This window comes from Myodes glareolus, chromosome 27 (assembly GCF_982192425.1).
Source record: "Myodes glareolus chromosome 27, mMyoGla1.1, whole genome shotgun sequence".
NCBI classification, from domain to species: Eukaryota; Metazoa; Chordata; class Mammalia; order Rodentia; family Cricetidae; genus Myodes; species Myodes glareolus.
In genome coordinates this window covers 31,957,448-32,079,497 of record NC_142052.1, presented here as the reverse complement: position 1 = coordinate 32,079,497, position 122,050 = coordinate 31,957,448, and the positions used below count along the sequence as shown (strand labels likewise).

The window sequence follows — 122,050 nt, the reverse complement described above, 5'->3', positions numbered from 1 at the left end:
ATTGTAAGGTCACAGGAGCTGGTACAGGTGCTTTTGGCATTGCCCTCAGAGTGCCTTGTAGGTTGGTCTCAAGGTTAAGCAGCAGGAATGACCAACAAAATATGCTTAAAACTGTCTAGGGTTAGTGTAACAGAAAACAACTAAAAAATTAAAAACCCTGGATTTTACCAGACATGATTCTGATGTAACAATAGAATCTTTCCAGGAAATTGTAAGAGAACTGGAACAGATTTTATATCTTGGTGCAATAGCAAAAGGCTAGTGCTTCAGGTTAGAAGGCTATGAAAGGAAATTGGGAATTATGAACCTCTGAAGATTGAAACCTGTTAATCCTGGACTCTGAGGCCTGTTAAAGAAGAGTACCTTGAGTTGTCAAATACCTTTAGACAGATCTGGGAGGAATTAAAGAGCAAAAATGAGACAGCTTTTTGCTAGCAAACAATCCCACATTTTCTCCATGTCCTTGGAGAACATCAGTCTTAGAAGCAGTGCTTGCTATTAACTGCTGTGTGTGAGAGACCTAAAGATTTTCCTGTGAGGGGGAAGATTTAGTGTAACTGTCTTGCCAAGATGAGGGGATTGATTCCCTGGGTGAAGCATCCAGAAGATGAGTGGTACAAGGCCACTTTTTGCTTCTGTGTGGGTGACTTTGCCAAACCCTGAGCAAGTCTGGAAACAGCAGGTCTTCTGTCTTCTTGAAAAAGCCGTAGGGTGCTGCAAAATCTAGCATGTCTATGTGTGAGAAGCCCTCGTTGTTCAAATGCCATGATCTCAGATCTCTAACGACACTCGAGAGCCAGGTACTATTACCTGGTATTTTAAACTGGGCATATAAGCTAAATTTTTAGAGCTGTTGTAATTTGGAAGCACACATGTACATGAAACTTATGTTTAGAGTCCTTGTTATTCATGCCACATCAGTGAATGACAAGGCTGAGTGTCTGGCCTATTCTGTGGCTTAGGAGACAGGGCACATCAGAGTCATGCCAGAGCTCATCTTCTGGACTTACCGGGTGGCATGAGAGAGCTGTCTGTGAACAAGCAGGAGGAGAAACAGGAAGTTGGAGCTCTTGAGAACCAGGTAACAACTGCCAGGAGACAGCCAAGTGTGAGGGGGCTAAATGGAAGTTAGGACAGAACAAGAGATCTGTCCTTGACTAAGCACACAGAAAGAGATGGAAGTGGAGGCAGGACGAGAGAACTGTTTACAGAGCCTAAACATCCGAACAAAGGACAATAGAGCTGTCTACTAATGAGCAGACAAGGAAAGGCAGAAATAGGGGTGTGGCCAACCTCTTGGTTGCATGGTTGCAAATAAACAGAGAGAGAAAAGTAGAAAGGGAGGGTGAGAATGACGGTGCACTTAGAAAAGCCTGTATTTTGGAGCGTAATTGCTTTAAGTTGGATAGTCTCAATTAAAAAAATTATAAATTCCTGCTTAAAGGCATTTTGAAATTGGCTAGGAACCACAAGAAACCCACTTTAAATGCAGGCCTGTGACTCAAGGCCTTTGCAGTGCATCCACCGGAATGCTGTTGAGTCAGGAAACTGGGGTACATGAGATATTGGCCAGGGAGATCTCCTTCCCAATTTGCATCTCAGCAAGTGGCCTGCCGTCTGTGTGTGCCAGGCTTTGGGCATGTCTGAGCCTCAGCAAAAGCCTGAAATATGAATGGGTCACCTCAAATCCCTACCCGCATGCAGTTTAAAAAGGGAATCTCACCAAGTAAAGCCAACATGCTTGGTGGAGTACGTGCACAGGAAGGACAATTTCCAGCAGTGTCCAGGAAAAACTGAACCTCCTTGGTTCATGTTAGGTTTCCATGTTAGGAAAAAATTCTATGACAAGCCACTTTGCTGGCACACAAACGTCCAAATAAAACAGATTAAATCTAATTTAAATGTCCATGGTTTATTAAGTGCAATGCTCTCAGGTGGCTGAAAGCATGGCAGAAGAGACAGAAAATGGGCGAGCACTTTTAAACCCAGAAACACTTGTTCCTTGCTCGAAGCCTATTCCACCCGAATCTGCACTTCCCTCCCGGTAAGGTCCTGTGCCTCGTACCTCCCACGTGCTGGGGCAAGGGCCTGGGGATTGAATAAGATACACAGACACACAAGAGACCTGGGTCATTCAATAAGAGGTCACCGAATGCTGATTTATTTAGCTTTATCCAGAGCTAATATACTTTGGCCCCAGTAAAGGAAATCCCTCCCAGCCAGGGGGGTGGAGGGAACTGGCACCGTGTGAGAACTCCATCTCAGGCAGGGAGTTGGGGGTGCAGCTGCAGCGACAGATAGTGGAGAGGGAAACTGGCACCGTGAACTCTCCTGGGCAGGTAGGAAATTACCATACCAAAGATAGAAATAAGCCCTACAACTAAGTCACCAGGCTGTAGCAGAGTGGGCACAGTAATTAGCAGGAAGCTAGTGGCTAACCAAAACAGTACTTGATTTGCACCTCAAGGAGCAAGGGAAGGCCCGGGCCCTACAGGTCCCCCTTTTATATAAATTATATGACTAGGTCTTTCTTGGGTGGCAATGGACGTCAGACGAATACCCTTACCTGTCATGGGAAAGTATACGGGTCATAACACATTTCCTGTCTTAGGTTGAGGCCACCCCCCAAAAAACCTTACCCGTCATTGGCTCACTAGTCACTCAACACCAAGTTTAGCCAGATTTATGCTGAAAGATACTCCAGGGCAAATGCTAAAAGGACTTGCCATGTGGCAACATTGACCTGAGTTAGCCTTTGGCTCTAGCATCATGAAACCATGAAGATGACGCTCCAGCACGTGCAAGCATTCCAAAAAGAGACTGTGCCTGCACAGTCCTTAAGAAGTCTGCACAAAATGGACCCCTTTAAGTACGGTCTCAGCACTGTTGGAAGGAACCCTGGTATAGTTAACTAGAATAATAATTAATAGCCAATTAGTAAATCTTGTACTCCAGGGTCCATAAAAAACAGCAAAAACTTATCCTGACCAAGCAAAGGTCAAGAAACCACAACCAAATGTAAAATTAACTGTAGTATTCAATTGTAAATTTAGCTCAATTTGAATGGCCACGGCATTCGCAACCTGCCCTAAGAGGGTATCTAAAGCCCTAGCAGAAGCAGCTTATTGATTAAGGGAAAATCCAGCAGCTTTAGCCTCTCTGGCAGCCACAGCAATGGCTGAGAAATCATGGGGAGGGTAGGTGGGCAGGAGGAGTCCAGGCACTGGACCACTTCTCAGGAATCCATCAGCTCTACAGTAGACAGGTCAGTGTCTGCTGGACCTCTTGGTTTTGTCCAATCTGCAGGCCTCTGGACAGTAGAATCCATAGCATGCACAGCACAGCACAGCATGCAGCAGTACCCAAATGGATTGTCAGCATTCTGCGGGAAGACACAGAAAAAGTCCCCTTCCCAGTTAATACATGACCTGGACCATATCATATTAGTACAGGACCTGGACCAAATCAGATGCCATCGGCTAGATGAGGCATCCTGTAGGAATAATCCCCTTTTTTGTTTTATGTAAATAGGCCTTAAACGAACGATGTATTTGTTTTAGTATAGTCTGTCTTTGGGGATTATAAGGTATACCTGGTTTACGAGAAATAGAAAACTCATAGCAAAATTTAGCAAAGCCAGCATTGGTGTAGGCTGGTCTTGAACTTACAGAGATCTGTAGGTCTCTGACTTTAAAGAGTAAATCCTACCGGCATGCACCACCACAGCCGGCCTTTTGTTTGGGCTGAAATACCCAACCCTTCAATGACAGGGCAGTTCCTTTTGAAGAGTGCTGACCTTTTACAATGAAAACAACTTCTAGATCTAGCTCTTCCTGGAACTTCCCTAGGGGCAGAAGCGGTTACCTGATCCACCATGGGAGGGCTATCTATGTCCCTGCATAGACAGATAAAGTCATCTAAGCCCCTGTTTCTATGTGGGCACAAAACCTCTTGGCAAAACCTGTTAGCGTTTTTGTAGGCTAATTGCTTTATGGCTGTCATAGCTGAGCTTACATCCCCCAAAATACAATTGCCCACCTGCAAAAGGCAGTCAATAAACTCAGAATAAGGTTCTGTAGGTCCTTGTATGGTTTTAGAAAGCTGCTCTCCTGCTTCTTTGTTAGGTAATGTCTTCCATGCTTTGATGGCTGCGGCAGCTATCTGAGCATAGATTGCAGGATCATATAAAATTTGTGCAGCTAAGCCAGCATATTGTCCTTCACCAGTTAACATGTCAAGGTTATGCTGGGGAAAACTGGCGATGGCATTTTTCCATGCAGTTCTTTTGCAATTTTTCTGCATATCACCTCTCCATAACAAATAATCTCCCCCTGAGAGACAAGCCCTGCAAAGCTGCGTCCAATCACTGGGTGTAAGGTTGAGCTTTGCAAAGGATTCTAATAAGGCCACAGTGAAAGGAGCATGCGCTCCATAGGCCACGACTGCCACTTTTAATTGCTTAACATCCTTAAAGGCCAGAGAGTTAAGCTGCCTGGTCCTTTGTACTTGTGGATCAATAGTTTCCTCAACAGGATAAATTTGCCTCTCCCTACTTAGATTATTTGGCCTGTCTTGCATCTCTCGAGTTTCAGCCCCTAGGTCTATAGGGGAGAAAGCAGTAGCACAAGGATTAGGGGTGACAAAAAATGCTTTTTTGTGGTGGAGGTCTCATCGGGGGTTCTCTGTTTGCTACCTCGCTTTCCTCTTTTTCTAGCTGCTTATTTAAAAGTGCAATCTCATTTTCTAGAATTTCTTCTTCCTCTTCTGTATCCCCAATACTCCTACCCTCCTGGTCCTCAAAACTCTTAATAGAACTCACAGATTCTGCTTTCTGAGTCTCTTCAGAGTCTCTAATTGGGGTTTTACCATTACATCGTTACTGAAGAGAGCATCCCTGACTAAATGCCATAGGGAAAAAATTGCTAAGGGAAAAGCTTTTGGTCCTCGTTCTTTCAGTGCATTTTGAAGGTCAGCCTTTACCTGCTCCCAATTCGTGATATTAAAACCCCCTGCATATAGGAACCAGGGACTAAACTCTAAAACCATCTTAACAATCTACTGTGCTGTCTCAGCCTTGATATCGGTGCCCTGTCTCTCCAAAAGACCTAACAATTGACCTGTTAACTGGGCTTTTAACATTGGAGCAGAAAAACCCGCAACCATAGCCAATATACCCTCAATCATTTAATGCTGGCCACCCTTCTGAGGGCGACCCACACGGAGATCCTTACTGTCCAAAAATTGCAGGTGGGTTCCGCAGACGAGTAGAATATAGCTGCTTTCTATCCCAGCGGCAGCCTCCAATTGTTCCACCCGAATCTACACTTCCCTCCCAGTATGGTTGCGTGCCTTATACCTCCCATGAGCTGGGGCAAGCATCTGGGGATTGAATAAGAGACACACACACAAGAGACCTGGGTCATTCAATAAGAGGTCACCGAATGCCGATTTACTTAACTTTATTCAGAGCTAATATACTTTGGCCCCAGTAAAGGAAATCCCTCCCAGCCAGGGGGGTGGAGGGAACTGGCACTGTGTGAGAACTCCATCCCAGGCAGGGAGTTGGGGGTGCAGCTGCAGCAATAGACAGTGGAGAGGGAAACTGGTGATGTGAACTCTCCTGGGCAGGTGGGAAATTACCATACCAAAGATAGAAATAAGCCCTACAACTAAGTCACCAGGCTGTAGCAGAGTGGGCACAGCAATTAGCAGGAAGCTAGTGGCTAACCAAAACAGTACTTGATTTGCACCTCAAGGAGGAAGGGAAGTCCCAGGCCCTACAGAAGCCCACTTAAATACCCTGCGAGAAGGGTCAGGACCTGGCATGCTGGGTTTGGGGTCCAGACCAAAGCAACTTCCAGGCCATGGGTCTGGGATGGATGTCAGGGGTAAGGATGACACTTCCAACTTAATATTGTGGAACTGTAGGATTCGTGATATAAAGGATTTACCAATGCTTAGGAAATAGTTAAATCTCATAATAAAGAAGAATGGAGCTCAGAAAAGACTACATGCAAATGCTCAAAAGATAAGAATATATTACTCAGGGCTGTTAGAGATAAGAATGCTTGGGTACACATGGTTTACCAGGATTGTCCAGTGGCTCCAAACCATTATAAAGAAGCCATCACTGATTTAAAACTAGTCACTTTGCCCATCCCCATATCAAAGAACAGACCTCTAACAAGCTGCTCAATGAGGCATTGCAGGGTCACAACCAATCTTAAGGCCGATTAGCCATAAAGTTACAATTTTCTTATTGAGAAAAACATATTGCCAGATGGACAATATGACAGCAGGTGACATGTGTTTGAAATGTAAAACACTGTTGTGTGAAGGACTGGCCTGATTAATCAAAAATTTTATTTTGGACTGCAGGCAGGGAAGAGGTATAATCTTGGGTGACCTAGTATAATTTGGGACCTAAGCCTTATGAATTTCACTGAGTACCTGATGCTATTGATAATAAAACAGAGCTCCTTCAGTAAAACTAGGAATATACTTTGGAGAGCTGGTAATAGCCTGGTGTCAAGGCCTCTGTGGAGGAGTTGCTGCAGATCTTGAGAAAACAGTTCTTTCCCCTACATGGAGCTATGATTGTCAGCTCAAGGCAACTATGCACTTAGTAAATATTTGAAAAAAAAACACTGTGTACCTATTGTGTAGAGTTGTTGGACTACCCTCCCCCTAAACGTGTCTCATTGTGCTATAGTTTCTACTGACTTCTTATAATTCATATATTTCTTCCATTTCCTTCTTGGAAGTATAAGGTATTATTTTGTTTCTTTCTTTCTTTCTTCCTTTCTTCTTTGCCTTCTTCTTCTTCTTCTTCTTCTTTTTCTTCTTCTTCTTCTTCCTCTTCTTCTTTTTCTTCTTCTTCTTCTTTGTTTTTTCAAGATAGATTCAATACAATCCTCATCAAAATCCCATCAAACGTCTTCACAGACCTTGAGAGAACAATAATCAACTTTATATGGAAAAACAAAAAACCCAGGATAGCCAAAACTATCTTATACAATAAAGGAACCTCTGGAGGCATTACCATCCCTGACTTCAAACACTATTACAGAGCTACAGTATTGAAAACACCTTGGTATTGGCATAAGAACAAAGAAGTTGACCTATGGAATCGAATAGAAGACCCAGATATTAACCTACAAACCTATGAACACCTGATTTTCGACAAGGGAGCTAAAGATATACAATGGAAGAAGGAAAGCATCTTTAACAAATGGTGCTGGCATAACTGGATGTCAACCTGTAGAAGAATGAAAGTAGATCCATATCGATCACCATGCACAAAACTCAAGTCCAAATGGATTAAAGACATTAACATTAATCCGACCACTTTGAACCTGATAGAAGAGAAAGTGGGAAGTAGTCTACAAGACATAGGCACAGGAGACCACTTCCTAGGTAGGACCCCAGTAGCACAGACAATAAGAGAAGCAATGAATAAATGGGATCTACTGAAACTGAGAAGCTTCTGTAAAGCAAAGGACACTGTCAGTAAGAATAAAAGGCTACCTTCTGACTGGGAGAAGATCTTCACCAACCCCTCATCAGACAAAGGTCTGATCTCCAAAATATACAAAGAACTCAAGAAACTAGACACTAAAACTCTAATTAACCCAATTAAAAAATGGGGTACTGAACTGAACAGAGAATACAGAATAGATGAACTTCGAAAGGCCAAAAGACACTTAAGGTCATGCTCAACCTCCTTAGCGATCAGGGAAATGCAAATCAAAACAACTTTGAGATACCATTTTACACCTGTCAGAATAGCTAAACTTAAAAATAACAATGTTAGCCTATGCTGGAGAGGATGTGGAGTGAGGGGAATACTCATCTCAACCTTAACGATCAGGAAAATGCAAATCAAAACAACTTTGAGATACCATTTTACACCTGTTAGAATAGCTAAACTCAAAAACACCAATGATAGCCTATGCTGGAGAGGATGTGGAGTGAGGGACACACTCATCCATTGTTGGTGGGAATGCAAACTTGTGCAGCCACTGTGGAAATCAGTGTGGCGGTTTCTCAGGAAACTGGAAGTCAACCTCCCTCAGGACCCAGCAATTCCACTCTTTGGAATATACCCAAGAGATGCCCTATCATACTACAAAAGTATTTGTTCAACTATGTTCATAGCTGCACTATTTGTAATAGCCAGAACCTGTAAACAACCTAGGTGCCCCTCAATAGAAGAATGGTTAAAGAAGGTGTGGAACATATACACATTAGAGTTTTACTCAGCGGTAAAAAACAATGACATCTTGAATTTTGCATGCAAATGGATGGAAATAGAAAACGCTTCACTGAGTGAGGTAACCCAGGCCCAAAAAGAGGAATATGGTATATATTCACTCATAAGTGGATTCTAGCCTTAATTAAAGGTCTTTGAGCTTATAAATTGTGTTCCTTGAGAAGCTAAATAAGAAGGTGAACCTGAGGAAAATCATGTAGTTATCCTCCTGAATATTGGAATTAGACAAGATTGCCAGGCAAACTTGGGTGTACGAGGCATGGGTAGTTGGAATTAAGGAGAGATGGTTGGATAGAAGGGAGAGGGGGAGGATTGGGGATGGCTTGGGGGAGTGAGATGGGGGAAGAGAGGAAGGATGGATGTGGGAACGGGGAGGTGTGCATCACAACTAAGGGACCCATTTTGGGGTTTGCAAGAGACTTGATTCTGGAGGGGTTCCCTGGCCCAAGGAGAGGTTCCCAGATTGTTCCCTGGGTAGCGGAGGAGAGGGTACATGAACTGGTTTTAGCCCATGACCATACTGATAAATGTTTTGCATATCACCATAGAACCTTCATCTGACAATGGATGGAGATAGAGACAGAGATACACATTGGAACACTGGACCTGACTCCCTGGGTCCGGATGGGAAGCGGATGGAGGGAGAGTGAGGGAAAGGAAGGCAGGATCGGAGGGAATCTTCATCAGATGATGGATGGAGATAGAGACGGAGACCCACATTGGAGCATTGAACTGAGCCCCCAAGGTCCAAATGAGGAGCAGAAGGAGGGAGAACAAGAAAGAGGAAGTCAGGACCGCGAGGGGTGTGTTCACCCACTGATATAAGGGGACTGGTCTGGTGGGAGCTCACCAGGGTCAGCTGGACTGGGACTGAATGAGCGTGTGATCGGACCGGATTCTCTGAATGTGACTGACATGGGGGCTGACTGGGAGGTCATTGACAATGGCGCTGAGTCTTGGACTGCATGTACTGGCTTTCTGGGATCCTGGTCTGATTGGATGCTCACCTTCCTGGACCTGGAGGGAGAGGGGAGGAACTTGGACTTCCCGCTGGGCAGGAGGCTCTGACTGCTCTTGGGACTGGAGAGGGAGGAGGGGAGGAAGTTGGGGGAGTGGGAGGGTATTGGGAGGAGGGGAGGAACTTGGACTTCCCATGGGGCACAAGCCCTGACTGCTCTTGGGACTGGAGAGGGAGGAGTAGAGGGAGTGGGGTGAATGGGAGGGTATTGGGAGGAGGGAAGGAAGTGCAAAGTTTTTAAAAATAAATGAATAAATAAATAATTTAACAAAAAGACTAGAGAGGGAGGGGGAGGTGAGGAGGGGGAGGGAAAATGGAAGCGGGAGGAGGTGGAAATTTTAATAAATAAATAAATAAACCAGCCTGTTAAGAATACTATTAAATTATTTTTATTAAATACACAATTATTTATTATTTAGAGAAATTATGTGAGTAAAATCTATCTCAGAAATAATTTCAGATTGTAAATTCAGCACATCCAATACAAAAAGTCAGTGGATTTTACTTCGCTGTGATTTCAGGATACTTTAAATTAAACAAGGTTGAAATTTTATTTTTTCACAATAACATAAAGAAAAATAAGGAATGAAATAAATCAAACAGTAGGGACCATGATATCTTGATAAAAAATATTTTTCATTTGTGTACTTTGTAATATTTTTCTATCCGATGTAAATTACACAAGTGTTACAAAACAATTAGGCAGTAGAGTATGAACTCCTTTTTAATTAAGTACATATGTACCGCCAAAACTAATCCTTGACATATAAGTTTTCATTCATGAATGCTTACATTTTATTGAAAGACACAATATAAGTTATCCTCCCAGATACTGCACTTAGTAGCAAAAGCATACTGGATACTCTACCTTATTCTAATTAAGTAATTACAGAGACAAGCCCAAATTCCTCAAAGGTTGAATTCACCATACACACTCTGGGAGCCAGCACCATCTCATCTACTGATCATTAATACTCAATAAATCATTTCTGCAGTACATACTGTCCTTGCCACAAACTATTAAATTTCTACTCAGAAGATATCCACAGTTTGCAGAACACATTCATCTTCACAGAAAAGAATAGAATGCCATTACAATTATTTTTAAGTTCTATTATTGTTTATCAATCATAGCATTCATTTATGATTGGCACTTTCTGAGACTCTGATTTACAACTGACTGTATAACTATGTATCTTAACATTGTCAGAGTGCAGTCACTCCAAATTTCACTGAAACCACAGATCTTTCTTATACTACATTATGGATTAATTTATGTTACATAATATAATTTTTATATGTGTTACATGCATTTATGATGTGGAATACTTGTTTAATGATGAAGACATGTGTTCTTTTCCTTCATATGTTTAAGTCTATAATGCTCTGTTAATTTGCCTGCCTGAAACACCTGATTAATCTAATATAGAGCTTATCAGTCAATAGCTATGCAAGAGAGAGAAATATGTGGGGAAGGTGGGCAGAAAGAATAAAGAGGAAGAGATATCTAAAAGTTCATATCAGGGAGAAATGAAGAAATGAAGAAGATTCCTCGAGACAGCACCCCAATCATCCAGTCAGCATCAGATTCAGAAGGAAAGATATATATATATATATATATAAAAGAATATAAAACTCTCAGTGAAAAAAGGAGTTAGAGAGAAACGGGATAATTTAAGTTATTAAATCTGCCTAGTAACAAGTAAAGCCAAGACTGGGAATTCGTAATTAAATGTAAATCTCTATGTATTTATTGGGGAGCTGGGTGGTGGGTCCCCAAAGAGTAAATAAAAAGCAACTACAAATTTATGCACACACAAAAAATCCTGGGAACAGCAAATATTTCAAACATTAAAGAAAAGCAAATGTCAGTGACTATCCATTAAATAACAAGCTTTGTGTATGAGAGAGATCACAGTACTGATTGTGTGTTGAAGATGTCTAAGTTACTTTATATTTTCAAAGTGAAAATACACGACATGAGATTTTCTTTGTGATCTAAGAAATACAGCTTACCTGAAGATGAGAATGTGGAAAATAATTAACTATAGAGGCCAGGTATGGGACAAAAGAAAAACAAAACTTTAGGGACTATTTTATTGTGACTGACTTCCTAATCTTCTTCTTACTTTGATTCCTAAACGTGGTTCTTAAGGTTTGAATATTATCTCAAAATTGTTGAGATTAGTATATACATATATATATTTTAAATTTTTATCATGATATTAATAGTCATCTTGAGTGCTAACTAACTCTAGAAAAAGGCCTCATCTACCTCCCTGTACATGATTTTGAGTTTGAGTCTCTATCTTTTCTCTCTAGTGAACCATGTCTATTTCTAATAGCAACCTTTGAAATCTTCAAAACAATGATGACTCCCCACAAGGAAGGTTCCACAAGGACTATGATAACAGCACAAAGCTGGAAAACACCACCTAAAGATCTTATTTGAAATACAAACTTCTTAGGAAGATTTTGAGGTACCTAGCTGAGATGACCCAGCCTCACAGACTACTTTAGCCAGGTCTTGAGACAAGCCCTGCACTGTCCCATTACACAGAGACTGAACATAAAGTGATATAGCTACCTCTCCCAAAATGTGAAGATTAACCCACATTTTTCTTTTAAGGATCCCATGAAAATGCCATCACCCCAGGCAGCAGGAAATAAATTTATGAAGAAAACAATCACATTCCCAAGTAGATGAGTGATGTGGAATTTCCTTTTGTATATGTGTTGCTTTAATTAGTTGATGAATAATGCTCTTTTGGCCAGTGGTTTTGCAGAGTAAAACCAGGCAGGGAATCTGAACAGAAATATATAAAGAGAGAGTATGTGGAGTCAAGCAGACACCAGTCAGGTGCCAAGGAAAGAAGACATGTAGAAAATGAGGTAATGCCATGGTCAGGTGACAATACATAGTCTAATACAAATGGGTTGATTTAAGATGTGAGAGTTAACAGAAATCTGCCTGAGTTATTGACCACACAGTGTTGAAATTAATATAGTCAGTGTGATTATTCAGTTGTAGGTGGCCTGAAATTGAAAGCTCAGTGCTGTTCACAGTGGGGCAGGTGGTTTTTGGTTTCCAATGGATTATGGATTATTAAAGTGGGAGGGAAATGGAACCCAAAGCACTCAGTCTGTGGATTCATGGAGACAGGTTTTTCCCATTTGTGTCTAAAAATTCTATAGACATAAAAGAACTTTATAGTGATTGGCTCCTTTATTTCTCTGATGGTTCTCAATATCTATAGCTTTTTATATTTTAGAAATATTGGAATTTGTGCAACAGTGATATGTAAAATAAATTTCATTAATCCATTAATTTCCAAAAAGCAAACAAAACTTTCTTGTTCGCATTGTTTTTTAGAGTCTAATATAATTATTAACCCATTCTTTAAAAGCTTTTTATTTTAACCTGCCAAGATAGTTTCTTTATTAAAGGGGAAATTGAGACAACTGTTATTGCTAAATTATTTGGATATCTGATTGAATCACAGCCTAAAATCTGATTGGAAGATCTTTGGTAACTCCTATGGTTGACTCTGGATCTAATTTTATATCTTCAGCTTCAGCAACTAAAGCATACACACATATCGCTAAAAATCACTTTAGTTGAGGTAATACTAGAATAAGATACTTCCATTTAGCAAGTGATGTTGAATTTCATTCAGAATGTTTATTCAGTTAAGTTGATACACTTTTACTTTATGTGTATTTGTGTAACATGTGCATGTATGTCTGTGAGATGGTGTCCTGTCCCCTAGAACTGGAGCTAAACACAGTTGTGAGGTTCCATGTGGGGGCTGGCAATTGAACTTGGGTCCTCTAGAAGAACAGTCAGTATTCTTACCCACAGTGTCATCTCTCCATCCCATCAATCAACTACAATTCTAAATGTGGCTTTAGAAGTGGGGACAGAAGTTACTTTCTCATTTCTTGGTGGTTGGAGCTTTAATGGTGGTATTTTCCTTTTAAGCATCAATTTGCTTAATTTTAAATTTTACTAGACGTGACCAAATGACTGCAAGATTAAATTAATAGATAAATATCTCTCCACTAACAAGTACCAGTTACCTTGATCAAAACTAAATCTTTTTTTTAAAATTTTTTTTATTATTAAATTATAAAAGTTTCCATTTCAGCCCCTCCTCCCACCACCCTCCCACTCCCCCCACTCACTCTCCCCCTCCCTCTCCATCCCCCAGAGCAGTCAGGGTTTCCTGCCCTGTGGGAAGCCCGAGTTCCTCCCCCCTCCCTCCAGGTCCAGGGAAGGTGAGAGTCCAAACAGACTGGAGCGCCAAAATCCAGTACATGCAGAGGAAGCAAGTCCCAGTGTCATTGTCAACGGCTTTTCAAAAAGGCTCCGGGCCAGCCACATTCAGAGAATCTGGCTGGATCATGTCCTCGTTCAGTCCCAGTCCAACAGGCCTTGGTGAACTCCCATTATATCAGTCCCCTTGTATCAGTGGGTGCTCGCATCCCTCGCAGTCCTGATTACTTTTTTTATTTTCTTCATCATTCTGTTCCTCATTTGGACTGTGGAGTGCTCAGTTCGGTGTTCCAATATGGGTCTCCATCTGTATCGCCATCCAACGTCGGATGAAGGTTTCCTGTGCCCTTGCCTTCATTGCTCACGATCTCTTTCCTTCTGCCTCTCATTTGGACCTAGGGAGCTAGGTCCAGTGTTCCAATGTGGTTCTCCGCCTCCATCTCCATCCATCGCCAGATGAGGGTTCTATGGTGACATGCAAAATATTCATCAGTATGGTTGTGGGCCAAGGCCGGTTCAGGCACCCTCTCCTCTGTCCAGAGAACAATCTGGGGATCTCTCCTTGGACCTGGGATCCCATATATAATCAAGTTTCCTATAAACCCTAAAATGACTCCCTTAGTTGAAATATATTCTTCCCTGATCCCTTATTCATCCTTCCTCCCTTCCCCCCATCCCGGTCAACCGAGCTTTCTCCATTCCTCCCCTACTCCCTTCTCTCTAACCCTCTCCCCTTCCAACAACCCTCCCACCCCCCCCATGCACCCAAGGTTACCTGGGACTCTTGACTATTTCCTACCTCCTGGCGGATAGCTAAATAATCTTCATCAGGATCGTCTTCTTATTTAGCTTCTCTAGGATCACGAAAAATAGGCTCAAATACCTTTAAATTATGGTTAGAATCCACTTATGAGTGAATACATACCGTGTTCCTCTTTTTGGGTCTGGCTTACCTCACTCAGTAAAGCGTTTTCTATTTCCATCCATTTGCATGCAAAATTCAAGATGTCATTATTTTTTACCGCTGAGTAAAACTCTAACGTGTATATGTTCCACACCTTTTTTAACCATTCTTCTATTGAGGGGCACCTCGGCTGTTTCCAGGTTCTGGCTATTACAAATAGTGCTGCTATGAACATAGTTGAACAAATGCTTTTGTTGTATGCTAGGGAATCTCTAGGGTAAATTCCCAAGAGTGGAATTGCTGGGTCCTGAGGGAGGTTGACTCCCAGTTTCCTGAGAAACCGCCACACTGATTTCCACAGTGGCTGCACAAGTTTGCATTCCCACCAACAATGGATGAGTGTTCCCCTCAAAAACTAAATCTTGTCATGGATCTAATGGTTGTTACTGTTTAATAAATTTTTCATCAGAAATAACTCAACCCTTTGCTTCATGGATTCCTGTATTCTTTAACTTATTGCAATACAAAAGGTTATTTTCTGTAAATGTAGATAATCTGGTATTGAACTATTTGCTGAAAGTGTTCAGATGTGTAGTTAGAGTATAAATTGAAAAATTAGTGACTAGCTGTATAGAAATTTAACTGACTGAAAGTCCCAGTGTATTAGTCATGGTTCTCTAGAGTAACAGAAATTATGACCTAAATTTCACTCTCTCTCTGTCTCTCTCTCTGTTTCTCTCTCTCTCTTTCTCTCTCTCTCTCTGCTTCTCTCTCTCTCCCTATCTCTCAGCTATGTATGTGTGTATAGATGGAGATTAATTTGAATATCTTACAGATTTCAGTTCTACAATGACTGGCACTAAATGGTAAGTTTAAGAATCTAGTAGTTTCTCGGTCCCACAAGACTGGGTTTCCCAGCTGTTTTGTGTATATGCTGGAATCTCAGAGAAGTGGACTTCAATGACAATGAAGAACCACATATGTTGAGAAGGTGAAGGAAGGTAGAGAGAGAAATGACAGCCCACCTTTATTTTTCCATCACCTTACAGCTGAAGTTATGACCCAGATTAAAGTGTGTCTTCTAGCCTCAAGGTCTAGTTTAAAGATATGTGTAATCCATGCTCATTATTTGCATCAAAGTCATGTTGTCTTCTTGCCTTGTGATTCAGATGAGAACTCTGCCCTCTATTTCTGAATTATAGTTCATTCCGGATGTAGTAAAGTTGACAAGCAAGAATAACTATCACAATGCATCCCTTGTCAACTTGTCATATAATTATATCAACTTATTAATTTCCAAATGGAAAGCAATAACCAGGTTGTAACTATGTCTAAACATAATGTAATTATACCAAATTAAATTCCAAATGGATTATATGTTTAGAATAGTGACTATGTCCCTTGGAGGACATCTTTCTAATGTTTCAAACTTTCTTCTGATAACCACTGATATTCTCTTAATTGATGTTGCATCATGTGATAATGATTTGAAATAATATAGAAATAACATTACAAATGCATTATCAACAAAATAGAATGGAAGCATTCATTCAGTTAAAGTTCACATTTCTGCAATGGTCGCAATGCCTTGGATGGTATTTAGAATAGTCATTTTCTACTACACATTCTGCATTTCTTTCACCCTCTGCAAGCATATCACATGGTTTTAGGTCTTTTCCTAGAGAAGTGACTTAAACCTTCATTTCTGATAGATATGTGACTTTGTCATTCTTCCTGGATAAGACTGCTGTAGTTTCTCATTAACTTTGATCACAAGGCACAGTACCACAAAGAGTAGTCCTAAAGGATCTCCTGCACTCCAGACATAATCTGTCTTACCTCCATTGTGCAGAGATAACCTAATTTCCCCATGGTAATTTGGATATATCACCCTGCTTATGTTGTTATTCCCTTCTTTGTCTGTGGACATAAGGGCATTCAAAGCACTTATTACCAGAGGGAAGTCTGCTTTTAAAGTTTAATAGAATATTTGTCTCTTGACAGGAGCCCTTCCCCTTTGGTCCCACAACCACCAGGCCATCAGAACTTATGGGGCCAGAAATAGGAAACACAAACTTTCCTCAATGGACACTAGTCATAATATTGAGTAGAAATATTCCCCTTTCAGCCCTAGAGTCCTGGACCAATGGATCCTGGCTACAGGAGACACCATATCATATATTTTGTGCTGATTCAGAGCAAATAGGACTTTCTGGAGAAAACTGTCACAGCTCTAAATACGCTGAAACCTAATTGGTGCTGTAATTGTTTATTCAAATGAACAAAGTCCATTTCTATCAGTCCACCTTCTTCAGGATGCTGAAGAACATAGTAATAGCAGAGGATTCTGTGAGGCGGGCCCACTCTCAGGCTTCTCTGGCTGAGAAGTGAGTTCCCTGATCAGAAGCAATACTGTGTGGAATACAATGTTCATGAATAAGACATTGTGTAAACACATTGATCAGGGTTTTATAGAGGCATTACATGTCAGAAAGGTAAACCCATAACCAGAATAAGTGTTTACTCCAATAAGGACAAAAACTTGTTGCTGAGGGGCAATTGTCTTCTACCCTGTAAAGTTTTGTTGCTTGTATTGCTTTAATAGAATGTTTATTGGTCAGTAACCAGGCAGGAAGTATAGGTGGGGCAACCAGAACAGGAGTGTTCTGGGAAGAGGAAAGGCTCAATCTGCAGTCTCACCCAGACTATGAGAAAGCAAGATGAGATAGTTTCACTGATGAAAGGTACCAAGCCATGTGGTTAACACAGCAATATTTTTCAGTTAATGTATGATGTAAGAGTTAATAAGAAGACTGAGCTAACCCCTGCCTTTCCCACTGTGAACAATATATTGTCCCAATTTTTCAGTGATTTGTTTCTTGTATGTTATTCAGTTTCTCTCTCTCTCTCTCTCTCTCTCTCTCTCTCTCTCTGTGTGTGTGTGTGTGTGTGTATGTGTGTGTGTTTATGTGTAGACTATGTAGTACAGGCTTTAAAACCCACAGTGATCTTCCTGTCTTTCTTGTGTTTCATGAAAGCAGCCATGTTCTCCCTAAACAGCTTGATCAGAGTGAAAGCAATGTTGTTCTGAGGTTAAGCCAGATCATCATAACTCTTCACCTTTGAGCACAGTATACAGTGCTGTTAGGTGACTTTATCTTGAAGTGTTCTGGTTTTATTCTCTCTCTCTTTTGTGTCTGTGAGAATTATTGTGTTGGTACAGTTAAATTTTAGATCAAACATCAAGGTTGACAATTGATTTTTCACATTGTCATTTACTGAATTTTGAAGTAAGACCTTATTGTAAAATATGAACATGCCAGAGGCATTTGTTTCCACCATTTTTAAAATTTATATATGTTCCAGCATGACTGAGGTAAGAATGTCCGTAAATGTCCCTGCTTTTACATTGTGATCATGTTCAGAACTGGATTTGTTAACTGAGCATGCTTAAAAAAAGGGAGGATATTATGTATGTTCAGATTCCCTACAAAAAATCTCCATGCTTCCTTTGTTAGGAAAATAACTTCTTTGGAAAAAACTTCCATGGTTTCTACACCTTCTGCAGGGATGAAAATTTCCTAATTTCTCTGCCTTGTCTCTTGAGATGACTATTTTTGGTAGTCAAACTGACTAATTCTGGGATTATTGACTACACAAAGAATTGGTTATATCTGAGAGAGATTTTACTTCATTAAAGGTTTTGAAAAAGCAAACCCTTCATTCATGTGGATCATCTGAGGTGATAAGCTCCACATTTGCTTTTTTGTTTTTTGTTTTGCTTTGTTGAGACAGGGTTTCACTGTAGATTTGGAGCCTGTTTTGGAACTAGCTCTTGTAGAGTCGGTTGGCCTTGAACTCAAAGCGATCTTCCTGCTTCTTTACCCAACTGCTGGGATTAAAGGCATGCACCATCACCTCCCAGCAAGCTCCACTTTTAGCTGCTTGGTAGCAGTGCACACCTTTAACACTATCACTCAGGAGGCTGAGGCAGTGGGATTTTCTGAGTTTGAGACCAGTCTGGCCTACAGAATGAGTTTAAGGGCTACACAGACAAATTTGTCTTAAAAAGACCAAGGAAAACAAAACAAAAACAAAAAAGCAAACAAACAAACCAAAACAAAACAAAGACTACAATCCACTTTTAACCTACATCTCACCTTCTGGTAGCAGCTGACATATAGAAAGGGTATTAAAGAAAGAAGCTCTCTTTTTGCTCTTGTTTACAGCTCTGGCGATCAAGTTCATTCCATTACTAGCATTAGAGCCGACTTCTTTGGAATTTTGGTGTGTGCTGTAAACCAGTTGAGACATTGAGCCTCATGGACTAAAAACTACTGGGTTCCTCACTTGATCTTAGACCAAAGGTTGTGAAGCAATCTACTGGATTCTTCCAGTTTCCATTGGTATGCAGCTATTTTTAAGACTACCTGAACCACAGCCTGTGAGACTTTCTAATAAGCCTACCCTCTACTAAAATGGTGAGATCCATTCTACCAGCCATGTTAATGTAGAGAATCTTGAATAATGCAATTGCATGTTTTTATGCACCAGTCCATGGAGGAAGATGTGCTGGCTAACAGCAGTGCACATAAAGACATTCTTCCTGACTCCATTATTCTAGACATAGTCAATTTTCCACGAACAGTACTCTCTTTATTATTTTTCATTTGTCTAGAATTTGCCCTGAATTTCAGAAATAAAACTCAAACAGCCATGGAGGCATCATCCAGCCTTCTAGTGGTGGAAAGATTTTTTGAGATCTGCTTCCTGCTTTATTCTCACGGTTGTCTACAATCCCTGTGACAACCTGGCAAAATGTACCTTCTGTTCATCTGTCCTCAGCATGAAATCACACAACAAACATTTCCTTTTGTGTTCTAATACTTCTCTTTAGTTGTTAATATTCTGAGCTGCCTTCTCCATGTAGGACAGTAAATCACTGCACCACCTAGCATAGTGTACTGTACAAGCTAGCTAGCCACGTTGTGTCCTTGAGGAAAAAGGCAAAATTCCTATGGAGTGCAGGATTGTGGCAGTGTCTGCTACTGGAGATAGGCAAAAGTGCTATTGAGAAGCCTATCTTGACAGATCTAGAAAAGACCTTTGATGTGGGGCAGAAAGGAATGGCCAGAAACCCTTGTGCTGTCTCTTTAAGCACACTATAGCCCTCTGGGAGGTGTTCTTGCCACCCAGGCCTCAGTAACCACTCAGACCCTCCAGGTGATCTGCCAGTCAGAAGTAGTGCAGGGCTCTTACTGTGACCCACATTCATGATTGGTTTTTCATAGGACCTGTCACCAGTGGTTTCCTGTGCTGTGGTGCATTTGCTTCTACACAGAGATGAGGAAGTGAGAGCTTTGGCGAGCTGGGAAACAACAATATGGTGAGCGAGGGAATTCAGGCTCCAGATGGGGAGGAGCAGAGGGTGAGGTGTGGGAAATAGTGTGGTGCATTCTCCCTGGATCTGGGTGGGAACCTACCATGAGATTCCCTGTGTTGTGAAGTCCCATGCGGTCCTTGATAATTTGTGGGCCTGTGGGCAGGCCTCTGAATAACTGCTCTGTGGGCTTTATTTGTGTATAGAGAGTTGGGAGCAGGGAGCTGTGTGTACAAACATCTTAATAGTCAATTTCTGCAGGGTTGATACTTTCATGGAAACAAGTTGACAAACTCGGAGAGGCCTAGTTTCTCCAGTATCTTCCTGACACTCAGTACTTTTCATTTAACCTTCACATATGGTCATCATTAATTTTAAATTTGTGGAGGTTATCAAAGGATTCTCGTGTTTTGGGTAGCACTCCACTGCTATGCTGTAATGGGGAAGATCAGAATTGGTGACATATAGAGTATTTACCAATGCTTAGGAAACAGGTAAGTCTCACAAAGTAGAATTTAGCTGAGGGACAGCTGTGTCTAAAACACCCAAAATTTAAGAATATGCTATTCAGTACTGGTAGAGATTAGGATGCTTGGGTATGCATTGTTCACCAGTATTTTGCAGGTATTTGTCTCAAAACTATTACAAAGAAGCCATCACTGACTTAAAACATGTCACTAGGCCCTTTCTACATATCAAAAGAGGCCTCTAACAAGTTGCTCAAGGAAGCATTACAGGGTCAAAAACAACCTTAAGGCCTGGTGTGCCTTAAAGTTCCTGTTTTCTTTTTGAGAAAAGCATAGTTTTGCCAGATGGGCAATATGACATCAGGTGACAAATATTTGAACAGTAAAATAGGGTTGTGGTAAGAACTGACCTGATCAATCGAGGCTTTCATTTAGGATCTCAGGCAGGGAGAAAGAACATTCTTGGGAGCATCCCCTAAGGGGCCAATGTATCAATAATAAAACACAGCCCCTTCTCTAAAACCAGGGATATGTTTGAAAGAGCTGTAATGGTTGGGGGGCTAAATCTTCCCACCATATTGAGCTATGGCTGTCACCCCAAGGCCACTCTGCACTTAGTAAAGGTCTCGAGATACCCTGTGTTCCCATTGTGTAGAATTGTTTGACTAGCTTCCTCCTAAATTTGTGTGATTGTTTCTCCTGACTTCTGATAATTCTCCCATTTCCTTCCATCCCCCCCCCCGAAGTATAGAAGATACAGGATGCTTTTCTTCTCTCTATTTTTTTTATTTTTTGTTTTTTTGAACAGAGTTTCTCTGTAGGACTGACCTGACTATCCTAGACTGTCCTGACTATTTGAGAACTCACTCTGTAGACCAGGATTGCTTCAAACTCACAGAGATTACTTGACTCTGCCTTCTGAGTCTTGGGATTGAAGGTGTGTCCCAGCACTGCCTGGCAAGAGGCTATTTTTCTTAAGAAGCTTACAAAGCATAGGACATTCCTTCTCCAAGACCTCTTCACCATAGCTTTTATTTTTTTTTTTACAGTTTACTTGTCCTGTCTTTCTCATCCCCTGTGACCTTCACCTCAGAACCCTGTCAGTGAAGAATGCCCTGCTGTTTCAGGTCACCCCTGTACTTAAGAAATTATTCTGAGAATAACTTTGACTCCTGTGTGCCCAGTTGTATAGTTTGGCAAGTTGTCTGTTTTTATTTCAATTGTTCAAGGTGTATCCTGGAGCCGGATCCTAAAGGACACTCAAGGATAATAGCATATGTGGAACTCAAAATCTATCTTAGCTCTCTCCTCTTTGAGCATTAGCCAAAGATGGATGCACGCCATTATTAAACAGATTTTTCTTTATTAATTTCCTACGTGAGTGAAATGGTTTCTCAATGGAAAGCCATATTGAAAGACCCCAAAAGTCAGAGGGGTCACACTTGGAGCCCTCTGCCCAAGGACAAGTCCACTGGATGCAAGAGCAAGAGGCAGTCTATTGAGTACACAGGCGCCTGCAGATGCCTCAACAGCTTAGCTGAATGAGCATGCCGGGCTAGAGATACAACATGCATTTATGGGGGTTCAGGGGTTACATAAGAGGCTGCATAGCAACAAGCATTTCATTGGTTCTCGCATGGTGGGCTGGGGTCAAGCTTAGGATAGGGCAGTTTATCCATCTGCAGGTTATCAGAAAAACCATAAGATCTAGATAAAGCTAAGTTTGGCACTCTGGTTGTTTTGATAGAATGTCATAGTGACTTGCTGTTGCTGCTGTCTTCCTGTTGGCCTAGTTTCTACATAGCTAGCTGACCACAGATATTCTCTTCAGTAGGGCCCACCTGGTGCCTCTTTTTGTGCAAGAGGCTGATATCAATTGGGTGGGGTTCTTTCAGTATCAGTTCTAAAACAGCTGCATTTCCATCTTGTTAGAAAAATTGTTTCTGGGACAACTTCTGTTATATTGACTTGGGGGGGGGCTTTGGTCTGTTGCTGTCCAGGGCAATGACCTTGCTGTCCTCCATATTATACTTTCAAAATTCTTAAATAAAAACACTGTACTACCTCATAGCTTTAAAATTATGCATTTGTGTTATGTAGTTGAGTATCCAATGGAGTCACAGGAAAAGAATTTGCATATGGAACATTCCTTCTGTCTTCAGATCAGAATAGGAGGAATAATTTAATGTGTACACTTCAGGGGACACAACCTGGGCAATCAGCTCTTGGTGCCGCCAGTATGAAAAAAGGGCCCAACTGTGGTAGGGGGAGTGATTTTGTAATTTCCCAGTATGTTTTATTTTAATTAATGCCCTGTTAATGAATACAGAGCAGATGGTGAGGGGTGAACAGTTTGGAAAGGTTATTGTGAGCCAATGAATGATGAATTTGCAATTAGGGAACAATCCCATGAAGATATGAATGATCTTGCTTGACATCGTTGTGTCTGGTCAGAGATTTGGAAAACAGGCCATTGACTACAGTGGTGTCCCAACCCTGAGACAGACAGCAAGCCAGGTCTAGTTAAAATGGGATTTTTCTTGTCTTGCATGGAAGCAGCTGTAGTCTTCTGCCTTGCCACCCTGCTCAGAGCAAAACCAGCTTTGCGCTGAGAGTAATAGAGATCATCATAACTGTTCACCCAGGAGCACTGTATAGAGGGCTGTTAGGTGACTTTTCCTTGAAGTTTTCTGGTTTTGTGTTCTCTATCTTTTGTGTCTGTGAGATATATGGTGTTGGTACAGTTATCTTTTAGATCAAACATCAAGATTGATAATCAACTTTTCACAGTGTCCTCTACTTGATTTTCAACTAAGACCTTATGGTACAATGTGGACATGCCAGTGGCATTTCTTTCATCATTTGTCTAATTAACATATGTTCTTACATGACTTTGAGGTAAATTTGTCCCTAAATATCTTTGTTTTCATATGTGATCATGTTCAGAAGTGGATTTGTTAACTGAGCATGCTTAAGAAAAGGGAAAACATTAAATGTGCATGTTCAGACACCCTAAGTAAAATCCCCTTGCTTCCTTTGTTGACAGAAAACACTGTTTTGAAAATTACTCCTGTGCACTTTGTGCTTGCTGCAAGCAATAATTTTTTTCTCATTTTATTTGCCTTGGCTGTTGAAATGGTTATTTTTGGTAGTCAAACTGACTACCTCTGGAATTAACTAATACACAAAGAATTGATTATATCTGAAAGAGATTTTACTTAAAGGTTTTGAAATGGGAAAATCCTCCGTTAATCTGGATAGTTTGAGATAATAGGACCCACCTTTAGCTGCCTGGTGGCCATGCACACTTTTATCACCATGACTCAAGAGCCAGAGATGTGGTACCCTCACCCCTTATTCTCAAAGGGGCAAGAAGAAATTTCCTAGCAGAATGCTTTCCCAGGGAGATAGTGGCCTTTCCCTCTCCCACCTGGGCCAGCCAGCCACCTGGTACAGGCTGATAAAGATGACATAACTCAAGAACAGTGGCCTTGTTCTAAGAACAAGGAGAAAACTGATTTAACAGAATGGAAGGGAGCAAAGTCCTTGTATCTGTGCCAAAGTAGCTTCAAAAATTCTCTTTGTAGTTATGTCTTTAAAAGCTTACCCCACAGAGGAGATACAACTCCTCTCTACCTTGTTGTAACGGGGATGGAGATGAGTTCCGAACATGTTTGTATTATGCTGATTAAACTTTGCTTATTACAGTCTGGGCCTCTCTGGTGGTCTCTCTCTGGGGGTCATAATCTGGGCACAACATTTGGTGCATTGGCCAGGAACACCAGAGATTCCACCAGGTTGATAAAAGTCCAGAGGTTTATTAGCATCAACCAGTGAGAGAGCGCTCTTTGTCTTTTGTCTCTTATCTCTTTGTCTCTGTCATTTTTTCTTGTCTGTCTAACTATGGCTGCTTTGGTTTTGTACGAGTTGACTGATTTGGGATTTTTGTAATGACAGGTGTTCTCTGAAGTGGACGAGTTTGTATAGAGACCCTGGAGAAGCAAGGAATGCCTTGTCTTCCATTTCCAGACAGGGGCCTTTCTGGCCCCGGGTCATTTCCAGACAGGGATGGGAATTCTCCCAGTCCCAGGTCATTTCCAGACGAAGGCCTTTCAGGCCCCTGGTCAGTTTTAGACAGGGGCCAGCTTTCTCCTGTCCCTGGGTCATTTGCAGCTACCTCAAAGACAGCTGTTTGGGTTTCTCCCACCATGGGAGAAAATGTCACTATGTGTCTTGTCCCAGGAATTTGTCAAAGACTCTTTGTGTTATGATATTGTAATTGTTACTTTGCTTTCTTTCTCTCTTAACTTCAATCCTTGGGGGTCCTTCAGCTTTTCTGGAGCCCAAGCCCCCTCCCCTGCAGCCCTTAGGGATGGAGAGGAGAGAGGCAAAATCTGGGAGAGCATGCAAAAGGAACTGGCTGAGGAGAGGGTAGGGAGTGCTTGCCTATGACTTGGAATGTCTTTGGGGCCACTACATTGGGTGGATGGTGATCCCCTGGAGTTCCGGAAAACTGTTGTCTCTTTGCTTATTATGTTTAAGACTGGACTGATGAGGACAAAAAAAAAAAGACAAAACTTAAATGTAAAAATGCAGATGACTTGACAGCAGCCCATCTAGGGTCTGTATCCCTAGCCCTGAGCCAGGTCTGATGGCAGAGAATACACTGCCTGGATGCTGAGAGCTAAGCCTTGAGACTGGAAAATGCAACATGGCAGAGGATCTTTGGGGCCTGCAGGGCTCCAAGACCAGGGAGCAGAGGCACCTGGAACAGAGCAGGAGGCAAAGTCATCATGCACCAGGCTCAGGGCAGGGGAATGCCTCTTCAGAAGACAGGTTGTAGAGCTAGTGACTGAGAGAGGCCGGCTGCAGCAGAACAGGGCAGCCCCCTCTCCCTTGTTCTCTCTCTCTGAATCTTTAGGGTCTTTGCCTTAGACAGGTGCCACACCAACTCCAGTGTCGTCTGTGTGACATGATATATGTCATTATGCCGGACAGGAGCTACGTGTCCCATGAGACTAGGCTTCCTGGAGGTCAATGGCAGACAGCCCGGTATTGGCTGTCCTTGGGGCATAGGCGGGTCTCTTGATTAGCTGGCTATGCAGGATATGGGCTTTGCACAATCTCTTCTATAATAATGATAGTCTTTATATATATATATGTATGACAAGGATTGTCTCTTCAGGAACAGCTCCGGGATAGGGAAGCACAGTATGGGAATGTATAAGACTACAGCAGAACCTTTGTCATACATGGGGTGTATGATGAGCAAGGGAATAGATAGTTTAATATTGATATACAAAGAGTGTTATATTATACTTTGAACTTTATGGATAGGCTTGCTAGATCCCAAATGGGCCTCTTTTTTTTTTCTAAGCCAAGTTCTTCAGTATGATAACACTCAAGGTCTCTTCTGCTGGCCAGCAGCTTCCCATTTTAACACTTTCCTGTCTGGATACTACTTATAAGAAGTTTTAAATTATATTAACCTGTAACTTTAAAAAAAATGTTGATTTTAAAATAAATATCAAGGATACATTATGTCTAAAAATGCTTTTGTTTCCCCAGGAAAAAATGTGGGTTATAAAAAATTATATAAAAAGTCACAAATGATATAGAAAAAATTATAAAAGGTCAAAAGATGTTTGCTGTAATTTCTTGTACCTAAATGTTTAATGATTAATTCAGTTTTTTTAAAAACTCATTTGTTTTGTTAAAAAGTCATGTTTATCTCTTAAGAAAATTTGTATGATTGTTTTGTTAAAGAATTAGCCTTTGCATGTTCTGGCTTTTTGGGACCCTAGTCTATATGGATACATGGCTCCCTAGGCCTGGATGTAGAAGAGAGGGCTTCGGACTTCCTAAAGTGCAGGGTTCTCTACCCTCTCAAAGCAGGGTGGGAGAGGGAGGAGGGAGTGGGGGGGAGTGGGAGGGAATTGGGAAGAGGAAAGGAAATGAAAATAATTGAATGAAAAAATAAAAATTAAAAAAGAATTAGCGTTTGATAATTATAAGTTTAGTACTTGTAATTTTACTCTGAGCTCTGGTCATTAGATTCGAGTTTGCAAAAATTTAAATGTCTTTTTGATATAGATAATGTTAAAGACTGTTTTATGCTGTTCTTTATTGATATACAAGAATGTCAGTTACCCCTGGGAATAGCTGGGAATAGGAAAAAAAGTTACCAGAAAAAAACACCAATGCCAAGTGATAGTCACCAAAAGCATCAGCTACAATAAATTAGGTTATAAAACATGTAAAATGTTTCATATTGTTAATATTTAGATTTTAGTCTCATTTTCTCTGCTAACATCATTAATTTAAAGGTTCAACCTGACAAAAATATTGTATATATTTCTGGTCTGTTAAAAATACAAGTTAATAATCAGTCATCTTCAAAGTACTAATATAAATGAAGGGATAAGCCTTATTTAGTGCCCTATATATATTTTAAAGCTTAAAACGAGTAATTTAAAATAAAGTCTGTCTAATCAGAGATACCTAAACAGCCCTAAACACTTCAGAGATCTATAAAAAATGGCATTTGAAATAAAATTTAAAAAGCTTGTATCGTACAGAGACTCTGAGATCCTAACAGTGAGCCAAGGTCTCCAAAGAAGACTATGGGACACCACAATGTCTTCACCTGGATAACAATGATGCTGACCACTGGGAAAGATGACCCCCAGTGCAACACCAGCTGCCAGGACCCAGCCCAGACTATGGACAAACAGTCGGACCTAGGATAATTGATTGCACCACTTTTGCCTAGACAAAATAAGGTCAGTCTTGTCCATATCCCTCTTCCACAGAAACCAATCACCATATGGGTCTGGTAAAGCCTGCTGTTCTGATACTGCTGCTTCCAATGCTATGGAGACCTGGGTATGACTGTCTATGGGCTGGTCTCTGTCATTTTTCTATTTTGTCTGTATTTAAGTATAATTTATTTATCCTTCTAAGATCTCTGATTGTATTAATGGCTAGGCCAGCTATAATATCAATTTAAGAGCAAAAAGGATATCCAGATCCTTACACAAAGCTACAGTCAGCTTGTTAGCTCATTATATATAAAGGTCTGAGGATATAAAAGTTCATAAACAATAAAACAATGACTATATACTATTTGGGTTACAATGTCAACATCTAGTGCTTTGGGGGTCCCTGGGTAAGGGTGTAGAACAAACCAGAACACAGGGGATACTGGGTCGAAAACAGCATTTGCAACTGCATGCTGTGTGTTTATTAAGTAATCCTTTTATACGCTTTGGAAACAATTGCTTCATTCAACAGTTTTATCTAAAAGAGGAACTATAGATCATGTCAACCAAGGACTTATTTAGATTATGCACACAAAGCAGCTTAATGTAACAAGGGTGGTCTGGGGTCTTGCAAGACATCCTAGCCTATTTTAAACAGGGGTCTCCAAAGACATTATCTCACAGTCCCAATCTATTCTAAGACTTCCCTCAGTGAGCAGAACAGCTGCTTCAAACTGAGACTGCGGCCTCAGGGCAGCCACTTCCCCAAACCAGAGGGTATGTGACACTTGCTCTTAGAAGTAAAGGCCAGAGGACTTGTCACTCTGAAATGTCCCCTAGCATTCCATGTAACTTCTCTTAGATTCCAAGGCAGTACTCAACATCTCCCCTGGCTCAAGTGTCACGATCCCTGCATTTTCTATCACAGTCTCCAAATCTCCACATTACAAGCTCAGGATTTTCTGTGTTTTTTGCTGAGACTCAAAGGTATAAGTCTATTTTGACTGTTTTATAGATATCTGTTATTTGCTATTTTTATAATATGAATTTTAATATGGGCCTAAAAGTTTCAAATGTATTAAGTCCTGTTCCTTGTTTAAATTTGTCTTAGCAGGTTTTGCTTTGGCTGGCAGACACAAACAAGCATCAATTGCTGACTAAAACCTGCTCCAAATGACTGTGGACCATGGAATTATTAAAAACTGATGTGGACCAGTCTAGTAGATATAAATGCTTCCTGGCTCTTCAACAAAGTTCACAAACCAAATGTTCCTAAAATTTTCTGTTTTTGACTGCATTTCACCTTTGTTAACCCTTGACAATGACACCCTAAAGTCAGCTAGAAGCAGTTAAAGGAATACAAGGTCCGATAATCCCTGTTAAAATGCTAAGTCAAAAAACCTATAAAAATGACTCTGTTATTGTAAAAGACAATTTGGCCAAAGGTAGCAAAGCCAGCTTATGATTAATCTTAGGACCAAGAGAAGTGGGGAATGTGGAACCCTCACCTCTTATTCTCAAAGGGGTAAGAAGAAATTTCCTAGCAGAATGTTTTCCCAAGAAGATAGTGGCCTTCCCCTCTCCCACCCAGGATATTCCAAGTACAAAGTCACTTAGCTCAGTTCAGCCAGCCACCTGGTACTGGCTGATGAAGATGGCATAACTCAAGAACAGTGACTTTACCCTAAGAACAAGGAGAAAGCTGACCTAACAGAATGGGAGAGAGCAAAAGTCCTTGTACCCATGCCAAAGCAGCTTCAAAGATTCTCTTTGTAGTTATGTCTTTAAAAGCTTACCCCACAGAGGATATACAACTCTTCTCTACCTTGCTGTAAGGGGGATGGAGATGAGTTCCAAACATGTTTGTATTATGCTGATTAAACCTTGCTTATTATAGTCTGTAACTCTCTGGTGGTCTCTCTCTAGGGGCCATAATCTGGGCCCAACAAGAGGCACTGAAATTTTCTGAGTTTGAGACCAGTCTGTTCTATAGAATGAGTTCCACAGCTACACAGAAAAATCCTGTCTTGAAATCGCCAAAACAAGAAAATCTAAATCAAACAAGACTATGATCTATCTTTAACCTTCTCACCTTCTGGTAGCGGCAATTACACATAAAGTATATTGAAGTAGAAAAGTCTCATTTTGTCACCTTGCTCTGGCTACCAAGCTCATTCCTTTACTAGTACTAGAGACTACTTCTTTGAAATTTTGGTGAATACTTAAAACCAGCTGAGACATCAAGCCTCATGGGCTGAACAACTACTGGATTCTTCACTTGATCTTTAGGAAAAGGCTGAGAAGCAATCTACTGGGTTCTTCAATTGTCATTTAAAAGAAGATGTTTTTAGACAACCTGAAACAGCTTGTGAGACATTCTAATAAGCCCACTTTTTATGTACCTGTTGAGCTTCATTCTACATGTCCTGTTCATGTATAGAATCTTGAATACTGCAGTTGTATGTTTTATTCACCTGACCATGGAGGAAGATGTGCTGGCTAACAATAGTGCTCATGAAGACATTCCTTCCGGCTCCATTATTCTCTATGTATTCACATTTCCATGAACACTGCTCTTTTTATTATTATTCATTTTCCTGAAGTTTGCCTCGAGTTTCAGTAATAAAACTCCTAAAGCAAAGGAGCCATCATCCAGCCTTGTGATGGGGGAAAGACCTATAATCTTGTTTGAGATTTGGCTCCTGCTTTTCTCTTTTCTGTTGTGTGAAATATCTGTGAAAACCTTGTAAAAAGCATCTTCAGGTCATCCGACCTCAGCAAGAAGCATGAACAATCATCTCCTTTTGTGACTTTAAAATTCTCTTTAGCTGTTAATATTCTGGGCATTCTTCCCCCTGTGGGACAGGGAATCCCTGCACCCACCTGGCACAGCACAGTGCACAGTACAAGCCAGCTAGCCACGTTGTGTCCTGGAGGAAAAAGGGAAAGTTCCTAAGGAGTGCAAGATTTTGCTGGCGTCTGCTTTTATAGCCAGGGAGAAGTGCTATTGAAATGCCTATCTTGGCCAATCAAGAAAAGATCTTTGACTCAGGTGGATGGAATGATCAGAAACCTCTGTGCTGTCTCTTGACCTACACTTCAGCCCTGTGGGAGGTGTTCTTGTCACTCAGGCCGCACTAGCCAATCAGGAACTCCAAGTGACCTGCCAGTCAGAAGTCGTGCCGGCCTCTTCCGGGCATCCGCATTCCGTCTTGATTTTGCTGATTTTGCCGAGGAACTGGCACCGCTAGTTTCCTGTGTTGCGGTGAAGTTGCCGCTGCTGGGAGATGATGAACTGAGAGTTTTGGCGAGCTGAGAAACGACAGCATGGTGAGCGGGGGAATGCTGTCTCCAGATGGGGAGGAGCGGAGGGTGAGGTGCAGCAGACAGGATTTTGTGTTCTTTCGGGATCCGTGAGGGAATCTGCCACCGGATTCCCCGCATTGTGAAGTCCCATGCGGTCCTGTGAATTCCTAGACCGAGGGACAGGCCTCTGAACAACTTTCCGCTTTGGGCTTAATCGGCTTAGAGAATTGGGAGCAGGGTGCTGTGTGTACAAACATCTTTCTTGTCAACTTCATAATACCAAAGTCCGAGAATCTTAGTTTCTCCAGTATCTTCTCGATATTGAGCACTTTGCATTTAACCTTATGTACAATCTCCATTTATATTTAACTATGTGGACGTTATTAAGGCATCTCACTTGTTGGGTAGCACTGCACTTCTAAGCTGCAATGTAGAAGAGTTGAATTGCTGATATGAAGGATTTGCCAAAACCTTGGAAATAGTTCAGTCTCACAAAGTAGAATTTAGCTGAGGGAAGACTGCCTCTAATTCACCCAAAAGATAAATGTGTTTTAATCAGGACTGTTAGAGTTTAGGATGCTAAGGCACACATTGTTCAACTGAATTGTCCAGATACTTGGCTCCAAACCGTTACGAAGAAGCCACCACTTATTTAAAACCAGACACCAGGCACATCCCCATATCAAAGAACAACCTCTATCAAGCCTTTCAAGGAGGCATTACAGGTTGGCACTCTATGTGTGTAAAATCATTTCTCAATGGAAAGGCACATCATTTCTAGAACAGCTGCATTTCCATTCTGTCAGAAAAATTGTTTCTGAGACAAGTTCTCTTATGTTGACTCAGGTGGCCTTGGTCTGCTGCTGTCCAGGGTAATGACCTTGCTGTCCTGTACATTAGACTTTCAAAATTCCTTTAAAAATGATTGTACCACCTCACAGTTTTAAAATTATGCATTTGAGTCATGTGGTTGACTATGCAATGCAGTTGCAGGGAAGGGATTTGCATATGGAACATTCCTTCTGTCTTCAGAACACAATAAGTGGAAGAGTTTATTGAAGCTGGTGGAGACACCGTGCAGAAAAGGAGAGGCTGGACTGAGGGTGAAAACTTTCCCCCTTCATAAGTAGTTGAGATTAGCTATGTGGAATCAGGTAGTTAGTTGTAGATGCTCTATCAGTGTCCTGATTGACCATTGTTTGCAGTCCACAGACCAGCGCAAAAAGGAATCTGGGAAAGGGCTTGACCTTATCTTTAAACCTAATTGTTGTATTTACAATAGTTCATCTAAAATTGAAGATCTGGGTAAAATGTTGTGGCCCTACTTAACAGAATTTTTCTGCATTAAGACATTGATCTTTCGAGAAAATACATGAGAAATTTTGAATGTGCTCTAATGCAAATCTCTAGTCTCTGGAGTACATGACCATAAAGTCTGTCTCAAGTTTTCAAAATAATTTTAGTGATGACAACTACATCATATTTGCATTCTCCTTGCTGCCTCCAAGCCCTGATATGCCTGGATTGTTTTATAATTCCTGGTCTGTCTTTCTTTAACAACAGTTACAAGTAACCATAGTTACACAGTAACAGTGGTTACTTTATGAATGTGACCTGTTTGTCTGAAGGATTTCCCATCTCTGAGCCAATGGATAGCTGCACTGGAAAGTGAGTGTGAAATGGAATGTGCACACAAAGGACCCTGTGCTTTGGATGAGGAACAGGATCTGCTCTAGGGGAGTGGAATCATGTGTACTAATTACAAAGTGAACTAGGGAACTGTCTGCTAGTCTGGGAGGGCAGAACTGAAAAGCCTGTGCTGTCTGAGTCTTTTAATCTCTAATCATCTTGTAGGGGAGCTGCTAATATCCTGAGGCCCAGCTAGGTGACCCTAGCCAATTAGGGATTCTGGGAAGGGTTAGCAATCAGGAGTACTAGTGGCAGGTTAGTGGTTTCTTTCCATGTTTCTCTTTTGCCTCTGTTGTAGGAAGACACAAAGCTATACCATGTTGCGTGGAAGGTGTTCAGAGCAGGCCTGTTGAACTGTCATTTCTGCTGTGACTTGGATGAACCAGACTGTAGTCATGTTGGTCCATGTGTTTCATGTTGGCAGGGGTCCTTCTTCTCTGAGCCTCCTTTTGTAGAGATTTACAGGGTAAAGGGAGACTCTGAAGCCCTGGAAATGGAGACTATGATGCAGGTTGTATCACTGTCCAGAGTATCCACATGGGCACTGCTTTTGTTGTTCATTGGGAAGTGAGATTAGAAAACTGAATTTCTAGATTCCAGAAGTTTTGTATATCTAATTCTAATTTCAGGTTTGTGTAATAAATGTTTTAAATATTTTGGTAACTGGTAGGAAAATGATGATATCAAATTTCTTATACCTATACATGTTTAGAAGGCTTTTATTGTGCTGTTGCTGCTAGCCACAATGATGTCATACAGTGAAGCTTAGTTCCAAAGGACAAAAGGAGTGTAGTGTAGATGTGTAGAGCCTTCTCAGGTGTTCATTGTGTTAGACAGGTAGATAGGGCCCAGTCCACATTTCCTGCTATATTCCATGTAGCAGGAAGCAAATTTTAAATAATTTCATGCTTGTTTTGGGATTGCTCATCATTGGGGCTGCATTTTCCAGAAACCGGAAGAATGCATGATGGGCAGTAGAGTCATTGAATGCAATCTCCTCCATTTGAAAGACAGCATCTGTATCATGAGGCTTCTTTTTTTTGGGAAGACATCAGTAAGTTGGGGAGTCACACATATCAGTTTAAGGATCACTTTGAAAAAACTTTGAGAAAGGTATGAGGTTTGTGATTATTTAATTTCTGTTCACTTATTATCAAAGGTAGCTGGGTAACATTAGTCCAGTTCACATTTTTCTTTTTTTTTTAAGTAAATTTTATTAAATTATAAAAGTTTCCATTTCCGCCCCTCCTCCCAACACCCTCCCACTCCCCCCCACTCCCTCTCCTCCTCCCTCTTCGTCCCTTAGGGTAGTCAGGGTTTCCTGCCCTGTGTGAAGTTCCAGTTCATTCCCCCTCCCTCCAGGTCCAGGAAGGTGAGTGTCCAAACAGACTGGATCCCCAAAATCCAGTATATGCAGAGGAAACAGGTCCCAGTATCATAGTCAATGGCTTTTCAGAAAGACTTCGGGCCAGCCACATTCAGAGAATCCGGCCAAATTCCGAGAATCTGGTTAGATCACGTGCTCGTTCAGTCCCAGTCCAACTGGCCTTGGTAAACTCTCATTAGATCCGTTCCCTTGTATCAGTGGGTGATAGCATCCCTCGCAATACTGATTTCTTTTTTCATGTTCTTCCTCCTTCTGCTCCTCATTTGGACCTCGGGGGGCTCAGTCCGGTGCTCCAATGTGGGTCTCTGACTGTATCGCCGTTCTTTGCCAGATGAAGGATCTATGGTGATAAGCAAAATATACATCAGTATGGTTATGGGCCACGGCCGATTCAGGCACCCTCTCCTCTGTCCAGAGAACAATCTGGGGGATCTCTCCTTGGACCTGGGATCCCATATATAATCAAGTCACCTGTAAACCCTAAAATGACTCCCTTAGTTGAAATATATTCTTCCCTGATCCCATATTCATCCTTCCTCCCTCCCCCCCGATCCCAGGCCACCGAGCTTTCCCCGATCCTCCCCTACTCCCTTCTCTCTAACACTCTCCCCTTCCATCAACCCTCCCACCCCCCCATGCACCCGAGGTTACCTGGGACTCTTGTCTATTTCCTACCTCCTGGGGGATAGCTAAATAATCTTCATCAGGTTCATCTTCTTATTTAGCTTCTCTAGGATCACGAATAATAGGCTCAAAGACCTTTAATTATGGTTAGAATCCACTTATGAATGAATACATACCTTGTTCCTCTTTTTGGGTCTGGCTTACCTCACTCAGTAAAGCGTTTTCTATGTCCATCCATTTGCATGCAAAATTCAAGATGTCATTGTTTTTTACCGCTGAGTAAAACTCTAATGTGTATATGTTCCACACCTTTTTTAACCATTCTTCTATTGAGGGGCACCTAGGCTGTTTCCAGGTTCTGGCTATTACAAATAGTGCTGCTATGAACATAGTAGAACAAATGCTTTTGTAGTATGTTAGGGAATCTTTAGGGTATATTCCCAAGAGTGGAATTGCTGGGTCCTGAGGGAGGTTGACTCCCAGTTTCCTGAGAAACCGCCACACTGATTTCCACAGTGGCTGCACGAGTTTGCATTCCCACCAACAATGGATGAGTGTTCCCCTCACCCCACATCCTCTCCAGCATAGGCTATCGTTGGTGTTTTTGACTTTAGCTATTCTAACAGGTGTAAGATGGTATCTCAAAGTGGTTTTGATTTGCATTTCCCTGATCGCTAAGGAGGTTGAGCATGACCTTAAGTGTCTTCTGGCCATTCGAAGTTCATCTGTTGTGAATTCTCTGTTCAGTTCAGTACCCCATTTTTTAATTGGGTTAATTAGAGTTTTAGTGCCTAGTTTCTTGAGTTGTTTGTATATTTTGGAGATCAGACCTTTGTCTGATGAGGGGTTGGTGAAGATCTTCTCCCAGTCAGAAGGCAGCCTTTTTGTCCTACTGACAGTGTCCTTTGCTTTACAGAAAGCTTCTCAGTCTCAGTAGATCCCATTTATTCATTGTTTCTCTTATTGTTTGTGCTGCTGGGGTCCTACTTAGGAAGAGGCCTCCTGTGCCTATATCTTGTAGACTACTTCCGACTTTCTCTTCTATCAGGTTCAAAGTGGACGGATTAATGTTGATGTCTTTAATCCATTTGGACTTGATTTTTGTGCATGGTGATAGATATGGATCCACTTTCATTTTTTTACAGGTTGACATCCAGTTATGCCAGCACCATTTGTTAAAGATGCTTTCCTTCTTCCATTGTATATCTTTAGCTCCCTTGTCGAAAATTAGGTGTTCATAAGTTTGTGGGTTAATATCTGGGTCTTCTATTCGATTCCATAGGTCGACTTCTCTGTTCTTATGCCAATACCAAGCTGTTTTCAATACTGTAGCTCTATAATAGAGTTTGAAGTCAGGGATGGTAATGCCTCCAGAAGTTCTTTTATTGTATAAGATTGTTTTGGCTATCCTGGGTTTTTTGTTTTGCCATATAAACTTGATTATTGTTCTCTCAAGGTCTGTGAAGAAGTTTGATGGGATTTTGATGGGGATTGCATTGAATCTATAGATTGCTTTTGGTAGAATTGCCATTTTTACTATGTTGATTCTCCCAATCCAAGAGCAGGGGAGGTCTATCCATTTTCTGGTATCCTCCTCAATTTCTTTCTTCAAAGACTTAAAGTTTTTGTCAAATAGGTCTTTCACTTCCTTGGTTAGAGTAACCCCAAGATATTTTATGCTATTTGTGGCTATCATGAAAGGTGATGCTTCTCTGATTTCCCTCTCTGCTTCTTTATCCTTTGTGTATAGGAGGGCCACTGATTTTTTGGAGTTGATCTTGTATCCTGCCACGTTACTAAAGGTGTTTATCAGCTGTAGGAGTTCTTTGGTAGAGTTTTTGGGGTCACTTATGTAAACTATCATATCGTCAGCAAATAACGAAAGTTTAACTTCATCCTTTCCAATACGAATCCCCTTGATCTCCTTATGTTGTCTTATTGCTATTGCTAGAACTTCAAGCACTATATTGAAGAGGTATGGAGAGAGTGGACAGCCTTGTCGCGTTCCTGATTTTAGTGGAAAGGCTTTGAGTTTCTCTCCATTCAGTTTGATGTTAGCTGTCGGCTTGCTGTATATTGCTTTTATTATATTTAGGTATGATCCTTGTATCCCCAGTCTCTCCAACACCTTTATCATAAATGGGTGTTGAATTTTGTCAAATGCTTTTTCAGCATCTAGTGAGATGATCATATGGTTTTTTTCTTTCAGTTTAGTTATATGATGGATTACATTGATAGATTTGCGTATGTTGAACCAGCCCTGCATCTCTGGAATGAAGGCGACTTGATCATAATGGATAATTTTTCTAATGTGCTCTTGGATTCGGTTTGCCAGTATTTTATTGAGAATTTTCGCATCGATGTTCATGAGTGAGATTGGCCTGTAATTCTCTTTCTTGGTTGTATCTTTGTGTGGCTTTGGTATTAGGGTAACTGTAGCTTCATAAAAGGAGTTAGGCAATGACTCTTCTGTTTCTATATTGTGGAATACATTAAGGAGTATAGGTATTAGCTCTTCCTGGAAGTTCTTGTAGAATTCTGCATTGAAACCATTTGGTCCTGGGCTTTTTTTGGTAGGGAGATTTTTGATAACAGCTTCTAATTCTTCGCGACTAACAGGTCTATTTAGATTGTTCACCTGTTCTTGGTTCAACTTTGGTATATGGTACTTATCTAAAAAAATGTCCATTTCCTTTACATTTTCCAACTTTGTGGCATATAAACTTTCATAGTAAGATCTAATGATTCTCTGAATTTCCTCTGTGCCTGTGGTTATGTCCCCCTTTTCATTTCTGATCTTATTAATTTGCATGTTCTCTCTCTGCCGTTTGATTAATTTGGATAGGGGTTTGTCAATCTTGTTGATTTTCTCCAAGAACCAGCTTTTTGATTCATTGATTCTTTGGATTGTTTTCTGTGTTTCTATTTTGTTGATTTCAGCCCTCAGTTTGATTATTTCCAGTCTTCTAGACCTCCTGGGTGAATCAGCTTCTTTTTTTCTAGATCTTTCAAGTGTGCTGTTAAGTCTCCAATGTGTGCTGTCTCCGCTTTCTTTAATTGGGCATTTAGTGCTATGAACTTTCCTCTTAGCACTGCTTTCATAGTGTCCCATAGGTTTGAGTATGTTGTGTCTTTGTTTTCATTAAATTCAAGGAAGAGTTTAATTTCTTTCTTTATTTCTTCCTTGACCCAGGGGTGATTTAGTAGTTGACTGTTCAGTTTCCAAGAGTTTGTTGGCTTCCTGGGGGGAGCATTGTTGTTGAATTCTAATTTTAGTCCATGGTGATCTGACAAGACACAGGTAGTTACTAATATTTTTTTGTATCTGTGGAAGTTTGCTTTGTTGCCGAGTATGTGGTCAATTTTCGAGAAGGTTCCATGAGCTGCAGAGAAAAAGGTATATTCTTTCCTATTTGGGTGGAGTGTTCTATAGATGTCTGTTAAGTCCATTTGATTCAATACCTCCAATAGATCTCTCAATTCTCTGTTTGGTTTCTGTCTGATTGACCTGTCCATTGGTGAGAGAGGAGTGTTGAAGTCTCCTACTATTAGTGTGTGTGGTTTGATGACCGCCTTGAGTTCTAGAAGAGTTTCTTTTACATATGTGGGTGCCTTTATATTAGGAGCATAGATATTCAGGATTGAGACTTCCTCCTGATGAATTGTTCCAGTTATGAGTATGAAATGTCCATCTCCATTTCTTCTGATTGATTTTAGTTTGAAGTCGATTTTGTTAGATATTAGAATGGCCACGCCCGCTTGTTTCTTAGGTCCATTTGCTTGGAAAACCTTTTCCCAACCCTTTACTCTGAGTAGGTGTCTGTCTTTGTGGTTGAGGTGTGTTTCTTGTAAACAGCAGAATGTTGGATCCTGTTTTCGTATCCAATCTCTAAGTCTGTGCCTCTTTATAGGTGAATTGAGTCCATTGATATTAAGTGATATTAATGACCAGTGGTTGTTGACTCTGGTCATTTTTTTTTTTTTTAGGTAGTAGAGTGTATGTGTTTTTCTTCTTTGATTTGTGCTTGTGAATGGTCGCTAGATGTTCGAGTTATTGTAGGCCGTGTTGGGAATGTTTTATTCCTTCGGTAGTGATTTTCCTTCTAATATTCTCTGTAAGGCTGGATTAGTAGCTACGTATTGTTTAAATTTGTTTTTATCCTGGAATATTTTGTTTTCTCCGTTGATAGTGAACAATAGCTTGGCTGGGTATAGTAGTCTGGGTTTGCATCCATGGTCTCTTAGTTTCTGCAGTACCTCTATCCAGGATCTTCTGGCTTTCATGGTTTCCATAGAGAAATCCGGTGTAAGCCTGATAGGTTTACCTTTATAAGTTACTTGACCTTTTTCCTTTGCAGCTCTTAAAATTTTTTCTTTAATATTTATGTTTTGTGTTTTGATTATTATATGGCGAGGAGATGTTTTTTTCTGATCCAGTCTATTCAGTGTTCTGTATGCTTCTTGAACCTTCATAGGAATATCGTTCTTTAGGTTGGGAAAGTTTTCTTCTATAATTTTGTTGAATATATTTTCTGGGCCTTTGATCTGCAGTTCTTCTCCTTCTTCAATCCCTATTATTCTTAGATTTGGTGTTTTTTTTTTTTGGAGGTGAATATAATGAGTGTTTTATTTTTTTTTTGTAATTTTATTAAATTATAAAAAGTTTCCATTTACGCCCCTCCTCCCAACGCCCTCCCACTCCCCCCTCCCTCTCCTCCTCCCTCTTTGTCCCCTAGGGAAGTCAGGGTCTCCTGCCCTGTGGGAAGTCCAAGTTCCTCCCCCCTCACTCCAGGTCCAGGAAGGTGAGCATCCAAACAGACTGGATCCCAAAAATCCAGTATATGCAGAGGAAACCAGTCCCAGTGTCATTGTCAATGGCTTCTCGGAAAGACTGCAGGCCAGCCACATTCAGAAAATCCGGCCACATTCAGAGACTCTGGTTGGATCACATGGTCGTTCAGTCACGGTCCATCTGGCCTTGGTAAACTCTCATTAGATCCGACCCCTTGTATCAGTGGGTGATAGTATCCCTCGCAGTCCTTCGTCATTTTCTTCCTCCTTTTGCTCCTCGTTTGGATCTTGGGGGGCTCAGTTCGGTGCTCCAACGCGGGCCTCCATCTGTATCGTCATCCAACGCCAGATGAGGGATCTATGGTGATAAGCAAAATATTCATCAGTATGGTCACGGGCCAAGGCCGGTTCAGGCACCCCCTCCTCTGTCCAGAGAACAATCTGGGGATCTCTCCTTGGACCTGGGATCCCATATATAATCAAGTTTCCTGTAAACTCTAATATGACTCCCTTAGTTGAAATATATTCTTCCCTGATCCCACATTCATCCTTCCTCCCTTCCCCCATCCCGGTCAACCGAGCTTTCTCCATTCCTCCCCTACTCCCTTCTCTCTAACCCTCTCCCCTTCCATCAACCCTCCCACCCCCCCCCCCATGCACCCAAGGTTACCTGGGACTCTTGACTATTTCCTACCTCCTGGCGGATAGGTAAATAATCTTCATCAGGTTCGTCTTCTTATTTAGCTTCTCTAGGATCACGAATAATAGGCTCAAAGACCTTTAGTTATGGTTAGAATCCACTTATGAGTGAATACATACCGTGTTCCTCTTTTTGGGTCTGGCTTACCTCACTCAGTAAAGCGTTTTCTATGTCCATCCATTTGCATGCAAAATTCAAGATGTCATTATTTTTTACCGCTGAGTAAAACTCTAATGTGTATATGTTCTACACCTTTTTTAACCATTCTTCTATTGAGGGGCACCTAGGCTGTTTCCAGGTTCTGGCTATTACAAATAGTGCTGCTATGAACATAGTTGAACAAACGCTTTTGTAGTATGTTTGGGCATCTCTAGGGTATATTCCCAAGAGAGGAATTGCTGGGTCCTGAGGGAGGTTGACTCCCAGTTTCCTGAGAAACCGCCACACTGATTTCCACAGTGGCTGCACAAGTTTGCATTCCCACCAACAATGGATGAGTGTTCCCCTTATTCCACATCCCCTCCAGCATAGGTTATCATTGGTGTTTTTAACTTTAGCTATTCTGACAGGTGTAAGATGGTATCTCAAAGTGGTTTTGATTTGCATTTCCCTGATCGCTAAGGAGGTTGAGCATGACCTTAAGTGTCTTCTGGCCATTCGAAGTTCATCTGTTGTGAATTCTCTGTTCAGATCAGTACCCCATTTTTTAATTGGGTTAATTAGAGTTTTAGTGTCTAGTTTCTTGAGTTCTTTGTATATTCTGGAGATCAGACCTTTGTCTGATGAGGGGTTGGTGAAGATCTTCTCCCAGTCAGAAGGCAGCCTTTTTGTCTTACTGATAGTGTCCTTTGCTTTACAGAAGCTTTTCAGTTTCAGCAGGTCCCATTTATTCATTGTTTCTCTTATTGTCTGTGCTGCTGGGGTCCTACTTAGGAAGTGGCCTCCTGTGCCTATATCTTGTAGACTACTTCCCACTTTCTCTTCTATCAGGTTCAAAGTGGACAGATTGATGTTGATGTCTTTAATCCATTTGGACTTGAGTTTTGTGCATGGTGATAGATATGGATCTATTTTCATTCTTCTACAGGTTGACATCCAGTTATGCCAGCACCATTTGTTCACGACTAACAGGTCTATTTAGATTGTTCACCTGGTCTTGGTTCAACTTTGGTATATGGTACTTATCTAAAAAAATGTCCATTTCTTTTACATTTTCCAACTTTGTGGCATATAAACTTTCGTAGTAAGATCTAATGATTCTCTGTATTTCCTCTGTGTCTGTGGTTATGTCCCCCTTTTCATTTCTGATCTTATTAATTTGCAAGTTCTCTCTCTGCCGTTTGATTAGTTTGGATAGGGGTTTGTCAATCTTGTTAATTTTCTCCAAGAACCAGCTTTTTGCTTCATTGATTCTTTGAATTGTTTTCTGTGTTTCTATTTTGTTGATTTCAGCCCTCAGTTTGATTATTTCCAGTCTTCTACTCCTCCTGGGTAAATCAGCTTCTTTTTTTTCTAGAGCTTTCAAGTGTGTTGTTAAGTCTCCAATGTGTGCTTTCTCTGTTTTCTTTAGGTGGGCACTTAGTGCTATGAACTTTCCTCTTAGCACTGCTTTCATTGTGTCCCATAGGTTTGAATACGTTGTGTCTTTGTTTTCATTATATTCAAGGAAGACTTTAATTTCTTTCTTTATTTCTTCCTTGACCCAGGGGTGATTTAGTAGTTGACTGTTCAACTTCCATGAGTTTGTTGGCTTCATGGGGGTACCATTGTTGTTGAATTCTAATTTTAATCCATGGTGATCTGACAAGACACAGGTGGTCACTAATATTTTTTTGTATCTGTGGAAGTTTGCTTTGTTACCAAGTATGTGGTCAATTTTCGAGAAGGTTCCATGAGCTGCAGAGAAGAAAGTATACTCTTTCCTATTTGGGTGGAGTGTTCTATAGATGTCTGTTAAGTCCATTTGATTCAGTACCTCCAGTAAATCTCTTATTTCTCTGTTAGGTTTCTGTCTGATTGACCTGTCCATTGGTGAGAGAGGAGTGTTGAAGTCTCCTACTATTAGTGTGTGTGGTTTGATGACTGCCTTGAGTTCTAGAAGAGTTTCTTTTACATATGTGGGTGCCTTTATATTAGGGGCATAGATATTCAAGATTGAGACTTCTTCCTGATGAATTGTTCCTGTTATGAGTATGAAATGTCCATCTCCATCTCTTCTGATTGATTTTAGTTTGAAGTCGATTTTGTTAGATATTAGAATGGCCACACCCGCTTGTTTCTTAGGTCCATTTGCTTGGAAAACCTTTTCCCAACCCTTTACTCTGAGTAGGTGTCTGTCTTTGTGGTTGAGGTGTGTTTCTTGTAAACAGCAGAATGTTGGATCCTGTTTTCGTATCCAATCTCTAAGTCTGTGCCTCTTTATAGGTGAGTTGAGACCATTGATATTAAGTGATATTAATGACCAGTGATCGATGACTCCGGTCATTTTTTTAGGTAGTAGCGTGTATGTGTTTTCCTTCTTTGAGTTGTGCTTGTGGAGGGTCGCTAAATGTCTGAGTTAATGTAGGCAGTGTTGGGAATGTTGGATTCCTTGGGTTGTGATTTTCCTTCTAGTATTCTCTGTAAGGCTGGATTAGTAGCTACGTATTGTTTAAATTTGTTTTTATCCTGGAATATTTTGTTTTCTCCGTTGATAGTGAACAATAGCTTGGCTGGGTAAAGTAGTCTGGGTTTGCATCCATTGTCTCTTAGTTTCTGCAGTACCTCTATCCAGGACCTTCTGGCTTTCATGGTTTCCATCGAGAAGTCTGGTGTAAGTCTGATAGGTTTACCTTTATAAGTTACTTGACCTTTTTCCTTTGCAGCTTTCAATATCCTTTCTTTAGTCTGAATGCTTTGTGTTTTGATTACTATATGACGAGGGGATGTTTTTTTCTGATCCAGTCTATTCGGTGTTCTGTATGCTTCTTGAACCTTCATAGGAATATCGTTCTTTAGGATGGGAAAGTTTTCTTCTATAATTTTGTTGAGTATATTTTCTGGACCTTTGAAATGCAATTCTTCTCCTTCTTCTACTCCTATTATTCTTAGATTTGGTTTTTTTATTGTGTCCCACAGTTCCTGAATGTTTTGTGATGAGAATTTGTTGGATTTGCTGTTTTCTTTGGACAGAGTGTTTAATTTCTCTATGGTGTCCTCAGAGTCTGAGATTCTTTCTTCTATCTCTTGTATTCTATTGGTTAAGCTTGTTTCTGAAGTCTCTGTTCGTTTACCCAGATTTTCCATAGCCAGCCGGCCCTCGGTTTGTGATTTCTTCATTGACTCCATTTCAGTTTTCAAATCTTGAACTGTTTCTATTACCTGTTTGATTGTTTTTTCTTGGTTTCCCAGAATTTCATTTACGGATTTACTCATTTCTTCAAACTTTTTGGTATATTTCTCTTCCATTTCTTTACTCATTTCCTCAATTTTTTTGTTATACTTATCTTCCATTTCTTTACGGCAGATTTTCACCTCCTGTTTAAGTTCCTCTATTATTTTCATAAAGAAGCGCTTAGAGTCAATTTCTTCTATTTCTTCTGGCGTAGGGTGTTCAATTCTTCTAGTTTCGAGCTCCCTGGATTCTGGCGGTGTCATGTTGCCTTTCAGGTTGTTGGAGGAATTCTTGCATTGGCGCCTGCCCATCTCTTCCACTCTGGATGAAACTCCTCAGCACTTTCTGGATAGAACTCCTCAGCACTCTCTGGGTAGGACTTCACAGCACTCTCTGGATAGAGCTCCTCAGCCCTCTCTGGGAAGAACTGCTCAGCAGGGCAACAGGGCTAGCTGGTCTTCCCAGGACTCAGGAGACAAAGGGCCCGCAGCAGTGAGGGGAGGGGAGGGGTCCCTTGGAACACCAAAGACCCTGCTGCAGATGCTGGGGGGGGGCTGTGCTCTCTTCCTGGGCAGTGGTGAGCACCCACTCACCTCTCTGGGAAGAACTGCTCAGCAGGGCAACAGGGCTAGCTGGTCTTCCCAGGACTCAGGAGACAAAGGGCCCGCAGCAGTGGGGGGAGGGGAGGGGTCCCTTGGAACACCGAAGACCCTGCCGCAGAAGCTGAGGGGGGGAGGGCTGTGCTCCCTTCCCAGACAGGCAGGCAGGCTGCCCAGGCTAGCACCCACTCACCTCTCTGGGAAGAACTGCTCAGCAGGGCAACAGGGCTAGCTGGTCTTCCCAGGACTCAGGAGACAAAGGGCCCGCAGCAGTGGGGGAGGGGAGGGGTCCCTTGGAACACCGAAGACCCTGCCGCAGAAGCTGAGGGGGGGAGGGCTGTGCTCCCTTCCCAGACAGGCAGGCAGGCTGCCCAGGCTAGCACCCACTCACCTCTCTGGGAAGAACTGCTCAGCAGGGCATCAGGGCTAGCTGGTCTTCCCAGGACTCAGGAGACAAAGGGCCCGCAGCAGTGGGGGGAGGGGAGGGGTCCCTTGGAACACCGAAGACCCTGCCGCAGAAGCTGAGGCGGGGAGGGCTGTGCTCCCTTCCCAGACAGGCAGGCAGGCTGCCCAGGCTAGCACCCACTCACCTCTCTGGGAAGAACTGCTCAGCAGGGCAACAGGGCTCTAGATTTGGTTTTTTTATTGTGTCCCAGATTTCCTGAATGTTTTGTGAAGAGAATTTGTTGGATTTGCCGTTTTCTTTGACCAGAGCATTTATTTTCTCTATGGTATCTTCTGATTCCGAGATTCGTTCTTCTATCTCTTGTATTCTATTGGTTATGCTTGATTCTGTAGTCTCTGTTCGTTTACCTAGGTTTTCCATATCCAGCCGGTTCTCCGTTTGTGTTTTCTTCATGCCTCCATTTCAGTTTTCCATTCTTGCACTGTTTCCTTTACTTGTTTGATTGTTTCTTCTTGGTTTCTCAGGGTCTCATTCACAGATTTACTTATTTCTTCAAACTTTTTGTTATATTTCTCATCCATTTCTATACTCATTTCTTCAAACTTTTTGTTATATTTCTCATCCAATTCTTTAAGGGAGTTATTCATATCCTGTTTAAGGGACTCTATTGCTTTCATAATGGCACTTTTTTCCACTTCTTCTGGGTTAAGGTGTTCAAGCCCTTCTGTTGTAGGGTCCTTGGGATCTGGTGTTTTCATGTTGTTTTTCAGATTGTTGGATGAGGTCTTGCCTTGGCGTCTGCCCATCTCTTACTTCAAATGTTCTCTATTGGAACTTCTGTTACCGGGTCAGGTTCCCTTCTTGGGCAGGGACTTCACTGACAGAATGCCCACCTTTCCTCAGGCAGGCTATTGAAGCAAAGGCACTCACTCTTTCCTGGATGCGCTTACAATGCAGGCTCAGCTTGCAAGGCAGCTGAGCTGGGGAAAATTTTATGGCCCCAGGGGGAAGGGAGAAATATAGGAATTCGTACCTGGATGGGAGCTGGGATGGCAGGTGGGAGGGGGTAGCCAGCACTGCAGGGCGACCTGGGCGACTGTGGGGTCGGGGAACGCCAAAGCTCTTCCTCACCAGGACCCTGTCAAGGCCCGAAGCAAACTTACCTCTCCGATATCCCTCTGCTAGAAGTCAGGGCCCCTGCTGGTCAGGAATGTGGCTGAGCTGGCACCTGGTCCACCTGTCCTCAGGGAGGCCTTTAAGACCCAGGAACTGCCTCGAGCCGGGCTGCGCCTACAGCCCAGGCCCAGCTTGCAAGGCAGCTGAGCTGGGGAAATTTTATGGCCCCAGGGGGAAGGGAGAAATATAGGAATTCGTACCTGGATGGGAGCTGGCATGGCAGGCGGGAGGGGGTAGCCAGCACTGCAGGGCGACCTGGGCGTCTATGGGGTCGGGGAACACCCAAGCTCCTCCTCACCAGGACCCTGCCACGGCCCGAAGCAAACTCACCCCACCGATGGTCCTCTGCTAGAAGTCAGGGCCCCTGCTGGATGGGAGCCAGGATGGCAGGCAGGAGGGGGTAGCCAGCACTGCAGGGCGACCTGGGCGTCTATGGGGTCGGGGAACGCCCAAGCTCCTCCTCGCCGGGACCCCCACCGATGGTCCTCTGCTAGAAGTCAGGGCCCCTCCTGGATGGGAGCCAGGATGGCAGGCAGGAGGGGGTAGCCCCACATTTTTCCTTACCTAAGTTTTCTTTGGCCTTTTGATTTAAACTTGACAATATTTCATTGCTTTTGTTCTTTGTTTCTCCAACCCCTTTATTCTTTCACAAATTTTGTACACATTCTTGATTGGTGTACATTTGTGGAAAGTAAAGTCACATTATATGAATTTGTTTTTTCTGAAATGTATGACTGCAATTAAACTATAGTATTCATTTTCTTTAAAATGGTAGACCTTCACAAATTTTATTCAGAATGTCTCTTATATGATCAGTTTCTTTTTCTTTCTTTCTTTTTGGTTCCATTTCGTTCTGGTGAACATTTTTTTGTGTATGTGATCAGTTTCTTAAGTTTTGTTTTTGGTACAGTTTCTATGGAGAGACTCTTTTTTTTAATCTTAGATGCCTGCCTCTGTCCATTTATTGGCATATATGTGTGTTCCAGTTGTTGCTATCTTCATATTTGAATCTTTCCTACTAAAATCTTAATTTTGATGTGTCTTTTGCCTAGAGATCATTTCTTTACTTCTTTATTTTTTTATGATTTGTTTTTGTTTTTATTAATCTTAGATAGACTTAACTTATTGGATAGAAAGAAGGTTTCATGTATCTTGGCAGGTGGTTCAGCACATATTTATTTTGTGGGTGACCTGAGATCAGATAGTAACACTCAAGTTGGGAGGTTAATAAATCTCTACTATTCCCAATCCAGCAGGTCTGACAACCTCCTTTTCTGTATGTCACCTGTATACATATGCAAGACATTCTCTCTCATACACAAACATACACAAGAAATAGCAGTAATTTGTTTTCAAAGGTGTCTGTGACTTATAAAGTTGGATCAAAGCAAGTTGCTTTACACGTACCCTGACTCTTCAAAAATCCGTTCTTTTGAAATTTCTTTTAAAAAGTTTTCATTTCCTCACTGTGATGCAGACTTAGATTCAATCACCACTGGTAGGTAACAAAATGTTATCTAAGTTATCCTAAAACACATTATTTTTTTTATCATAGGAGAATGAGATGTTTTGGTAATCAAAATTATTTTCTACAAAGTAAAAACATGAGAAGACTTCAAGTGAAACTTCTGAATTTTTTAGAACAGCCCTTCTCACCCAACCCATTTTCTATCATTGGTTAAGGAGAGAACTGGAGTGTATAGGATGCCAGTGATTTCTTGGAGTTTGATTTTGATGAGTATCTGTAGTTCTTGTTTAATGGGCCAGAATATATATTTGTAGATCTGTGTTTGTGTCTAGTTCTTTTTTTTCAAAGTTTATTAAATTATGAAAGTTTCCATTTCTACCCCTCCTCCCAACACCCTCCCACTCCCCACTCCCCCTCCTCCTCCCTCTTCGTCCCTTAGGGCAGTCAGGGTTTCCTGCCCTGTGGGAAGTTCAAGTTCCTCCCCCCTCCCTCCAGGTCCAGGAAGGTGAGTATCCAAACAGACTGGATCCCCAAAATCGAGTATATGCAGAGGAAACAAGTCCCAGTGTCATTGTCAATGGCTTTTCAGAAAGGCTCCGGGCCAGCCACATTCAGAGAATCTGGCCACATTCAGAAAATCTGGTTGGATCTCGTGCTCGTTCAGTCCCAGTCCAACTGGCCTTGGTGAACTCTCATTAGATCAGTCCCCTTGTATCAGTGGGTGATTGCACCCCTCGCGGTCCTGAGTTTTTTTTTCATTTTCTTCCTCCTTCTGCTCCTCATTTGGACCATGGGGGGGCTCAGTCCGGTGCTCCAATGTGGGTCTCTGTCTGTATCGCCATCCATTGTCGGATGAAGGATCTATGGTGATAAGCAAAATCTTCATCAGTATGGTTATAGGCCAAGGCTGGTTCAGGCACCCTCTCCTCTGTCCAGAGAACAATCTGGGGATCTCTCCTTGGACCTGGGATCCCATTTATAATCAAGTCTCTTGTAAACTCTAAAATGACTCCCTTAGTTGAGATATATTCTTCCCTGATCCCATATCCATCCTTCCTCCCTCCCCCCATCTCAGTCCCCCAAGTTTTCCCCATTCCTCCCCTACTCCCTTCTCTCTAACCCTCTCCCCTTCCAACATCCCTCCCACCCATCCCCCCATGCACCCTAGGTTACCTAGGACATCTCATTCTCCTATGATCAAAAAATAATGTGTTTTAGGATAACTTAGATAACATTTTGTTACCTACCAGAGGTATGGGGAGAGTGGACAGCCTTGTCTTGTTCTTGATTTCAATGGAATGACTTTGAGTTTCTCTCCATTCAGTTTGATGTTAGCTGTCAGCTTGCTGTAAATAGCTTTTATTATATTTAGGTATGATCCTTGTATCCCCAATCTCTCCAACACCTTTATCATAAAGGAATGTTCGATTTTGTCAAATGCTTTTTCAGCATCTAATGAGATGATCATATGGTTTTTTTCTTTCAGTTTATTTATATGATGGATTACATTGATGGATTTGCGTATGTTGAACCAGCCCTGCATCTCTGGAATGAAGCCTACTTTATCATAATGGATAATTTTTCTAATGTGTTCTTGGAATCGGCTTGCCAGGATTTTGTTGAGAATTTTTGCATCGATGTTCATGAGTGAGATTGGCCTGTAGTTCTCTTTCTTAGTTGTGTCTTTATGTGGTTTTGGTATCAGGGTAACTGTAGCTTCATAAAAAGAGTTTGGCAATAACTCTTCTGTTTCTATATTGTGAAATACCTTAAGGAGTATAGGTATCAACTCTTCTTGAAAGTTCTGGTAGAATCCTGCATTGAAACCATCTGGACCTGGGCTTTTTTTGGTTGGGAGGTTCTTGATAACCGCTTCTAATTCTTCGCGACTAATAGGTCTATTTAGATTGTTCACCTGGTCTTGATTTAACTTTGGTAAATGGTATTTATCTAAAAACCAATCCGTTTCTCATACATTTTCCAACTTTGTGGCATATAAACTTTCGTAGTAAGATCTAATGATTCTCTGAATTTCCTCTATGTCTGTTGTTATGTCCCCCTTTTCATTTCTGATCTTATTAATTTGAGTGTTCTCTCTCTGCCGTTTGATTAAATTGAATAGGGGTTTGACAATCTTGTTGATTTTCTCCAAGAACCAACTTTTTGTTTCGTTGATTTTTTGGATTGTTTTCTGTGTTTCTATTTTGTTGATTTCAGCCCTCAGTTTGATTATTTCCAATCTTCTACTCCTCCTAGGAGAGTCTGCTTCTTTTTTTTCCAGAGCTTTCAGGTCTACAAGAGCTAGTTCCAGGACAGGCACCAAAGCTACAGAGAATCCCTGTCTCAAAAACAAATAAAATAAAATAAAATAAAATAAAATAATGCATTTGAGCCAATGCAGTTTCAGGAAAAGGATTTGCATATGGAGCATTTCTTCTGTCCTCAGACCACAATAGGAAGAATAAATTATTGTGTACACTGCAAGGGGCACAGCATATGCAATCAGCTGTTGCCTGATTGAGACACCACTATGAAAATGGCCTGATTGTGGTAGCAGGAGTGGTTTGTAATTGCCCAGCATGTATAAATTAATGTCATGTGAATGAACACAGACCAGATTGTGTGGGTGTCCAGATTAGGAAGGTTATCTTGAGTCAAGGAACATTGAATTTGCAATTAGGCAACTATCCTCTGCATATATGATTGATCTTTTTTTTGGGATATTTACTGAGCTCTACAATTTTCTTTTCTTCACTCCCTGCCTCTCCACTCCCCTCTTCAACACTCTCCCAAGGTCCCCATGCACCCAATTTACTCAGAAGATCTTGTCTTTTTATACTTTCTACTTCTCATGTTGATTAGAACTCTAAGTCCCTCTTAGCATCCTCATTTTTGCCTAATGTCTGGAATTGTGGTTTGTAGGCTGGCTTTCTTTGCTTTATGCTTAAAAAAAACCTATGAGTGAGTACATGTGATAATTATCTTTCTGTGTCTGGGTTACCTCACTTAAAATAGTGTTTTTTTAATTCCATCCATTGTCCTGCAAAATTCAAGATGTCATTATTTTTTCTGCTGTGTAGCACTCCACTGTGTAAATGTACCACATTTTTCTTATCCATTCTTCAGTTGAGTGGCATTTAGGTTATTCCCAGGTTCTGGCTATGACAAACAAAGCTGCTATGAACATAGTTGAGCACATGTCCTTGTGGCACAATTGAGCATCCTTTGGTTATATACCCAAAAGTAGTATTACTGGGTCTTGAGAAAGGTTGTTTCCTAATTTTCTGAGAAATTGCCACACTGACATCCAAAGGGACTGTACCAGCTTGCATTCCCACCAGCAATGAGGAGTGTTCCCCTTTCCCCACAACCTCTCCAGCATAAGTTGTCTTCATAGTTTTTGACCTTGGCCATTCTTACAGGTGTTAGATGGAATCTCAGAGTTGTTTTGATTTGCATTTTTCTGACTACTAAGGATATTGAACATTTCCTTAAGTGTCTTTCAGCCTGTTTAGTTTCCTCTATTGAGAGTTCTCTGTTTAGGTCTTTACTCCATTTTTTTTATAGGATTATGTGTTCTTTTGGTGTCCAATTTCTTGAATTCTTTGTATATTTTGGAGATCAGACCTCTGTCTAATGTGGGGTTAGTAATGATCTCCTATTCTATAGGTTCTTGTTTTTTTTTTTTGCTTTACAAAAAACTATTTAGTTTCAGGAGGTTCCATTTATTAATCGTTTCTCTCAGTGTCTGTGCTGCTGGGGTTATATTTAGGAAGAGGTCTCCTGTGCCAATGCCTTCAAGTATACGTCCCACTTTCTAGTCTATAAGTTTCAGTGTGGCTGGCTTTATGTTGAGATTTTTGATCAATTTGGACTTGAGTTTTGTGCATGGTGATAGATATCAGTCTATTTTAATATTTCTACTGGTTGATATCTAGTTATGCCAGCACGATTTGTTAAATATGCTTTCATTTTTTCATTTGATATTTTTTGCTTCCTTGTCAAATATCAGATATTCAAAGATATGTGGATTGATATCTGGGTCTTCTTTTCAGTTCCATTGGTCCTCCTGTCTGTTCTTATGCCAATACCAGGCTGTTTTCAGTACTGTAGCTCTGTAGTAAAGGTTGAAGTCAGGGATAGTGATGCTTCCAGAAGTTCTTTTATTGTATAGGATTGTTTTGGCTATCTTGGGTTTTTTTTTTGTTTTTTGCATATGAATTTGAGTACCATTCTTTCAAAGTCTTTGAAGAATTTTGATGGGACTTTGATGGGCATTGTATTCAATCTGTAGATTGCTTTTGGTAGGAGATATATGATCGATCTTGCTTGACAGAGGTATGTCGGCTCAGAGATTTGAAAAACAGGCCATTGACTAGCTCTATATGTTACAGATCTCAGCAGTCAACATATGTATATGGGCACCATCAATCTATCTCTTGTTAATGGCATCCTCTCTCCTAGGGAAGGGCCTACTCTTCCTTAAAGTCAATATAGAAAATTTTATTTAATCTTAAAAGTGCACTTTTTTGGTGTATTAAGACAGGGTTTCTCTGTAGCTTTGGAGCCTGTCCTGGAACTAGCTCTTGTAGGTCAGGCTGGCCTCAAACTAACAAAGATCCACCGGCTTTTGCCTCCTGAGTGCTGGGATTAAAGGCGTGCATCACCACTGCCCAGCTAAAAGTACATTATTATCATCACCTTAAAAATCGCTTTTTGGTATCAGTTTCAAATACTTTCTTTAAGTGTATTGCTCTTATCTCTATTTGTTTCTGTTCTCCAGTGTTTCTAAGTCATTGATAGTTTCATTTCACTTCTTTCAAATTATATTGATTTCTATGCAGAGCAATGTCTCCTATACTTTAGGCTTGCCTCATGCTATGTAATTGAGAATTAATTTGAACACCTAATCCTGCCTCTGCTGCTCTGTTCTGTGAAGACAGTCCTCCAACTCCTTCCAGGTTTGTCCTTTACTAGTCAGTGAGAAAGAAAAATAGAGCAGTTAATGAGTGTCTGCTGATCTTTCTGGCTTTTGTTGGGGACTTGGAAATGAAGAGGGATTGGTATAGAAATTGAATTCATTGACCAACTTTGAAGTTGGTGGCGACACAGTGCAGGAAGTGAGAGGTTGGCCTGAGGGAGAGAGCTTTCCTCCTTCAACTGAGATTACTGATGTGGAATCAGCAGTCAATTGTGATGCTGTATGACTGTCCCAATTGATCATTGTTTGCAGTTCACAGACAATGCCAATCTGGATATGGGCCTGACCTTATCTTCAAACCTAATTGTGATATTTACAATAGTTCATCGAAAATAGATGATCTGTGTAAAATGTGGCCCTGCTTAATAGGACTGTTACTTTTCTGGATTAAGATTTTCATCTTTAGGGAAAATACATGAGAAGTATTAATTGTGCTCTAATACAAATCAGTCTCTGGAGCACATGGTCATAAAGCCTGTTTCAACTTTTCAAAATAATTTTTGAGATTAAAACTACATCATATTCACATTGTCTTTGCTCCCTCCAAGCCCTAACATGATCTTGATTGTTTTCTAATTCATGGTCTGCTTTTCTTTAGCAACAGTTACAAAGTAATCACAGTTACACAGGAACAGTGATTACATTATATGTGACCTGTGTCTTTAGGATTTCCCATCTCTGGGGAAATGGGATGGCTGCACTGGAAAGTGAGTGTGCAATGGAATCTGCTTGCAAAGGACCCTGTACTTTGGATGAGGAACAGAATGTGCTCTAGGAGAGTGGAATAATGTGTACTAAATACAAACTTCCTAATCTAGGGCCCTGTCTGCTGGGCTGGGAGGGCAGAACTGGAAGGATTGTGCTGACTGAGTCATTTGATCTCTAATCCTCCTATACAGAAGCTGCTAAAATTGAGAAGCCCAGCTGGGTGGCCCTAGCCAGTGAGGGATTCTGGGAAGGGTTAGGAATCAAGAGTACTAGTGGCGGACAGTTGTGGGTTCTTTCCATGATTCTATTCTGCCTCTGCAGTAGGAGTAGTAAGGAAGATCACAAGCTATACCATGGTGAGTGTTGAGTGTTCAGATCTGTTGAACTGTCATTTCTGCTGTGACTTGGACTGATCATGAGACAGACTCTAGTTTTGTTGGTCCATGTGGTTCATGTTGGCAGTGGCCCTTGTGCTCTGAGCTTCCCTGTATATGAATTTATTGGGGCAGGGGTGACTCTGGAAATTCAGAATATGATGGTGATTGTCCAGAGTACACACATGGGCACACACTTGGTGTGCAGTGGGAAGAGAGATAAGAAAACTGAAGGTCTAGATTCCAGAAGTTCTCAATATTGCATTCCAATTTCAGATATGTGTTATAAAGATTACAAATATTTTAGGCACTGGTAGGAAATGATGATATTGATCTTCTTCTTGCAATGCATGATTAGAATGCTTTTATTATGATGCTGCCACTAGCTGCAGTGGTGTGATGCAGTAAAGCTTAGTTCCAGGCGACAAAGGAGTTTCTGATCTGCAGACATTTCTCAGATGTGTATTGTGTTGGGCACTACAATTTCTTTGTATCTATGGATGTTTGCTTTGTTACCAATTATGCGATCATTTTTTGAGAAGGTTCCATGAGATGCTGAGAAGAAGGTATAATCTTTTCTGTTTGGGTGGAATGTTCTATAGATATCTGTTAAGATCATTTGATTCATTACATCTGTTAGTTCTCTTATTGATCTGTTACGTTTCTGTCTGGTTGACCTGTTCATTGACGAGAGAGTAGTGTTGAAATCTCCTACTATTAGAGTGTGGGTTTTGATATATGCTTTGAGTTCTAGTAATGTTTCTTTTACATATGTGTGTGCTTTTATATTAGGGGTATAGATATTCAGGATTGAGAATTGTTCCTGTTATGAGAATAAAGTGTCCTTCTCCATCTCTTCTGATTGATTTTAGTTTGAAATCAATTTTGATAGATATTAGTATAGCCACATCTGCTTGTTTCTTTGGACCATTTGATTGGAAAACCTTTTCCCAACCCTTTACACTGAGATAGTGTCTGTCTTTGAGTTTGAGGTGTGTTTCTTGTAAGCAGCATAATGTTGGATCCTGTTTTCATATCCATTCTCAAACCTGTGCTTTTTTAATGAGTGAATTGAGTCCATTGATATTAAGTGATATTAATGATCGGTGGTTGCTAACTCTGGTTATTTTTTCTGGTGGTGGTGTTTGTGTGTTTTCCTCCTTTGAGTTGTGCTGGTGGAGGGTTGTCAGATGCTTGTGTTATTATGGGTGTTGTTGGATTCCTGGTTTTTGGTTTTTCTTCTAGTATTTTCTGTAAGGCTGGGTTTGTGGCTATGTATTGTTTAAATCTGTTTTTGTACTGGAATATCTTGTTTTCTCCATCGATAGTGAATGCAAGCTTTGCTTTGCTGGGTATAGTAGTCTGGGCTTGTATCCATGGTCCCTTAGTGTCTGCAGCACATCTATCCAAGACCTTCTGGCCTTCATGGTTTCCATTGAGAAGTCAGGTGTAATTCTGATAGGTTTCCCTTTATATGTTACTTGACCTTTTTCCCTTGCAACTCTTAATATTCATTCGTTATTCTGTATGTTTTGTGCTTTGATTTATTATATGGTGAGGGGATGCTTTTTTTTAATCCAGTCTTTTTGTTGTTCTGTATGCTTCTTGAACTTCCATAGGAAAATCCTTCTTTAGGTTGGAAAAGTTTTCTTATAAAATTTTGTTGGATATATTTTCTGGGCCATTGAGCTGTAATTCTTCTCCTCCTTCTACCCCTATTATTCTTAAGTTTGGTCTTTTTTTTTTTTGAAAGTAATTTTATTAAATTATAAAAGTTTCCATTTCCGCCCCTCCTCCCAACACCCTCCCACTCCCCCCACTCCCTCTCCTCCTCCCTCTTCGTCCCTTAGGGCAGTCAGGGTTTCCTGCCCTGTGGGAAGTTCAAGTTCCTCCCCCCCTCCCTCCAGGTCCAGGAAGGTGAGTATTCAAACAGACTGGATCCCCAAAATCCAGTATATGCAGAGGAAATAAGTCTCAGTGTCATAGTCAATGGCTTTTCAGAAAGACTTCGGGCCAGCCACATTCAGAGAATCCGAGAATCTGGTTAGATCACGTCCTCCTTCAGTCCCAGTCCAACTGGCCTTGGTAAACTCTCATTAGATCAGTCCCCTTGTATCAGTGGGTGATAGCATCCCTCGCAGTCCTTATTTCCTTTTTCATTTTCTTCGTCCTTCTGCTCCTCATTTGGACCATGGGGGGCTCAGTCCGGTGCTCCAATGTGGGTCTCCGTCTGTATCACCATCCATCATCGGATGAAGGTTCCCTCTGGTCTTGCCTTCTTTGCTCACGTTCTCTTTCCTTCTGCTTCTTGTTTGGACCTAGGGAGTTAAGTCCAGTGTTCCAATGTGGGTCTCTGTCTCTATCTGGCAATGGATGGAGATAGAGACGAAAATGATTTTTAATGTAACTTTTGTGAGTATGATGAGGAAATGAAAATTCCCTTAAAGAAATCGAGGAAAACACAAACAAAAAATTGGAAGACATCAATAATTCTCTCAAAGAAACCCAAGAAACCACAAAAGCATTTGTTCAACTATATTCATAACAGCACTATTTGTAATAGCCAGAACCTGGAAACAACCTAGGTGTCCCTCAATAGAAGAATGGTTAAAAAAGGTGTGGAACATATATACATTAGAGTTTTACTCAGCGGTAAAAAAAAAAGATGTCAATCTTGAATTTTGCATGCAAATGGATGGAAATATAAAACGCTTTACTGAGTGAGGTAAGCCAGACCCAAAAAGAGGAATATGGTATGTATTCACTCATATGTGGATTCTAACCATAATTAAAGGTCTTTGAGCCTATTATTCGTGATCCTAGAGAAGCTAAATAAGAAGGTGAACCTGATGAAAATCATGTAGCTATCTGCCTGGAGATTGGAAATAGACAAGAGTCCCAGGTAACCTCGGATGCATGGGGGGGAGGGTTGTTGGAAGGGGAGAGGGTTAGAGAGAAGGGAGTAGGGGAGGAATGGGGAAAGTTTGGTGGACTGGGATGGGGGGAGGGAGGAAGGATGGATATGGGATCAGGGAAGAATATATCTCAACTAAGGGTGTCATTTTAGGGTTTACAAGAGACTTGATTATAAAGGGGATCCCAGGTCCAAGGAGAGATCCCCAGATTGTTCTCTGTACAGAAGAGAGGGTGCCTGAAACGGCCTAGGCCCATAGCTATACTGATGAATATTTTGCTTATCACCATAGAACCTTCATCTGGCGATGGATGGAGATAGAGACAGAGACCCACATCGGAACACTGGACTTAACTCCCTAGGTCCAAACGAGAAGTTTGGTCTTTTTATGATGTCCCAGATTTCCTGGATGTTTTGTATTAGGAATTTGTTGGATTTGTTATTTTCTTTAATCATAGAGTTTATTTCCTCTATAGTTTCTTCAGTTTCTGAGATTCTTTCTTCTATCTCTTGTATTCTGTTGGTTATGCTTGTCTCTGTAGTTCCTGATCAATTACCCAGATTTTCCATATCCAGTCTTCCCTCGGTTTCTGTTTTCTTCATTACCTCCATTTCATCTTTCAAGTCTTGATTACCTGTTTGATTGCTTTATCTTGGTTTTCTTGAGTATCTTTGAGAGATTTCTTCTAACTTTTTGTTTGTCTTCTCCATTTCTTTGTAACAGTTTTTCACCTCCTGTTTAAGGTCCTCTATTATTTTCATAATGTTACGTTTAAAGTTGATTTATTCTACTTCTTCTTGAATAGGGTGTTCAAGTCTTCTTGTTGTGTGATCCCAGGAATCTGGTGTTGTCATGTTGCTTTTCAGGTTGTTGAAGCAATTCTTGCATTGATGCCTGCCCATCTCTTCCTTCAAATGCAGCCAGGATAGTCTTGGCGTCTTGGTTCAATCTATGCTGTGATTGACTCTGGGTGGATCTCCTCAGTGCAGGAACAGGAACTGTTACCCTCTGGGTGGATAGCCTCAGTGCAGGAGCAGGAACTGTTCCTGGGTCAAGGACCTTGCTGGCAGTCGGTCATGCTTGTGGGGTTGGGGTGGGGTGGGGTAGCAGGGATGCTTGGAACAAAAAAGCCCCTGCAGCAGGAGCTGAGGGGCCCAGTGCTTCTTTCCCAGACTTTCCTCCCTGCCCAGGGATTGCACCCACTCACAGGTCTATAAGGTTGTCCTCAGCACAGGCACAGGACTCTTGAAGTTCCAAGGACCCTGCAGAAAAAAGGGCAAACATGGGGGGAGGGGAGGGTCTTGAGAAATCAAGAAGTCCCTGCAGCAGGAGCTGGAGGTGCCCTGGAGAACATGGCCATAAAGCTTGTTACAGTTTCTTAACATAATTTTTAGAAATTATAATTACATCATTTCTACCACACATTTTTCTGCCTCCTAGTCCAAATGATTCAGATATTCCAGGGTAAACCTTGACTTCACAGTAAGAAGGCAAAGAGGGAGGGAAATTTGTGTTCTAATGCTGTCCAGATTTTATTATGGAGTAGTGATACAGAGGTCCTTTTGTAAAAATCGGAGTTCACTGTCCACGTATTTCAAGAAATCATAATCACAGTTCAGAAAGCAGGGGTAGGAAGGAAGCTTAAAATTTTCTAGCTTGTTTGTAGTTGTGGTTGCTAATGTGAAATTAGTTAAACAGTTATTTCTGAAAGATAAGTTGCCATTTCTTGATCTCCACAGACTATATTCCTTTGCCAGCGGTTTGACATAGCCACGTTGAAATGTTAGGTCTGCACCTAGAATAGAGATTAATGAAGGGTCCTTTTCTCCTTATAGGCCTTCAGTACCACTTTAAACTTTCCTGCTTCCTATGGACCCCAGAATCACTTAGCAACAAAGGTCATAGCTCCTAAAATATTTTTGATGTTTTTGGTCTCCTGTCAATGATGGAATTGCTAAGAACTTCAGTAACATTTCTGCCTTTTTGTCTAGAAAGCTGTTGCAAAAAGGAATGGTGGGCTGTGTTCCTGGTGGCTCCCTGGCTAGTTTACACCCAAAATAATTATATGGAAACTGTATTCATTTAAACACTGCCTGGCCCATTAGTTCTAGCCTCTTATTGGCTAACTCTCACATCTTGACTAACCCATACCTACTAATCTGTATGCCACCATGAGGATTTTCCCATTTCAAAACATTTAAGTAAAATCTGTCTCAGATATAATTAATTCATTGTGTATTAGTTAATCCCAGAGGTAGTCAGTTTGACTCCCAAAAATAGCATCTCAACAGCCAAGACAAACAAAACGAGACAAAAATTATTGCTTGCAGGAGGCACAAAGTGCACAGCAGTAATTTTCAAAGCAGTGTTTTTTTGTTAACAAAGGAAGAATGGGGATTTTACTTAGGATGTCTGAACTTACTCATATGTTTTCCTTTTCCTTAAGCATGCTCAGTTAATAAATCCACTACCGAACATGAATACAATGTAAAAACAGATAATAGGGACATTCTTACCTCAAAGTCATGTAGGAACATATATGAGTTAGACAAATGATAGAAAAAAATGCCTCTGGCATGTTCATATGATACCATAAGGTCTTAGTTGAAAATCAAGTAGATGACACTGTGAAAAGTTGATTGTTAATCTTGATGCTTGATCTAAAAGATAACTGTACCAAAACCATAATTCTCACAGATACAAAACATGGAGAACACAAAGCCAGAAAACTTCAAGGAAAAGTCACTCACCTAACAGCCCTCTATACATTGCTTCTGAAAGAATGGTTATGGTGATCTCTATTAATCTCAGAACAAAGCTGCTTTTGCTCTGTGCAGGGTGGCAATGCAGAAGGCCACAGCTGCTGCCATAGAAGACAAGGAGTCCATTTTAACTAGACCTGCCTTGTTGCCTCTCTCAGGGTTGTGACATTACTGTAGAGAATTTCATCCTTTATTTTTTCTAACCTTAAAATTATTTAGTTATATGGTGTTTTGCATGAATATGCCTGTGCACAGTACCTACAGAGGGCAGAAGAAGGGATGAGATACCTGGGACTGGATTTAGAACAGATGGTGAGCTAGCATGCAGGGTCCAGGAATGCATTCAGGGTCCTCTGTAATAGCACCCAGTTCTCTAATTGCTGAGCCAACTATCTAGCTGCTCTGTTTAATTTAAAATTAAGCCCCAAAAATGTTAATTAAAAGAAGTTACATTACGTTTGGGGTTTATTTGTTCATTTCATCCCTGCCACAAATCCCTTCCAACTTCATCCTTGTTAAGCATGGGTAAATAAGTATGCTGATTCATGAATTAATTCACTGCTTCCATTTTTGGTGGTTGTGTATGTAAGGATAAAGGACTGACTACTTTTCACTGGATAAACCGTTAGGGAGCTGGTCCCTTCCTAAGACTAATTCTGTCAAATGGAGGAGAAATCTACTTTTGAATCAACATTAGGTTTCTGACCCTGACTAGGCATCCTTGGACAGTGTGGTAGTCCATTCTTTTAGTACCAGTAATCTTGACACAGAGGCAGGAAGATCACTGCAATTTATGGTCTTTGATACATAGTCTACATACATGCATACACATACACACACACACACACACACACACACACATAGGAAAAGAAGAATACTGAGTTACAAGAAAAGGATCACTGGAAAACTGGAACAATAAAGGGCCTCTTAAATGCATTCCAAGTGTCTGCTACTGCTGCCCATATAATCACTTTCAAAAATAAATATAGTCAAACATAAGCACATGCCATTAATTCCAGTCTCTGGGAGAAACAGAAATTTGACAGTGGGTAAACACCTTATCATATGACCTATAGTGCCCATCATGAGCTGGGTATTATCAGATCTATCAAGTTATAAAGTAGGACATATACAGCTGCAATCTTTCATCAAATGCAAGTGGTATATAAGAGATCAGGACCAAGCAGAAGCAAAGGCACAAAGAAGCTACATGAGTAAGTGGCCAGATGCCAATCATTTCTACTCCTGTTACAATGCCTTCTGCTGTTAAACATACACCTATAGCCTATTCCATATGATTGGTTGAATATGGAAGAGAAGCCTAGGACCTGGCTGATGGCTCTATACATCGTGCTGGAACCAACCAGAATTAGACAGCTGCAGGATTGCAACCCCTTACTGGGATAACACTGAAAGATACTTGTAAAGGGAAATCTTCACTGTGGGCAGAAGTTCAAACAGTAGACATTTTCATACAGTTTATTTGGAAGAATTGACCTAATGTGCAACTAGCAATTCCCTGACTGATGGACTCTATCCTGTGGGTTGGCTGGATAGTCAGGGATTAGTAAAGGGCATGATTAGAAAATTAGTGCGACAAGAAATCTGAGGAAGAAGAATGTGGATAATCTCCAGAAATGGGAAAAGTGTATAAAGATCCTTGTATTCCATGCAAATATGATGAAAAGGTGACTTCAGCTGAGGAGGAGTTCAAAACTCAAGCCGACAGGATGACTCTTCTTTTAGAACTTGAAGCTGTAAGGGTCAAGCTTGTAAACTTGAAGCTTTAATTTGTGTCACACCTTCTGCTGGAAGGACAATAGAAGAGAAAAGGTGGGGTGTCATTTCTGTCTCTATTAGGGGGCCTTGATTACCAGCCTCAGTACCCCCATAGAGCTCCGAAATGGATATCTACAGCAGGGGAGGATTTGAATGTAAAATTAAACTTAAGAACATTACTTCTGTGTCTTCTTTATTTTTCATGCAAGAGGAAAAAAATGAAGTGAAGGAAGAACATAGAAGAGAAAGAATAAGGAGAAGAGTAAGGAGAAGAACGGAGATTTAGTGGAAAATGTAGAAATAGTGAGGAGAAGAAAAAGAAGAGTAAGAATAAGGGCAGATCTCCATGAGGTTTCTAGTTTTTACAGACATAGGTGGAAAACCCATAGGCAAGGAAAATGATAACAGGTATATCAAAATCACAAAAGCAACCGGTAGAACTTGACAAGGCAGTACACCAGAACAGGTGTCCTGACCCAGGAAAGAACCAGCATTCAAGGGAAAATATCTGACTTTCTAAACCATTAGATAAAGTTACTAGATGTGATTTATTGGTAGGCCATGACCTCACGGTGATATACAGATTAATGGAGATGGGTTATATTAATATGTAAGTGTTAGCCAATAAGAAGTTAGAGCTAATGGGCCAAGCAGTGTTGTAATTAATATTTTCTGTGTAATTATTTTTGGATTTAAGGTAGCTGAGTGGCTGGGAAGGACAAGTGGCCCTTTTTTTTTGAACAAATTGGTGCCCACATAGCCAACTAAATCCATGTAAAACCTGAGAGGGCTTGAAAACGAATTCCAGGAAAAAAACATCGAGAGGTTTAACACAGCGTGTTGCTGTTTCCTGATGGCATGCCACACCTCCTTTAAGAGAGGTTTTCCTGACTCAGCAGCAGCAGCAGGAAAAAAAGATGCATCATTTTGACATGTAGAATTTCTGGGATGTGCTGCTAGTATGAGCTCTAGTTCTTTTAGGAGACCAGGTATGTGGATGGGGTTTGTGAGGAGCATGCTGAAGCTTGCATAATGGTTGCATGTACTGGCTGTGTGCCTGGAAGTAGGGCAGTGCATGCTGCTTATGTGTAGCAAGCAGCTCCGCCATGCTGGACTGGGTGGGGAAAGCAGGCTCTGCTGTATTTCCCTTAGCAATGATGCAGCTTACATTTTTAAGAAGTGCTTAGCATTTTAAAAAGCACCCCTGGACAGTAAACAATTAGAGGTATGCAATAAAGACAAATGCAGACAAGTGTGAATCTTTAGTAGGAGAAGCCTGTCTAGATGAAATTCCTCACTGTATGTGGTGAGTCTCAATACCCTCAACTATTTCCTGACATTTATCTCTACTGTTTTGTGCTTGTCATTAATTTGACAATTTTTTACTTATACTGAAATGATTTTGCTATCATAATAGGCTTGATCTATGTATTCTATATATCTTACCTATATTCTATAAGTTAAAATAAAATATAGCAGAAAGAGTTGCTTTTACAGAGTTTGGCAACCTGCTATTTTAATTATTTTGTTTGCTTGTCTAAGTAACCCTTACTGTGTGGTTCCAAATTCCTGAAAGTAAAGGGGGGCATCATTTTTTGCTCTATTCATTTTTATATTTTAGGGTGATTGATAGACCTGGAATACAGGGTTTTTATATGACAAATATATGCTGCTGTGCTTAGCTTCATTTGTATCTTGAATTTTAAAATTTCAAGGAGGATTTCACTCTGATTCCCAGGATGTCATGTATTTATGACATTAATACTGCCTGAGCATTCTGAGTCACTTAATTGCAAGTACATGAAATTCGTCTGGCTTGTTATTCTTGACTTGATTTTTTTTAAATCAATATGACAATTTTATATGTCTGCATGGATATTCATTACATGTGTACCTGGTCATCAAGGTGATCAAAAGATCTCAGAATTCCTGATCATGGAACAATGGAAATTTGTGATCCCCATGTAAGTACTAGAAAATGTGCTCACCGCCACTCAAGACCAGCAAGAACTCTGAATTACTCTGCCCTCTCACCAGCCCTGTGTTGATTATTAATGACCAACATTTATATTTCTAGTGTTTTCATCTGTCCATTTTAACTGCTTTATACATGAAGTTTCATTCTACAAAATGTTATTGGAATTACAGTTTAAATAATGCACTTAGATAGCTGGAAGATAAATACAGACCTGGAGTGAATGCAAAATTATTTGTAAGAACTTCAATAAATGTCTTTCAGTTCCTTCTGTTCCATTTGTCTGTTTCACTGATTTTTGCAATGGAGACAGTGTCTTAATGTATCCTTCTACTGGTCCTGGACCTGATTGCATAGGCTTGACTGACATTCTACTTAGAGACAAATATATCCTCCTCTGTTTTCTGAGTGTTGTGGTTAAAGACACAATACACCCAGTGTGTCCATATTACTTTTTTTTATGTGGTTTGTAACTCTTCATACAATTTTCTCATGGATACTATATACTGTTGATCTTTATTGTTGTCTCTTCCTGTCAATAGACATTGCTCTTCTGAGGTGATATCCCTTATAAATAGTACAGAAATGACAGAGTTTACTTTGCTTTTCAATTTCCTTCATAAGTGACTGTCTATGTCATGGAATAAGAGTAAGGAACACCAGAATCATATGTCTATACTCTGAAAGCAGTATGCATTTCCAACGTTATCTCTGTCATGCTTTCCATTTTACACATGTGTGATATATTTTAGAAGGGAGTGACCTATGATGATGTGTATATCAACTTCACTGAGGAAGAGTGGGATTTGCTGAATCCTTCCCAGAAGAATCTCTATAAAGATGTAATGCTGGAGACCTACAGGAACCTCATTACTATAGGTAAAATTGAATTTCCTTCATGTTTCAAAGTATGGAAACAACTTTTCCTTGGCTAAGGATGTTTTTCTGCAATTTTATTTAGAAAGAAGAATGAGGTGAATAAAGCAATCATATTTCTTAGGTGCACTTAAGATAATAAGCTAAATGTTGAACACTGTTAAATGATATGACATATATTCTGGTCCTGTATTTCAGGTTACATTTGGGAAGACCATAACACTGAAGAATATTGGCAATGTTCTAGAAGACATGCAGGGTAATTTTCATGTGCAAGTTGATAACAATATACCTCTGATAGGATTGCACTTTTTCCTAGAACTTTTAAATAAAAGCAACAATGCAATAAGCACAGCTTTAAGTGCATAGATGGTTATTAAATCCTCACAAATCCATATACCTCAATTTCATATCTGTGAATTATTCTTCCTTTCCTATGTGTATATAAGCTTATGAGAATAGGGATATGGAAAGATTTAACATACATCTCCTTGAGAACAAAAAGAAGAGCAGCAATAGTTCCCATGTAGAGTATACTTGTTGAATTTCATTCAAGTATACAATACTGATGGTTTTCTACATCATTATTAATATAAAAAATTACAAAAATGCCACATGAGTTCTAGGTTTGTGCAAATACTTATGAATGTCCTAGTTCACTTAGCAAATATATATTATTCACAGTATAGTAAAATATATGAATGCAGTAAAGTTGGTAAATCTCTCAGTGTATTCAGTTGTCTTCAAAAGTGTGAATAATATAAGATAAAATGTTTTTGTAAATGTGAAAAGGTAAACCATGACAAAGGAATTTATCATTATACTCATATTCCTAGATGCAACCTGATCATTAATTAAAAAGCAAACATGATTTTAAACAGAGTTATGAAATCTTAATACCTAATTCCTTTTAGAATTGGATCAAGTTATAAAATTAATTCATATAGATATAAGGTTCAACAGTGTTTTGAATGTGGTAAATCTTTTAAATGTGCCACTTATTGTTGCAGGATTGAAAGGAATCCAAATGGTGAGAAGAAACTTTCCATGTATCCTCACTGTGTTAAAGCCTTGTCTTATGACACTCACCTTCTACAGAATGAAAAAACACATAATGGGCAAAAATGCTCTAAAAGTAAGCAGTGTGGTAAAGCCTTTGCTTATCACAGTAATATTCAAGTGCTTAAAAGAAAGCACACTGAGAAAAAACCCTATGAATACAGTCAAGATGATAAAGACTTTGTTCTTTATGAAACTCATCAAAGTCATAAGAGAATACATCCTGGAGAGAAACTCTATGAATGTAATCAGTGTGGTAAGGCCTTTGATGAAAACAGTGATCTTCGAAAGCACAAAGGAACACATACTGGAGAGAAACCCTATGAAAGTAATCAGTGTGGTAAGGCCTTTGCCCAACACAGTAAACTTCAATTGCATAAAAGAACACATACTGGAGAGAAACCCTATGAATGTAATCAGTGTGGTAAGGCCTTTTCCAAACACAGTAATCTTCAAAGTCATCAAAGAACACATACTGGAGAGAAACCCTATGAGTGTAATCAATGTGGTAAGGCCTTTTCCAAACACAGTAATCTACAAAGTCATCAAAGAACACATACTGGAGAGAAACCCTATGAATGTAATCAATGTGGTAAGGCCTTTGCCCAACACAGTAGTCTTCAAAGTCATCAAAGAACACATACTGGAGAGAAACCCTATGAGTGTAATCAATGTGGTAAGGCTTTTTCCAAACGCAGTAATCTTCAAAGTCATCAAAGAACACATACTGGAGAGAAACCCTATGAATGTAATCAATGTGGTAAGGCTTTTGCCCAACAGAGTAGTCTTCAACGGCATAAAAGAACACATACTGGAGAGAAACACTATGAATGTAATCAATGTGGTAAGGCCTTTGCCAAGCACAGTAAATTTCTGTTGCATAAAAGAACACATACTGGAGAGAAACCCTATGAATGTAATCAATGTGGTAAGGCCTTTGCCCAGCACAGTAGTCTTCAATTGCATAAAAGAACACATACTGGAGAGAAACCCTATGAATGTAATCAATGTGGTAAGGCATTTGCCCAACACAGAACTCTTCAATTGCATAAAAGAACACATACTGGAGAGAAACCCTATGAATGTAATCAATGTGGTAAGGCATTTGCCCAGCACAGTCATCTTCAAATGCATAAAAGGACACATACTGGAGAAAAACCCTATGAATGTAATCAATGTGGTAAGGCCTTTGCCCAACACATTAGTCTTCAATTGCATAAAAGAGCACATACTGGAGAGAAACCCTATGAATGTAATCAGTGTGGTAAGGCCTTTGCCCACCACAATAGTCTTCAATTGCATAAAAGAATACATACTGGAGAGAAACCCTATGAATGTAATCAATGTGGTAAGGCATTTGTCCAGCACTGTCATCTTCAAGTGCATAAAAGAACACATACTGGAGAGAAACCCTATGAATGTAATCAATGTGGTAAGGCCTTTGCCCAACACATTAGTCTTCAATTGCATAAAAGAACACATACTGGAGAGAAACCCTATGAATGTAATCAATGTGGTAAGGTCTTTGCCCACCACAGTAGTCTTCAATTGCATAAAAGAATACATACTGCAGAGAAACCCTATGAATGTAATTAATATGGTAAGGCATTTGCCTGCCACAGTTATCTTCAACTGCATAAAAGAACACATACTGGAGAGAAACTCTATTAATGTAATCAATGTGGTAAGGCCTTTGCCAAACCCAGTAAACTTCATTTGCATAAAAGAGCACATACTGGAGAGAAACCCTATGAGTGTAATCAGTGTGGCAAGTCCTTTGCCCAACAAATTGGTCTTCAAAATCATAAAAGAACACATACTAGAGAGAAACCCTATATGTAATCACTGTGTTAAGGCTCTTGCATGTCTCAGTCATCTTCAGTTGCTTAATAAACGCATACTGTAGAGAAACCCTATGCATGTAACCAATGTGGCAAAAATGCATAGTCTTCAACTGCATAAAGGAAAACATATTGGAGAGAAGGCAATGCTATGAATGTTATCAGTGTTGTAAGTCTTTTGTCCCGCACAGTAATCTTCAATTGCTTTGAAGAACACATACTGGATAGAAACACCATGAATGTAATCAGTGTGATAAGGCCGTTCCAAGTTGTAGTCATCTTCAATTGCATAAAAAACACATTGTAGAGAGAAACACTATGATTGTAATCATTTTGGTACAGCCTTTGTAAAACACAGTCATCTTCAAATATACAAAAGATCACATAGGAAAGAGAACCCCTATGAATGTAGTCAGTGTGGTTAAGCCTTTGGAAACCGCTATACTGTTCATGGTAATAAAAGAACACACAGTGTAGGGAATCTTTATGAATGTATATTAGTGTAAGAAAGACTTTTCACATCTTACTCATTTTTAAATCCATAAAAGAACACATACTGGAGAGATAACAGTGAATGGATTCTGTGGTAAATCCTTTGTCACAACCATCTCCAAATCCATAAAATAAACCATCTTGCAGAAAAACTCTTTGAATTTAATGTATGTATTCTTCAAAACCATGAAAAAAATCACGCTATAGTGAAACTCTATAAGTAAATTTAGTGTTTTAGTGTTTTGTATTTCACACAGGAGTTTGTAATCAATTTTGTGTGTAATCTAATAATGTTTATGTGTTTAAACTAAACACATAAAGTGTAAAGTCAAAGTTTGTTTGTAATCAATCTAATAAAATTTATGCATATTACCCTAATCATTTGGGCCTGTGGAAGAAACGGAGGGCTCATCATAACTTATTTTTAAAAGATCTTAAGTCAATACAGGTATAGTCAGTAAACCAACAGCAGTCATTGTCTAGAATAAAATGGATAGCGTAAAAATCTGTTCAAGTGCTATAATATCTCTTTTTATTTTGTTTGAACCAGCAAACTAATTGGCAAAAACATTTTTTGAGCCTATGGGTGGGAGAAAGGGCTAGTCAAAGAAACACACCTTGGACCTGAAAAGTAGAGCCAAAGGAAAGCACTTTTTCTCTGAATCTAGAACTGGCTAAAGAAACAATATCTTCCTGAAAACAGCCTAAACATTAAAAGTGCCAGTGAAAGAAACACACACTCAAAACACAACCAAATAATAAAGCCCCATATTCTCCCCTTTTTCAAGTCAGCAGAAATGTAACCAATCCCAAAGTATAAAATCCAGCCCATCTCTGATCTTTTTCAGGATTGGGGATTAAAATCTATCAAATTCCCTCCCTCAAAATCTCCTTTGATGTACCCTGGTTTAAAAAAGACCTATATGAGCAATATGCAAATTCAGTATGCAGCTGCCCCATTCCACACTGGCAGGAGTACTTACGCTTTTGGTTTCTTCCCTCTCAAATCTCTTGATTGGAGATTTGTGTGAAGATATTCTTTCACTGGAATGCTTCAAAAACTCCTCGAGTTGTGCCGACACATAATTGTTACTTTCATTTGGATCTGTGCCAATGTGAGCATGAGCATTCACCCCTGCCCCCTGCAGGAACTGCTGTCAGGCGGTGGTCCAGTCCAGAGTATAATGAAGGAAGGTGGTCAGTGTCACACCTCTCCTTAGAGAAGCTTTTCTTTTGGGACCCAAAGTTCTGGAACTGATTCAATAAAAATTTCCAGAAGGATAAAGGCAGAGGCTGCCTGCCTCATCTCTTTCAGGATAAAAAAAGGAAAGTAAATACACAATAATGTACAGTAATGACAGACAAACAGGTACTGGTACCACTTAACATTTTGGAAACATAGTCACATAAAACAGCAATGTAGTAACGGTCAAAACACAGACCAAGAAAATATGCACTCTTTCATTCACATATACTTTTTTAAAGCTCTAGATTTATACTTCATTCTGGAGGAAACCAGGAGCACACATCTTTTATACATTTCAAAAACTGAAGCAATTATTATTGTCCTTCCTTTGTACCCCTGACCCTTAAATATCTGTAAGTAATATACAAACAGCTCTTTCCTATTTTCCTGGCTTATATTTAATTTTTGAAAATTATATACATATTACTTTTTATTATACTATTACTTATTTTACAATTATAATCGAGTTACTTCTTACTTGTTTTTCATGCTGTACAGCTAACTTCTTTTTTATATTTACACCGTGCAATTGCTGATGCTTCCAGGATATCCTTAATGCACCTCCGAGCACCCTTGGAATTTGTGGTGTCCCTATGAAGACACCCCTGCCAAGAAAGCTGCACAGGTGGATGTCACCTATAGGAGTAGCTCCTACATGGTCAACTGGGGTTCCTGGATAGGGGATCCTCGAGGTCAAGGAAAAGTCAGAAGAAACAGAAGACAGGAGAGAATCGGGAGGTGTGTCCAGTCATGCTGAAGCAGCAGCCAAACAGCCCAAGGTTTATTTCAGAACTTCCTTAAATACAAAAGCAGAACAAAGCACAGGACAGATGGTCAGTCAGTATCTGACGACAAGGTCATTCCTGTCCTTGAGTTAGTAGCCTCCTCTCCACATTTATCTGAACCCAATTCCAATTTTCTATATCCATTTAATTCTCATCTGAGGGAAACCAAAAATTATATAACTTGATAGTTTCAAGACACATCTCTATGTCTGATATAGATACATGGGTGCCATGAGTTTCCAGCAAATTCTAAGGCGTAGACAGAAAGAGACAAGTTATCTTGTCCCATTACCCTGTAATTAATTTTCTTATTTTCTGACACTCCTGACATTCTTTCAGGGTCCCTGTCTCAGGCACGAATAGTTGGGGTCCCTGACCAACTACCTCCATTATGGATGACTCTGGGTAGTACCACAGAAATCAGAACACAAAAGATGCAGGGTAGAAAATACAACTGCATACTTTATTGCAAAGTCAGTGCTCTCTAATAATACTCAAATCACATTCCAAGCTAAGTTCTCATAATACTTGAAATAGCTACAGAAACTACCAACTTTGATACAAATTATTTCAATAGTTTTGTGCCCTAGTTAATCTAAACAAGAAGCCTGATGTTATGGGAATAACTTTAGCTGTAATATAATATATAGAAACACTTCATCAGGAGACAAAGCCCAATCTAATCATAGCGAGTGACCTCTAAAGCACTCATGTGTACTCAAGGACTGACTATTGGCAGGGCATTCTACTGATAAAGGAGGTTTGTTTCTTCCTTACTTGGCCTGCCAAGCATGTCAGCAAGAGTGCGTCCTCAAGTCACCCCTGAACAGAGTTTCTATGAAGTTCAAAGATAGCCCTCCACAGTGGAGTTATGTTTCTGCATCAGTATAATCTCTGACTGGACCTACTGAGCCTCTGATCTATTTTTGTCCTTGAGTTGTTTTCATGGGTATTTTTGGCACAGTCACTGGAATCTAACCACTACAGCTATTTATTGTAAATTCATCTCAAGGGTTTTTTTTCTGTATTTGCAAATTTTTTATACCTACACACCAAAGGAATAAATGGAAAAGAGGAATTTAAAAGAAAGAAAGAGAGAGTCAGCAAACCTGAAAGAAGACTAGGTAACTGGAAGAGTGGATAGGTAAGGAGAACCTTCAAATGTTGCCCAATATTGTAGCAATTAATAACATGATCAGTAAAGAGGCAGCTTGATTCAAATGAGATACTTAGAGTACTATATACTTTCTCTACTCCAAAGTTTAGTAATCAAAGCTAATACACTTAGTAAACAATGTATGACTGTATTCACACATGGAAATTATTCATATTTCTTCTTTCTGCATTTCTGTTATGACTGCCAAATTGCTTGAAACATGACTTTGATTGCATTTTTACTTGTGCTGTTTGTTTTCTATTGTGATATCGATCAAAATGTCCTTAACAGCTTGAGCAGGAAAGGATTTATTTGACTTACATTTTCCAATTGCCACCAGTCAAAGAGGAAGTCACAGAAGTAGCTAAAGAAGAGAAATGTTGACTACTGCTTTGTTCCTCCTTTCTTGTTTAGTCTGCCCAGGGGTATCATAATGCATAGTGTTCTTTGTGCTCCCATTTAAATCATTAATTATAAATCATTCCTTATAGTTCAGATCTGATAGAGACATTTCTCTTTTGAGATTCACTATTTCCAGAAGTCAGAAAGTTATATCACAGTGGTGAAAAACTAAATGACACATTATTGGGCAGAACCATTTCTCAATTTTAGTGCTTCAAGCTGCGTTCTGATTTGGAGCAATCATAGATGAGTCCAACATTGTCAGTGAAGTCAGAAAGCTGAAAATTCAGGACCAAGACGAGGTGAACAAGAGAAGTCCAAGTGATTTCTGCTGTTGTGAATCACAGAGACTGCCTTGCTGAAGATATGGTTTGATGCCTTTATATCAGGCATAGACACCTTCCTGGAAAACATATTGAAATGTCAGTACTCTTGAACATGTCAGTAAAATAGAGTACACAGTGTTCAAGAATCACAGTTACAAAGAATCAGATAGCTTTGTATTCTATAAAGGTGCAACTGTGCAGAAGAAGGTTGACTAGTCCTCTCTAACATAACACTGGTTGAGCTTCGAAGAAACTATAAGGTAGATGAAAGCTACACCCTCAGTAGTGCCTTCTACTCATGGATGCTGAATCCTGTTCTACAATCTATACTGAGCAATAAGCTTTTATTTATTTTTTGTAAGGTCATGAATTTCCCTGGATTTCAAATCATATGAGGCTTCCTATTCCTATGAGAAACACTGATGACTATCAGGGAGCTTGCTTCTTAGCAGGATATCTGTATGATTATGAAGATCACCAAAAGCAATGTTTAATTACCACAGCTTAATTGAGCTTCTTGAAAGTGGTTCCTGGAAATCAATATAAATTGCCATAATGGGAGAAATCATCAAGGGTCAGCACCCAGGAAATATAACGTGGCCTTCCAGTTGACTCTTTGGGGATGTAGCTGTGGGAACTGATGACAAGTTGGTCATCCTAAAAATTTTGGTTTATCTGCTTGGATGTCCTCAAACTCATCAGACCATGGGAAGCCTTGTCTAAAGCACAGGTAAGGGTGTGAGCAATGAGAGGTACAGGTGGAACTATTGACTGCAGAAAAGACAGGAAGATGGACCTAGGAATTCACATCATGGCAATGAAAGGAAAGAGAATTAGATTGGGGGCAGGAGTGATCTAAAAAATTTAGTGACATGGAGTTCATGAGGTATTTTAAATTTCTTCATGTGGAAAAGTATGGAGGAACCAATTATTACACCTCTGCTTCTGGTTGAACCTGCCATCAACAGTTTTACAACAGCAAGGAAACAGATTGGCACAGAAACTAATGATGTAAAAGAGAAAATGAATGAGAAATGCAATAAAGTCCTAATATTATTCTTTAGAAAATGGTATTGAAATTCTAAACTTTTTAAAAAATATTTATTTAATTATTTATTCTGTATACAATATTCTATTTGTGTGTATGCCTGCAGGCCAGACCTTATTACAGATTGCTGTGAGCCACCATGTGGTTGCTGGGAATCAAACTCAGAACCTTTGGAAGAGCAGGCAGTGCTCTTAACTGCTGAGTCAACTCCCCAGCCCCCTCAAATTCTAAACTTTTTGAAAATATGATACATGTTCTTAGAATCAGAAAAGGAATGGGAGAAAATACTCCAAATTTTCAGAATAACAATCATAAAGAAATACTGAAACCTGCTGTAAAAGATGAAAACCTAAAAATTTTAACAATGTTTCTAAGCCTGAAGGATACGATGAAGTGAAATATGACAGGCATGATGAGTCAAATTTCCCATGAATTCACTTGTATGTTCTCTTTAAAATTTCCCTTAGAAGTTGGAGGTATATTTATGGTTATCAGAAGATTGTGAGTGGTCATCAAGAAGGAGGATAGAAGGTGGTTACAAGGAATAATTTTTAAAGATTTATTTATTATGTATACAGCGTTCTGTCTGTCTGCATGCTTACTGGCCAGAAGAGGGCACCAGATCTCATTACAGATGGCTGTGAGCCACCATGTCATTGCTGGGAATTGAACTCAGGATCTCTGGAAGAACAGTCAGTGCTCTTAACTTCTGAGCCATCTCTCCAGCCCAAGTAATATTTTTTGTAATAGAAAGATGGCTACAATTAATATATCATGGAAATATCAGTCTTAACAATAACCACAAATAAAATAAAATATTGTGGAATAACTCTCAAGAAGTGGAAGGGCTGTATGACAAGAAATTTACACTTTGGAAGAAAGAAGTTGAAGGAGAGACCAGAGAATGGGAAGATCTCTCATGCCCTTGGGTAGGTAAAAATTAATATAGTAAAAATGATAATCTTTCCAAAAGCAATCACCTGTTTGTAAATCTCAGCAAAATTTTTCACAGACCTTAAAAGAAAAATACTCAACTTCATATAGAAAAGCAAAAAACCCACAGCATAAAACCAACCACAGTGAATCACAAAAAACGAGAATGTGGGAAGTATATTTGAGCTCATTCACACAGGAGAACATTTTCTAAATATAACCCCAGCAGCACAGGATAACATTTTCTAAATATAACCCCAGCAGCACAGACACTGAGAGTAATAATTAATAAATGGGAACTCCTGATACTGAAAAATTTCTGTGAACCAAATGACATGATCAAGAATACAAAAAAGGCAGCCTATAGTATGGGAAAATATCTTCACCTACCCCCCCCACACTGTACAGAGGCATGATCTGCAAAACATACAAAGATCTAAAAAAAAGAAAAGGTCATCAAAAGAATAAATAAACCAATAAAAAATGGGGTACAGATTAAACAGAGAAATCTCAACACATGAATCTAAATTGCCTGAGAGACACTTAGGGAAATTGCCAACATCCTTAGCCATGAGAGAAATGAAAATCAAAACAACTCTGAGATTCCATCTTACATCTGTAACAATGGCCAAGATGAAAATCGCTGTTGACAACTTAAACTGGAGAGGATGTGGGATTAACGGAACGCTCCTCCATTGCTGATGGGAGTACAAGCTTGTAAAGCCACTTTGGATATCAGTATGGTGATTTCTCATAAGATTAGGAAACAAATCGCCTGGTGACGATGCATGCCTTTAATCCCTGCACTTGGGAGGCAGAGACAGGCAGATCATTGTGATTTTTGAGGCCAGCTTGGTTTACAAGAGCTAATTCCAGGACACGCTCCAAAGCTACAGAGAAACTGTGTCTTAAAAAAACAACAACAACAAAAAAAAAACACCAAAAAACAAAAAATAAAAAAAAGAAATAAGGAAAATAAGATAACAACCTATTCATTTTACCTGGATTCATTTTACCCGGACTAGGACTTCTGTCCTAGAAGGCCTGCTTGACTTTCCACAGCTATCTCTTTCCTGTCTCACCTCTGTCAGGACATTCAGATCCCATCATTCCCTCATGAACCTCCTTTCTGGCATTCATCAGGGATGTCTAGAGTGAAAGAGGGTCTTTAAATTGCACAAGCAACAATTAACAGAGTCCTAAAGCTTCTACCTTCCCTTCTCTGAGAATTGAATTTTCTTGTGTTTCTGATATGTGAGTCCAGATTTCAATGTTGACAAGATTTTTGGTGCTACATAGATTTCTTAAATTCATAGTTGTTACTTCTATCCACTCCCACCATGTGTGTTTATATTGTATGTGAGTCTATTTTTGAAGAATTACATTCTTTTTCTGCCTCTGTGCTCTGGTTCTGGCTACCGAGCTCATTCCTTTACTAGCATTAGAGCCTACTTCATTGTAATTTTGTTGTATACTTAAAACCAGCTGAGTCTTGTTGGCAGAACAACTACTGGATTCTTCACTTGACCTTAGACAAAAGGCTGAGAAGCAAGCTATTGGATTTTTCAATTGCCATTGGTAGGTAGTTAGTCTTAAGTTACCTGGAGCACAAGAAGATGATATTGATTGCTTTTGTAGCCAGGGCCAAGTGCTATTGAAATGTATATACTCTCAGATCTGGAGAAGTTCTATGTAGGGGTGAATGGAATAGACAGGAACCAGTATTCTGTCTCTTTAAGCACACTATAGCCCTATGGGAGGTGCTCTTGCCACTCAGGACTCATTAGCCAATCATGCACTCTAGGTGACCTGCCAGTCAGAAGCAGAGCAGGTCTCTTCCGGGCAGGCACCTTCAGTCTTGGCTTTGAAGAGGAGCTGACACCAGTGGATTCCTGTTCTCAGGTGCAGTTGCTGTTGCAGGGATATGATGAGCTAAAACTTTAAAAAAATGGAGACCCACAATATGGTGAGTAAGAGAATGCTGTCTCTGATGGGGAGGCGCAGAGAGCAAGGTGCTGAAGACACTATGGTTTTACCTCCATGGGTCTGGCTGGGAACCTGCCGCCATATTCCCCCCATTGTGAAGTCCCTCGTGGTCCCTGATAACTCATGGGCCTAGGGGCAGGCCTCTGAATAACTTTGTTCTGTGGCTTCATCTGCTTGGAGTATTGGGAGCACGAAGCTGTGTGTACAAACACCTTCCTAGTCAACTTCATCAGGGTTGATGCATTCATGCAAACGAGTTGCCAAACTCAGAGAAGCAAAGTTTCTCCAATATCTTCTGATATCTAGCACTTTGCATTTAAGCTATAAATATAATCTGAATTAATATTTTAATTCCTGGAGGTTCTCAAAGGCATCTCACATGTCGTGTAGCTACCCACTACTATACCATAATGTAGAAGAGTAGAATTGGTAATACAATACATTTACCAATGCTTAAAAAATAATTCAGCCTCACAAAGTAGAATTTAGCAGAGGGAGAACTGCATCTAAAACACTCAAAATGTAAGCATATGCTAATTAGGGCTGGTAGAGATTAGAATGCCCAGGTATACATTGTTTACCAGGATCGTCCAGGTATTTGACTCCAAACCATTTCAAAGAAGCCATCACTGATTTAGAAATAAAAACTCACTGTTGGGTGGTGGTGGTGCACCCCTTTAATTCCAACACACTTGAGGAAGAGGCAGGTGGATTTCTGTGAGTTCAAGGCGAGCCTGATCTCAAAAGTGAGTTCCAGGACAGGCCACAAAGCTACAGAGAATCCCTGTCTCAAAAAATAAAAAAAAAAAATCACTAGGCCCATTGAAATATCAATGAACACACCTCTTAACAAGCCTCTAAAAGAGGCATTACAGGGTCACAACAAACCTTAAGGCCTGGCATGCCATAAAGTTCCAGTTGTTATTTTTTTTTTTTTTTGAGAAAAGCATAGTTCTGTCAGATGAGCAATATGAACAGCAGGTGACATATATTTGAAATGTAAAACACTGTTGTGGAAGCACTCACCTGATCAATCAAGACTTTCATTTAGGACCTCAGGCAGGGAGGAGGGACATTCTGGCAGACCTAGTAACAGCCTGAGACCTAAGCCTTGTGAGTTTCCCTAAGGACCTGATGTATTGATAATAAAACAGAGCTCCTTCTCTAAAACCAGGAATATGTATTGGAGAGCCCATAATGGTCTGGTGCCCAGGCTTTTGTGGAGCGGTTGCTTCAGATCTTGACAACCCATCCCTTCCCACCATATGGAGCTATGGTTATCAGTACCAAGGCCGCTCTGTACATAGAAAAGATTTTGAAATACCCTGTATACCCTTTGTATAGAATTGTTGGATTAGCCTCTTTCTTTATTTGCCTCATTGTATGATAGTTTCTGCTGACTTCATATAATTGTTTAATTTCCCGCATATTAAGTAGTAGATCAGGCTGGTCTTGAACTCACAGAGAGGCAAAGGGCTCTTCTCTCTGTGTCTTGGGATTAAAGGCATATGCCACCGTCACCTGGAAAGATGCTATTTTTCTTTATTTCTTTTCTTTTTTTTTTTTTTGTTTTTTAAGACAGGGTTTCTCTGTAGCTTTGGAGCCTGTTCTGGAACTAGCTCTTGTGGACCAGGCTGGTGGGGATTAAAGGCATGCCCCACCAGTGCTACGCTAAGAAGCTATTTTTCCTAAGAAGCTTATTAGGCATGGGGCTTATCTTCTGCCACACCTTCCCACCCTATCTTTTTTACCTTGTAATTGTCCAGTCCAGCCTTTCTCCTCGCTTGTGATCTTCACCTTAGAACCCCATTCAGTGAAGAATGACCTGCTGTAACAGGTCACTGGCATACCTAGGAAAGTATTCTGAGAATATTTTGGCCTAAATATTTATACTGGTAAGTTGCCTGTTTCTATTTCAATTGTTCAAAGTATAATCTGGACCATTATCCTAAGGGATACTTATTGATAACAGCAGATATTGAATGCAAAACCTATCTAACCTAGCTCCCCTTGAGCATTGGACAGAGATCAATTCATGACATCATTAAAGAGACTTTTCTTTATTAATCTTCTAAGTGTGTGATGTGATTTCTCAGTGGAAAGGCATATTAATTCTAGAAGAGCTGCATTTCCATCCTGATAGAAATATTGTTTCTGAGACAACTTCTGTTGACTCACATGGCCTTGGTCCTTGTCAGTTGCTTTTCTGGACAGTGACCTTGCGTGTCCTCTATATTATACCTTCAAAGTTCTTAAATGCCTGTACCAATTCACAGTTTTAAAATTATGTATTTGCGGGCAGTAGTGGTGCATGTCTTTAATTCAAGCACTTGAGAGGCAGAGGTAGGCGGATCTCTGTGAGTATGAAGCCAGCCTAGTCTATAAGAGCTAGTTCCAGGATAGACATCAAAGCTACAGAGAATCCCTGTCTCAAAAAAACAAATAAAACAATGCATTTGAGCCATGTAGTTGACTGCCCAATGCAGTTGCAGGAAAGGGGTTTGCATATGGAACCTTTCTTCTGTCCTCAGACCACAATAGGAAGAATAAATTATTATGTACACTGCAAGGGGCACAGCATATGCAATCAGCTGTTGTAGGCACCGCTATGAAAATGGCCTGATTGTGGTAGCAGGAGTGGTTTCTAATTGCCTAGCATGTGTAAATTAATGTCATGTGAATGAACACAGAACAAATTGTGAGGGTGTCCAGATTAGGAAGGTTATCTTGAGTCAAGGAACATTGAATTTGCAATTAGACAACTATCCTCTGCATATATGATTGATCTTTTTTTTTGGATATTTACTGAGCTCTACAATTTTCTTTTCTTCACTCCCTGCCTCTCCACTCCCCTCTTCAACACTCTCCCAAGGTCCCCATGCACCCAATTTACTCAGAAGATTTTGTCTTTTTATACTTTCTACTTCTCATGTAGATTAGAACTCTAAGTCCCTCTTAGCATCCTCATTTTTGTCTGATATCTGGAATTGTGGTTTGTAGGTTGGCTTTCTTTGATTTATGCTTAAAAACCACCTATGAGTGAGTACATGTGATAATTATCTTTCCATGTCTGGGTTACCTACCTTAAAATAGAGTTTTTTTAATTCCATCCATTGTCCTGCAAAATTCAAGATGTCATTATTTTTTCTGCTGTGTAGCACTCCACTGTGTAAATGTACCACATTTTTCTTATCCATTCTTCAGTTGAGTGGCATTTAGGTTATTCCCAGGTTCTGGCTATGACAAACAAAGCTGCTATGAACATAGTTGAGCACATGTCCTTGTGGCACGATTGAGCATCTTTTGGTTATATACCCAAAAGTAGTATTACTGGGATTTAAGAAAGGTTGTTTCCTAATTTTCTGAGAAATTGCCACACTGACATCCAAAGGGACTGTACCAGCTTGCATTCCCACCAGCAATGAGGAGTGTTCCTCTTTCCCCACAACCTCTCCAGCATAAGCTGTCTTCATAGGTTTTGGCCTTGGCCATTCTTACAGGTGTTAGAGTTGTTTTGATTTGCATTTCTCTGACGACTAAGGATATTGAACAGTTCCTTAAGTGTCTTTCAGCCTGTTTAGTTTCCTCTATTGAGAGTTCTCTGTTTAGGACTTTACTCCATTTTTATTGGATTATGTGTTCTTGTGGTGTCCAATTTCTTGAGTTCTTTGTATATTTTGGAGATAAGACCTCTTTCTAATGTGGGGTTAGTGATGATCTTCTTCTATTCTATAAGTTCTTGTTTTTCCTTTGCTTTACAGAAACTTTTTAGTTTCATGAGTTCCCATTTATTAATTGTTTCTCTCAGTGTCTCAGTTTAGTAATCAAAGTTAATATACTTAGTAAACAATGTGTGACTGTATTCACACATTGAAATTATTCATATTACTTCTTTCTGCATTTCTGTTATGACTGCCAAATTGCTTGTAACATGACTTTGATTGCATTTTTATTTGTGCCCGTTTGTTTTCTATTGTGATATCGATCACAATGTCCTTAGTAGCTTGAGGAGGAAAGGATTTATTTGACTTACATTTTCCAATTGCCACCAGTCAAAGAGGAAGTCACAGCAGTAGCTAAAGAAGAGAAATGTTGATCCTCCTTCCTTGTTTAGCCTGCCCAGGGGTATCATAATGCATAGTGATCTTTGTGCTCCCATTTAAATCATTAATTATAAATCATTCCTTATAGTTGAGATCTGATAGAGACATTTCTTTTTTGAGATTCACTATTTCCAGAACTGGTTTCTTCCTTCTCAAATCTGTTGATTGGAGATTTGTGTGAAGACATTCTTTCACTGGAATGCTTCAAAAACTCCTGGAGTTGTGCCGACACATAGTTGTTACTTTCATTTGGATCTGTGCCAATGTGAGCATGAGCATTCACCCCTGCCCCCTGCAGGAACTGCTGTCAGGCGGTTTTCCAGTCCAGAGTATAATGAAGGAAGGTGGTCAGTATCACACCTCTACACAGACCAATAAAATATACACTCATTCATTCACATATACTTTTTAAAAGCTCTAGATTTATACTTCATTCTGGAGGAAACCGGGAGCACACATCTTTTATACATTTCAAAAACTGAAGCAATTATTGTTGTCCTTCCTTAGTACCCCTGACCTTTAAATATCTATAAGTAATATACAAACAGCTGTTTGCTATTTTCCTGGCCTACATTTAACTCTTTGAAAATTATATACAAATTACTTCTTATTTTACTATTACTTATTTTACAATTATACTCGAGTTACTCCTTACTTGTTTTTCATGCTGAACAGCTAACTTCTTTTTTATATTTACACTGTGCAACTGCTGATGGTCCCAGGATATCCTTAAAGCACCTCCGAGCACGCTTGGAATTTGTGGTGTCCCTGTGAAGACACCCCTCCCCAGAAATCTGCACAGCTGGATGTCACCTCTAGGAGTAGCTCCTACAAGGTGAGCTAGGGTTCCTGGATAGGGGATCCTCGAGGCCAAATTAAAGACAGAAGAAAAAGAAGACAGGAGAGAATTGGGAGGTGTGTCCAGTCATGCTGAAGCAGCAGCCAAACAGCCCAGGGTTTATTTTAGAACTTCCTTTAATGCAAAAGCAGAACAAAGCACAGTACAGATGGTCAGTCAGTATCTGATGACAAGGTCATTCCTGTCCTTGAGTTATTAGCCTCCTCTCCACATTTATCTGAACCCAATTCCAATTTTCTATATCCATTTAATTCTCATCTGAGGGAAACCAAGGATTATATAACTTGATAGTTTCAAGACACATCTCTAAGTCTGATATAGATACATGAGTACCATGAGTTTCCAGCGAATTCTAAGGCATAGACAGAAAGAGACAAGTTATCTTGTCCCATTACCCTGTAATTAATTTCTTATTTTCTGGCACTCCTTACATTCTTTCAGGGTCCCTGTCTCAGGCACGAATAGTTGGGGTCCCTGACCAACTACCTCCATCAACATTATGGATGACTCTGGGTTGTACCACAGAAATCAGAATACAGAAGATGCAGGGTAGAAAATACAACTGCACACTTTATTGCAAAGTCAGTGCTCTCTAATAATACTCAAATCACAATCCAAGCTAAGTTTTCATAATACTTGAAATAGCTACAGAAATTACCAACTTTGATACAAATTATTTCAATAGTTTTTTGCCCTAGATAATCTAAACAAGAAACCTGTTGTTATGGGAAAAACTTTAGCTGTAATATAATATATACAAACACTTCATCAGGAGACAAAGCCGAACCTAATAGCGAGTGACCTCTAGAGCACTTCTGTGTACTCAAGGACTGACTATTGGCAGGACATTCTACTGATAGAGGAGGTTTGCTTCCTCCTTACTTGGCCTGCCAAGCATGTCAGCAAGAGTGCGACCTCAAGTCACCCCTGAACAGAGTTTCTATGAAGTTCAAAGATAGCCCTCCACTGTGGAGTTATGTTTCTGCATTAGCATAATCTCTGACTAAACCTACTGAACCTCTCATCTATTTTTGTCCTTGAGTTGTTCTCATGGGTATCTTTGGCACAGTCACTGGAATCTAACCACTACTGCTATTTATTGTAAATTCATTTCAAGGGTTTTTTTTTTACTGTATTTGAAAATTTTTTATACCTAAACACCAAAGGAACAAATGGAAGAGAGGCATTTAAAAGAAAGAAAGAGAGAGTCAGCAAACCTGAAAGAAGACTAGGTAACTGGAAGAGTGGATAGGTAAGGAGAACCTTCAAATGTTGCCCAATATTGTAGCAATTAATAACATGATCAGTAAAGAGGCAGCTTGTTTCAAATGAGATACTTAGAGTACTATATACTTTCTCTACTCCGAAGTTTAGTAATCAAAGTTAATATACTTAGTAAACAATGTGTGACTGTATTCACACATTGAAATTATTCATATTACTTCTTTCTGCATTTCTGTTATGACTGCCAAATTGCTTGTAACATGACTTTGATTGCATTTTTATTTGTGCCCGTTTGTTTTCTATTGTGATATCGATCACAATGTCCTTAGCAGCTTGAGGAGGAAAGGATTTATTTGACTTACATTTTCCAATTGCCACCAGTCAAAGAGGAAGTCACAGCAGTAGCTAAAGAAGAGAAATGTTGACTACTGCTTTGCTCCTCCGTCCTTGTTTAGCCTGCCCAGGGGTATCATAATGCATAGTGATCTTCGCGCTCCCATTTAAATCATTAATTATAAATCATTCCTTATAGTTCAGATCTGATAGAGACATTTCTTTTTTGAGATTCACTATTTCCAGAACTGTTGTGGGAGTAACTTCCACTGCCTCAACCAATAATCGCTGAAGCATGAGCCCACAGTGCAGCGGGGAGCGACTTCCGCTCTGTCAGCCAATAGCTGCTGAAATACCAGCCCACTGGGACGTGGTATATTTCTCTTTTAAAAAGAGAAGCAGATCCGGATCAGGCCCTCTTGGTTCCGGTGCTTGGTCCCGGCTCCTGCTCCTGGCTCCAGCTCCCGGCTCCTGCTCCAGCAACTAGGCTCCCTTCCTGATAGTTTATGGTGTATGTAAGTTTTACCCCCCAAAATAAATAACCCCTTAAAACATAACTGGTGTGGGATTGATTCACCGATAATTGACGACCAACGTTTGGTTTAAGAACCGCCCCACCCCCCACCCCCAGCTCAGCCTCCCAGGATACACAGGTCCAGACAGTCTTTGCTGGCTTACTTTGCCCTGTTCGGCACGGATTTTTAAATTTTTCCTTGCAACGTGAGTCAAAGAGCTCACAGCGCAAGCTCCCTTTGACGTTCCAGTAAGCTGTTTGAAACCCCTGCCATCCGCCATAACTGATTAGGAGTGCTGCAAGCAGCTTGACCCTTAATCCCAGCACAGGGACACGGGGCTCAAAGCACTAGGCCTCTTTAGCAACAGCGCAGTGGCTGTGTCACGACCCTCTGCATCCGGTTGAACAGAGCAGCAGGGCCTTGTTTGTTGCCTTGTTTATTGGCCACTAGAAGCTCTCTGACCTTTTGTGATCTGTGGATTTAACCTCTGGATTTGAGTGTATATATTCTAGAGTTTACTTCCTGAATCAACACCACTGCCACGTGGATTCAGGTGCACCCCACCTCCTACTGGCAGGCAACGGTCATTACAGGTAAGTATTTTTTTTTTGGTTGAAAATAAATAAATACATACATACATACATACAAGTACAATTTCCTTTGATTGAAAATGTCAGAAAATATTACTATCCAAAAGTTCAATGGTTTTTTTAATTGCGCTATGGAGGATATTCTGAAGGATGTCTCAGATATTCCTCTTACTTTGTTATTCCTGGGATCTGTTGCTTTTCTGGTGTTTGGCTATTTTATAAGAAAGATACAGTACTTACAGACTGTATCTACAATGCTGAGGGCAGAGATTAAAACCTTAAGAACAATTCAGACTGATACCAACCTCCTCAAAAAGGAGTTTGGAGATTTCAAGGAAGAAACTAGATCAGAGTTTGGAGTTTTCAAGCAGGAGACTAGATCAGAGTTTGGAGTTCTCAAGGATGAGACTAGATCTTTGCTTGATACGACTCAGTCCACTGACCAAAATATCAAGAAGGTACAGTCTGATATTGCTTCTTTAGAAGGGAGCTTCACTGCTCTGGAGGAGGGGACAACCAAAATGACTCATAACCTCCAGTCCATGAGTGTAAGTGCTGAAACATTAGCTGAGAGGATTATAACCATTGAATGTGAAAATCGGACTTTATCAAAAGGGTATGATAGATTAATTGACAGGATTTCCATACAAGAAGGCACAGTACATGCCATGAGGATTATGTCCAAGGAGGATATCGTATCTCTAACGGACAGGCTCCACGCCTTGGAATTATCAATGAAGGCTTTGGAGCATAATACTGGACAGGAGATTCAGGACTTACAGAAGGCAATGGTGAGCAGATTTAATAAGATTGAGGAAATCATAGACTCTGATGAACAGGAGCAAAAAGTAGAAAGGCAACCTTTACCTCAAAAAACTCTCAGTCTACATAGAGTTATACCTGCCTTTCCAGTAATAACATCAGAAAAGATAACTGGCTCCAAAAACCCTAAGGTCGTTAAAGAACATACATGGGAGCCTATACGTATGAATGATCTGAAAGAATTTAAACAAGCAATTGTGAATTATGGACTACATTCATCCTTTGTTAGGGAGATGTTAAAATCCTGGGCTCTGAGCAACAGGGCCACCCCTCAAGATTGGAACCAGCTCACATCAGCTGTCCTCGAGAACGGACCTTTATGGCATTTCAAATGGCTATTCAAACAAGAGGCCAGACTTTTACAACAACAAGGATCAGTGAAAGGAATTGAGGTTTCTCTAGATCAAATTCTAGAGGAAGGACCTTACTCTGATCCTCAGGAACAAGCTCTTTATGATGAAAACATTTTATCCATATGTGCTACAGCAGCTCTAAGGGCCTGGGACAGGGTTCAAGACTCAGGCCAGAGAGTAGAATCGTATGTCAGGGTCAAACAGGGTCAGAGAGAACCCTTTAGTGACTTTTTGCAATGACTAACTAAGGCTGTACAAATAGGGATACCTGATCCAGAAGCAAGAAATATAGTAATTGAGTCTTTGGCATATGAGAATGCCAATGTAGAATGCAAAAGGATCCTGGGGCCTTTAAAGCTCAGATCAGCACCTTTGGATGAATGGGTTTTACATACAATGAATGGTGATACATTTGATTATGGCAATGAAACATGGGTACAAGAAGCAATTTCCAAAGGTAAAAGGAGACATCAGATTACAAAATGCTTTCATTGTGGCAAAATGGGACACATGAAAAGGGACTGCAGACAATGGAATTCCAGGAATAATGCCTCTTCTAGGAATAACAGGAATAGGAGGACTCAGCCTTCAGGTTATGTAGGAGATGTGGAAAGGGCAGGCATTGGACGAATGAGTGTAGGTCAACAAGAGATAAACAGGGCAACCCGTTGCCATCGGGAAACTCAATAGGGGGTCTCTCGAAGGCCCCCATGGCAAATGTGGTCCAGTCATTTCTGATCACTGCAGAGAACATGCCTCTTCAGGGAAATTAGAATGCCCCATGCTTTCTGTTAAAAGCAATAACGGCCTGAAGGATGAGTTAAATGTGGTGAATGAATCAAGAAATCTAAGAGGACAAAGTAAACGAATATTTTGGCAGACTTCTATAAATGAACAAAGACCACAGCTAAGAGTGTGTGTAAATGGCAAACTTATTACTGGCTTACTGGACACAGGTGCGGATATAAGTATTATTACTCCAGAGTCTTGGCATCCGCATTGGCCTCTTCAGGAGGTAGATATTCAGTTCTTAGGAATTGGAACCCTATCTCGAGTAAGACAAAGCACGAGATGGGTCAATTGTATAGGTCCAGACGGACAAATAGGAAAACTAAGGCCATATGTAGCAAATATTGCAGTGAATTTATGGGGTCATGACCTATTGCAGCAATGGAATACCCAAATTAACATTCCTGCTGCTTCCAGAGCCTATATTTCTGAGGACAATATTACAAGATATTACAGATGGCGGAAACCAGCCATTAGAGCTATACAAGAACACAACACAATTGATGGCCCTTCAGAGGTACCAACAGCCATGCCTCTACAATGGTTGACTGAGAAACCAATATGGACTAAACAGTGGCCTTTAGCTAAGGAAAAGTTACAGGCTTTAGAACAGCTGGTACAAGAGCAATTAGATGCTGGACATATAGAAGAATCTACCAGCCCTTGGAACTCTCCTGTGTTTGTTGTTAAGAAAAAATCTGGTAAATGGAGAATGGTGACAGATCTTAGAGCTATCAACAAGGTTATTCAACCTATGGGCCCTCTGCAATCTGGAATTCCTCTGCCCTCCCTGTTACCAAAGGGATGGCCTCTTATAGTTATTGATCTGAAAGATTGTTTCTTCACTATACCATTACAAGAAAAAGATAGAGAAAAGTTTGCCTTCACAGTGCCTACCTATAATAACTCTCAGCCTGCAAGGAGGTACCAGTGGACCATCCTCCCACAGGGAATGTTGAACTCTCCCACCCTGTGCCAATATTTTGTAAGCCAACCATTGAAAATTGTACGCAAACAATTTCCTAAGTCCATAATATACCACTATATGGATGATATCCTGATATCTGATCAAAACAAAGATACCTTAGAAAGGCTGTTTGAAGAAGTAAAACTAGTATTACCTAATTGGGGACTGCAAATTGCTCCTGAAAAAATTCAGAGAGGAGATTCTGTTAATTATTTAGGTTATAAAATAGGCTTACAAAGAATTAAGACTCAAAAGGCACAAATCAGGAGAGACCGGTTACAAACTCTTAATGACTTTCAAAGATTATTAGGAGACATTTCCAGTCTACGACCAGCTGTTGGGATAACACCTGATCTAATAATTCATTTAAACAAAACCTTAGATGGTGACAAAGATTTGAATAGTCCCAGAGAGTTAACAGCTGAAGCAGAAAAGGAACTGATGATGGTTGAGGAAAAATTACAGGAGGCACATGTAGATAGGGTGGATCCAAATCTTAGTTGCATTGTAGTTATATTGCCTTCCAGAATTTCTCCTACAGGAATTTTAATGCAGAGGAAAGATACTATTTTAGAATGGATCTTTTTACCACACAAACCATGTAAAAAATTAAAACCTTATGTGGAAAAAGTCTCTGAATTGATTATAAAAGGAAAATTGAGACTTCGTCAATTAGCAGGTATAGACCCAGCAGAAATTATAGTGCCTTTCACTGCTGATGAGATAAAAAAGTTGTGGGAAGACAATGAACCATGGCAAAGAGCTTGTGCTAATTTTTTGGGAGAAATCAATAACAATTACCCAAAAAGCAAGAGACTTAACTTTATAAAGAGAACTTCTTGGATCCTCCCTCGAATTGTCCGTGATGCTCCAATAACCAGAGCCCATACATTTTATGCCGATGCTAATAAATCAGGGAAAGCAGGTTACAAATCAGAAGAATTGAGTAAAGTGGAACAAAGTCCTTATGATTCTGTCCAGAAGACAGAATTATATGCCATCCTTATGGTGCTTAGGGATTTTAAAGAACCTCTTAATATAATTACTGACTCACAATACGCAGAAAGAGTTATTTTGCATATTGAAACTGCTGAATTTATACCTGATGATACAGAACTGACCTCATTGTTTATCCAGGTACAAGACATGATCAGAAACAGGCTCTGCCCTATGTATATAACGCATATCCGATCCCATACAGGTCTGCCAGGTCCTCTAGCACAAGGTAATGCAGATATTGATCAATTATTGATTGGTAGTGTGCTGGAGGCATCTGAATTTCATAAAAAACATCTTGTCAATAGCAAAGGCTTGAAAAAAGAGTTTTCTATTACATGGCAACAAGCTAAGGAGATTGTAAAGAAATGCCCTACTTGCTCTTTTTATAACCAAACACCATTGCCTGCAGGGACTAATCCAAAGGGTATTAAAAGGAATGAAATTTGGCAGATGGATGTGTTTCACTTTCTAGAATTTGGCAAATTAAAATATGTACATCACACCATTGACACTTATTCAGGCTTTCAGTGGGCAACTGCTTTATGCTCAGAAAAAGCTGACTCAGTAATCACATATTTATTAGAAGTTATGGCCATTATGGGTATACCTGCACAAATAAAAACAGACAATGATCCAGCTTATGTATCTAGGAAAATGAAACGATTTTTTGCTTATTATAATATTAAGCATGTTACAGGTATACCATACAATCCTACAGGTCAAGCCGTTATAGAAAGATCAAATCGTACTATAAAGAATATGCTAAACAAACAGAAAGGGACAAAAGATACCCCCAGAAATAGATTGCATAATGCTTTATTAACCTTGAATTTTCTTAATGCTAATGAGAAAGGAACAACAGCAGCAGAGAGGCATTGGATAATGGAAAAAACTTCTGAACTAAACCAACCTGTTTATTTCAAAGACGTGCTGACCTCTCAATGGAGGCCAGGAGATGTGCTACGTTGGGGAAGGGGTTTTGCTCTTGTTTCCACAGGAGAAGAAAAATTGTGGATACCATCAAAATTAATAAAGGTTCGATTTGAAGAGGAGAAATCTTTTGGAAAGGAGAAATGACAGCTCATCCACAATGATGATATTCATACAATTGGTAAGAAAAACATATAGAATGGGGGCAGGGTTCTGTTCTTTTCTCCACAGGAAAACACTGATTTTTGAAAAGTTCAAGGGACCCTGGATATCTGAATACTGACAGATGGAAAATAATGGCCCAATAAGGACTATCAAGAAAACTGAATAGGTTCTGTAAGTAAAATATACTAAATCATATTTCTAAATTTATAGAGCTGGTTTTAGAGTTGGACTCTGGCTCAGTCCCTCTCTAATTCCAAGCCTGTTGTTAAAAGAAAAACCCAGAGTTTCTGGAGTTTCTGTCTCATGTCAAGAGCCATGATATGGGACAGAAAGGAATATGAGTTTAGAAAACATCTTTAGGGCTGGAGAGATGGCTCAGCGGTTAAGAGCACTGCCTGCTCTTCCAAAGGTCCTGAGTTCAATTCCCAGCAACCACATGGTGGCTCACAACCATCTGAAATAAGATCTGATGCCCTCTTCTGGCCTGCAGGCAGACACACAGACAGAATATTGTATACATGATAAATAAATAAATAAATATTTAAAAAAAAAAAAAAAAGAAAACATCTTTACTTTTCTTCATATCTATCATACCTTTCATTAAATATATCTATCATGTCTTTTATTGAATATATGTATGTCTGTATATGTCTATATGATTAATATATGATTATATGTTATTATAATCATATAATATATGATATTAATATATGATTAATATATGATTAATATAGATGATTAATGCTTAAGTTTTCCACAATGAACAATAAGTTTTTCCTGCAGTGACATTTGAAGTTTCCAGGGAGAAGATGGAGCCCCATAACAACAACTCCACCTGGTTGATATGACATCATGATACTGGTAGCGCTACTACAAGACCTGTTTTGGGTACCAGGTGCACAAGACGATTCCAACGTGGTTAGCTGAAATGATGCACATCTTGTACAACATTCTGGCCAGTCCTCCACAAAATACTCAGAGACTATTTGCAATTTTAAAAGACATTGATCTTGAAATTTAACCATCATTTTGCTTTCACAGGATCCCCCAGAAAGAACGTCGCCCCCATGACAGCTGGAAGTAATTCTAGAGAACGACGTCCCCTCTCCCAGTAAAGTTTGTCCTTGGGTTTAGGGACATCATTTAGGGGTTGGTTATAATTAGTATAGGGTTGAGGATTGGGGGAGGAATTTTATAAGCGCAGGAATCTTAACAAAAAAAAGAGGGATAATTGGATTATGGGATGATAGCTTTGTACCTGTGAGTTATTGTTTTTAGACAAATATATTGGTATTGATTCTTATATATTGATACAAAGTTAAATTATGTTGACTATTTTATGCATGCATGCTTCTATCTCTGTTTAAAACATTTTTATGTATTGACATATATATATTGTATTGATATATGTATATTTTACCATATTGCATTGTACACTTCTACCTCTGATTAAGATACTTATATATTGTTTATGTATTGATATATATATTTACCATATTGCAATGCATACTTCACATTGTTTATATTTGGAGGTCATATTGTCCCCATTTATTGCACAGTTGTTTACTATTTCAGTCTTTAAGTTAGATAGATATTGAGAATAATGTAGATCAATAGTCATCTAAGTTTGTCATTTATAATTAGACTAATCAGGTTCTTTAGATACATAGGGATTATATTCAGTATAGATAGATAATCTTCAACCTCTTCAAAGAGCTGTAGAAAATGGCCTTTAATCTAACTCAGAGTTCTGTGGTAGGGAGACACAATCGCTCCTGGCAACACTGATCTATTCCTGAGAGAATGTTGAGCACCAAAGACACTCCACCTGGAGCCTTTCTTCTTGGCAGAACTGGCCTTTGGGTAAAGAAATGCCCATACCTCAACTACTGACAGAATTACAGAGTATCCATAAATGGATAAAACAGGACTGTCATATCCTGCCAAGACAGGATAAGATAGTTTTGAAAAGTTCCTTGCCTTTGAAAATGGTATGTCAGTTACGTTAGCCTTAGCCAAAGTTGGTTGCTTCAATGCTGCAAACGTGATTTTGGGTGTTTGCCCAGGTAGCCAGTTGTCTCTGTGATTTGTTACATGTTCTGGAAGTTTGATTGCACTTCCTAATTACTTAGGTAACATTATTTCCCTTCTCAGATCTTTGATGGGATTGAAGTTATATAAATGTAGTTACTTTCCTTTCATGACGTGGCCAAGTTATTTCTTATACAAGACTTAAGCTACTTAGAATAGGATATTTGTATTTATTGTATATAATTGTGTAGGTTTGTACTTACTGTATATAATTTCATAGTAGGCTTAGATCTCTCTTACTTAAACAAAAGGGGGAGGCGTTGTGGGAGTACTTCCGCTGCCTCAACCAATAGTCGCTGAAGCATGAGCCCACAGTGCAGCGGGGAGCGACTTCCGCTCCGTCAGCCAATAGCTGCTGAAATACCAGCCCACTGGGGCGTGGTATATTTCTCTTTTAAAAAGAGAAGCAGATCCGGATCAGGCCCTTTTGGTTCCGGTGCTTGGTCCCGGCTCCTGCTCCAGCGACTAGGCTCCCTTCCTGACGGTTTATGGTGTATGTAAGTTTTACACCCCAAAATAAATAACCCCTTAAAACATAACTGGTGTGGGATTGATTCGCCAATACAGAACTCAAAAAGTTATATCACAGTGGCGAAAAACTAAATGACACATTATTGGGCAGAACCATTTCTCAATTTTAGAGCTTCAAGCTGCGTTCTGATTTGAAGGAATCATAGATGAGTCCAACATTGTCAGTGAAGTCAGAAATCTGAAAATTCAAGACCAAGACGAGGTGGACAACAGAAGTACAGGTGATTTCTGCTGTTGTGAATCACAGTGGCTGCCTTGCTGAAGATATGGTTTGATGCCTTTATATCAGGCATAGACACTTTCCATGACAACGTATTGAAATGTCAGTACTTTTGAACATGTTAGTATTCTAGATTACACAGTGTTCAAGGATCACAGCTAGAAAGAATCACAGATAGTTTTGTATCCTATAAAGGTGCAACTGTGCAGAAGAAGATAGATTAGTCCTCTCCTAAGTAATACTGGTTGAGATTCAGGTAGAGGAAAGCTAACACCCTCACTTGTGCCCTCTACTCATGGATGCTGAATCCTGTTCTACAACCTATACTGAGCTACAAGCTATTATTGATTTTTGGTAAGGTCAGGAAATTCCCTGTAATTCAAAACATATGAGGCTTCCTATTCCTATTGGAAACACTGATGACTGTCAGAGAGCTTGCATCTTAGCAGGACTTCTGTATGATTATGAAGATCACCAAAAGCAACCTTTAAATAAACTGTCAAATTGAGCTTCTTGAAAGTGGTCCCTGGAGCTCAAAATAAATTGCCATAACAGTAGCAATCATCAAGGGTCAGCAACCAGGGAATATAACATGACCTTCCAGTTGATTCTTTGGGGATGGACCTGTGGGAACTGAGGGTTATGAGCTGGTCATCCTAAAAATTTTGTTTTATCTGCTTGGATGTCTTCAAACTCATCAGATCATGGAAAGCCTTGTCTAAAGCACAGGTAAGCGTGTGAGCAATGAGAGGTACAGGAGGAATCACAGACTTCAGAAAAAACACATGAAGAAGGACCTAGGAACTCACATAATGGCAATGACAGGAAAGAGGATTGGATTGGGGGCAGGGGTGATCTAGAAATCTAGTGACATGGAGCTCATGAGGTATTTTGAATTTCTTTGTGTGGAAAAATATGTGGAACTGAGTATAACACCTATGCTTCTGGCTGAACCTGCCATTGACGGTTTTACAACATCAAGGAAAAAGACTGACACAGAAACTAATTATATAATACAAAATATGAATGAGAAATGCAATATAGTCATAATATGATTCTTTAGAAAATGGTAATCAAATTCTAAACTTTTAGAAACTAAGATTCATCTTTTGTAGAATCAGAAAGGAATGGGAGAAAATACACCAAATTTTCCGAATAACAATTATAAAGTAATACTGAACATGTGGTAAAACATGAAAACCTAAAAATTTTAACAATGTTTTTAAGCCTGAAGGATACCATGAAGTGAAATATGACAGGCATGAAGAGTCAAATCTCACATGAGTTCATTTGTATGTTTTGTTTAAAATTTCTGTTATAAGTTGGGGGTATAATTATGGTTACCAGAAGTTTGTGAGTAGTCATCAGGATGGAAGATAGAAGGTAGTTACAAGGAATATTTTCTTGAAATAGGAAGATAGCTACAATTAATATATCATAAAATCATCACCCTTAAGAATAGCCACAAATAAAATATAATATTGTGGAATAACTCTAAAGAACTGGAACACTTGTATGACAAGAACTTTACACTCTGGAAGAAAGAAACTGGAGAGCCCAGAGAATGGGAAGATCTCCCATGCCCTTTGGTAGGTTGAAATTAATATAGAAAAAATGAAAATCTTTCCAAAAGCAATCAACTGGTTCAATACCATTCCCATGTAAATCTTAGCAAAATTTTTCAAAAACCTTAAAAAAAATACTCAACTTCATATAAAGAAGCCAAAAGCCCATATCATAAAACCAACCATATTGAATCACAAAAAAGGAGAATGTGGGAAGTATATTTGAGCTCATTTGCACAGGAGACCATTTTCTAAATATAACCACAGCAGCAAAGACACTAAGAGTAATAATTAATAAATGGTACCTCCTGATACTGAGAAATTTCTGTGAACCAAAGGACATGATCAACAATACAAAAAAGATTGCCTACAGTATGGGAAAAAGATCTTCATCTACCCCCCACTGGACAGAGGACTGATCTCCAAAACATACAAAGCACTAAAAAAAAGGTCATCAAAAGAAGAAATAATCCAAGAAAAAGTGGGGTGCAGACCTAATCAGAGAACTCTCAATACATGAATCTAAATTACCTGAGAGAAACTTAGATCTGAAGAATTGATAAATAAATTATAGTATATTTGCACAATGGAGTACTACACAGTGGATAAAAATAATGAATCTTGAAATTTATGGGCAAATTGCTGGATCTAAAAAATATCACGAAAGAATGAGTTAACCCAGACATGGAAAGACAAATATAATATGTACTCACTCCTAAGTGGCTTTTAGATATAAAACAAATGAAAAACATCTTACAATTCACAATGTCAGAGAATATGGACAACAAAAAGGAGCCTCCGAGAGACATACATGGATCTATTCTACATAGGACATAGAGACAAACAATATCTGAATAAACATGGAGCATGTGGATCATGAGAGAAGGGGAGTGGAGAAGAAAGGAAAGTAGTGGAAAAATATATAGTTGAAAAAAAAACAGTTAAAAAATCCTTGCTACACAGAAGATCATGGCTGAATTATCCAAAGAGATAGTAATAAATGAATATCTGAAATATAGAACTTTGCTTAATTATGTAGTTGAATAAAATAACTCCTCATGCTAAGTAAAACTGATTTATGGCATCTCATTAAAAATAATCTACACATATTTTGCAACAGAAAATTGAAGATTCTTCTTTTGTTGCCACAGACTTTCCAGGCTAATATTATGTTTTTCTGTGTTCTTTGATTGAGTTCAAAACTCTATAATTATAGTTTTCCTTAGTTATGGTGTGTGTAAATATAAAATTGAGACTCACCAAAGTAGGATAGATGATATACTTTACTTTGCCAAATGTAAGTTGACTAAATATTGTAACTATAATTAAACCAATTAAAATGCCCATGTTTTATTAAGCACAGCACTCTTGGGTGGCAGAGAACATGGCAGGGGAGACAGAAAGCCTGGAAGCACATGCAAAACTTGGACTATGGATTCCTTTTCTAGAAGCCCACTTAATACCCTGTTGGAGTGATCTTAACCTTCTCTTGAGAAGGGATCATGACCCTGCATGCTGGGATTTGGAGTCCAAACCAATGAAACTCCCAGGCTGGGGTCTGGGATGTATGCCAGGGGCTAGGGTGTTGTTCCCAACTTAACATTCCAGACTCATTGGATACAGGGGTCACAGAAAGTTGAGATGATAATTATGACTGATATTTTAGGCACTCTTTGGAAAAGAGGTAAATTCAAGTCTGGTTACTTTCTGTGGGCATGGGATGCCATGGGAGGGGCAGAGTTGAAAGTTGGTGGGTGTAGAAGGAGTGGTGGGCTGCTTGCCACCCTGCCCGGCTCCTGGCCGCTTGCTATCTTTACCCGAAATAATTACACGGAAACTGTTTTCCTTTAAACACTGCCTGGCCCATCTCTCCAGCCCCTTATTGGCTAACTTTCACATATTGATTCAACCCATTTCTAATAATCTGTGTAGCACCACAAGCTCGTGGCTTACCGGGAAAGACTCAGCATGTCTGACCTGGAAGCTTCATGGCGGGCAGCTCTCCTGACCCTGCTTTCTTTCTCCCTCAATTCTGTTCTGTTTTCCCTGCCTACCTATGTTCTGACCTATCAGGCCAAGCAGTTTCTTTACTAATTAACCAGTGAAAGTAACATATAAAAAGAAGACTCTCCTACATCAGGTGGGTATAGAAAGGCATTCTGCTGACTATCATCCCAGAAATTAGAGGCACCTGCTTCTTGAGGGAGGTAAGAAGGCAGGTGTCAAGGAGAAAGAATATTGTTATTACTGACCCTATGAAATGGAGCTATCTATGGGATTTGACACAATAGCAGGTGAAACTAGATTTTTGTTGGAAGGTGTTCTTAATTCAGAAGAACTGGCAGGTGTCCTTGATATAAGAGAGCTGGTACCAATTGTAAGGTCACAGGAGCTGGTACAGGTGCTTTTGGCATTGTCCTCAGAGTGCCTTGTAGGTTGGTTTCAAGGTTAAGCAGCAGGAATGACCAACAAAATATGCTTAAAACTGGCTGGGGTTAGTGTAACATAAAACAACTAAAAAATTAAAAACCCTGGATTTTACCAGACATGATTCTGATGTAACAATAGAATCTTTCCAGGAAATTGTAAGAGAACTGGAACAGATTTTATATCTTGGTGTAGTAGCAAAAGGCTAGTGCTTCAGGTTAGAAGGCAATTAAAGGAAATTGGGAATTATGAACCTCTGAAGATTGAAACCTGTGAAACATGGACTCTGAACCCTGTTATAGAAGAGTACCTTGAGTTGTCAAATGCCTTTAGACAGATCTGGGAGGAATTAATGTGCAAAAATGAGACAGCTTTTTGCTAGCAAGCAATCCCACATCCTCTCCATGTCCTTGGAGAACATCAGTTTTAGAAGCAGTGCTTACTATTATCTGCTGTGTGTGAGAGGCTTAAAGATTTTCCTGTAAGGGGGGAAGATTTAGTGTAACTGTCTTGCCAGGATGAGGGGATCGATTCCCTGGGTGAAGCATTCAGAAGATGAATGGTACAAGGCCTCTTTTTGCTTCTGTGTGAGTGACTTTGCCAAACTCTGAGCAAGTCTGGAGACAGCAGGTCTTCTGTCTTCTTGAAGAAGCCATAGGGTGCTGCAAAATCTGGCATGTCTATGTGTGAGAAATTCTCGTTGTTCAAATGCCATGATCTCAGATCTCTAAAGACACTCAAGAGCCATGTACTATTACCTGGTATTTGAAAGTGGGCATAAAAGCCAAATTTTTAGAGCTATTGTAATTTGGAAGCACACATGTACATAAAACTTATGTTTAGAGTCTTTGTTATTCATGCCACAGCCGTGAATGACAAGGCTGAGTGTCTGGCCTATTCTGCAGCTTAGGGGACAGGGCACATCAGAGTCATGCCAGAGCCCATCTTCTGGGCATACCGGGTGGCATGAGAGAGCTGTCTCTGAACAAGAAGGAAGAGAAACAGGAAGTTGGGGCTCTTGAGAACCAGGTCCCAACTGTGAGAAGGCAGCCAAGTGGGAGGGGGCTAAATGGAAGTTAGGGCAGAACAATAGATCTGTCCTTGACTAAGCACACAGAGAGAGACGGAAGTGGAGGCAGGATGAGAGAACTGTTTACAGAGCCTGAGCATCCAAACATAGGACAAGAGAGCTGTCTACTAATGACCAGAAAAGGAAAGGCGGAAATAGGGGTGTGGCCAACCACTTGGTTGCTTGGTTGCAAATAAACAGAGAGAGAAAAGCAGAAGGGGAGGGAGAGAATGAGGGTGCACTTAGAAAAGCCTGGATTTTGGAGTGTAATTGCTTTAAGTTGGATAGTCTCAATTGAAAAAAATTATAAATTCCTGCTTAAAGGCATTTTGAAATTGGCTAGGAACCACAAGAAACCCACTTTAAATGCAGGCCTGTGACTCAAGGCCTTTGCAGTGCATCCACCAGAATGGCGTTGAGTCAGGAAACTGGGGTACATGAGAAATTGGCCAGGGAGATCTCCTTCCCAAATCGCATCTCAGCAAGAGGCCGGCCGCCTGTGTGTGCCAGGCTTTTGGCATGTCTGAGCCTCAGCAAAAGCCTGAAATATGAGTGGGTCACCTCAAATCCCTACCCGCATGCAGTTTAAAAAGGGGATCTCACCAAGTAAAGCCAACATGCTTGGTGGAGTACGTGCACAGGAAGGACAATTTCTAGCATTGTCCTGGGACCTGAGTCCACAGGAAAAACTGAACCTCCTTGGTGGTACCTCCATGTTAGGAAAAAATTCTATGACAAGCCACTTTGCTGGCACACAAACGTCCAAATAAAACAGATTAAATCTAATTAAAATGTCCATGGTTTATTAAGTGCAATGCTCTCAGGTGGCTGAAAGCATGGCAGAAGAGACAGAAAATGGGTGAGTACATTTAAACCCAGAACCACTTGTTCCTTGCTAGAAGCCTATTCCACCCGAATCTGCACTTCCCTCCTGGTAGGGTCCTGTGCCTTGTACCTCCCACGAGCTGGGGCAAGGGCCTGGGGATTGAATAAGAGACACACACACAAGAAACCTGGGTCATTTAATAAGAGGTCACCGAATGCCGATTTATTTAGCTTTATCCAGAGCTAATATACTTTGGTCACAGTAAAGGAAATCTCTCCCAGCCAGGGGGGTGGAGGGAACTGCCACTGTGTGATAACTCCATCCCAGGCAGGGTGTTGGGGGTGCAGCTGCAGCAATAGACAGTGGAGAGGGAAACTGGTGATGTGAACTCTCCCAGGCAGATGGGAAATTACCATACCAAGATAGAACAAGGCCCTACAACTAAGTCACCAGGCTGTAGCAGAGTGGGCACAGCAATTAGCAGGAAGCTAGTGACTAACAAAAACAGTCCTTGATTTGCACGTCAAGGAGCAAGGGAAGTCCCAGGCCCTACAGATACTTAGATACCCTGTGAGAGGGGTCAGGAGCTGGCATGCTGGGTTTGGAGTCCAGACCAAAGCAACTTCCAGGCCATGGGTCTGCGATGGATGTCAGGGGTTTGGATGACACTTCCAATTTAATATTGTAGAACTGTAGGATTAGTGATATAAAGGATTTACCAATGCTTAGGAAATAGTTAAATATCATAAAGTAGAATGGAGCTCAGAAAAGACTACATCTAAATCCTCAAAATATAAGAATATATTACTCAGGGCTGTTAGAGATAAGAATGCTTGGGTACACATGGTTTACCAGGATTGTCCAGTGGCTCCAAACCATTATAAAGAAGTCATCACTGATTTAAAACCAGTCACTTTGCCCATCCCCGTATCAAAGAACAGACCTCTAACAAGCTGCTCAATGAGGCATTACAGGGTCACAACCAATCTTAAGGCCAATTAGCCATAAAGTTCTAGTTTTCTTTTTGAGGAAAACATAGTTCTGACAGGTGGACAATATGACAGCAGGTGTCATGTGTTTGAAATGTAAAACACTGTTGTCTAAAGGACTGGCCTGATCAATCAAAAATTTTATTTTGGACCTCAGGCAGGGAAGAGGTATAATCTTGGGAGACCTAGTATAATTTGGGACCTAACCCTTATGAGTTTCACTAAGTACCTAATGTATTGATAATAAAACAGAGCTCCTTCAGTAAAACTAGTAATATACTTTGGAGAGTTGGTAATGGCCTGGTGTCAAGGCCTCTGTGGAGGAGTTGCTGCAGATCTTGAGAAAACAGTTCTTTCCCCTTTATGGAGCTATGGTTGTCAGCTCAAGGCAACTATGCACTTAGTAAATATTTGAAAAAAACACTGTGTACCTATTGTGTAGAGTTGTTGGACTAGCCTCCCCCTAAACTTGTCGCATTGTGTGATAGTTTCTACTGACTTATTATAATTCATATATTTCTTCCATCTCCTTCTTGGATGTATATGGTAATATATTGTTTCTTTCTTTCTTTCTTCCTTTCTTCTTTGCCTTCTTCTTCTTCTTTTTCCTCTTCTTCTTCTTCTTCTTCTTCTTCTTCTTCTTCTTCTTCTTCTTCTTCTTTGCTTTTTTGAGACAGATTCAATGCAATCCCCATCAAAATCCCATCAAACTTCTTCACAGACCTTGAGAGAACAATAATCAACTTTATATGGCAAAATAAAAACTCAGGATAGCCAAAACTATTTTATACAATAAAGGAACCTCTGGAGGCATTACCATCCCTGACTTCAAACTCTATTTCAGAGCTACAGTATTGAAAACACCTTGGTATTGGCATAAGAACAGAGAAGTCGACCTATGGAATTGAATAGAAGACCCAGATATTAACCTACAAACCTATGAACATCTGATTTTCGACAAGGTAGCTAAAGGTATACAATGGAAGACGGAAAGCATCTTTAACAAATGGTGCTGGCATAACTGGATGTCAACCTGTAGAAGAATGAAAGTAGATCCATATCAATCACCATGCAAAAAAACTCAAGTTCAAATGGATTAAAGACATTAACATTAATCTCCATTTTGAACCTGATAGAAGAGAAAGTGGCAAGTAGTCTACAAGATATAGGCACAGGAGACCACTTCCTAGGTAGAACTCCAGTAGCACAGACAATAAGTGAAGCAATGAATAAATGGGACCTCCTTAAACTGAGAAGCTTCTGTAAAGCAAAGGATACTGTCAGTAAGAATAAAAGGCTACCTTCTGCCTGGGAGAAGATCTTCACCAACCCCTCATCAGACAAAGGTCTGATCTCCAAAATATACAAATAACTCAAGAAACTAGACACTAAAACTCTAATTAACCCAATTAAAAAATGGGGTACTGAACTTAACAGAGAATTCACAACAGATGAACTTCGAATGGCCAAAGGCACTTAAGGTCATGCTCAACCTCCTTAGTGATCAGGGAAATGCAAATCAAAACAACTTTGAGACACCCTTTTACACCTGTCAGAATAGCTAAACTTAAAAACACCAATGTTAGCCTATGCTGGAGAGGATGTGGGCTGAGGGGAACACTCATCCATTGTTGGTGGGAATGCAAACTTGTGCAGCCACTGTGGAAATCAGTGTGGCGGTTCCTCAGGAAACTGGAAATCAACCTCCCTCAGGACCCAGCAATTCCACTCTTGGGAATATACCCAAGAGATGCCCTCTCATACTACAAAAGCATTTGTTCAACTATGTTCATAGCTGCACTATTTGTAATAGCCAGAACCTGGAAACAACCTAGGTGCTCCTCAATAGAAGAATGGTCAAAGAAGGTGTGGAACATATACACATTAGAGTTGTACTCAGCGGTAAAAAACAATGACATCTTGAATTTTGCATGCAAATGAATGGAAATAGAAAATGCTTTACTGAGTGAGGTAACCCAGACCCAAAAAGAGGAATATGGTATGTACTCACTCATAAGTGGATTCTAGCCTTAATTAAAGGTCTTTGAGCTTATAATTTGTGTTCCTAGAGAAGCTAAATAAGAAGGTGAACCTGAGGAAAATCATGTAGCTATCCTCTTGAGTATTGGAATTAGACAAGATTGCCAGGCAAACCTGGGTGCATGAGGCGTGGGGAGGTGGAAGTAAGGGGAGAGGGGGAGGATTGGGAATGGCTTGGGGGAGTGGGATGGGGAGAGAGAGGAAGGATGGATGTGGGAGTGGGAGGTGTGCATCACAACTAAGGGAGCCATTTTGGGGTTTGCAAGAGACTTGATTCTGTTGGGGTTTCCTGGCCCAAGGAGAGGTTCCCAGATTGTTCCCTGGGTAGAGGAGGAGAGGGTACATGAACTGGCCTTATCCCATGACCATACTGATGAATGTTTTGCGTATCACCATATAACCTTCATCTGGCAATGGATGGAGATAGAGACAGAGACACACATTGGAACACTGGACTTGACTCCCTGGGTCCGAATGGGAAGTGGATGGAGGGAGAGTGCGGGAAAGGAAGGCAGTATCGGAGGGAATCTTCATCAGAGGATGGATGGAGATAGAGACGGAGACCCACATTGGAGCACTGAACTGAACCCCTAAGGTCCAAATGAGGAGCAGAAGGAGGGAGAACAAGAAAGAGGATGTCAGGACCGCAAGGGGTGTGTTCACCCACTGATATAAGGAGACTGGTCTGGTGGGAGCTCATCAGGGCCAGATGGACTGGGACTGAATGAGCGTGTGATCGGACTGGATTCTCTGAATGTGGCTGACATGGGGGCTGACAATGGCGCTGGGTCTTGGTCTGCAGGTACTGGTTTTCTGGGATCCTGGTCTGATTGGATGCTCACCTTCCTGGACCTGGAGGGAGAGGGGAGGAGCTTGGACTTCCTGCAGGGCAGGAGTGCCTGACTGCTCATGGGACTGGAAAGGGAGGAGTAGAGGGAGTGGGGTGAATGGGAGGGTATAGGGAGGAGGGGAGGAAGTGGAAAGTTTTTAAAAATAAATGAATAAATAAATAATTTAACAAAAAGACTAGAGAAGGAGGGGGAGGTGGGGAGGGAGAGGGAAAAGGGAAACGGGAGGAGGTAGAAATTTTAATAAATAAATAAATAAACCAGCCTGTTAAGAATACTATTAAATTATTTTTATTAAATACACAATTATTTACTATTTAGAGAAATTATGTGAGTAAAATCTATCTCAGAAATAATTTCAGATTGTAAATTCAGCACATCCAATACAAAGTCAGTGGTTTTTAATTTGCTGTGATTTCAGGATACTTTAAATTAAACCAGGTTGAAATTTTATTTTTTCACAATATCATGAAGAAAAATAAGGAATGAAACAAATCAAACAGTAGGAACCATGATATCTTTGTAAAAATATTTTTCATTTGTGTACTTCATAATATTTTTCTATCTGATGTAAATTACACAAGTATTACAAAACAATTAGGCAGTAGAGTATGAACTCCTTTTTAATTAAGTACATATATACCCCCCAAACCAATCCTTGACATATAAGTTTTCATTCATGAATCCTTACATTTTATTGAAAGACACAATATAAGTTATCCTCCCAGATACTGCACTTAGTAGCAAAAGCATACTGGATACTCTACCTTATTCTAATTAATTAACTACAGAGACAAGCCAAAATTCCTCAAAGGTCAAATTCATCACACACACTCTGGAAGCCAGTACCATCTCATCTACTGATCATTAATACTCAATAAATCATTTCTGCAGTACATACTGTCCTTGTCACTAGCTATTAAGTTTCTACTCAGAAGATATCCACAGTTTGCAGGTCACATTCATCTTCACAGAAAAGAATAGAATGCCATTACAATTATTTTTTAAGTTCTATTATTGTTTATCAATCATAGCATTCATTTATATTTGGCACTTTCTGAGACTCTGATTTACAACTGACTGTATAACGTATATATCTTAACATTGTCAGAGCTCAGTTACTCCAAATTTCACTGAAACCACAGATCTTTCTTATACTACATTATGGATTAATTTATGTTACGTAATATAATTTTTATATGTGTTACATGCATTTATGATGTGGAATATTTGTTTAATGATGAAGACCTGTGTTATTTTCCTTCATATGTTTAAGTCTATAATGCTCTGTTAATTTGCCTGCCTGAAACGCCTGATTAATCTAATATAGAGCTTATCAGTCAATAGCTACGCAAGAGAGATAAATATGTGGGGAAGGTGGGCAGAGAGAATAACGAGGAAGAGATATCTAAAAGTTCAGAACAGAGAGAAATGAAGAAGACTCCTCGAGACAGCACCCCAATCATCCAGTCAGCAACAGATTCAGAAGGAAAGATAGATATAAAGGAATAATAAAACTCCCAGTGAAAAAAGGAATTAAAGGGAAACGGAATAATTTAAGTTAGAAAATCTGCTTAGTAACAAGCAAAGCCAAGACTGGGAATTCATAATTAAATGTAAGTCTCTATGTATTTATTGGGGAGCTGGGTGGTGGGTCCCCAAAGAGTAAATAAAAAGCAACTACAAATTTATGCACACATAAAATATCCTGGGAACAGCAAATATTTCAAACATTAAACAAAAGCAAATGTCAGTGACTATCCATTAAATAACAAGCTTTGTGTATGAGAGATATCACAGTACAGATTGTGTGTTGAAGATGTCTAAGTTACTTTATAATTTCAAAGTGAACATACATGACATGAGATTTTCTTTGTGATCTAAGAAATACAGCTTGCCTGAAGATCAGAATGTGGGAAAAAATTAACTATAGAGGCCAGGTATGGGGTGAAAGAAAAACAAAAATTTAGGGACTATTATCTCAAAATTGTTGATATTAGTATATACATGTATATATTTTAAATTTTTATCATGCTATTAATAGTCATCTTGAGTGCTAACTAGCTCTAGAAAAAGGCTTCATCTACCTCCCTGTACATGATTTTGAGTTTGAGTTTCTATCTTTTCTCTCTAGTGAACCATGTCTATGTCTAATAGCAAACTTTGAAGTCTTCAAAACAATGATGACTCCCCACAAGGAATGTTCCACAAGGACTATGATAACAGCACAAAGCTGGAAAACACCACCTAAAGATCTTATTTGGAATACAAACTTCTCAGGAAGATTTTGAGGCACCTAGCTGAGATGACCCAGTCTCACAGACTACTTTAGCCAGGGCTTGAGACAAGCCCTGCACTGTCACATTACACAGAGACTGAATATAAAGTGATATAGCGACCTCTCCCAAAATGTGAAGATTAATCCACATTTTTCTTTTAAGAATTCCATGAAAATGCAATCACCCCCCAGGCAGCAGGAAATCAATTTATGAACAAAACAATCACATTCCCAAGTAGATGAGTGATGTGGAATTTCCTTTTGTATATGTGTTGCTTTAATTAGGTGATGAATAACGCTCTTTTGGCCAGTGGTTTTGCAGATTAAAACCAGGCAGGGAATCTGAACAGAAATGAATAAAGAGAGAGTATGTGGAGTCAAGCAGACACTAGTCAGGTGCCAAGGAAAGAAGACATGTAGAAAATGAGGTAATGCCATGGTCATGTGACAATACATAGACTAATAGAAATGGGTTAATTTATGATGTGAGAGTTAACAGAAATCTGCCTGAGTTATTGACCAAACTGTGTTGAAATTAATATAGTCAGTATGATTATTCAGTTGTAGGTGGCCTGAAATTGAAAGTGCAGTGCTGTTCACAGTGGGGCAGGTGGTTTTTGGTTTCCAATGAATTATGGATTATTTAAGTGGGAGGGAAATGGATCCCACAGCACTCAATCTGAGGATTCATGGAGACAGGCTCTTTCCCGTTTTTGTGTAAGAATTCTATAGAGGTAAAAGAACTTTATAGTGATTGGCTCCTTTTCTTCTCTGATGTTTCTCAATATCTATGGCTTTTTATTATTGAGAACAATTGGAATTTGTGCTACAGTGATATGTAAAATAAATTTCATTAATCCATTAACTTCCAAAATGCCAATAAAAACTTTCTTGTTCATATTCTGTTTTAGAGTCTAACATAATTATTAACCCATCCTTTAAAAGCTTTTTATTTTAACCTGCCAAGATAGCTTTCTTTATTAAAGGGGAAATCGAGACAACTGTTCTTCCTGAATTATTTGGATATCTGATTTAAACACACCCTAAAATCTGATTGGACGATCTTTGGTAACTCCTATGATCAACTCTGGATCGAATTTTATATCTTCAGCTTTAGCAACTAAAGCCTACACACATACCTCTAAAAATCACTTTAGTTGAGATGATACTAGAATAAGATACATCCATTTAGAGAGTGATGTTGAATTTCATTCAGTATATTTATTCAGTTAAGTTGATTTATTCTGATTTTATGTGCATTTGTGTTACATGGGCATGTATGTCTGTGTGATGGTGTCATGTCCACTAGAACTGGAGCTAAACACAGTTGTGAGGTTCCATGTGGGTGCTGGCAATTGAACTTGGGTCCTCTAGAAGAACAGTCAGTATTCTTACTGACAGTGTCATCTCTCCAGCCCCATCAATCAACTACAATTCTAAATGTGGCTTTAGAAGTGGGGACAGAAGTTACTTTCTCATTTCTTGGTGGTTGGAGCTTTAATGGTGGTATTTTCCTTTTAAGCATCAATTTGCTTAATTTTAAAGTTTACTAGATGTGACCAAATGACTGCAAGATTAAATTAATAGGTAAATATCTTTCCACAAACAAGTACCAGTTACCTTGATCAAAACAATTAACCAAATCTTGTCAGGGATCTAATAGTTTTTACTGTTTAATAAATTTTTCATCAGAAATAACACTCGACCCTATGCTTCATGGTTTCCCATATTCTTTAACTTATTGCAATACAAAAGGATATTCTCTGTAAATGTAGATAATTTGGTATTGAAGTATTTGCTGAAAGAGTTCAGATGTGTAGTTAGAGTATAAATTGAAAAACTAGGAACTAGCTGTATAGAAGGTTAACTGACTGAAAATCCCAGTGTATTAGTCAGGGTTCTCTAGAGTCACAGAAATTAAGACTAAATATCTCTCTCTCTCTCTCTCTCTCTCTCTCTCTCTCTCTGTCTGTCTCTCTTTCTCTTTCTCTCTCTACCTCTCTCTCCCCCTATCTCTCAGCTATCTATGTATGTATATATGGGGATTAATTTGAATAACTTACAGATTTCAGTTCTACAATGGCTGGCACTAAATGGTAAGGCTAAGAATCTACTAGTTACTCAGTCCCACAAGACTGGGCTTCCCAGCTGTTTTGTGTATATGCTGGAATCTCAAAGAAGTGGACTTCAATGACAATGAAGAACCACATATGTTGACAAAGTGAAGGAAAGCAGAGAGAGAAATGACAGCCCACCTTTATTTTTCCATCGCCTTACAGCAGAAGTTATGATCCAGATTAAAGTGTGTCTTCTGGCCTCAAGGTCTAGTTTAAAGATATGTGTAATCCATGCTCATTATTTGGATCAAAGTCATGGTGTCTTCTTGCCTTGTGGTTCAGATGACAACTCTGCCCTCCATTTCTGAATTATAGTTCATTCCAGGTGTAGTAAAGTTGACAAGCAAGAATAACTATCACAATGCATCCCTTGTCAACTTGTCATATAATTATATCAACTTATTAATTTCCAAATGGAAAGCAATAAACAGTTTGTAATTATGTCTAAACATAATGTAAGTATACCAAATAAAATTCCTAATGGATTATATGGTTAAAATAGCGACAATGTCCCTTGGAGGACATCTTTCTAGTGTTTCAAACTTACTTCTGATAACCACTGATATTCTCTTAAATGATGGTGCAGCATGTGATAAGGAATTGAAATAATATAGAAATAACAGTACAAATGCATTATCAACAAAATAAAATGGAAGCAGTCATGTCAGTTAAAGTTCTCATTTCTGCAATGGTCACATTGCCTTGGGTGGTATTTAGAACAGTCATTTTCTACTACACATTCTGCATGTCTTTCACCCTCTGCAAGCACATCACATGGTTTTGGGTCTTTTCCTAGAGAAGTGACTCATACCTTCATTTCTGATAGGTATGTGACTTTGTCATCCTTCCTGAATAAGACTGTTGTAGTTTCTCATTAACTTTGATCTCAGGCACTGTACCACAAAGAGTAGTCCTACAGGATCTCCTGCACTCCAGACATAATCCTTCATTTTCCATTGTGCAGAGATAACCTAATCTTCCCATGGTAATTTGGATATATCACCATGATTATGTTGTTATTCCTTTTTCTGTCTGTGGACTTAAGGGCATTCAAAGCACTTGTTACCAGAGGGAAGTCTACTTTTAAAGTTTAATAGAAGATTTGTGTGTTTCTTGACAGGAGCCCTTATCCTTTGGTACCGAAACCACCAGGCCATCAGAATTTACGGTGGCTGAAATAGGAAGCACAAACTTTCCTAAATGGACACTAGTCATAATATTGAGAAGAAATAGTCCCCTTTCAGTCCTAGATTCCTGGGACAATTGATCCTGGCTACAGGAGACACCATATCATATATTGTGTGCTGATTCAGAGCACATAGGACTTTCTGGAGGACATTGTCACAGCTCTAAATATGCTGAAGCCAAATTGGTGCTGTAATTGTTTTTTCAAATGAACAAAGTCCATTCAACCTTTCTATCAGTCCACCTTCTTCAGGATGCTGGAGAACATGGTAATAGCAGAGGATTCCATGATTGTAGGACCATTCTCAGGCCTGCCTGGGAAGTGAGTTCCCTGATCAGAAGCAATACTGTGTGGAATACAATGCTCATGGATAAGACATTCTGTAAATACATCGATCATGGTTTTATAGAAGCAGTACATGGAGGAAAGGCAAATCCATAACAAGAATAAGTATCCATTCCACTAAGGACAAAAACGTGTTGCTGAGGGGCAATTGTCTTCTACCCTGTAAAGTTTTGTTGCTTGCATTGCTTTAATAGAATGTTTATTGGCCAGTAACCAGGCAGGAAGTATAGGTGGGGCAACTAGAACAGGAGAGTTCTGGGAAGAGAAAAGGCTGAATCTGCAGTCTCATCCAGACTAAGAGGAAAAAAGATGAGAAAGCCTCACTGATGAAAGGTACCAGGCCATGTGGTTAACACAGCAATATTTATGGGTTAATGTATGATGCAAGAGTTACTAAGAAGACTGAGCTAACCCCTGCCTTTGCCACTATGAATACTATATTGTCAAAATTTTCCAGTGATTCGTTTCTTATATGTTATTCAGTCTCTCTCTGTGTCTCTGTCTCTGTCTCTGTCTCTCTCTCTCTCTCTCTCTCTCTCTCTCTCTCTCTGTGTGTGTGTGTGTGTGTGTGTGTGTAGACTATGTAGTACAGGCTTTAAAACCCACAGAGATCGCCCTGACTTTCTTGTGTTTCATGAAAGCAGCCATATTCTCCCTAAACAGCTTGATCAGAGTGAAAGCAATGTTGTTCTGCGGTTAAGAGAGATCATCATTCTTATTCCTTTTGATCTCTGGTCCCTTTATGGGGCAAGCCACGCCCCTTCCCAGCCACTTCTGACCTCTCCATCGCCATCTTAACTCCTTCCTTCTGTTCCCTCTTTTGGCGTGTGCACATGTGTCTTTTCTAAGTCTCTATGTTTCTCTGTCTCTTCTTTAAGTAATAAATGTTTAGCTTTATGTTTAACCTTATGATTATTTACTCCGCCATCTGCTCACCTACCTGCCTGACTCTCCTGGCTGCATGGCTGGTATCAGCCTGTCCAGGATATGTTCTGCCAGCTCTGCTGCTCACAGCGGGGAGCCTGCACTGCTCTGGCAGCAGTCTCTGCCTGGCTCGCAGGCCTCTCGGGGAACATGACAACATTATATTTTTAAAGAACAAAAATCATAACTCTTCATAGAATAGTGGTCTTCCTGTGACCCACTTCTATGTCAGGTTTTCCAGAGCAGCTGGCGCCAGCGGTTTCCTGTGCTGTGGTACATTTGCTGCTACACAGAGATGATGAACTGAGAGCTTTGGCGAGCTGGGAAACAACAATATGGTGAGTGAGGGAATGCCGGCTCCAGATGGGGAGGAGCAGAGTGTGAGGTGTGGGAGACAGTATGGTGCCTTCTTCCTGGATCTGGGTGGGAACCTGCCGCAACATTCCCTGTGTTGTGAAGTCCCATGCGGTCCTTGCTAATTTGTGGGCCTGCGGGCAGGCCTCTGAATAACTCAGCTCTGTGGTCTTAATTTGTTTATAGAGAGTTGCGAGCAGAGAGCTCTGTGTTCAAACATCTTTCTAGTCAATTTCTGCATGCTTGATACATTCATGGAAACAAGTTGACAAACTCGGAGAGGCCTAGGTTCTCCAGTATCTTCCTGACACTCAGTACTTTTCATTTAACCTTCACATATGGTCATCATTAATTTTAAATGTGTGGAGGTTATCAAAGGATTCTTGTGTTTTGGGTAGCACTCCACTTCTATGCTGTAATGTGGAAGAACAGAATTGGTGATATATAGAGTCTTTACCAATGCTGAGGAAATATGTAAGTCTCACAAAATAGAATTTAGCTGAGGGACAGCTGTGTCTAAAACACCCAAAATTTAAGTATATGCTAATCAGTACTGGTAGAGATTAGGATGCTTGGGTATGCATTGTAAACCAGTATTTTGCAGGTATTTGTCTCAAAGCTATTACAAAGAAGCCATCACTGACTTAAAACCTATAACTAGGTCCTTATGCATATCAAAAGAGGCCTCTAACAAGCTGCTCAAGGAGGCATTACAGAGTTACAAACAAGCTTAAGGCCTGGTGTGCCTTAAAGTTCCTGTTTTCCTTTTGAAAAAAGCATAGTTTTGCCAGATGGGCAATATGACATCAGGTGACAAATATTTGAAAAGTAAAATAGGGTTGTGGTAAGAACTGACCTGATCAATCAAGGCTTTCAGTTAGGATCTCAGGCAGGGAGAAAGAACATTCGTGGGAGCATTCCCTAAGGGGCCAATGTATTGATAATAAAACACAACTACTTCTCTAAAACCAGGAATATGTTTGAAAGAGCTGTAGTGATCAGGAGCTAATTCTTCCCACCACATAGAGCTATGGTTGTCACCCCAAGGCCACTCTGCACTTAGTAAACTTCTTGAGATACCCTATTTTCCCCTGTGTAGAATTGTTGACTAGCTTTCTCCTAAATTTGTGTGACTGTTTCTACTGACTTCTGATAATTCTCCCAGTTTCTTCCATTTCCCCCCTGGAAGTATAGAAGATACAGGATGCTTTTCTTCTCTCTATTTTTTTGTTTTTGTTTTTGTTTTTTGAACAGAGTTTCTCTGTAGGACTGACCTGACTAATCGAGAACTCACTCTGTAGACCAGGCTTGCTTCAAAATCACAGAGATTACTTGGCTCTGCCTCCTGAGTCTTGGGATTGAAGGTGTGTGCCAGCATTGCCTGGCAAGAGGCTATTTTTCTTTAGAAGCTTTCAAAGCATAGGACATTTCTTCTCCAAGACTGCCTCACCATAGCTTCTATCCTATTTACCTTTTACTTGTCCTGTCTTTCTCATGCCCTGTGACCTTCACCTCAGAACCCTGTCAGTAAAGAATGCCCTGCTGTTTCAGGTCACCCTGGTACTTAAGAAATTATTCTGAGAATAACTTTGACATGTAACTCTCCTATCTGCCCAGTTGTCTAATATGGCAAGTTGTCTGTTTTTATTTCAATTGTTCAAGGTGTAGCCTGGAGCCGGATCCTAAAGGACACTCAAGGATAATAGCATATGTGGAACTCAAAATCTATCTTAACTCTCTCCTCTTTGAGCATTAGCCAGAGATGGATGCATGCCGTCATTAAACAGATTTTTCTTTATTAATTTCCTAAGTGAGTGAAATGGTTTCCCAATGGAAAGCCATATTGAAAGACCACAAAATTCAGAGGGGTCTCACTTGGAGCCCTCTGCCCAAGGACCAGTCCACTGGATGCAAGAGCAAGAGGCAGTCTATTGAGTACACAGGTGCCTGCAGATGCCTCAACAGCTTAGCTGAATGAGCATGCCGGGCTAGAGATACAACATGCATTTATAGGGGGTTCAGGGGTTACATAAGGAGCTGCATAGCAACAAGCATTTCATTGGTTCTCACATGGTGGACTGGGTCAAGCTTAGGATAGGGCAGTTTATCCACCTGCAGGTTATTGGAAAAACCATAAGATCTAGATAAAGCTAAGTTTGGCACTTTGGTTGTTTTGATAGAATGTCATGGTGACTTGCTGTTCCTGCTATCTTCCTGTTGGCCTACTTTTTACATAACTACCTGATACAGATATCCTATTCAGGGCCCCACCTGGTTTCTCTTTTTGTGCAAGAGGCCAGTTTCATTTGGGTGGGGGGGGGTCTAACAGTATCAGTTCTAGAAGAGCTGCATTTTCATCTTGTTAGAAAAATTGTTTCTGGGTCACCTTCTGTTATATTGGCTTAGGGTCAAAACCCAAAGACAGCTGTTTGGGTTTCTCCCACCTTGGGAGTAAATGTCACTATGTGTCTTGTCCCAGGAATTTGTCAAAGTCTCTTGGTGTTATGTTATGGTAATTCTTGCTTTGTTTTCTTTCTCTCTCAACTTCTACCCTCAGTCCTTCAACCCCTCTGGAGTCCCAGCCTCCTCCCAGCAGCCACAGCCCTTAGGGATGGAGAGGAGAGAGGCAAAATCTGGAAGAGCATGTAAAAGAAACTGGGTGAGGAGAGGGTAGGGAGTGCTTGCCTATGACTTGGAATGTCTTTGGGGCCACTACATAGGGTGGATGGTGATCCCCTGGAGTTCCAGAAACTGTTGTCTCTTTGCTTATTATGTTTAAGACTGGACTGACAAGGACTGGAAAAAGAAATATGCCAAAACTTAAACATAAAAATGCAAATGACTTGACAGCAGCCCATCTAGGGTCTGTATCTCTAGCCCTGAGCCAGGTCTGATGGCAGAGAATACACTGCCTGGATGCTGAGAGCTAAGCCTTGATACTGGAAAATGCAATGTGGCAGAGGATCTTTGGGGCCTGCAGGGCTTCAAGGCCAGGGAGCAGAGGCACCTGGGATAGAGCAGGAGGCAAAGTCATCATGCAACAGGCTCAGGGCAGGGGAATGCCTCTTCAGAAGGCAGGCGGTGGAGCTAGTGACTGAGAGAGGCTGACTGCAGCAGAACAGGACAGCCTCCTCTCCCTTGTTCTCTCTTGGGATCTTTAGGCTCTTTGTCTTGGACAGGTGCCACACCAACTCCAGTGTTGTCTGTGTGACATGATATATGTCATTATGCCGAACGGGAGCTATGTGTCCCATGGGACTAGGCTTCCTGGAGGTCAATGACAGACAGCCCAGTATTGGCCACTTTTGGGGCATAGACAGGTTTCTTGATTAGCTGGCTATGCAGGAGATGGGCTTTGCATAATCTCTTCTATAATAATGATAGTCTTTATATATATAAGACAAGAATTATCTCTTCTGGAACAGCTCCAAGATAGGGAAGCACAGTATGGGAATGTATAAGACTACAGCAGAACCTTTGTCATACATGGGGTGTATGATGAGCAAGGGAATAGATGGGTTAATATTGATGGACAAAGAGTGTTATATTATACTTTGAACTTTATGGATAGGCTTGCTAGATCCCAACCCCCACGATGTCTGCTGCACTAGAAGGCACTAAAAAGTATATTTTAGCAGTTGATTAGGTATTTTTGGTCACTAAATGAAATGAAGAAAGGGTTAGAAAGAGGAAAGGCCATGATAGCGATAATGAAACAGAAACTTTCTATTCATAAGAAGAAACGACATGTCTGAGGTTTAGGTTCCCAAGGACAAGATTTCCTCTTCTAAGGATGCTTTATGTCTAACACCTGTCCCTGATAATATGCTTTTCTTATATTATTGCTGATGTGACTATAAGAAGCTTTCATACTGTGCCAACCAATGATACATGCATGACCTTCTGATTTGTTCTTTGTTTGAATATTATATAATGAAAACATGAATTCAGTAAAATCGCAGCAGATTCCAATCACTCTCTTGTGTGTTCTTCTTGTCTGTCATTCACTGAACTTGTGCCTTCCTGTGTACCAAGACCCTGCTTTACCCATGGTCTGAGTGACTCCCCTGAGTCAGTCCATGGCAGACTGGAGAGACAGACATGCAGGCAGGTGACAGGGATTTGACTGCTTGCAATTAAAAAACTGGGTAAATGTAAAACAGAGAATCTGAAATCATGGGCAAAAAAAATGTTAAAAACTTTTAAAAGCTTTGGCAGCCAAGGACACTCTCTGGGCCTTTTTTTTTCTAAGCCAAGTCCTTCAATATGATAATACTCAAGGTCTCTTCTGCTGGTCAGCAGCTTCCCATTTTAACCCTTTCCTGTCCGGATACTGCTTATAAGAAGTTTTAAATTATACTAACCTGTAACTTTAAAAAATGTTGATTTTAAAATAAATGTCAAAGATACATTATGTCTAAAAATGCTTTTGTTTCCCCAGGAAAAAATATGGGTTATAAAAAATTACAGAAGGTATATAAAAAGTCACAAAAGATATAGAAAAATATTATAAAAGGCCAAAAGATGTTTGCTGTAATTTCATGTACCTAAATGTTTAATGATTAATTCAGGTTTTTTAAAACTTATTTGTTTTGTTAAAAAGTCATGTTTATTTCTTAAAAAAATTTGTATGATTGTTTTGTTAAAGAATTAGCCTTTGCATGTTCTGGCTTTTTGGAACCCTAGTCTATATGGATGCACAGCTCTGTAGGCCTGGATGTAGTGGGGAGGGCCTCGGACTTCCGAAAGTGCAGGGTTCCCTGCCCTCTCAAAGCAGGGTGGGAGAGGGAGAAGGGGGCTTGGGGGAGCAGGAGAAGATTGGGAAGAGGGAAGGAAATGTAAATAATTGAAAGGAAAAATAAAAATTAAAAAAAAAGAATTAGAGTTTGATAATTATAAGTTTTGTACTTGTAATTTTTCTCTGAGCTCTGGTCGTTAGATTAGGGTTTGCAAAAATTTAAATATCTTTTTTGTTATAGATAATATTAAAGACTGTTTTATGTTGTTCTTTATTGATATACAAGAATGTCAGTTACCACCAGGAATAGCTGGGACTAGACTCCCCCAAAAAAAGTTACAAGAAAAAAACACCAATGCCAAGTGATAGTTACCAAAAGCATCAGCTACAATAAATTAGGTTATAAAACATATATGCTTATAAAATGTTTCGTATCATTAATGTTTAGATTTTAGTCTCATTGTTTCTGCTAAAACCATTAATTTAAAGGTTCAATCTGACAAAAATGTTGTATATAATTCTGGTCTGTTAAAAATATAAGTTAATAACCAGTCATCCTCAAAGTACTAATATAAATGCAGGGATAAGTCTTATTTAGTGCCCTACATATGTTTCAAAGCTTAACACAAGTAATTTAAAATAAAGTCTGTCTAATCAGAGATACCTAAACAGCCCTAAATACTTCAGAGATATATAAAAATGGCATTTGAAATAAAATTTAAAAAGCTTGTTTTGTACAGAGACTCTGAGATCCTAACAGTCAGCCAAGGTCTCCAAAGAAGACTATGGGACACCACAATATCTTCACCTGGATAACAATGATGCTGACCACTGGGAAAAATGACCCCCAGTGCACCACTAGCTGCCAGGGCCCAGTGCAGACTATGGACAAAGAGTCGGACCTTGGAGAATTGATTGCACCGCTTTTGCCTAGACAAAATAAGGTCAGTCTTTTCCATGTCCTTCTTCCACAGAAACCAATCACCATATGGGTCTGGTAAAGCCTGCTGTTCTGATACTGCTGCCTCCAATGCTATGGAGACCTGGGTATGACTGTCTATGGGCTGGTCTCTGTCATTTTTCTGTTTTGTCTGTATTTAAGTATAATTTATTTATCCATGTAAGATCTCTGATTGTATTAATGGCTAGGCCAGCTATAATATCAATGTAAGAGCATAAAGGATATTCAGATCCTTACACAAAGCTATAGCCAGCTTGTTAGCTCATTATATATAAAGGTCTGAGGATATAAAAGCTCATAAACAATAAAACAATGACTATATACTATTTGGGTTACAAGCTCAGGATTTTCTGTGTTTTTGCTGAAACTCAAAGGTATAAGTCTATTTTTACTGTTTTATAGATATCTGTTATTTGCTATTTTTATAATATGAATTTTAATATGGGCCTAAAAGTTTCAAATGTATTAACTCCTGTTCCTAGTTTAAATTTGTCTCAACAGGGTTTGCTTTGGCTTGCAGACAAAAACAAGCATCAGTTGCTGACTACAATCTGTTCCAAATGACTGTGGACCGTGGACTTATTAAAAACTGATGTGGACCAGTCTAGTCGATGTAAATGGTCCCTGGCTCTTCAACAAAGTCCACAAACCAAATGTTCCTAAAATTTTCTCTTTTTGACTAGCATTTCACCTTTTTTAACACTTGACAATGACACCCTAAAGTCAGCTAGAAGCAGTTAAAAGAATATATCATCCAATAATCCCTGGTTAAAATGCTAAGTCAAAAAAACCTAAAAAAAGACTCTGTTATTGTAAAAGACAATTTGACCAAAGGTAGCAAAGCCAGTTCATGATTGATCTTAGGACCAAGAGAAGTGGGTAATGTGGATCCCTCACCCCTTATTCTTAAAGGGGTAAGAAGAAATTTCCTAGCAGAATGTTTTCCCAGGAAGATAGTGGCCTTCCCCTGTCCCACCTGGGAGATTCCTAGCACAAGATCACTTAGCTCAGCCCAGCCAGCCACCTGGTACTGGCTGATGAAGATGGCCTAACTCAAGTGACTTTGCCCTAAGAACAAGGAGAAAGCTGACTTAACAGGATGGGAGAGAGCAAAAGTCCTTGTTCGCATGCCAAAGTAGCTTCAAAGATTCTCTTTGTAGTTAAGCTTTAAAAGCTTACCACACAGAGGTTATACAACTCCTCTCTACCTTGCTGTAAGGGCATGGAGATGAGTTACAAATATGTCTGTATTAGACTGATTAAACCTTGCTTATTCCATACAGTCTGTGCCTTTCTGGTGGTCTCTCTCTGGGGGTCATAATGTGTGCCCAACATGAGGCACTGGAATTTTTTGAGTTTGAGACCAGTCTGGCATACAGAATGAGTTCCACAATTACACAGAAAAATCCTGGCTTCAAATCACCAAAACAAGAAAATCTGAACCAAACAAGACTATGATCTACCTTTAATTTTTTTACCTTCTGGTAGCAGCAATTCAGTTCATCCGACCTCAGCATGAAGTCACAGAACAAACATCTCCCTTTGTGACCTTAAAATTCTCTTTAGCTGTTAATATTCTGGGCATTCTTCCCCCTGTGAGACAGGGAATACCTGCACTCACCTGACACAGCACATTGCACTGTACAACCTAGATGACCACATTGTGTCCTGGAGGAAAAAGAGAAAGTTCCTGCGGAGTGCAAGATTTTGACGGTTTTTGCTTTTATAACCAGGGGCAAGTGCTATTGAAATGCGTATCTTGGGCAATCAAGAAAAGATCTTTGACTCAGGTAGATGGAATGGCCAGAAACCTCTGTGCTGTCTCTTTAAGTACACTTCTGCCCTGTGGGAGGGTTTTTTGTCACACAAGCTGCATTAGCCAATCAGTCCCTTCAGGTGACCTGCCAGTCAGAAGTCATGCAGGTCTCTTCCGGGCATCTGTATTCTGTCTCGATTTTGCCAAGAGCTGGCACCAGTGGTTTCCTGTGTTGCGGTGAAGTTGCTGCTGCTGGGAGATGATGAGCTGAGAGCTTTGGCGAGCTGAAAAACGACAGCATGGTGAGCACGGGAATGCTGTCTCCAGATGGGGAGGAGCAGAGGGTGAGGTGCGGGAGACAGGATGTTGCTTTCTTCCAGGATCCATGTGGGAAGCTGCCGCCAGATTCACTGCATTGTGAAGTGCCATGCGGTCCTGTTAATTCCTAGACCTAGGGACACAACTCTGAACAACTTTGCGCTTTGGGCTTAATCCGCTTAGAGAATTGGGAGTAGGGTGCTGTGTGTACAAACATCTTTCTTCTCAACTTCTATATGCCAAAGTCAGAGAAACCTAGTTTCTCCAGTATCTTCTCGATATTGAGCACTTTGCATTTAACTTTACATATAATCTCCATTTAACTAAGTGGACGCTATCAAGGCATCTCACCTGTTGAGTAGCACTGCACTTCTAAGCTGCAACGTAGAAGATTACAGTTAGTGACATAAAGGATTTGCCAATGCCTTGGAAATAGTTCAGTCTCACAAAGTACAATTTAGCTGAGGGAGGACTGCCTCTAAAACATCCAAAAGATAAATAAATCATAATTTTTTTTTAAAAAAAATTTCTTTTCAAAAGTTTTCATTTCCTCACTGTGATGCAGACTTAGATTCAGTCACCACTGGTAGGTAACAAAATGTTATCTAAGTTATCCTAAGACACATTACTTTTTTATCATAGGGGAATGAGATGTTTTAGTAATAAAAACTATTTTCTACAAAGTAAAAATATCAGATGACTTCAAGTGAAGCTTCTTAATTTTTTAGATCAGCCTTTCTCACCTAACCCATTTTCTATCATTGGTAAAGGAGAGAACTGGAGTGTATAGGATGTCAGTGATTTCTTGGTGTTTGATTTTGATGCGTATCTTGTAGTTCTTGTTTAATGGGCCAGAATATATATTTGTAGATCTGTGTTTGTGTCTTGTTCTATAATGGTGCCATCTATATTTTTGACTTTTGAATTCTAATCTTATTACATCATTCATTTTCTTGAAAATTATAGACCTTCACCAATTTGTATTAAGAATATTGCTTATGCTATTTTATCTTAATTGTTCTTTTATAATAGTTTGTAGCATGAAGAGTTTTAGTTTTCTCTTGATCTTAGATGCTTGCCCCTTTCTATTTCTTGGCATGTCTGTGCTTTCTAGTTGTTGCTATCTTCATGTTTGAGTCTTTACTGCTTAGCTCATTGAGAAGATTAATACATTGTCTTTGGTTCTCAAAAACCTTTTCATATATTTTTGTGTCTGTGTGGTGATTAGCCTCAGCTCTCAACATGATAGAGCCAAAGTTCATCTGAGGGAACATCAACTAAGCATGTGCTCAGATCAGAATGTCTGATTTCTGTCTGAAAGACATTATGTTGATTGACTATTGATGTTGGAAGATCTTCCACTGAGTTGGCAATGTCTCTAAACAAGTGGGCCTGGGCTGATTAAGAGAGTTAGCTGAGCATAAGACAGTGACAGGCAAAAGAGAAAAACAAGTAACAATGGTTCTGCAAGTTTTGCTTTCAGTGATTAACTTGAGTTTTGATCCTAAGCTCCCACAGTGGTGGACTCTGACTTAGGCATAACAACCAAATAAACCTGATCATTTCCAGAGTTTCTTTTGGTTAGATAATTTAATCACAGCAACAGAGATGAAAGTAGGAACAGAAAATGCTACCACAAACATGATTTTGTTGCTGCAATGGACTTCGAAATATGGACTTTGGAAGAATTTTGAAGATATTGAGACTTTAGATGGCAAAAGTCATTGAAAGCTCTTTACAGAGCATAACTGACTGTTCTTGTAGGACCAGAAAGCCTGGAATGTTGACAGTGGTGGCAGGCAGTGGAGGTCAAGGTCATAGGATTTTAGTGGGCAAAATGCCCTACAGGAAAGCCAGGAGTTGATCTGGCCTATCAGTCCTGAGAGATCTGTGTCTCAGGGTTTCCAGGTTAAGTCAATGGCTACTGGGGCACAGTGTGACTTCCAGTTTCTGACAGATTGATGGACTCACTCAGGCAGAAGCATTCAGGCTAATTTGTGTTCCTTTTTATAATCCGTTAGTTGTCAAGGATGCTCGGAAGCTGTACAGGGCAACTGGTCAAAGACAATGAACTTGTATTCCCTGTATAGCTTACAATCTTCATGGCATCCGGTAAACTAGAACTGTATTGAGCCCAGGAATTGCCATTAACTTCTGTTTCTGATGAATATATAAAAATTCTGATTGCTCTCAATAAGCTTTCATAGTCTCATCTAGCTCTGGACCCTTCAGCCCAAGCCTGGCCTTATTCCTTGTTGCTCTATTAGGTGATATTGATCTGGTAGGTAAGTACAGGTGCTTAGAAGACTTTACAAAAATGTTCCTGAAGATTATTTTTGTGATCCTTTGGCCCCAAATCTTTCTTAATATTTCCATGAGCCAAGAAGGTTATTAAGGCAGAATTAAAAAGTACTAGACTGATATCTTAGAAAAAATATCATTTCTGTTGGATAGTTATTACTGCTGACTCCTTTAGGTCTACAGTGAAAAAGAAACACATTGAAAGGAATGAAAAGAAAGAAAAGCTCTACGTAATTTCAGATGGGGAAAATGAGGGATTTTCAAGGGTTTTACACCATTACAGGGAAGACCTTTGCACTGCATTTAAAGTCAAGCAATGTACTGACTGTATCCAGCTATTCTCTTAATTGATAGAAGGCATATGCAACAAAATTTTTTATCTTAGGACGACATCATACAGAACCTGTAGTCAATTTTGTTTGAGCTTGATAGGATACACCATATGGTCTGTCCAGCAGAATTCAGTTGGGTTCCCTGGGTAGGGTCACGGAGACTGAGGAAAATTTAGATTAAGAGAAATGAAGACAGAAACATAGATTAGACCAGGAGGACTGAAGGCCACTACCAAACAGTTCCGTAGTTATTTCTCAGACAGCATGTATACTGTTTTCAAGTAATGTTCAATCTCTGAATCACTTAAATGTCTCCCTACAGTTGTCATCAAATTGAGAAACAAAATCTTGAAACAATTCATCAGGTCTCTTTCTTATATTAGACAATTCTTCTATTTTCTTTCCAGTGTAAGGTCATTTATCCAGGCCTTTTTTTGCTGGAATATTAAGTTGAGCATATACTGCCACATCAAAGTTCAACTGATGATTGAAATCTTTATAATCACCTTCTCGTGCTAGCATGTTAAACTTAATAGGCTTGTTTTATTGAAAATATTTCTTATGCTTTATTTGACTTTATTTTATGTGCATTGGCGTGAAGGTGTCAGATTCCCTGCAGCTGGATCTTCAGACAGTTGTGAGCTGCCATATGGGTGCTGGGAATTGAACCCAGGTCCTCTGGAAGAGCAGTCAATGCTCCCAACCACTGAGCCATCTCTCCAGCCCCAGATAGGCATGTTTTGAGCTTTGTTAATATTAACTCTAAGTTCATATTCTCATGGAATTATGATTACCTAATACATAATCACCTCCAGACAAACAAGCCCTAGCCAGTTTTTTCCAATCCACAGGAGGCAAAGCTTCAACTGCTATTGCCTCAAAAACTGCTTGAATAAAAGAAGTTTTTAGCCCATATTGAGAACCAGCATCTTTTAATTCTTTAAGTTGTGTAAAAGGTAAAGACATGTGAACTCTCAGAACATTTCCTTGAGCATACTGATGTTCTAAAATTGGAAATAAATTAGATCCTTGACTGACTTATATAATGTCACCTAACATTATAATAACACCCCCATATAATGGGGTAATAGTCAAAGTCTGTTAAGAATTTGCAGGCTTCTGGACCATAGAGATTATAGGAAATTTCTTTTCTTTTAATAGTATAATCCTCAGGGGATTCTAAATCTGTCTCCTCTCTGGGAGAAGGCAAGGGAGTGCTCCTTCTTGAGCTTCTTCATGAACTCCTTTGTGAGATCCTTCATGAGTTTTTATTTTGCCAGGAAGACATTTGGACTGCTTCCAGTTTTTTATTTAGAGAGTCCATCAGATTCTTCAGTCCCTTAGTCTCTGACTGTTTTTCAGCTGTCTTAGATCATTTACCAGACTGTTCTTCAAGATTCATAAATACTGTGGGAAATCTGAATCAGGACACTTAGAAGTCCCTTTTTTGATTTCACCTCTTTACCAGGAACCTCTCTTTTAAATGTTACCTCCTCATCATTGTCTGACTTGACATCATCAGACGACTTTTCAGAAGCATTTGCATTAAACAGTTCCTTCACTGAAAGAGAAACTTAGTTTTACTTTTACTTCAGTTTGGGTGAAATTTCTGTCTTTCAGGACAAAGATCTAAGATGTCATGACTAAGGTGAAAATATCTACTGAAATGTTCTCTGGACCATGTACTAAATATTGCTGTATTTTAACTCCAATACACCCCCTCATATCTGCATTCAAGGTTCTGTGCTCAAGAAACCAAGGACAAATTCTTTCAATAAATTCCCAAAATTTATACAGTTTCTGACACCCAACCTTAGCACCTATGGGGTTTTAAAATATACCTAAAAAATGTACAAACAGCTGTTTGCTGTTTTTTGTCCCATAATTACTTTTTACATTCATATAAAAGTTACTTCTCATTCAAGTTACTCCTTTCCTTATTTTACACTTACACAGCAGTTACTTCTTAATTATTTTTCATGCTGCACAGCTAACCTCTTTCATCTCATACACACACTCCTGTGTTTACTTTCCTTTGTATTTACAGCAGTGGCTCCCTGAGAAAGCTCACTGCAGATCTCCCTTTAACTAAGTACTGAGTACACTCTTTCACCCTGAGGTTTCCTTGTGTTGTTCCTCCCACCCCCTTGCACATCCCAGCATTTGGTGCCAATCTCTTGAAGTCCACTCATTGGAATTTTCCTGGCGGTTCCCTGTGAGTGGATACTGAGACATAGAAAAAGTTAGATTAAGAGAAATGAAGACAGAAACATAGGATAGACTGGGAGAACTGAAGACCAACACCAAACCCTACCCACTAAGACCCTCAACCCCCCAAATTTTTAACAAATCAAAAATCGTGGAATGTTATTCTTCTGGGGAACTACATTTCCCAGGAGGTCCCTGTGCACAGGCACAGCGTTAAGCATAGTCCCCCTGACTGGGAAGACTTCATTTCTCAGAAACACATGCACTCACAATCCAATGCAAAAGCCCCCCCCCCCCCCGCCCATGCAGGGAAGCAAAACACAGAGTCTGATGTGCATAAGCTGAGCTGGCCTTTAAAAGGCTAAGCCGTGGTGCCGTCATGGTCCCGGATGCCCTTCCCTGTAATAAAGTTATAAGTGGGTTCGTTTGTACCTCGTGGTTTTCTTTCTTACAGGCAGAAAAGAACATCACTGAGGAAATTTAGGGAATCATTAGGTCTTACTACAAAAGCCTATATGCCAAAAAGTTGGAAAATGTAAAAGAAATGGACTTGTTTTTACATAAATGCCATATATTAAAATTGAATCAAGACCAGGTGAACAATCTAAATAGACCTATAAGTCATGAGGAAATAACAGCTGTCATAAAAAAAAACCTCCCAACCAAAACAACCTGAGGACCAGATGGATTTATTTCTACCAGAACTGCCAAGAAGAGATGATACCTAGACTCCTTAATGTGTTTCACATAATAGAAACAGAAAAGACATTGCCAAACTCTTTTTTATGAAGTTACAGTTACCCTGATACCAAAGCCAAACAAAGACTCAACCAAGAAAGAGAATTACAGACCAATCTTGCTCATGAACATTGATGCAAAAACCCTTAATAAAATACTTGCAAGCCAAATTCAAGAACCCATCAAAAAATTATCCATTACAATTAAGTAGGCTTCATCCCAGAGATGCAGGACTGGTTCAAAATATGAAAATCTATCAATGTAATCCACCATATAAATAAGCTGGCAAAAAAAACCATATGGTCATTTCATTAGATGCTGAAAAAGCATTTGACAAAATTCAACACCCCTTTATGATAAAGGTCTTGGAGAGGTTAAGGGTACAAGGATCATATCTAAATATAATAAAAACAATATACAGCAAGCCAACAGCAAATATCAAATTAAATGGAGAGAAACTCAAAGCCCTTTCACCAAAATCAGGAACAAGACAAGGCTGTACACTCTCACCATATCTCGTCAACATTGTGCTTGAAGTTTTAGCAATAGCAATAAGACAACATATGGAGATTAAGGGGATTCGAATTGGAAAGGAAGAAGTCAAACTTTTGTTATTTACAGATGATATGATAGTGTACATCAGTGACACCAAAAACTCTACCAAAGAACTCCTACAACTGATAAGTACCTTCAGTGATGTGGCAGGGTACAAGATCAACTCAAAAAAATCAGTAGACTTCCTATACAGAAAAGATAGAGAAGCAGACAGAGAGATCTTACTAGCCACCAAAAACTAAATATTCACACAGAAAGTATACTAAATATAACACTGTTTGCCCAATGTGTGAGGCATTTTGGATAGCTCTTACATCTTAAATAACCCTATTTATTAGTCTATGTTTTCCACATGGCCACAGAGTTACTTCATTTTCTACATGTCTTGTTTCCTTGGCTCCTGACTGGTGTCTGCTTAACTCTCCCTACACTCTCTATCTCTGTTCAGTTTTCCTGCTTGAAATTGCTCTGCTAAACCTTTGGTCAAAACAGCTTTATTCAACAACCAATAAAAATAACACATATAGAAGGACATCTGATGTTTTCTCACCGCTTGGGAATGTGAATATTTTGTTTTTAAATTTACTGTCTGATATCTGGGGGTGACAACATCTTTACAGAATCCTGAACAAAAAAAATTATGCTAAATTGTCAAATCCTGAAGAGGGAGCTATTTTGTTTGTTGTGCACTCTCTGTGTAATGGGAAAGTTCAGGGCTTATCTTATATTCTATCTGTGAGACTGGGTCCTATCAGGTAGCCATCTTGAAATCCTCCAGATCAATTTATATTTCAAATCCTATCTTAAGGTAGTGTTTTTTCAGGTTAGTGGTATTATCATACATAATCCTGATGGTATCATCATTGTGGAGACCCACCTTCTATTTGGAGACTTTAAGTTTACTGATAGGCAGGGACATGATTCACTGCAGAAAACTTGATATCATGAGCAGGAAGGTAGATGAAGTGTTTTCCTAGAATAAGTTAGCCTTCAATATGATCATTAATATCATGACAAAAAGTTTAAAACATGTATGTGTGTGTGTGTGTACATTAGTCTCATCAATTTTGAGATGTTTATCTCTTAAGAACTGCTTTAAATAGTCAAAATAAAATCAGAATCATAAAATTAGTGGCAATAAGATAGTACATAAATTTTCACTTTCTTCTATCCCAAGCCTCACCTCTGTGTCTATTGGACGTTTGTTCACACGCTGATCTTCAGGCAAGTTTTGTTTCATAGATCACAAAGAAAATGTAATTTTGTGTTATTTTACTTAAAAAGTGTAAAATAATTTAGACATCTTCAACACACAATATCTATGTTCTCCCTCACAAACAAAGCTTGTTATTATTGTTTTATTATTTTTATTTTATAAGATTTATATTATTATTTATTATTGTTAATAAATATTCACTGACTTTTTTATGTTTTAAGTCTGAA

The 122,050-nt window shown here is 39.9% G+C and overlaps 1 protein-coding gene and 1 pseudogene across 1 annotated transcript; one reads left to right on the top strand and one right to left on the bottom strand.

Annotated features, from left to right (window-relative positions):
• Positions 1-28,213: 28,213 nt before the first annotated feature.
• LOC148117685 (uncharacterized) lies at positions 28,214-68,142 on the top strand. The gene is made up of 4 exons (XM_087902210.1): positions 28,214-30,408; positions 62,844-62,970; positions 63,166-63,226; positions 63,978-68,142. Exons 3-4 carry the CDS (start codon positions 63,220-63,222, stop codon positions 65,930-65,932), a joined length of 1,962 nt encoding a protein of 653 aa, XP_087758336.1. The 5' UTR covers positions 28,214-30,408; positions 62,844-62,970; positions 63,166-63,219; the 3' UTR covers positions 65,933-68,142.
• A 50,355-nt stretch (positions 68,143-118,497) lies between these two features.
• LOC146889369 (polyadenylate-binding protein 2 pseudogene) overlaps positions 118,498-122,050 on the bottom strand; it is a 9,255-nt pseudogene continuing 5,702 nt past the window's right edge.